At 33.4% G+C, this 144,179-nt stretch overlaps 3 protein-coding genes, 1 long non-coding RNA gene and 1 pseudogene across 8 annotated transcripts in view; 4 read left to right on the top strand and 1 right to left on the bottom strand.

The window, feature by feature from the left end:
• The window catches only part of LOC101260397 (protein NLP9), a 7,244-nt gene extending 3,775 nt beyond the window's left edge, over window positions 1-3,469 (top strand). Inside the window, exons 5-6 of the mRNA XM_004250728.5 lie at window positions 29-152; window positions 2,001-3,469. Coding sequence (XP_004250776.2) covers window positions 29-152; window positions 2,001-3,100 — 1,224 coding nt within the window. The 3' untranslated portion in view covers window positions 3,101-3,469. The remainder of the gene's footprint in view (window positions 1-28; window positions 153-2,000) is intronic.
• A 12,888-nt stretch (window positions 3,470-16,357) lies between these two features.
• LOC101248265 (uncharacterized) lies at window positions 16,358-17,430 on the top strand. Its single transcript, XR_011212385.1, has 2 exons — window positions 16,358-16,512; window positions 16,628-17,430. It is a non-coding gene; the product is annotated as an uncharacterized lncRNA (long non-coding RNA).
• A 22,762-nt stretch (window positions 17,431-40,192) lies between these two features.
• LOC101260691 (D-lactate dehydrogenase [cytochrome], mitochondrial) lies at window positions 40,193-83,431 on the top strand. 2 transcript variants are annotated; one of them, XM_004250729.5, is made up of 18 exons: window positions 40,193-40,667; window positions 41,388-41,487; window positions 41,726-41,826; window positions 42,547-42,595; window positions 43,808-43,900; window positions 44,908-45,022; window positions 46,015-46,075; window positions 50,722-50,758; window positions 50,829-50,890; window positions 53,055-53,151; window positions 60,069-60,143; window positions 65,943-66,051; window positions 67,675-67,784; window positions 70,169-70,231; window positions 71,464-71,543; window positions 71,654-71,784; window positions 82,509-82,552; window positions 83,075-83,431. In XM_004250729.5, exons 1-18 carry the CDS (start codon window positions 40,399-40,401, stop codon window positions 83,192-83,194), a joined length of 1,716 nt encoding a protein of 571 aa, XP_004250777.2. In that variant the 5' UTR covers window positions 40,193-40,398; the 3' UTR covers window positions 83,195-83,431. The 2 variants fall into 2 exon arrangements, with proteins under 2 accessions (XP_004250777.2, XP_010313116.2); XM_010314814.4 differs by lacking the exon at window positions 43,808-43,900 and having other exon boundaries at window positions 40,255-40,667.
• Window positions 83,432-95,180: 11,749 nt separating this feature from the next.
• Window positions 95,181-119,288, top strand: LOC101248543 (uncharacterized). Of its 4 annotated transcripts, none has more exons than XM_069291134.1 (3): window positions 95,181-95,321; window positions 95,403-95,569; window positions 118,651-119,288. In XM_069291134.1, the coding sequence occupies exons 2-3, from the start codon at window positions 95,411-95,413 to the stop codon at window positions 118,972-118,974; spliced, it is 483 nt and encodes a 160-aa protein (XP_069147235.1). In that variant the 5' UTR covers window positions 95,181-95,321; window positions 95,403-95,410; the 3' UTR covers window positions 118,975-119,288. The 4 variants fall into 4 exon arrangements, with proteins under 4 accessions (XP_069147235.1, XP_025884148.2, XP_069147233.1 ...); XM_026028363.2 differs by having other exon boundaries at window positions 118,708-119,047; XM_069291132.1 differs by lacking the exon at window positions 118,651-119,288 and adding an exon at window positions 117,032-118,596.
• Window positions 119,289-125,378: 6,090 nt separating this feature from the next.
• Window positions 125,379-132,991, bottom strand: LOC138339380 (uncharacterized; annotated as a pseudogene).
• Between the last annotated feature and the right edge of the window lie 11,188 nt (window positions 132,992-144,179).

Raw genomic sequence — 144,179 nt, 5'->3', positions numbered from 1 at the left:
TGAAGTTTTGTTGCAATATGTTTTGTAGACAATGACTGGATCAAGAAGACAGATTGAGAAAAAACGAAGTACAGCAGAAAAACATGTCAGCTTAAGTGTTCTTCAGCAATACTTCTCTGGGAGCTTGAAAGATGCTGCAAAAAGCATTGGTGGTAAGCATGTATACATAGAATGGATCAGTCAATAACTTCACAAGTATACTGGATACCTATATATAATTTAGTGTTATCTAAAGCTAAAAGCGATAGAAACCTTTAACTCCCATTGGGGCTTTAAGCACAAATATAGCATGGCCTTTAATTAAATTAGGTGCAATGGAATTTTTTTAAAAAAATTATACATGTTTATTCCAAGACTAATAATTAATACTATCAATAACAAATAAATGGACAAAGAAAATTGGAACTTTTTCACGATAAACTGAATTATCAATTGTTTAGTGTTGTCTCTTCTAGAACTGCAAGGAAAAGTTTGCCTTAAAGCCTAAATGGTGACACTGAAGTGCACGATAATCGATGCAGAGTCCTTCCCATGTTTTGAGCTTTGCTTCAAGGGTGCCTTTGACAACCCTTATATGGTCTTTTTTGGCTCCTCATTCCTCCCATTCGGTGTTAATTTTATGATTCAACAGTCCTTTGTGAAAATTTCTCTTTCAACTTTACCAAGATTTTGTCTTCAGTCCAAATGTAGGATTCTAAGTGTGGGCACAGTCTTCCCTTTCATATTAAAAAAAAACGTTTCAAAAAAATTGGAAGTGTAAACACAGTGAATATAATGAATATCTTTCCCTCTGTTTTCCTTAGAACGTGAATTTAAGACTCGCTTCTCTGATAGTAGGATATGCTACATTTGATGGCTATTGTATATTGTGTGGAGTTTTTCGTAACTGCTTAATTTAAGTGAGAATTTCTGTTTAATGCAAAGGGAAAACAAAAAAAAAGGCAGAATAAAAATGGAATCCTCAGTATTGGTTAGTAGAAATGGTTTTGGGGATCCGTTGATGTATTCTAAGTTGCTCGAACTCGGGTGCAGGTGTTCGATACAGATGGAAATCTAGAGGTTGGATTAATCTAGATTTTAAGATTCAGATATACAGATCCAGGTATGGATACATGTGAGGGAATTCAACTAAAAATTATTCAAATCTTAAAGTACAGCTGTAAAACTTATATTATGAGATATTATGTGGAGGACTTTTGAGGAAAAAGTATTATCAAGAGGAGAATCTTGGAAGAAGATTAAAGATAAAGGAGTGACATTGGAAATTCTACATACAAGTATTCCATTTTCCTCAATTCCACCTTAGCTTTTCTTTTGGTTACCAAAACCATTGAATGTATCCAAAATTTCTCCGTCAATTTTGGTTGAAGTGCACAAAATCTGTTAAATAGATCAGGTTCAGATCCCACCCCCACACCCACATCAATGTCGTATCGACAGGGTGCAACACCGAAAGCGAAGAGTTCGAGCAACTTAGGATGTATGCCAAGTAATACTATGGATTTCATACTACCCTGGCATATGTCGGATATATCCAAATTGTCCAGTGACTTATGGAAGTCCAATTTCAGAGGTGGTATGGTGGGTTATATGTAGAGTAAGAAATGCTAGAATTTTGAAGACGAGAAGGATAATGTTGTTAATCTTAAACATAAACCGAAATCATTGCTTAGATTTTGGTGGATCAGAGCTACGGCATTTGTTTAAGACAGAAGCTATGATTGACTTCCTTTGTTCTTTACATACACTGCTTTTTCTTCAGCATTTCCTTAATGCTGCTATTTGTATATCAATACTATCTGTGTTGGTTAGGAAAAATAGTTGATGTGAAGTATCTGTCCTTTGTGATATTTTTAAGGGTACGCAGAGACGCTATTTTTTATAAGAATGAGAAAGGAAATGGAAAGTATAAGTATATTGTCTTTTCTGTGAAGCAGTAGACCCTTTCAGAAGGTGGTATTTTAAATTAATTGTTGCGTGTATTTGTGTGTATTTTGTAGTGTGTCCAACTACCTTGAAAAGGATATGCCGACAACATGGGATATCTAGATGGCCATCCCGTAAGATAAACAAAGTCAACCGGTCTTTGAAAAAGATACAAACAGTGCTTGAATCTGTCCAAGGTGTAGAAGGGGGACTGAAGTTCGATCCAGCAAGTGGAGGTTTAGTTCCAGCTGGCTCAATCACCCAAGATTTTGACGCACAGAGAAGCATATTTTTCCCATTCAAAGATGTCTCCGTCAAAAATCCTACTTCTGTTTTCCAGGATACTGTCTCTGTACCCTCGTCTTCAGGCAATGACAAAGAGAATTCGATGGTGAAAATGGAGGAAGACTTTTTTGCTGATGGAAACCAACTCAGCCAATCAAATCATGTCAATACTTCCTCTTTCAAGGAAGTGACTAAATCAAGTATTGAAGTGTCTGGATATTGTTATGAATCCAAGCTGCCGTTGACTGATTCCGGAAATGCATCATTGGGACCTTTTCTTTCAAAAGGAGGATGTAGGAGGTGGGGATTGAACAATGACACCCTAGACAATGTTGACTGTCAATTCACTTCTCAGTGCTCGTATTCCATGGCTGTTGGTAGTGATGTTGATAGTAAGATGAAAGAAGATAATGAAATGGATGGTGATGGTGGGGTGATTGAACATAACCAGGCCAGTTCTTCAGCCATGACAGATTCATCCAACGGGTCCGAGTCGATGATAAATGGTAGCTCATCAAGCACTCACAGTCGTGGTGCAGAGAAGCATTCTAAAATTGAAGTGAACTGTGGTGATAATGGGTCAACAATTACCGTGAAAGCCACTTACAAAGAAGATACTATCCGATTTAAGTTTGATCTTTCAGCAGGGTGCTTCCAACTCTATGAGGATATTGCTAAAAGGTTTAAACTGCATACTGGGACATTCCAACTCAAGTATCTTGATGATGAGGAGGAATGGGTGATGTTGGTAAATGATGCAGATTTGCATGAGTGTCTTGAGATACTAGATTTTAGTGGTGGTCGTACTGTCAAATTTCTTGTTCGCGATACACCATGTGCTCTTGGTAGCTCAGGCAGCAGTAACTGCTTTTTGGCTAGTGGCTCTTAACAGACTCATCCGAAAGCTTCAATCATCATCTGGTACTTAAAATGATACAACGTGACAGATGATACGTGAAACACTAGTATGTCTCTCCCTTTGAATATGCTTATTTCTAGCAAAGATATCATAAGATGATTAGTAGAAGTTGCATAGTATGTCGAAGTTCATTTGTGGTCTGTTTATTATTACGTTTGCAGGTGAGATAGTAGATGCACTGTCTTTGTACTAGTCAGAAATGAGTAAGGAACTGTCTTAAGTGCCTTACCTACTTTGTAAATATGTTAGTTTTAAGAGAGTGTTATTTTAGGGAATAGTCAAAGCAATAAATTGTACAACGTCTTTTCAATAAGAATATGTAAAATTTCTTTCTTCTAATGTTAGTTTGTCTTCTTTTGCAAAAGTCTATTTGATGCTTTTCCTAGATATTATGGACAGACTAGAAGGTGCTCTTTCCATTTTATTTTTTAAAAAGGACTTTTTTTTTTTTTAGACGATTTGAAAAAAGTGATTTTTTTTTCTGTTACACTTTAATTTCAGTTTTTCATGTGTCATGTTTAAAGTTTATTAGTTAATGATATTTTAATATATTTGAAATAAATTCAATTTCGGATTAGGATATTAAAATTTTATTTTATTTTTTTAAATTCTATCTCAAATCAAATTTATAACTACTAATGAACTATAGTAGAACTATTGTTATAGAGTTCAAATTCCCACTGTATATGTTGCCTTCTCTATTGATATATTGAAAGCACTTCAAGGTACATTTTAATTTAATATTCTTTTTCAATATTAATATTTGATAAAATATTTCTTAGATTATTTAAAGGTACCAATTTAATCATCTTATTTTTCATTGACTTATCAGTAAAAGCTTGTGTGAATATTTTTCGAAAAGAAAAAAAAATAATTGATGTAGAACTTTTCCTATTTATGACATGGAAACTTTTTAGTGTTTTATATAATTCTTTTTTTTAAAAAAAAATTTAGTAAATTATGACGAATTAAGAATTCTATAAATAAACCAAGTACACCTTTAACCTTGCTTACTACAAGAGATACTCCTGAATCTTGAATTTCTCTTCTTGGTTATGCTTTCTTTCTTTTAAAAAGAATCATATATATTATCATATACAGTATTTGAAAAGACGGTGGCGTATGGAGACACATTTTACTTAGTATAGAGCGAGTTGAGACGAGACATTTTACTTAAATATGAACATATGTCATTTTTAATGTATAATAATATAACAATATAAAATTATGATATTACATCAATAGTTTGAAAGAATTACAAACATGATTAAAGAAACTCATGAAAAATAAAATTTGTAACATGATTATACAAGTACAAATAATCTAATAACTTAACGTTCTAAAAATAAAAAAAATTATTATTTCTAAAAACACTTTTTTTATTATACTATACTATTTACCTCCCTAAAAGAAACTAACCAGTAACACTTATCGGAATTATAATATAAAAAAAAACCACTCCGTCATGAATAAAAATAGAACTACTTTCAAATAGCTAAGTAAATATAATAATTTTGAGACATGACAAAATAAAGACCAATGATAAGTAACAAGTAAAATTTTGCTACGTATTTTTAAAAGAAATGTTACGTAATATATAATCACTTTTACAGTGTTATCAAAGATACTACATCTTGTTATTTGAATTACTCTCAATCTTTTTATCTCTATAGAAGTATCATACATTTATTCAAAAATTATTAAGGTCAACAATGTTAACTAAAGATTTTAACACATAATTTGTATTTGGCGTGCTTAGGGCATACAGTCGGGCACTTGGGGCGTAAGTCTACAGAATTAAGCTTCATACTTGAGTCTCGAAGCGTTTTACTATATCCTGCTTCACGGCGAGTCCTGAGGCGAGTTCCAACAAAACCTTTTAAAACAATGATCAATATATATTGTCTTAAAAATGAAAAGATCTAAAGTTCAAAGTCGAATTGTCCTTTTAATATATTACCCTTACGTTAAATTAGAATATAGCTAAATATATAATTAAATACTATTAAATAATAATCTTTATTTCAACAACCAAGTTAACTAAGTACTATTTTATGCTTACGTATGGAGATGTAATTTTAATTAATTATTTTTTTACTTTGAAAGATATTTTGATAGAAAATTATATGCAGTAGTACTTAAATGTTTTAGATGCTCGATAAATCAATTTACAACTTAATCATCTTCGGCTCTTCCGCATAATTCGTTTAAACATTTTAATCATGGGTTGTATATTATTTGCAACAAATTTTAAACATGTGGAAAATAAATAAATCATACAAATAAAATTTGAAGAAACATAATTTTATTGATTAAGATAGCGGGTACAATTCTGTTGATCCCTTGATTCTACTCTCTTCGGATTTATCCATGATTCGAGAGACGCTAGTAGCGTATTTCTCGAACTAGGATGATTTAGATTTGATCTTTCTATGTGAATAATCCATCAATTTGTGGAGTATTCGAGATCTTGATGTCTTTAAGAAATTTTTGAGATGCCTTTTAAGAGAATTTAGTACCCTTTATATAGGCATAAATTAGATTTTTATGGGTTGAGAATCCTCCAAAAATCCTTATTTGAGTTGATCACAATTTGTAGAGTCCAACTCAAATTGAACACGTCTTGTAGAGTTTCACAAAATTTCAATGTCTACAAATACCCCTGCTTCAAGACTTGTTGGAGCATAGACTTGATAAAACTCAAAGGCGAGGCTTGAAGTACTCATTCTTCCATCTTTGCTGCTTTAGATTTTAATATTTGATTTAAGAGAGAAGAGATGAAGTGTAAATTTGATCTCACTGGCGTGTCAATTTTGTTTGCAACAAATTTTAAACATATAAAAAATAAACAAGCCGTACAAATAAAATATGAAGAAATATAATTTTATTGATTAAGATAGCGGGTACAATTCTGTTGATCCCTTGATTCTACTCTTCTAGGATTTATCCATGATTTGAGGACTGTTAGTGGCGTATTTCTCGAACGAGGATGAGTTAGATTTGACCTGTGAATAATCCATCAATTTGTAGAGTATTCGAGATCTTGATCTGTTTATGGAATTTTCGAGATGCCTTTTAAGAGAATTTAGTATCCTTTATATAGACATAAAGTAGAATTTAGGGTTGAGTAGCCTTCAAGAATCCTAATTTGAATTGATCACAATTTATAGAGTCCCAACTCAAATTAAACACATCTTATAGAAAAACAAAATTTCAATGTCTATATATATATATATATGGAACACTTAAATTACTCAAAATATGTATATTACAAAATATAATTATGGCAAAATAAATGTATTTCACTACATTGAAGTGAGTGAACATATCCAAAACGTTTTTATATATTTTTTATTAATAATAATTTTGTACCTTTTTTCCTTCTTATAAGACATGACATTGCATTAATTAAAATGACGAAAAATTAACTTTTATTCAAAATGATGTCTAATTCCAAAAAGACCCACCCCCACCCTTAGGCTATACTAGCAGCTGTCTTCTTTGACACGCCATTTTAATTATTCTAAACTCTAGTTTGGTTCTTTATTTTTATTTTCTTCGCTTTAAAAAAAAAGTGAATATGCTAAGTGCTAATCAAATTTGCAAAAATAAAAAATAAATTCTAACATCAGAGTTATAAAGACGATTTACATCATCTCTATTTTGGTCACTTTGATCAATAAAAGCCATTAACATTATAAAATAATATCAGAAATTTTGGAGATAATATCTCACTTGGTTACTTAACTTTACATATTTCACTTAGAAAAGTCACTCAACTTTGAGTTTAGAAAGTCACTCAACTTTATTTTATAACTCAAAAATCATTCAACTTTAGTGTTTTACTTACAAAGTCATTGAACTATTGATATTTCACTTAGAACACCCAACAAATTTAAATAATTTATTTTGTTAAAATCTAACATTTATTTAAAATTATTTTCTAAGAATTTATAAGCTATTTATTTTTATATTCTTACTTATTGACCTTCAATTATTGAATTACAATTTTTTAGGAAAAAACAAATAATAATATTTTTTAGCACATTTTATTCATGACTTATAATAAACAGTTGCGAGAATAGAAAAGTAATTTTTCTCCGCTACTTTACATTCAAAAGTAACAATCATTTATTATTTCTTATCAAATTATAAGCAATGCTTCGGTAAATTTTTATTTTAATTTGTCAATTGCTCTATGCACAATAGCGATCCTTTATTATTTTAAAAAAATATATATTTCAATAATTAAAATTCAATAATAGTTAAATTGCACATTTTCTTTTAAAATAGTTTAAAATGAAAATACTTTTCAGCAAAATTTAATAAAGAAACTATTTATTTTTGTTGGATGACTTTTTAAGTAAAATATGATTAGTTGAGTGACTTCCTTACTAGAATATCAATAGTTGAGTGATTTTTGAGTGATAAAACAAAGTTAAGTTACTTTCTAAGTAAACTATTCAAAGTGAAGTGACTTTCTAAGTAAATTAGTCAAAGTTGAGTGATCATTTGAGATATTAATTCTCATGATTTCTCTTCGTCATCGATTTCGAAATAATTTATCAAAATCAACTTATTTTTCACGAAAATCACATTAATCACTTCATTAATCAATCATGCTTCATAATTTATTATATTATTTGCATTTGACTTAATTTTCATAGCTCATAATTTATTATAAGAAGAAAAAGAAAAGTTAATCTCTTCGGAGAAATAGAAAATAATCGATGAAAACAGATAAAGAAGAAAAAAGAAAGGACAAATAATTAGATGGCCGGAAAAGATTTACTTTTTTCTTTCTTTTTTGTTGCCGTAGGAGGTGCCGACGTTAGGAAGCACAAGAAGAAAGGTGGGTGGGTCCTCCGTGTTGTGGGGTGGGGGAGGGGGAATTTTTTTTCTTTCTTCTTTTGTTAATTAATTTTTAGTATTATTAAAGGTTGAAATTAAAAATAAATGAAAAAATCATTAGATTGGGCTCATGTGTCACATGCTAAAGTCTTTTTGGTTAATCTTTTTAAGATAATGTACGTGAAATATGCACACCACATTTTAAAAGCATTATCATCGTTTTTGTATTCAATAAGTACATATTTATTAATATTAGAATGTCTAATAGGTAATAGTCATAATTAAATTATTTAAGTGAATTATATAAATAATTTTAAAAAATTGCAGATGACTTAAGCCTTAATTCAATGATTTAAGTGAGGGGTCTTTCATTTCCTCCTCCATTAAATGGCCTAAATTATTCTATACATTAAATGAGAGATTATGATACACTGTAATTAATAAATACTGCTTTGTTTATTTTTCTTTTTTTGATATTCCTAATTATTTATCTATTTTGACAATTGGAGAAAGGACAAAAAAAATTACCTATCACATCCTCAATTAAAAATATGCAAGTAATTAGGGACATAGAGAGTAAATAGAGGTAGATCTTTTTGAAAATCTTATGTTTTTATTCATTCACTTCATAATTAATAGAGGTAAAATGATAAATTCACTATGTCATTAATTATTTTCTTAATAGATATGTCAATTCAAAAATATGCAAGTAATTAGGAACACAGAGAGTAAATAGCAAGAATTGGAGTCAATATATTGTGGGAAAAACTTTATTTTTTGGTCGTGTGGCTAGCCCGTTGTTTGCCGAGATCATAGCGGTGTGTGAGACTCTTAGTTGGCTAAAGGAATGATTCAATAGAACGAGGTTGGTTGTGGAAACTGATAATCTACTTGTGAAGCAAGCTCTAGAAGAAAACTTGGTGAATTACTCTTACTTTGATTCTTTAGTTTTTGATTGTAAAACTCTTATCAAAGAGTTACCTTTTCTCTCTTTGTCGGTTCTTAAGAAATCAGATAATCAGATTGCTCATTATCTTGCTAAAGCATCTGTTTCTATGTCTGATTCGATGAAGTGAAATACTAACCCTCCATCTCTCATTACCGATAAACTCATTTTCGATATGAATAATACATAATAAAAGAAACATTAAAAAAAACTACACGAACTATTCAATTACTTTTTGAGTAGACAATCAAATAAATCAATACATTAGCCCGCCGTGTTGTAGATACAAAAAATAAAATAAAAAATAAAATATTGAAGAGTTGGGTTAAATAATTAAATTTATCTTAGTTTTAATTAATGTATTGAAAGAGATCTAAAGAATATACTATATAATAATAGTTTTTTAAACAATGAGAAGCCATACGTAGTAGAAAGTTGCTTTATGAAAATACCCTTAAAAGTTAATCAACTAAATTACCCTTCATTCAAAGAAAAAAAAAATTCTGCATGTTTACATAAATCAAAACCCCACAACTTTTCAAATTTCTTGTGAGATATTATAAAGCAATCAATACACAATAAATCATTTCATGGTTGCAGCTTCTTTCTAACAAATGTATAGATTCCTTTTCTTGATAGCCAGTGTGGAAATATTTTTAATTCACTTCTTATTCTTATTTAAATTCTAATATTGTGAAGCTTTTTATTGAGACTTAGAAGTTAGTTATATTATTGTTAGTTAGTTATTCAATCTGTTAGAGTTAGTTACAAATTCTGTTTAGGATCTAGAAGTGTGTAGTGTGTATATATATATGGCTTAGCATTGTATTCACGTGAGATAGTTTTGCTCAATATATGAAGAATCTGAGACTGCTTTCTCTCTCAGCATTGTTTCAACCTTTCATTGTCCACCATTGATGGTGTTTCTCAAGCTTAAACATTAAGCTTTCACATGGTATCAGAGCCACGACGAATTGTGATCTGTTCCTGCCTTCATGTTCTTATCTCGATCAAGTTTCAATTAATAGAATTCTTCTTCTTCAAATCGTGATCTGTTTCCGTCTTCGTGTTCAATCCATTGGTTGTATTTGTCTTGATCTAGCTTCTGATCTTCACAACTCTCATAATGGTTGAAGCAGTTGAATCAAATGTTGCATCCTCTGTTCCTCCTCCTTCTTTTGATGTGGGAAGTCAGCTGTATATTCATCCTTCTGATAGTGCAGGTGCAGTGTTGGTACCTGTTCCTTTCGATGGAATAGGCTTTAGCTCATGGAAGCGAGGTGTTCTTCGTTCCTTGTCAGTGAAGAATAAGTTGGGCTTTATCAATGGGGAATGCTTGAAGCCATCATCAACTTCTCCAAATTATCGCCAATGGAAAAGATGTGATGCCATGGTTACTTCATGGATCCTCAACTCTCTAAGCAAGGACATTGCTGATAGTGTCGAATACGTTTTTGATTCACAGGAATTGTGGAGTGAGCTAAAGGATCGATATGATCAAACAAATGGTGCAAGATTATATCAGATCCAGAAGGAGATTAACAATCTAAGTCAGGGATCTCTAGATATCACTTCCTACTACACCAAGATGAAGAAACTTTGGGAGGAACTGAACAACTTGTGTGTAAAGAATCAATGCAGTTGTTTATGCACTTGTGGTGCCAAGGATACTGTATACAAAGCAGAACAAGATAGACGACTAATTCAATTTCTTATGGGGCTTAATGAAGCATATACCATCATTCGCGGCAGCATACTCATGATGAAACCATTACCTTCCATGGGTCAAGCATTTGCTCTCCTAATTCAGGAGGAGAAGCAGCGAGAATTTAAGCCTAACAGCCAATTTTTCGCAGATCCACCTTCCATGTGTGCTAGCTCTTCAATTGGACAGTCACGACAAAATGGAGGCAACTCAGGTGGACGAGGCTTCCAGACTAACTACACACAAAACACTGGGGGAAGAGGAACAAGACCTTTCTGTGAATATTGTAGGAGATTGGGACATATAAAAGATAAGTGTTACAAGTTACATGGTTACCCTGAGAAGCCAGGATCTAGTACCTCCAACTCAAACTTTACTCCAAGTTACAGAAAGTATAAGGGAAAAGGAACTGCAGCAAATGTTCATGGAGAATGCTCGAGTGAAAGAGAAGATATTTCTTCTCAAAATGGATCTCAAAATGGATCTCTAAATAACTTGTCAACAGAACAATATACTAACTTGATCAACTTGCTGCAAACTTTCCAAGGAGAGGGAGGAAATATGAAGGATCCTTTCACTACATCTGCATCAACATCATCTCACAATGGAGCTGCTGCCAACTTTGCAGGTATAATTGCTTGTAATTCTTCAATTGATCATGGCAAACACTCATGTGGTTGTTTCAAAACAAAAACTAACTTGTGGATACTAGATTCTGGAGCAACACATCATATTACTTTTGATAAGAGTTACCTCTCCAAACTCATCACAATACCATATCCTATACTTGTAAACTTACCTAATGGATACAAAGTTAAGGTAACACAAGTAGGAGAAACAATATTGACTTCTGGGATCACACTCAACAATGTACTCTTCATACCTGCCTTTCATTACAATCTTATCTCTATCAGTGCCTTGACAGATCACCTCAAATGTACTGCATTCTTTACTAATTCTTCATGTCTATTGCAGGCCCCTTCACTGAGGAGGCCTCTGAAAATTGGTAGAATACATGATGGTTTGTATCTACTATGTTCTCAATGTCTGCAAAAGAAAAATCCTTCTATTTCTCATTTCTTTGCAGAAAATAAAAACCTTTGTTCTCATTCCCATTCTTGCACTTCTGATGTAACAAAGATGTTTGAAGATAATAGAAATAACATTTCCAATTCTTCTGTGTCTCATGCTAATTCTGTTGTTAATCCTTTTATGTCTCATGAAAATACTACAAACTTGTTATGGCATTATAGATTAGGACATGTTCCTTTCATAAAAATGAAGAAATTAACCTCTATACCTGCAAAATTCTCACCAAAGCAACCTTTCCTTTGTCCAATTTGTCCTATGGCTAGGCAATCCAGGCTACCATTTTCCAATAGCACCACTACTTCACCAAATTGTTTTGATCTGATGCATATAGATCTCTGGGGACCATATAATATCAAAACACATGATAACTACAAATATTTTCTTACCTTAGTTGATGATCACAGTAGGGCAACCTGGACACATCTGTTAAGTTGCAAAAGTAATGCCCTTAGTTTAATCCAAGCTTTTGTACTCATGATTGAAACCCAATTTCACACTACAATCAAGATCATTAGATCAGACAATGGTCTGGAATTCTCCAACAATGAGGCAAATTCATTCTTTAAGTCAAAAGGAATTATACATCAAAAGTCTTGCCCACACACACCACAACAAAATGGTGTTGTAGAAAGGAAGCATAAATACCTTCTTGAAACTGCTAGAGCCTTGTTATTTCAATCCAAACTACCAATCAAGTATTGGGGTGAATGTATCCTAACAGCAACTTATATAATAAACAGACTTCCTTCACCAATTCTTCACAATAAATCTTCTATTGAAGTGTTACATCAAGTAGTACCTTCTTATTCTCACTTAAGAAGCTTTGGTTGTTTATGCTATCCTACCACACCAAAGGTCCACAGAACCAAATTTGATCCAAAGACAAGTCCTCATGTCTTTGTTGGATATCCACCTAATACCAAAGGGTATAAAGTGTTGAATTTAGCCACTAAGAAAATCCATATATCAAGGGATGTAGTGTTTCATGAGACAGTCTTTCCTTTTACCTTGACAACTGATACTGCTTCATTTCCTTCATTTCCTTTCTATTATTCCAACATTCCTGATGATTCTCAACAAGAAACTGCTCCAACTATCACTCCTGATAACTCTTCTACAATTCCTTCATGTCCTACTAATCATGATAACAACTCTATATCTGGTTCTACATCTCCTGTGCATACTTCTACATCACCACCCACAAATACACAACCTGTTCTCAGAAAATCCTCTAGAGTTCACAAAACACCATCATCCTTGAAAGATTTTATTCATTATGCACCATCATCCAGTTCTCTTTGTGTCCCTTCTCAGCACACTAGTCATGTTGCTCCTAAGGATTTATTGCCTAATAGTCAGTCTTTTGTAATGAATATATCTTGTGATTGTGAGCCCTCATCTTATGAAGAAGCAACAATGAATCCTGGCTGGCAAACAGCTATGACAAATGAGTTCTTAGCACTGCATGACAATCATACATGGGATCTGGTACCTCTACCCCCCGGCAAGAAACCCATTGGATGTAAGTGGGTGTACAAGATAAAACATAGAGCAGATGGTAGTGTAGAGAGGCTAAAAGCAAGGCTGGTAGTGAAGGGCTATACACAACATGCAGGGGTTGATTATAATGAAACATTTTCCCCAGTTGTAAAGATGACAACAGTGAGAACTTTACTTGCCACTGCAGCTAAGAAACATTGGGATATTTTTCAATTGGATGTTAATAATGCATTTATTCATGGAGACTTACATGAAGAAGTTTATATGGACATTCCCCAAGGTTTGGCTATTACTGAAGGTATAGGAACTGGTCAATCTAGGCTTGTTTGCAAGTTGAATAAATCCTTGTATGGACTTAAACAAGCTAGCAGACAATGGTATGCAAAACTGACTGATGCTCTCAACTCTAGAGGTTATACTCACTTTATGAATGATTACTCTTTGTTCTACAAGAAATCAGGAACCTCCATTGTGTTTGTGGCTGTTTATGTGGATGATGTATTGCTCACTGGGACTGACTTAGTCGAAATTAATGACTTAAAGTCTTTTCTTCATTATACATTCAAAATTAAAGACCTAGGAAAGCTGCAGTATTTCCTTGGCCTGGAGGTTCTGTATACACATGATGGTATTTTTGTATCTCAACGAAAGTTTGCACTCGATCTACTTAAGGAGTATAATTGTGCTCAGCTTACTCCCTTATCTTCACCTCTTGATCCCCTTATCAAATTAAGAGCTGATGATGTCTCTTTACTCTCAGACCCTGCATATTATTGAAAACTTGTTGGAAAGCTGAATTTTCTCACAAACACAAGACTTGACATTGCTTATGGTGTTCAACATCTTAGCCAGTTTATGCATGCACCTCGTGAGCCACATTTGAAAGCAGCATTTCATCTGTTGAGGTATCTTAAACAAGATCCTACATTGGGAATCTTCATGTCTAACTCAGCTGATTACACTGTTCGTTCCTTTTGCGACTCTGATTGGGCTTCCTGTCCAGATTCTAGAAAATCTGTTACTGGATATCTAGTTTTACTTGGTGATTGTCCTGTGAGTTGGAAGTCTAAGAAGCAAGAAACCATCTCCTTATCTTCTGTTGAGGCTGAATACAGATCTCTTAGGAAGCTTGTTGGTGAATTAGTCTTGTTACAGAGATTGTTCAATGAATTAACCGTCCCTTATACAGGTCCTTTTTCAGTGTTTTGTGATAGCCAGTCTGCATTACACATTGCTCGAAATCCAGTTTTCCATGAGCGTACTAAGCACATTGAGATTGATTGCCATTTCGTCAGGACTAAACTTCAAGAAGGGCTCATCACTCTCCACTATGTACATACTAATCAACAGTTGGCTGACATCCTAACCAAAGCTCTACCAGGAATCAAACACTCCGATGTTCTGTCCAAGTTGTCTGTGGCTGCTCCCTCACTTCCAACTTGAGGGGGGGTATTGAGACTTAGAAGTTAGTTATATTATTGTTAGTTAGTTATTCAATCTGTTAGAGTTAGTTACAAATTCTGTTTAGGATCTAGAAGTGTGTATATATATATGGCTTAGCATTGTATTCACGTGAGATAGTTTTGCTCAATATATGAAGAATCTGAGACTGCTTTCTCTCTCAGCATTGTTTCAACCTTTCAGTGTCCACCATTAATGGTGTTTCTCAAGCTTAAACATTAAGCTTTCACACTTTTTTTTATACTTGTATAAATTCTATGAGATCACATTTTTTGTTTGTTTGTTTGTTATGCTGAAGGGAAAATTATTTTTTCATTGTGTTTAACTTGATTATAACTCAAACGTGTAACAAACGTTCTCTGAGACTAATTTTATCATGACAATCAAATTCTTTTATCAATAATTTTTGGATTATATACCTTACATATAAAAACAAAAAATCTGAAAAACACCATTTTAAAAATCTTTTATATAGTATTATCAGAATAAAAGAAATGCCATAAATTTCTTTATGTGATTATTTATAATATAGAAAAATACAAAGTAATTGTAATTGTACCAATGATAGTGCAACTTATATTCTAGGGACAAAAGGAAAAAGGAATCCTACATATAAAAGGAAAAAGAACACATGTTACAAGAATATATACGATTTAAGTATCATTAACTGATAAATAACTATAAATAAAAAATTTAAATTTTATATATATATATATATATATATATATATATATATATATATATATATATATATATATAGTATTAATGAAGTGAAATTATTAATTTTAATGATATTAATACAATATAATATACTGATTTACTATCAGTTAAATGAAAAAATTTAAAGATATAGAATGTAATTATTTAATGAAATATAAATATAAAGCGATATATATTTATTATTATTTTACTTTTACGGGTGATTTGTTAGTTTCCTGAAAAAAGAAAGACTTTTATAATTAATATTCATTTTAAAATAAAAAAATTTATAGAGAACAAATGACGCGGATGAAGCATTTACGTTGGTAAAGATCAAAGACACAAATGCAACTAAAAATTATAACAAAGACGAAACTACAAATTTAAATATACAAAAGCTATTTAAAAAACCACAAGTAGCTTGAAAGAATATTGTTATTTAGTGGTGAATTATATGAGGAAGTTTTAATTGGTAACAAAGTTATTTTGACGTAAATTAGACATATATATGTTCACAAAGTCTGATGTTATGTTAAAATTACACTTTTATTTGAATTATTTTTTTCTTCTTTGTTCAATTTTACATACCTTTAACATGATATTTGAATTACTAGGTTATATAGTAGATAATACTACCACGTTTTACTAATAAGATTTATTTTCATATACTAATTAAAATAATGATAGTTTGATAAGTTATATAATTAGAGTTGATGTTACTAACTATCTGATTCCTTACATTTGCATTTTCAGGTTCGATAATATATAATATATGTTAGTTTGAGTTTAAATTGTCAAGTCATTGACTTAATGATTATATTTAATTTATTACAAGAACTTCTACTTATACCTTTTTACATAAAATATTTTTAGTAATTCAATAAAATTGTACTAAGAATCGAAATACACGCAAATTAGTTGGTAAATAAATATGAAGATATTAACCATTGAGTAAAGATAATTGAGATTCTATTTGAAACATACATATATCACATTGATTTAACATATATTTCATTTATCTTTCAAAACTTAATCGAGAAAAGAGATTTTATCTTTTAAGATCTGTCAAATCGAATGTTTTTTCTCTTCATCAAAACCCTTGTTTAGCAATTAATTTTTTAAACTTAGGTATGCATATCCATATATTCAATGCATGCAACAAATTTCATTTCATTTAATCAATACATATATATCTAATTCATTATCTTCAATTATCTCATATGAATTGGAACGAATTATTTAGGTATTGATAAAAATGGAACTATTCCAAAGGGCGGAGAGCGTCCGGCTTAGAAATCGAAAAGACAAGTACCTAATAGCAATGGATGACAAAGATAGTGTAACACAAAGACGTAAAGGAACAAATAAAGATTCAATTTGGAATGTTGAATTTGTTGAGGGAAGAGAAGATGCATTTCGTCTCAAGAGTTGTTATGGGAAATATCTAACCGCTACCAACACACCATTCATTCCAGGAGTTGTTGGAAAGAAAGTAATTCAAGCAGATCTTCCAGAAAAGAATTACCCATCCGCGGAATGGGAAGCTATAAGGGATGGATTTCAGGTACGTCTCAAATCATTTTGGGGAACATACCTTCAACCAAATGGAGGATTACCACCATGGAGAAAGTCAATTACACATGAGGCTCCTAATACTAATAGAAAATACGAAAAAGTCCTATGGGATATCGAGGTTGTGGATAAACGTCCTAATTTACATCGTCGAACAAGGTCAGATTCAACCTTTCAGAGATTAGATTTAACTTTTATCAGATCAAATTCACATTCTATGGCATCCACTCTTGTTTCCCCAAAGACAAAGGCCCAACTTGGAGAACCTCAAGAAATTAGTTAAACCAAATATATATGTATGTTTATATGTTATCTTCATAAACTAATTGTGCTTATTGAGAAATTCTTCATAGTATAGCAATTTGTAGATTGAGATTCACATAATTCATTACATAAGAATACTAGATTATTCAATAGCCAAATATTCGAGGTATATGAAAATTGTGTGTTATTATATAATGTTGGCTGGTTTAATTATAGGTTCAAGCCAATTTGATGTCATTGAAAGCCCAATCAAATAATTTAAACGAGAAAATCATATCTTCAGAGTTCATTACTATAATGAAGGCATTGAAGTCAAGATACCATTCACAAGTTTTTTTTTAGTGGATTCTCTTTTAAATAATATACTTCTCATTAAATATAATTCTGTGTTTCTCTTGGTGATAATGTCATGATCCAAGGTACACCATAGGCATGACATGGCGTACAGGACCCCAAAAAGCCTCACACCATTTAACATATATCATACAAGATAATAGAAATAAAGAATTTAAATACATAGTTCTATATCACAAAAGAGTTTTGATAAAGCGAAAGTCTAATCATAAGTCTCAATAAGTCATCTATTACGTCATAAGGAAAGTGATTGAGACGTAACACATATATCACATACAAAGTCTGAAATGAAAATAAAGAAAGCAATAATACTGTCATAGTCCTGGGAATATGAGGATTCACTAACTCTTTATCTTTGATTCGTCAATGAGATCAACTAGCTACAAGAGTGAGGGGTAGGAGCGTCGGACGCTGCATTAGTGAAACAATGTGGGCATAAGTATGTATTAGTATATGAAATGTACTAAGTATGGGGCAACATGTGTAAAATAGACATGGTAGCATGAATGACTTAGAACATGTAAGGCATGACCAATATTCGTACATTTAAAAGCTTAAAGAAGAAATGACATGTGAACAATGAAATATGGTCAAATACATTAACATAAAGGATATAACAAAAACCTTGAAAAACATAGTCATTTTGCAGGATATTAATTTTAACCGACAATAAGACCATGAGAACTATATCATGAAATTAGATATATCCCTCCTACCGAAAGAAAGTGAATATATTTGCCAAGGTAGAATTCGTACATATCATCTTTTTCTAAAGTGGCCACTACCTAGATTATTTAAGACAATCACATGGGGCACGTAGTTTGGAAGTAGAGGTTACTACTAAAGACTATCCTATTTTAGCATTCATCTCAAACCCCTCTCGGTGCTAAGTCTAAATACCAATGCAATATATAAAAGTCAAATATTAATATCGCATAGGAAAGACAAATGAACAAGACCAATCCACATCTTAAGATAAAAACATAAAATATCTCGTTAAATTGCAATTGATGCATAAAATCTATCACCAATGTGAATTTATATGTGAGAATTACCTTTCACAATTCATGATCATATTCGTATATGAGAAATCCTTTCACAACCACATTGATAATTTCATCTAAAAACACTCTATTATCATAAACATCATTTTCATAATATAGGCATAATCTTGCAAGATTCATAGTTCATGAATTCATCATAGGTCATAGTTGAAAATCATAATTTAGGCATGAATCGATGTAATTTCATCTAAATATCATATACTAACATTGAGTCATGCATTAGAAGACTTAATCAACTATAATAATGTCACCCCCTGAGACTACACTCAGGACGTGGCCGGCACTCGAGAATCATTTTTCATTTATAAGAGAACCCTTGGCCTGACTGACTATTTAGCCGAAGACTTACTCAAGAATAAAGAAGCTTTAAAAGTAGAAGTTAGAACATCAAACTCAAGTAAATACTTAATTCAACTGTCCGAAAATACCTAACTGCAATAATAATAATAATAATAATAATACTTTGCAAAACAATCTCAAAACGTCTAAAACAAAAAGGAAAATACTAAGAGACTCATTTACTCTAACTATCTATAAAGACTCTAATACTAGGATAAAAGTCAGTACAAGACCCACGACAACTCAATAATTACATAAAAGTAAATTGTGAAATCCTTCGGGAATAAGGAAGCTCACCAAAGTTGTTTGAAGCGCAAAATGATCTCAAAGAGACGTCTGTTGATGAACACATATATTTGCATTATAAAAGATGTAGGTCGAATGACATCAGTACATTGAATATACTCAAAAGGACTGCAATAGATGCATATATAGTTAACTGAATATATAAAGAAATAAAAAAGTGAAATCATTATAACTTTACAAAAATACTTTCCTCAATCTTTAAACTTTAAAAATTAAGTGATCTATAAAAATTACACTTTAACTCTATTGAGAGATTCTTTAACTGATAACTATCACTATGAGTAAAGTGATGATATATCCTATTTTCCATGCTGACAAAACTATCTTATATCGTGTCGTGATATACAACACCTTAACTAAGTGGATCCACTAAGTTCTCCCCGAAGGCGCTAAGGATTAATCTAAAAAGTATGATATTTTACACATGTTGGCAAGACATGATTTATTGGGGTTGTGAGTTTTCTAAGCTCTCCCTCATATCAGTGCTCAATACTACTCCCAATAATATATACCTTTGCTAAATGTATAAAAACATTACTCTTTCTCTATTTTGAGATAATTGCTCAACTACCCTTTTTAAAAAAAAGAGGCAATTACTCTTAATTAACTTTGAACTAATTACTCATTTATAAATCAAAGTTTCTCGTTTCTCAATGCAAAAATGATAAATTTGGAAAACAATAATTCCCTTAAGATTTACTCAAAATGTTCTTTAAGCTTTCTTCAAAAACTCCTTTTTACTTTATAAAATCAATTTAAGATATTTATTTGGTTAAAAAGATTCTCATCGATAACTCAGTGAATATTTCAAATAATAGAGTTCATGCTGAAAAATAGGCATAGATAATCAACTCTAGAATCTCAGTACATAATATATAGCAACTCAAAAATTAAGAATAACAACTCAAAATTCAACAACAAACTTATCTCAAGAATAATCAAAACTAAGGATGTAACCCTAGACTATCTTTACTGATAGAAAGCAGATGTAAAGCGTGAGAACGAACTTAGTAGATCACTATGATAGATTTACATAACTGGAAAGAATAATGTTTTTGGCGAAATCGGTGAAATTCGAAGAACAATAAAAAAAACCCACCTCTTCTCCTCTTGAATCCTTACTATAAATCTTTAAAGTGTTAAAAAATATAAAATAATGTTTTAATACTATTTAGACCTTAATTAGGTGAAAAATGGTTGTGGGTTAGACTTAGGGAGTGTGGAAAAAATATTGAACTGGCCCTCTTTTAAAGATGTGTCCACGGTTACATCTACGATACATGGTTTGACCTACGACCGTAGGCCTCATCCATGAAATTGATATTGGATTTTAAGGATTAAAAGTCTATTTATGGGTCCAAACGACGGCCGGACGGTCCACTTATGGCCCGTCAATTGGGTCTCAAAATTTGACTCCCAATACTCTACCAACAATCGAACAGGACGGGTTGTCGTTCAACCTACAACCCGTCGATTGGGGTCATCGTTCACAGACTCAGAAAATGCTGATTTGACAGTCTATGGTAAATTGGTCGTAACTTTTACTCCAAACATGAAGTTAGGTAAACATGGCGTGACTATAAAGAGGACACAAAGTCATTTAATTTGGTAGGTCATATGCCACATAATTAATTCATTATGTGCTGGGAAATATGATTGTTTGAAGTTGACCTAAGTAGAATCTTATGTCAAAACTTAATAGGTAATGAAGCTTTCAACTCAACTTTGTCCAAGAGGGTTATTCTAACCTTAAGTCATATTCAAATCCATTCGAATACAAAATAAATGACCTTAACACATATGAGTAATTTAAGAATCACCTGATTCAATTTTTACATGCAAATAAAGAATGGCTCATGCCTTAGCTTAGAAATTTTTCTGGGTGTTATAAAATAAATTATAATTGGATAAAACCTATTAAGATTGAATTGAAACCCTAACTTGACCAAGTTGAAATTGAGAAGTTGGAAACCTTGGGGACCGATGGGGGGATAAACTCTATTTGTGAATATCCACATACCTTGCTGCTAAAAGCCCACAAAGAAGGGTGAACTAAAGACTTGAATTGAACCCTAGCATATTCTTCGTCATATTCCTTAAGTTGAGAGTAACTTGGGGGTGAATTTGGTTAGGTTTTGGAGCATTAGGATAATGAGGTTGAAGTGGGTAGCTTTAGGACTTAAAAGATTTATATAGGTCTTAGGGTTGAAGACAAAACGATATAATATTGACTTAAAATAATTAGGAAAAGACCTAAAAGCCCTTGAAAATTAACTGTTAAACTCAATCCATGGTACAAACCTACTTTATATGGTCCCTACTAGTCAACCATAGACCAAATATTGGAACTACAAAATCACTTAACTTTTGACAGTACCATATACGGACCGTAGGACTTCCTACGATATATAGACCCTAACTATAAGACTCAAATTTTGGCCTTAAAATTTAACTAATTCATAGACATACCTACAAGACCTATTTACGACTCGTAGATCACTTGAATAATTGTACTGATGAACTGTAAAAGAGATACTAGGACTTGATTTTAGAAATTTATTCCCCTCTTTCTACGACTGTCATCTACGACCCATAGATGGAGACCTGTAGAATCACTCTCCAACCTCAAAATTGTTTCTTCTTTTTACATAATCCGAGATGTTATAGATGATGACCCGACGACTCAGATTTATCATAGAAATTCATGTGCATAACATAAAAGTTGGCATAACATAAAATATCACCAAATTGTTGAGGCACGATATCAATTCAAAGCTCTGCATATACATTCCCTTATATAAGAAGCAACAGTCACCTGCCTGTTTCATGATCTCGATTTTGATTGTTAGTGCATAAACTCACATCAGTTGCTTCTAGCTATATGGTTTAATTTAAAACTATTTAAGTGGGGGGTCATGAGTTTAAAACCTTGAGCAACTTTTTGACTTCTTATTTTTTTCAAGGTATATTGACATAATAACTATGAAACTCATGAACCTAGTTCATAAATAAAATCATATTTATATTAGAACTTATCATTCTAGCCTCGTGATTAAGGCTGAAACTTCAAAGTAAGAGGTCACGAGTTCCTCTACAACTTTATTCTTTTTTAATTTGTTGTCACTTTTATAATCATGTTAAAAATATTATACATCATAATAATTAATAACTTAAATTTAGTTATATATTTTAAAGATTACGTACGTAAAATGTATACTTTATATCATTAAAATCAACAATTTAATATATTAAACAATTTTGGTTGACTCTCGAATCAATGATATATATGTTGGTACATGGAGAGTAACACATTATTTAAAAAATTCGTAACAATATAATAATTCTAGTAATTGCTAATGATTTAAAATAATATATATATATATATATATATATATATATATATATTATAGAGAGAGAGAGAGAAAGAGAGAGAGATGATATCTTAAAGAGTAATATGGATTGGTGGTAGTCCGAAGGAGGAATATGGATCGCGGTAGTCTGAAGGAGGAATATGCCAATGATGACGGTCTTAAAGAAGGAATTGAGAATCTTTTTTGAAGAAGGTGATGTTTTGGTTAAAGAGATGATCGAGAAACTATATGTACGAGACGTCGAGCCAATGGAGAAAGTGCTTATTTGGACTTCCAGTGAGCTCTTGATTCCTCGCTCATCTTGATAGACAGAGATGACTTCTATGTCATTTCAAAGATCCGTGGTAGCCCGAAGGAGGAATGGAGCCCACCTTTTATATCTTTTTACCAAATTATCTTTTAATTTCCTTCGTAATGTTTTGAAAAAAGCAAAAAATTCAACGGTGTCACGACCCGAGAGCACCGCCGAGTTGCAACACGGTGTACTTAACCCGAAGGGGTCCCATACAAGTATGTTATCATTCATTGCATTTAATATAGAAATAGTCTAAAATGACCAAACTTAATTTAATATAAAACTTGAAATATACCGAAAGTCTACGTCTCATATGGCAATCCTAGACACAAATTTAAAAATACTAGGGACACAATCTTTTACAATTGGAAATAACTACTAAAATGTCTATTACATAAATTAAGGAAAACGTAAAGTCTTTTCCTCAAATCATGAGGATATACGAAGTCTTGGAGGAAAGCAATCCAACACTTCAAACTAGCTAGAAGGAATATCACTTGCTGGAATCTACACTTGTAGTAAAAACATGTAAAACATGGATTAGTACACAAAAATGTACTAAGTATGATGACCATGCAAAAACATGCTTAAAAAGGGACAATTTGATTGGATATTATATATTATGCGACTTTTGAAATATCATGAAAAATAGCATAAAAGACATCATGTGTAGGTATAAACATCATGTAAGTCATAACTTCACATTTAGACAATAAAACAAGGAAACCATTACCTTTACCTTTGAACTTCCACTTCATGCAACCCTTAGGCTATACCTTGTGCAATATGTATGGATATCCTCCCATACCACCAGCCATACTAAGGCATCACACTAAGATCACCAAAAGTGAATTCACCTTGCAATTCTTTCTTCCTTTACAAAAAAAAGATTTAGGAGACATAAACATTACATGAATCACATTGTCACATTATGACCATCATCTAAGACAATTCTAGGTCATACTTGTGCAATGTGCAAGTAACATCCCATGATAATACTCACACTAAGTATTCCTTTGGAGCCACCATAGACTAGGCACATTCAATTCTTAAAGTCATAACAAGAAAAGTAAGACATGCGTACAATCCCAATAAAGCATGCATAATCTCAATTAGACTCTAAGTCAACATTCTTCATTATCTTGCATAAGAACTCATTCATTCATTAAGGACACATTCCTTCATTATTCATTAGTATTTTGAAATACTCACTACGACCCTCTCCAAGCCTACTCGTGCAATGCATAGTAGCATCCAATACTACTACCTACACTTTGTAGAACCTATCAAGAAACCATAATGACATCTCACATAATGGGAGAAAGCGTTTAACCGACATAGACCATGAGAGATAAATCATGGAATCCGATGTACTATCCCACATCATAAGGGTTGGTCTACTTGCCTAAGGTAAATCTATAATTAGCTTAAGTGGATCCACTATCTAGACCTATGAGGGCTCATAGTTTATGGGAAGATACCCTGCCTCAGCTCACGGATGGGTACTCATCCCAAAGATTGCTACTATATACCCCACATCAACTCACAAATGAGCATCCATCTCATACAATATCTACTCGGTGCTTAGCCTATAGTCCCATAGAGTATTTCATTCATTAAGGGAAAATAGATTGTTATTGGATACCCCGCATTAACTCGTGGATAAGTATCTATCCCCTCCCTACATTCATTCATTTATAGCTTAATGGAGATATTGAGATTGCTACTAGACACTCCGCCTCAACTCACAGATGAGTATCCAAGCCAAGCCCCACCTCTCATTCATTCATTAGAGTTCAATCAAGAATAACCTTTCAAGAGACTCTACTATCATTAGCATATTCTTAGAAACTTCATTCATGTTTCATTCATCAATGTCATTTTAGAACAATACCTGAATTATAACTCCATTACATACTATACATAATCATGAAAAAAATCATAAATATATCACACATATATTAAACATTAGATGCATTAAGTAAACACCTCTACCTTTCAAGTGGATCGACATCAAGCTAGAAATTCTATAACAATAAATAATTTCTCAAATCTTGACTTTAAGGCCATAAATCTCAAGTACCAGTACACCAACAACGTCATCATAAATAAGCATATATAATAAGATACTTCAATAATCTAAGGTCATTTTTTAATTTTCTATTCATATACATTCATTATCAAACAACCCACTTTATAAAGGCATACATTGAGAATAGAGAGAAATCATGGGTTCATGGAGTATGTTCACATTAAATCACCAATTTAACATCAAATATAACCATACAATGTCATTATAAACCTTTTAAAACAATTTAGAGGAAGGACCCATGAAGTTGAGTAAAACCCTAGTTTTTTTTTCATGAACTCAAAAGCTTGAAAAGTTATTTTGAAATAGAATTTGAGTGAAAGCAAACCCTGGATGAAGAGTCACCAACCTTAATATTGAAGAATCCCATTAAAATGAAGAGGAAATGCCTTGAAATTTCCCAACCCTAGCTTGAACTTGGACTCCAAGAGAGTTCTAGATCTTTAAGTACATAAAAAGACTAAAAACAAACGTCCAAACACTTAACCAAGCAAATTACCAAACCGCCCTTCACTTGGCCAAATGAAAACAACTTTTCACACCTCACTTATTGTTCCAATCCACGGACCATACATTGGTCTAATGAACGTGGATTGGGTCCGTCGATTTGGTCAAAGGCTCAACAATTTCAGGCCTTTGCAGGCCTGATCTACGCCCATGACCCACGAGTCGTAGATTGATCTACTATTCGTGGATAGGGGTCGTAGATCATGCTGTTTTGACAACTTTTTGGAAAATGGTGTGGTCCTCCTCACGTACCCCTTGGGTGGTTCTTGAGGAGTCGTACTCAGATTTTTAACCCCTAAACATGTCGTTCTAAGTAGTAGAACCATTAATCTTGATTTATATTTTCAAACGACACTTCAAAATTCCACCACAAGTCACTACAACACACTAGTTCAAATGACTAGTTTCCGAACGTCATGGTCGTTCCTTGGCGTTCTACTTCAAAACTCTTTAAACTAAACTTAAAAATCAATTTCTCATGATATAATCAAGTTACCAACTTCAAACACACATATGAGACTCTAGTTCTTCCTATTTCATTTTAGGGTCGTCACAAATGGTCATGGCCTAAGTTCGCATATCCTTATTTTCAATAAAAGTCATTCACTTGCTTAAATTCTACTATCTAAAAGTCTTTATTTTAGTAAAAATTATTTTAAATCTATCAACATAAAGTCATGACACAAGATGAATGAACAAATGTTGTAGATGACGATGTGTTCTAAGAGTATGATTATAAGATCATGATATCCAAATACATTGCCAATGAATTGAAATGGTTTGAGAATCGGGATAAGTTGAATTTGGGTGATACATAAATTGTTAATCTAGAAAAGGATAAATGTGTCAAAGAAACACAATTCACTGTCAACCTAACCAAATCTTAAGAGAACTCATCGATGTACTTAGATAAAACATTGATACATTTGAATGATTACATGTCGCGGTTGGAGGTAGACATTTATCTCATGAGTCGTCAGCCGACTCAGGTGTTGTCAAAAGATTATGTTTGAAGGTTCATAGTTTCTTTTAGTTTTTTCTTTGCGATCACATCATTCCTATGCACTCATCTTATGTTTTATAGTTAGAAAATTATCATTTGTAATGAACTACGTCTGACCCAAATTTTCAAGAATGAGATACGTAGGCAGAATGTGTCAACCTCGGTCACCCACTTATCCATTTTCAATATTCCTCTTATAATGAACTACGTTTGACTTGAATTCTTAAGAATGAGATACAAAGGTGACCTATGTTGGCCTCGGTAGTTTCTTATCAAAATTTTCTATTTCTATTAATCCTCGAGATGAAAACTACGTTTGACCTGATTCCTGCCTCAATGAGATACGTCGGCCTCACAATGGTTCGGTCATATCTCTCGTAAGATTTCTATTTTCCTTTACAATACAAACTAGGACATAATTTTTGAGAGGGACCCAAAAATTCTCAAGAAAAGGATCGCTCCTACAAGTCAAGACTGAAGATACATTGTGAGTTGCAATTGGGACATAATTTTTGAGAGGTACTAAAAAATTCTACAAGTCATATATCAACATCTCAAGATACTCCAATACATCTAAATGGGAAACAAATTTTAGGATGGCCTCAAAATTTATTCAAGCATCAGTAGAAGTAAAGTCTTTTGTTTCAAATATTTTGTGCATGATTGGAAAAGTAAACTTTAAATGATCTCTAGCATCATTAAAGTTCATAGTCAGCTTCAGCAATCTCTGACACCTTGGACTTTCGGAGTCGACTGCAAAACTTTCCAAGCATAGTAGATTTTGGATGGACCATATTAAAAGGATCTTTGGAATTCTCGTGAAAAAGCTATCAAACACATCAAAAGTTTTTAACCAAGAGCGTTCATTTAAGATATGTGTGAGATGATATTTGACAGTGACCTTTCCCAAGTAGATTTTTGAAAATACTTTTTTAAAAGATTTTTAATATGTCAAATATTTTGTATAATTTCATTTTATGTCTATCGAGATGATAGAGATAGGAGCGATCAATCGAAGATAGCAAGACAAACAACAAGTAATTGAAGAAGTGAAATTAGTTCATTTTAAAAACTAACAATTTTTTTGTGCATGCAAGTTTATAAGAATGTTACAAGATAATCATATTCCTCCATTCAAGAAATACGGAGAAGTTAAAGGGGTGAACAAATCCCAAAAATTGATAATTTTTCTTTGACTGCAGGAAAGTCATTGGTGTTTTCAGAAGAAAAAGAAACAATTTAGAATACGAGCAATAACATCTTGTTCAAATCTCAAAAAAAGCATGAGCCACAACGCAAACGAAGTGTTCAAAATAGGAACAAATGAAAACATCACTCTCAACATAAACAAGCATTTTTTTAATTGTATGTACAAGCATCTACAATGACATCAAATACATTTTTCAAAGTCAATAACATTTGAAGAATATTCAAAAATTATGTCGATATCGGACAAGGTAATGTGAATGACCCAGAGGGACATCGTCTTTACCACTTGGGGGACATTTCTATAGTATTATCAAATGAGATAATACCATTTCCAAGAGGATCATCACATATTCAAACCGCTGGGAGGGTCATTGTATCTTCCAGTGCCGCGAAGTCCATAATATATTCAAATTGTCAAAATGACCATCAAATATGCAAATGACAAATAGGTCAATTCATCTTCAAATGCCAAGAGGGCAATTACATATTCAAACTGTCGAGAGGGCCATCATGTATTCAAAAGGCCAAGGGGGAAATTTCATCTTCCAATGCCAAGAGGGCCATTACATACTCAAAACATTGAGAGCGTCATTGTATCTTCAAATGCCAACAGGACATTACATATTCAAATCGTCGTCAGGGCCATCATGTATTCAAAATTTAAAGAGGGACATTGCATCTTCCAATTCCAAGAGGGCCATTACATATTCAAACCGCCTGAAGGGCCATCATGTATTCAAAATGCCAGGAGGGACATTGTATTTTCGTTCATTACATATTCGGGAAGCACATCATACTATATGCAAATGCCAAAATGGTCATTTCATTTTCACATGCCAAGAGGACCATTACATATTCAAATAGCCGGGAGGGCCATCATGTATTCAAAATGCCAAGAGGGACTTTGCATCTTCCAATGCCAAGAGGGCCATTACATATTTAAACCTTCGTGAGGACCATTACATTTTCAAGTTCCAAGAGGAAAATTACATATTCAAACCTTCGGTGGGCCATCATGTATTCAAAATTCCAAGATGGACATTGCATCTTCTAATGCCAACAGGGACATTACACTAGACATGCTACCACACTAGAATTTTTCGAGGTCCAATCAAAATAAACTTGACATGCTACCCTACTAGAATCGATAATTCAAACTCAATGAAATAGTTGGATTTACCAAAAATTCAAATGATGGAAATACCTTCCCGAATCACTCGTAAGGCTAAAACTCAACTTTTCACCCAAATGCCTCAAACTCAATTGAAGGCCTTGAAAATTTTACCAACGACCCCACTAGCTAAAACTCGACGTTTTGAGTGCGATGTTACTGAAGGGTATTCCATTCGATGCTTGAAATTTCAAATGTTGACCGAAGTCAATTCTATCAATAACTCACAACTCAAGAAAGGTCAAATTACTAAGAAAAACACTCGATCACATTGGGAATACACCAACCATCTCAAAAACACAAAGTAAGCATGAAAAAACTAAGGAAAAGGGTAAAATATTCAATTTATAATCAAAAGAAAATTCACAAGAAATGAGACATCACACGAGACTTTAAAAAACGACCCCCTTGTTCCAAATCTATGGCCTCCATAGGACTTAGTCTTAATTGACTCTAGCTAGCAGATCCACCTAAGCTCATGATTATGGTCCTTACCTTGGCTAGTACGGCACTATCTTTTCGGTGTAGGAGTAGCATACTAAATTCCATGTTATACCTTACATGATTTATGTTGATAAACAACTTCTCTAATAAAGGTTTATGTTTTCCAAAAAACACTTATGTTATGACTATGATTAGGATTTAAAGAAGAATACATGACCTTGTAGTATGTTTTATGAAATCATATGATCATTTTTATATTATGCTTTCTCGGTCATTATATTATTATTTTAGACTTGTCATGTTATCATGCTATGCTCATGTATCTTTCTTCATATCCAGTATATTTTGAGTATATATTGACGGCATAGATTCTTGTGCTTATATTGTTTAATAATATAGGTTCTGACACACATCTTTTCGATCATTGTTAGTATTGGATCCCATAAGCTTTTCTCATATTTGGTGAGTCCTCATGGTTTAGGGACATTGACTCACTTATGTTTCTTCAATGTCATTCAAACTTATTTCAGCTGTCAGATTGTTCAAGTGAGCTAAGGCTTATCCTAGTCACTCGTTATGCAGTAGAGGTTTGTTATCAGACATAAGTCTTTCCACAATCATATTTTTGTACTCCAATTTCATGATATGTTGAGATTTTCATTTGAGACTTATTCAGCTTATCTCTTTATTTCATTTATGTATTTTTTCTTAGTGGCATGTGGTTTGCTTAAAGTGTCTCGTATTCTAAGCACCATGTCACAGCTAGGGCGTAGTCTTGGATGGTGACAAATTCACTATCTTATTTTCAGTTAATGTTTCCACCATTGTTTTGTTGACCACATTCTTCACAATCTATTTTCCAATGATTTTTTCATCATTTTAAACAATTTTTATGCTAACTCTAAGAGGCAAATATATTCAAGATAATAAGACAATGATTATATCAACAAACAATTGTTCTAGCCCCACTGTGGCTGCCACACTATTTACAAGTAAAATAGTACAATAAAATTTATAACGGAAAAAGAACACACATTTTGGTTCAACTCATATTTGGTTCAATTATTGACAGTTTGAATATTATTGGATTGGTGAGAGAAAATAATTAAAATAAGTAAAAGTGTAAAGAATGTAAAATTATAATTGATGAAAAGTCATATTTGTTTAATAATCAATATATCAGCCTATTGTCAATGTTAGTAATGGTAGGTAGTATAAGGACTGTAATTACATGATATATAGAGAAAAATTACTAGAATCTAAGCAATAGCCACATTACTATAAACAAATATTCAAATATAGATAGTAAATAATAGACCAAATATCATAAAAATAATATTTCCATACTAAAAAGAGGTAAATATCAATTAATCCTCATAATTGCAAACTCATTTCTTAGTTATTTTTTCTTTACTATTTATCTATATTATCTCTCTATTTATCCTTCAAAATATATTTCTTCTCAATGTTCTTGAGTAAATTTTCTCTTTTTTATCTTGCTTGTAGAGAAAAGAATGGATTTTTCTTCTCAAATCAGCAATTGTCGTGAAATTCTACATATGGATTCCACCCTGAACGCGGACACGGAACCTAGGATCACGAATGACCCCAAGCTAATACTGTTAGCATGTTATAAACATATTAAAGTAAAATGAACCAATAAACACTGTGCGAAAGCTAAATCATATGAATAATCTAAAATGATGGGGAATACCCATATACTAAATATGAATATAAGAAAAACTGAGTGTTTGAAATCAAATGAAAAGTCAAACTCTAACAATAAAGTTGAAACTAAATATGTCTGAAATATAGCCTCTAGTCACTAGAAATGTTGGGACATGCCCTATCTAAATTTAGCAAAACTGAAACTAAAGCTAAAAATAAGAAAGATAATCATGTCACTAGTACTCGAAGAATGATGACTCACCACAGATGTTACTGAAGTGAAGATCGGGAACCGATCTATCCGTGATCTGACTGCTGAGTACCTGAACCTATATCACGAGAAGATATAACATTGAGTGTGTGTCAGTATTTGAAAGCTATTGAGCATGCATGATAGAATAAAGTTGAACAATTACATAATTGAACAAGCAATAAAGCAATGACTAAGTTTATAACATGCTGAGAACGAGTACTGAACTATACTGATAATATGGTCAATGCAATAGAATTTGCCTAACCGTAAGAGATCTACTAATAACTGACATAGAGCCGCATGAGCTAAATGTCAAGTCGGATGTATATACCGCATCGAGAGGACCCAATATACCCCACCATAGGTATAGAGGAATGCTGACGTGATCACTAAAATGATGCCCACATAGGGAACTTACAACCTACAGGTCACGTAGTTCTAGGACTTAAGGGTGATTGACCCTTGTCCAATCGGTATTAAGCTTTTCCCAATTGATTTAGTAATGAACATTTTATTATTGATGTTGTAATACTGGATAGCACAAAACACTGACATGAAAATTGAGAATACAACATTAATATACTAATAATTGATATTCGAAAACTGATGCATGCTATGTATATCTGAAATATATAGCATGTGCAATTTATGAACTAAAAAAACTACATAGCTAGGGTTTTTAATTTATGAAAGAATATACACCAAAATATACAAAATTCATAATAATCTAACTTGGATAACTCTAACAGCTAAACCCCTAACATTAAAAAAAAAAAACCCTAGGTTTAGATAATATTAACTAGTTAAGATTCTGACTGAAATTTAGGGACCTAATGGGTGAAAGGAACCTACTAGTGAAATCTCACATACCTGGTGACGAATTTCATAAAGAAATCTTTTGATTTTGGGGCTAGAACTGATGAAACCCTGTTGCTCTCTTGGACTAAAGGTTGCTCGACTATTCTGTTCTAATTTGATCTAATTTTTGCTTGACTTAGGTATATAATTGATTAGGTTAGGCTCTAATTATTTTACTAGGCTAAAACTAACCAAAACTAAGTAGTTTAGGGGTTAAAAATGTAGCTTAGGTGTCCAACACATAAGGAAAAAAACCGAAATAACCCCACTTAAAGTCTGACAAGAGTGACCACGGAGACCCTGACGATCCGTCATGGTCCGTCATAGTGACGACTGAGCGTAAGACTGGCATTGTCCATGGCCAGTAGCTACGGGTTTCTGCGAGTCCTGTCCACGAACCCTACCACAGACCTTGTGGAGGACCACAGACCGTGAAGGTCACCGTGGCTTTTACTTGTGTTGGTGGTTTGATGGCTCATGTCTGGTGTTCTAGTTAGGCATCACAAATGCCCCCATGACCTGTCCGTCAAGACCACAGACCGTGAAGGTCCCCATGGTACTCACTTGGGCGAGGGTCTGTCCACATCTACTAGAAGGGGCTGAGTCCACGGGCAATTCAACGGACCATGGACCTTATCATAGTTTGGAAACCCTAGTTCACTAGTTATTGTGGTTTTCTAAGTCTGGTTTTCGAGGGATTACAATATCTCTCCCTTGGGAACATTCATCCTCGAATAAAGTCTAAACTAGCTTAAATGGAAGGAGAGAGATTCAACCCCTACCATTAAACACTGGAAACTGATTTCTAACTGAACTAAGTTCCAAGAACATGCAAATATGCTGAAAAATACAAGTACAAACTGAAGAAACATGATGCTTATACAAAAACTGTGCATGAATGATTGGAAAACCGAAGAGGAACTATTAGCTCAAGTTTGAATGTAGGAAGGAAAGAGGTGAGGATACTTGGCCTTCATGGTTGCTTCTGCATCCCAAGTAGCTCTCTCTATGAACTGTCTCCTCCACAAAACCTTAACTGAAGTAACTTCTCTGTCTCTCAACCTTTGAGCTTGGCGATCAAGGATTTTAACTGGTACCGCTTCGTAAGTGAGACTATCCTTCACGGTCACACTTTCTATAGGTACAATATATATATGTTTGATCATCCACATACTTCTTCAACAACGAAATGTAGAAAACGGATGCATTACTAGTAGTTCTGTTGGCAAATCTAACTCAAAAACCATTTTACTAACCTTTTAAGATCTTGTAAGGGCCTACATATCAAGAACTGAGTTTCCCTATCTCACCAAATCTCATCACCCCTTTCATAGGCGACACTTTCAGGATAACACAATTATAAACTTGGAACTCTAGTTCCCTTCTCCTTACATCTGCATAGGATTTCTGGCGACTCTGGGCTGCTTAAGTCTATCTCTAATGGTTTGCACTTTCTCCATAGAATCATGAACTGAATCTGTCCCTATAAACGCTACTTTACCTACTTCAAACCAAACAACTGTAGATCTATATCTACACCTATACAATGCCTCATAAGGGGCCATCTAAATGTTGGAATGCTAGTTATTATTGTAGGAGAGCTTTATAAGAGGAAGGTAATCATCCCAACTACCTTTGAAGTCAATCACATAAGCTCTCTAACATGTCCTCTAAGGTATAAATAGTACACTCTGCTTGACCATTCCTTTGTGGATGAAATGTTGTGCTAAGATTAACCTGAGCACCAAGACCTTTCTGAAATGACTTCTACAAATAAGAGGTAAACTGAAGACCTCTGTCTGAAATGATAGACAATGCAACCTGACTATCTCATTAATGTAAAGCTTGGGCTAGTCCTATTCATTCTCTATTTTTGATTTTCCTATTTTTTCTCTGTAACAAAAAATACTCTGATTTATTAATATAAATATACCTCACCGCCGTGGAAGTTTACTCACGGGGTGTTACCATGAAATATTAGGTTTTATCTTTCTCTCTCTAGATCTCTCATCTTTTTCTCTTGAAAGTTCTTGTGTTCTTCATTCATCTAGTGTATGTGCGTGAATTCGATCCTAACAACTGGTATCAGAGCTAAGGAGATTCAACACGATCACAGAAGATGTATAGTTCGAAGCTTGAAATCGAGAAGTTTGATGGATCCGATTTTATTTTCTGGAAGATGCTGATCGAAGATTATCTGTACCAGAAAGATCTTCACGAACCGTTGACCGGGGTGAAGCCAGAATTCATGACGGAGGAGAAGTGGAAACTCAAGGATCGTCAGGCTCTAGGGTTGATCCGGTTGACTTTGTCAAGAAACGTGGCGTTCAACATCGTGAAGGAGAAGACTACGTCCGGTCTGTTGAAGGCACTGTCAAACATGTATGAAAAACCATCGGCTATGAACAAGGTATATTTGATGCATATATTGTTCAATTTACAGAAGTCTGAAACTAGATCCGTTTCTGATCATATAAACGAGTTCAATATGATTGTGAGTCAACTCAATTTTGTGGATATTAATTTTGAAGATGAAATTAAGGCGTTGATTTTGATGTCATCTTTGCCCGAATCTTGGGATACTGTTGCTGCGATTAGCAGTTCCCGTGGATCTTAGAAACTGAAGTTTGATGAAATCAGTGATGTTGTTCTTAGTGAAAGTATTCGCAAATGATAAGTGGCAGATTCATCGGGCAGTGCTCTCAGCCTTGATCGAAGGGGGGAGAAGTAAGACGAAAGGCCAAAATCAACATGATCTATCAAAATCAAAGAATCGAGGAAAATCACTGAACAGATCAAACGTGACTTGTTGGAACTGTGGAGAAAAAGGGCACTTTAGGATGACCTGTACAAAGCCAAAGAAGAAACAAAATCAGAAATTTGGAGATGACAATGATTCTGTAAATTCAGCAGAGGACATTGGGGATGCTCTAATCCTTAGTGTGAACAGCCAGGTTGAATCATGGATTTTGGATTTTGGTGCATCTTTCCATTCGTCTCCAAGCAAGGAGTTGTTCCAAAACTTCAAATCTGGAAATTTTGGAAAAATATATCTTGCTGACAATAAAGCCTTAGAGATTGAAGGAAAGGGGGATGTTTGCATAAAGACCACCTCAGGAAACCAGTGGACATTGGAGGATGTCAGATATATTCTTGGGATTAAAAAAAATCTGATCTCTGTTGGTCAGTTGGATAGCACGGGATATGCAACAGAGTTTGGGAAAGGTTCGTGGAAGATCGTGAAAGGTGCTATGGTAGTAGCTCGTGGCACCAAATCTAGAACCTTGTACACCACTGCAGGGTGTATAAAGATTGTCGCTGTTGCTGAAGGTGCTTCCGGTTCATGTCTGTGGCACAACAAACTTGGACACATGAGTACTAAAAGAATGAAGATGCTGGTTGCAAAAGGAGCATTAGAGGGTTTGAAGTCTGTTGATATGGGTCTTTGCGAGAGCTGTGTTATGGAAAACAGATTAGAGTAAGCTTCACAAAGACTTTTAGAGAGACAAAGAAAGTGCGGTTGGAAATGGTCCATACAGATGTTTGGGGACCATCTCCAGTATCATCACTTGGAGGATCCAGATTCTATGTTACCTTCATTGATGATTTCATCACTTGGAGGATCCAGATTCTATGTTACCTTCATTGATGATTTCATCACTTGGAGGATCCAGATTCTATGTTACCTTCATTGATGATTTCAGCAGGAAGGTATGGGTTTACTTCTTGAAGCATAAGTCAGATGTGTTTGCAACTTTCAAGAAGTGGAAAGCTGAAGTTGAGAATCAGACCGGTTTGAAAGTTAAATGCCTAAGGTCTGACAACGGAGGAGAGTATGAAAAATCAGAGTTCAAGGCATTTTGTGCAGCTGAGGGAATCAGATTGATGAAAACAGTTCCTAGTAAGGCAAGGCAGAATGGAATTGCTGAGAGTATGAACAGAACATTGAATGAGCGTGCAAGGAGTATGAGGTTACACTGTGGGCTGCCCAAAACACTTTGGGCGGATGCTGTGAGCACAGCTGCATACTTGATCAACAGGGGACCATCAACTCCTTTAGGGTTCAATATTCCAGAGGAGGTGTGGACAGGAAAAGAACTCAAGTACTCACACTTGAGGACTTTTGGTTGCACTGCTTATGTTCATGTTGATCCAGAAAAGAGAGACAAGCTTGATGTCAAGGCTGTGAAGTGTTACTTCATATGCTATGGTTCTGATTTGTTTGATTACAGGTTTTGGGATGACAGGAACAGAAAGATCCTGAGACATTGTGACGTGACATTTGATGAGTCTGTCCTGTACAAGGACAGAGAGCAGAAGGTTCTAGAGATTACAAAGCAAGTGGGAGTTGAGGTTGAGTTGGAGAAGAGTAACCCAGAGATGTCGAAGCAAATACTCAACCAACTCCTACTGAAGAATCTGAAGTGGAGCAAATTACACCTGAGCAGGTGTTAAGGAGATCATCCAGATCCATCAAGGCACCAGATAGGTATTCACCTTCATTACACTATCTATTGCTGACTGATGAGGGGGAACCAGAGTCTTTTGATGAGGCCCTACAGGTGGAGGATTCGATCAAGTGGGAGCAAGCCATGGATGATGAGATGAGGTTACTTGAGAAGAACGACACATGGATGTTGACTGAGTTACCTGTAGGGAAGAGAGCTTTGCTGAACAAGTGGGTGTTTAGAATCAAGACTAAACCAGACGGCAAAAGAAGGTTCAAGGCTCGTTTAGTGGTTAAAGGATATTCACAAAGGAAAGGTATTGATTATGCTGAAATATTCTGTTCTGTTGTGAAGTTAACCTATATTTGAATTCTGTTGAGTGTTGTTGCATCGGAGAATTTGCATCTAGAGCAAATGGATGTAAAAACAACGTTTTTACATGAAGATCAGGACAAAGAGATCTATATGCATCAATCGGAAGGATTTGTGGTTCCAGGCAAGGAACACATGGTGTGCAAGCTCACCAGGAGCTTGTATGGACTAAAGCAATCACCAAGGCAGTGGTACAAGAAGTTTGACTCCTTCATGACCAAGAGTGGATTCTGCAAAGCTGAAAAGGATCCTTGTTGTTACTTCAAGAAATACACTGATTCATATGTCTTTCTACTCTTGTGTGTGGATGATATGTTGATTGCAGGATCTAGTATGAGGGAGATTAACAATCTGAAGACAAGGTTGTCTGCAGCATTTGAGATGAATGATTTGGGTCCAGCAAAACAGATTTTGGGGATGAAGATTTCTCGGGATAGATCTGCTGGCACTTTAAATCTATCTCAGGAGTTGTACATTGAGAAGATGGTGAGCAGATTCAGGGTTAATGATGCTAAACCCAGGACTACTCCATTGGCAAATCACTTTAAATTGTCAAAGGAGCAGTCACCCAAGACTGCTGAGGAGCGTGATCACATGGCACTTGTTCCATATGCTTCAGTAGTTGGTAATTTGATGTATGTTATGGTCTGCACTAGACCTGATATAGCACATGCAGTGGGAGTTGTTAGCAGGTACATGGCGAACCTCAGGAAAGAGCATTGGGAAGCTGTGAAGTGGCTTTTGAGATATCTGAGAGGTACATCCAGTACTTCACTTTGTTTTGGCAAAGGAAAGGTGACTCTGCAGGGTTTTGTGGATGCTGATCTTGGTGGGGATGTTGACTCGAGCAAGAGTACATCCGGGTATATTTACACCATAGGTGGAACAGTAGTGAGTTGGATGTCTAGACTTTAGAAGTGTGTTTCTCTTTCATCTACTGAAGCTGAGTATGTGGCAATAGTTGAAGCTGGGAAAGAGATGATATGGCTGGCAGATTATCTTGAGGAATTGGGCAAGAAGCAGAGCGAGAAGATTCTTTACTTAGATAGCCAGAGTGTCATACAGTTGGTGAAAAATCTAGTCTATCATTCGAAGACAAAGCACATCAGAAGGCGATATCATTTCACTCGCAGGGCAGTGGAGGATGGTGATATGTGCTTGGAGAAGATAGAGGGTGCAAAGAACCCGACAGACATGTTGACGGAATGTGTTGATGTTGGGAAACTAAGGTTATGTAAAACCTCGGTTGGTCTTCTGTAGTTGTTGCTACAGATGTTGCGGTGCGGTAAAGATGTTGATGATGAAGAGATTTTTTTTGAGAATGTATTTTTTTGGATGATTGAGTTAGTCTCCAAGTAGGAGAATTGTTAGGTAGTGGAGCCTGATTAATTTTAGGTTTTCCTATTTATTCTCTATTTTAGGTTTTCCTATTTATTCTCTGTAACAAAAAATACTCTGATTTATTAATATAAATATACCTCACCGTCGTGGAAGTTTACTCACGGGGTGTTACCACGAAATATTGGGTTTTCTCTTTCTCTTTCTAGATCTCTCATCTCTTTCTCTTGAAAGTTCTTGTATTCTTCATTCATCTAGTGTGTGTGCGTGAATTCGATCCTAACATCATTAACAAGGTAAGTTGGTTTTAAATTCAGAAAGAAATCCATCACCTGGATTGTCTCCACCTTTACATTGAATTTTGCATAATAAATGAGAGGCCTAACCATCGCTAGACAATATATAGTAACTAGTTCTATACATCATATTTATGAAGTCCTCCTGGCGGTTAAACCTTGCCTTTCACGTTTTATCTTTATTATTATAGAAAGTTTATATAAGCCTAATTTATGTATAGAAACATGTGTAATATTAACTCAATTGACTTAATATATATATATATATATATATATATATATATATATATTAAATAAAGCAATATATTAATCTGAATAAGAAAGAGTTAATAATTGATAAATTAAAATTTTCATAAGAAAGTCTAGTGGACTAACATTTTATGTCCAATTTATAAAGGAAGAAACAATGTATGCCGTAATAAAATCATTAGCAACCCAACATAATTCAGAATCAGGCATAATAATAAATTAATAGGTGGTTAAGAAAATCGACATATGACAAATCAATAGAACTTTACCAATCACATTGAAGATGAATTTAGAAGAAGAAAATGAGGGGGAGAACACCAATGAATTTAGTCTAGCATGATTCACTGATATGACTATTTATAAAATCCTCAAAACATACTGTTAGAAGTTGAAAAGAACTTTAAAACATTGACTTGTATGGAAAAATGATAAGTCATTCTAGAGTACTGAAATAAGTGACAGTACCTAAGAAATTAATCCATTTGTATACTCAAATGCATATGAATTGTATTATTGTAATACTTAATATGATATTCTTAATTAATGATAGAATATTTAATAAATTAAATATTTAATAACATTTTAATTTAATATAGGGAAAACCAACAAGTTAACTTTTTCCTAAATTTCTTCCCTTATTATTATTGTTATTATTATTATTATTATGAAAAATTGACTTTTTAAATTCCTCAGGCATTTTGTTATTTGATTTAAAAAAAAAAGTAGATTTCTAGCATCCTATAATATTTATATTTAAAATAAGAAATCCTAGTTGACTCTCGTTCTTCCACATTTTCTTCCTAATAAATAACTTACAAACAAAAAAATAATTAAAATATTATTATTTAATTAATTAAATATTTAATTTAGTCTAGGGGTGAAATGGTAATCCAACTTTTTATCTTTGGAGCTTCCCACTCATAATAATATATAAAAAATAATATAATATGATATAATGTATATTTCTTCGCAACCCAATTTCACAATCTCCTTTTATAATACATTGTTTTGAAATTTTAATTCTAAGCACATCAATTTTTGGCGATCCACTTATACTTTCAACCTCTTCTTCGGTCCACACAACCTTGGGGGGTTGGGGGTATTGAAGAATGAAAAAAAATGTCTAAGAACATAATGACAATACCATACCAACACTTGGAGAAGGCTAGCTGGCGACCGTAATGACAATACGGTGGAAATCAACTAAAAAAATTAGAATTGATTGCTGTCACAGTTCACAACACAACTCAAAACTAAAAAAATACGATGGAAATCATCTGGTCTCTGTGCTACTCTGCATAGTCGTCTTATATTTGATTAAATTGACAACCTCTTGTTAACTTTTTCAAAAAACTCTATCATAACAACTCAAAAAAGATGAAAGGAGTAATATTTAGCTTAAAAAAAGGGGAAAAAAACATGATGGAGCATCAGAATTGGTTAAATTACAAAAAAGCCTCCTTTGGTCCACAAGCTGGAGAATAGGCAGCTGGTTCTATACAAGCAAGAAAATAGAACTGTTGTGTGCACAATAACTTTAGTCGATGGCTTTCTCTTCATTCTTTTCCCGTTTACGTTCTTGCTCGAAACCCATTTGCAGGAACCTACGAACTTCAAATTTTCAGAGACCCCATATTCCATCTAGCCTTACAGAGCCGGTAACTTGCTCAAGAAAGGGGCAGGGGACAATCCCATCATGGGTTGCTTCTTTAATCCCTTTAGCCCTTGCTGTCTCTGCTGGTTCTCTTGCATTGCAGTCACAGAACTACCCTTCACTCTGTCTGAATGATGCTCCACTTTCTGACCCAAAAAGGTACTCTTTTTTTGTTGATAAATTCCGAATTTCATAAAAACCTTTTTGAAGTTGAGTTATTACCTGAGAGTTCTACTCAATGGTTGTGAGTTTAATTATTAGAAAGAGTGGACCTTTCTTTTTGGTTTCTTGAAAATGAGCTTTGTACTGATTATGTATGTTGGATATAAAGTGAAATTGGAATAATGATGGTTTTAACTGTCGGAAAGAATGATATTTTGTTTGGTTTACATTTCTTAGTCTATAGATAAATGAGCAATGCCATTGATATTTTTTCCTCTCTTAAATTGTGTTTATTATCTGAGATAAAAAATCATTTTTTGTGGTTTAACAATTTGGAAATTTGAATTTTATAAAGCATATGTATGAATAATCTGTGTGGATCAGTAGTTTTGTTAAAAAAATGTTTGTAGCAAAAAGGAGGACACTTGTTTCTGTTTCTATGCAAAATGAGTGAGTATGGAAAAGTCATGTTGGAAAATAAGAAAGTTACATGCATTGTGCTAGGATTTTTATGTGTGTTTTAGAGTGTAAGAGGTCTGAGTAATGAAATGAACTTGAATGGAGCGAAATTGCTATAGATGATGCATATAGTTGACCTCAATTGATCAGGGATTGAGTCATTGTTGATTGATTGATTAGTGAAATGCGTGCATGAAGATATAAATCTCTATCCTTTAGATGTGGGGACTTATTGATTTTCTCTTATGTGTTTGGAAGTGGGAAAAATGGTGGCAAAGGTAGCACCGATTATGTCGTGAAAGGTTCTCTTAGGAAAGTTCCACCAGAGCTTATAGAAGAATTGAAGGGAATTTGCCAGGTATTATATTTTAATATTTTTTCTTTGGTGAACTTACTTAATAATACATTTTAAGATTTTGGTCCTTAATTTACTTCCTGAATATAAGGATATACCATGCTTTCTATGTTTAACTAATTTAATCATCTTCACTGCTAACTAAGCCTGTAGCATCATCAGATTACATTTAGCTAAATAGTGGAATTTTTGTATGTAATTTTGTAATTGGTTTGACCTATGTTGAAACAATATGATGTAGGATAAGATGACAATGGATGAAGATGAGAGATATGTTCACGGGAAGCCACAGAACAGCTTTCATAAAGCTGTAAACATTCCTGATGTTGTAGTTTATCCAAGGTCAGATTCATTCTTTGAACCAATTTACTATTCTAATTTCTTTGCTTCTAATGTGGAATATACTTTCAATTCCTTGTTGGCCACTGAGCCACCAAAGCAATTTGGTTCATGTTTTATTAGGCCACAAGTTCTATTGTACATAGGTATCTTGGGCATGATGACATGTATTCTATGTCAAGTGTTCCCTCTCCACAAGTCATTCCAAAATAAAGGACAGAGACAATAGTTGGCCTTGAAAGTTAGGAGAGTTTGTCTTGTGAACTCTCCTAGTCTCAAGATAAACGCCGTTGTTTTTATTTGTTGTACATTCTAAGATATTGTTTAGGTTTCCAATTTGACAGTACTTTTGCTTATTGTTATCTTCTTGGCTACATATCAAATAGTAACATGGATGTCCTTCCACCTTAGCATTTCCAAGTAAATGAAAAGTTTTATTTTTTCACACTCCTATACATTTTAAACGTGATATTTTGCAATTTGAACTCACTTAGAAAATGTGAGAAGTCAAACTATCACATGGTACAGACAAGTAATCAGTGTGCTTTGTATAATCCTTTTAATCTTAATGCAAACAAATTCCATATAAACGTTAGTTTTTTAAGCAAGGTGGAGCTACAGTGATTTTATTTAATTTTTACCATGATTTTACTGTTCATGGTGGAGCTGTTATCTATAAGAAAACATTACGATAAATCATCCTACCTGTTCTCCCTTATGCAGGTCTGAGGAGGAGGTGTCTAAGATAGTTAAGTCTTGTAACATGCATAAGGTCTGAATTCTCTGTTTGAACTCTTCAATTTGTATTTGTTGCATTGAATTTCTGACGGAAGGCAATGAAAAAGCACTCGAGCATTCTCAAATAATTTATTGGTAGATGGAGATGTCTTAACTTTCATGTCCTTTACCTGCTGAAGAGTAACTTGAATTTCTTTCATTTAAATTGCATGGATGCTATGTGGTAAGTTCAGAAATAAATTCTACATTAACAGGTGGATGCCTGGTTGCATTTTTTGGATTTTGTGTTGGTACTGTCTGCATTAGTTATGCTGTATTATTTATGCCGAATTCCATGTGAATAAAACTAAACATGTAAATATGCCTACACAAGAGTATGTAAGTGTAAAAGATGTCCTCTATATTATTGTTAGTTTAGTTAACCATTTCTCTGTAACCTAATAGACTAAATCAGTCACTTACTACCTACAAATAACATGACTGTAGCTACTACCAACAAGCTAATGTCATCGCCTAAAAGCAAAATGATCTCTGAGAGAAAAACCTCACAGTGATGCTTCTTGAATAAGCAAATAAGGTTACAACTCAAATACTGACTGCAAGATCTAGACAAACTAAAGAAGTGAAGGTAGCTTCAATTGTTTGAACTTGGTTCTTCAGTTTGATATCTCTCTTGCTCACAGGAATTGCTTCTTTGCTTTGTATTCTCTCAGTGCTCTAAAAGTAACTGTGTATTATGCAAGAAGACAATCTCAAACAATATATAGCACATAGTTAGCAACATGAGTTAAGAACACACATGTATGGAAAATAATATCTCCTAAATCTAGATAATGTATGAAAAAGAAAATATGTCACACACTTTCCATTAATTGTACTCCACTTATGACTCTACTTCCTTACTAACTTGGTCCCGTTAATAAACCGCTTCTACGTCAGGTTCTACAAACCTATGAAATATCTTGCGCGAAAGTGAATCGTATTCCTGCAGGAGTAAGTGCGAGGCATTATACAAGAACCAACTAACCTGGCCTGGTCCTTTAGATTGTAACAACCAACCAACTGAGCTTCCATATTTGTTAATCATCAAAACCACAATTCAACTGAATATATGTATAAGTTGTCCATAACCATATGTTCCCTAAGTGAATATTTGTACGAAACCTTGACTACCCAGTTTATATGACTTTATGCTTGTTTGATCCATCTACACCATCCAATCCAATTGAGAATATTGTTGTTGCAGGTTCCCATTGTTCCCTATGGTGGAGCTACCTCTATCGAGGGACACACCTTATCTCCCTATGGTGGTGTTTGCATTGATATGACATTGATGAATGTAAGGGCTAAGGGCTTGTGTATAAAATTTCATTTATATGCCATTCTATTTTTTTTGATTTGGTCACATAATTATATTACTTCAGATGGATGGATCCTAAGCATAATAGACCACATCTAGGATGTGATTTAATATGGTTCTTGATAGTATCTTATCGACCATTTTCACATTATAATAAACAGTTGAGATTATTCATTCAAAATTGTCAGAGAGCAGATTCTACTGAAGATTAAGGGCTTGGCCCTTGCTTTTGCCTTTTGGTGTTTTTTTCTGCAAAAGCCTATTATATTTAATTGAAGATTCCACCTGGCTTCCGAACTAGGTTTGATATCCCAAAATGTTTGAAAACATATATTTGGTTTATTTTTCGAATATGATTGTTAGTGTCCATCAGTAAATAGTCAATGATCCGTAAGAGACTGTTCAAAATTGATGCTTTACAGATGGTGAAATACCAATTAGTTATTGAATTGCTGCAGGAACTGCCCATTTTAATAAAATATAAAAAGAGCTGCAGTAATTTCTCATTTTATAGTCCATGCCTCCACAGGTTGTATAACAGAAGGGTTAAGTGGACTACCAAGGTCAGATTTTGCTGGATACTTTAAGTGGGATTTTGTGATCATTTCTTTTAGTCTTTTCTGAGGTGCTTTGGCCCTTCATGGAGTCTTCTTTGTGCCACCGCGGTTACGGAGTCTTCTTTGTGCCACCGTGGTTCTTATCCCCCCCCCCCCCTATTTTTACAAAAATTTCGTCTTTTTCGCCTGGAAATTAACCTATCATATGAGCTCGCAAGAGGAAAAAATTAAACTTGTAAGTTGTGTATATATTAATTTGGTAATTCCAGTCAATTGTGTTCAGTGTGATGATGCAGTTTCAGTTAAATATGGTGTCTGTCTTGGCAATTGCAGTCATGAAAAAATTCATTTTGCAATCATATTCTTGCATTATTCCCTGGTCCTTGCCCCTAGTCCTTACTTTTCTTTGTGAATCTACTTAAAATGTAGCGTGTCAAAGCTTTGCATGTTGAGGACATGGATGTGGTGGTTGAACCAGGCATTGGATGGATGGAGCTCAATGAATACTTGGAGTCGTATGGTCTCTTTTTTCCCCTTGATCCTGGTCAGTCCTGATATATTTCATTGGTTAAAAGCGTTTGTCTCTCTCTCTCTCTCGCTCTCTCTCTCAGAATAAATTCCTTTCTTGGGCTTTATGATGTTCCAAACTTATTGTTTATTTTTTGGGAGTACTGCTGAACAGTCATTAGACATTGAGCACCAGCTAAAAATTGATGTTTTCCATACACATGATTAAGCCATTTAAAAGTTCATTATCATTATATGTAGCTAAGTAGGAAATCATAAAAGCACTTTGACAGTAAAGTGGAAAACTAGGCAATATATATTTTTCCCAGACACATTCTATGCATATATTTCCAGTATTCAATACCGTCCATCCTTTCATATTAGCTTATTAGTTGCCATATAACATGACAATACATGTTCAAAATTGTATCAGTTAAAGTTAGATCAGACTATGATCATCATAAAAAATGTTGGATTCCGACTATGATGTAGTAAATTGATGGAATCTGATTGTAATTGTTTTGATAATTGGAAAACCACTTCCTGTGCTGGTGTAACCAGAAACTTTCCTTGTTAATGTTCAAAATAAATGTCAAAGATATTTCTGTATTATTCTCAAGAAAAAGGAGAGACCAAGGACATGCATTTTTTTTCATTCAACTGTAAGAGAAATGTAGAACAAAAGAATTGAACAATTTTGGAAGTGCAAAACTCTTTCTGATGTTACTTATCATTAAAAAAAAGAATCTCTCTAAAGTGATTTATTAGTTTGTTTGATGGATTCCTGTTTTAAGTTGGTCCAAATAAAAAACAAACATGGGCTAGGGCAACAGTTTTTTTTTTTTGAAACTGGTAATGTTGGGTAAAACATAATGCTGAGCAGATTATATCCTTTCCCTTTTTTTTGTCCTTGCTCCATTGTTAATTTAAAATTTTGTTCACTATTATGTATGAAGTCTCTGCTCATCTGAGGTGATATGTCGTAACTGTACTTATATTTTGAGAAGTGTGAACATGTCATTGTTTCAGGACCTGGGGCAACCATCGGAGGAATGTGTGCTACACGTTGTTCTGGTTCTTTAGCAGTGAGGTAATTGCTCTGAGACTGTTTCCATGGTGTTAATCTGATAATTGTATTTGCTGCTGGAAAATGTTCTTTAGTTATATCCACGTGCCTTCGGAATTTAACTCCCCTCTCTCTCACACACACATTCCCTCTGTCTCTCTTTTCCTATTAAGTGTTGTGGCAAATCTTAAAGCTATACTATGATTAATTAACACATCATGTGGCACCCAAGGGTGTGACCAAGTGGTCAATGAAGTGGATTGAGTACAAGAGGTCTCAGGTTCAAATTCCAGCAAAGACAAAAACACTAGGTGATTCTTCCCATCTGTCCTAACCTTGGTGGATAGAGTTACCTAATATCTAGAGTTACCTAGTATCTGTTGCTTGTTGCTGATGAAAAATATTCCAAGGAATTAGTTGAGGTGCGTGAAAGCTAGCCCCGACGCCATGGTTATAAAAAAAATACATCATGTGACTTTTGTTTCTACGGGCCCACTTGGCCATGTGAGATGAAATCATGATATGAAAAATCATATGAGATGAAGATGAAGTTTTGTTTGGTTATGCAATTTGGATTTTTGAGTTTTTGTTCATAAACATAAAAAACCCATAAATTAGAAAACTATCAAAATTGCTCTAATTTTTATAAAGTTTTACTAAATAAGCAAAAGTTCATAAGAAAAGTATAATACTCTATCACAAAGCTATTCTAAAAAATAATACTTTACTCTAATAAAAAAGTAAAATTAAACACGAGTTGTAGTGTAGTCCTCTTTAATATAATCCTCCCACATAATATGAGAAATCTCATCACATTGAACATACATTTCTCGATCAGATGATCAAGAAGATGAACCAACAATAATGACTATGCGATATGAATAGTCAAAAACACTAGAATTTGGTTGGTAATACTAAATAAAGCAGGCGTTAGTTTGAAAAAATAATAAATTTGGTTGGTGAGAAAAATGGTTATATTCGATGTAAATGGTTTAAAGGTGGTAAGGGTAATAATATCAACTATAAATATTGTTTACATATGAAGTAAAGGGTAGGTACATACAAAATGGTGGTTCTTTGCTTTTATAAAATGTAAACTTATGGGTCAATATTTGTATTTGAAAAATGTGAAATTATGATATGAAATTACCGAATCAAGATTTTTGGAAAATTTGGGATTTCATCTCATGAGTTCAAAATTGAATGTCTAAATGCCGATTTCATCTCTCGATACTTGTTTCTATTTAAGCATTTATAAGAGGGTAGAGGTGTTGAAGACACTTCGAGGTGACCATTGCTAGTTCACATCTATGCCCAATGTGCATGTTAGGGTGCAACTTGGGCGCATGGCGGCATACATGACTAATCTGTGCAACCCAATTGTAGTGGAGCTGATCACTCTATGTTTAATCAACATTCTGCACCAAAAGTGTATTTATTTGGTGGTATACGTTGATTATATCGTTATCACGAGCAATGATCAAGTTAGTAAACAAATCTCTTTTAACATTTCCATACTAAAGACCTCAGTGAATTAAAGTATTCAAGATGTACTTGGATTTTCTTAATGAAGCGAGCAACTTGGGTAGTTTGATGATTATTAAAGATGTACTTGAATTTCTTAATGAAAGATCATTCTAAGTTATTTTCTCTATTCAATTTTTTTTGTGTTGAAATGCCTTGGAATATTTATTATCCCAGTTTTTGGAGTTTATGACTTACCAAGGACTTGTCGGTACACCCCTTAGCTGCCTTAGAATATTTATCCTCCCAAGTTTCAGGAGTTTATGACTTACCAAGAACTTATTGACCATACATTTTGTCGGTACACCCCTCAACAAAATAAGGAAGCAATAAGGAAATACAGACATCTGATTAAGACTACTCACTCTGCTCATTAAATCAAATGCTCCGCTGCATTTTTAGGGTGATGCAGTCGTCACATCTTGCTATTTAATTAATAGAATGCCCTCATCTTCCATTCAAAATTAGATTCATACTCCATGTTGTTTCCTGGGTCACATCTCTACTTTATCCCCCTTCGTGTTGGTGCGAGCATTGTTTTGTTCATAACTCATCACCAGGAAGATATATTAACCCCTTGGGCTCTCAAATGTGTTTTTCTTGGTTAATCTCGAGTTCAAAAAGAGTATCATTGCTATATACCTAATCTTCATCAATACCTTATGTCAGTCTATATCACATTCTTCGAATCTCAACCTAACTATACATCTTCTGATCATGCTGATAACTCTGAGGCCTTACCCATATCTTAGGTTCTACCTATACCAACCTTTTTGAGGAATATACTGTCAATTCTACATCTCCATCTGCATTGCCACCAATCCTGACTTATCATCGTGTTCACGTCCAACATTAAGCCTAGATGATTCATGTCATGTACTGGACCTTGCTTCCACAACAAATTTGCCTCCACCAAGACAATCGCTTACACTTCAAAAACTTATATGATCCGCTAGTAATACTAAAACCCATTATACTTTCTTGAGTTATCATTGTCTATCATCACCTCCTTATGCCTTTGTATCATATGTGTCCTTTATTTCCATCCCTAAGATTGCAGGTGAAACAATTTTTTCATCCAAGATAGAGGCAAACTATGATTGATGATTTACATATGAGTGGTACTTGGGAGCTTGTTTCCCTTCTTGTAGGTAAATATATTGTTGGTTGTCGTTGGGTTTACGCAGTCAAAGTTGGTCTACACAGTCAAATTGATCGGCTTAAGGCTTGCCTTGTTGCTAAAGGGTATACTATGTTATTTGGGTTGGATTACTGTTATATTTTCTCTCTTGTAGCTAAAAAATACCATTTGACCATCTAATTTTATTTATGGTTGCCGTTCGCCATTGACCTCTTCATTATATAGACATTAAGAATACTTTTTTGCACGGTGATGTTGATTAAGAAGTCTATATGGAAGAATCACCTAGTGTTGTTGCTCGGGGGGTGTGGGGTAGTAGCCTCGTACAGTTGTAAGTTGACTGCAAAAGTCACTCTATGGTCCGAAATAGTCTCCTCGAGCCTGGTATGAGAAGATCAACACACTATTCAGGAGTTTCGGTTATGATCAAGTTGATATCACTAATTTGAAACATCTCTTTTAACATTTTTAGACTATAGACCTTGGTAAATTATGGTGTTTTCTAGTTATTGAGGTTGCTTAGTTCAAATCAAGTATTGTAATTTCTCAACACAAGTATACTGTAGACATTCTTCACGAAACAAAAATGATGAGATGTAGACCTATTGACACTCTTATGGATCCAAATTGTAAACTCCTGCTAGGACAAAGGTAGTCATTCAGTGATTTGACAAAGTATAGGCAGTTGGTAATAAAGTTGAATTATCTCATGGTGACTAGACCTAACATCTCTTTTCTTATGAGTGTTGTAAGTCAATTTATAACTTTTCTTGTGATAGTTATTGGGATGTAGTTAATATTCCGTGGTATATAAAATCACCTCCAAGTAAAGGACTACTATTCAAGGATCGAGGCCATGATCAATGCCGTTGGATATACAACTATTGATTAGGTGGGGTCACCCGCTGATAGGCGCTGTACATTTGGATATTGTGTTTTAATAAGAGGTAATTTAGTGTCCTAAAAGAGTAAAAAATAGAGTGTGGTTGCTCGTCTAGTGAAGAAGCAAAATATCGAGTAATGTGTCACGACCCGAGCCACACCCTAGACGTGGCCGACATTTGAGAATCATTGCTGGCCCTCAAGCGAACCCTCGACTGACAAGCGGAAGACTAACTCGAGCATACATAAGCATCAAATTGAAAGAAACTTTCAAAAACAATTAAGAATGCTTCAAGTCTTAGTTTTAGAAATTTTCGGGGAGTGTTACACAATGGCTAGAGAAACTTGTGAGCTAGTTTTTCTGAGAGAACTAAAATTTGGAGAAATTGGTCCCCGATGGAACTTGTGTGTTATAATCAAGTGACACTTCATATCGCATCAAATCCAGTATTTCATGAGAGGACTTAGCACATTGAGAATGACTATTTTTTGGTCAGGAGATATTGTTACAAAATTCATGAAGTCAAGGGATCTACTGCTAGATATTTTCACCAAGGCCCTCACCGGTTCTCGTGTCAATTACATCTATAACGAGCTCGGTACATATGATTTGTAAGCACCCGCTTGAGGGGGAATGTCAGAATAACAGTAGGAATTGGAACATGAATGATATATAGAATCCTTCTTGAAAAATAATTGTAATATAGTGTCTATAAATAGGGTCTTAGTGTAACAATGTAGATACACAATTCAATAATATTTTTCTCCTATATTTCTCACATACACGGATGGGACAAATGTGTCATGGCTGTGGCATTTAGTCCAACTATTAACGAGTGACATGGATAGAGCATTTTTGATAGTTCAATGCCTTATTTGAGCTTTTTCCCTTTGACTATACTTGTTGATGGTTCATCTGCAGTGACCTCAATAAGAAAATGCAAGAGGAGGAAGTTGTTTATGCTTGTTGACAGTTCATGAAAAATTATATCTCAATTTGGAGCAAAAAATACTGAGTGTGATCTGATCAATATTTGATTTACAATTATCTTGATCCTGTCAATCTTAGATTTATTACTCTCTGGCTTGTTTCCAACTAAGAGTTCTTTCTCTTAGCATGTAGGTATGGTACAATGCGCGATAATGTTATCAACCTCAAGGTTTGTAATGTTGACACCGAGAACTTGTATAGATGGGACATCCAGTTTCTAAATTAAGTTTCTCTTGCAGGTTGTTCTAGCTGATGGAGAAGTTATGAAGACTGCATCCCGTGCCAGGAAAAGTGCTGCTGGGTGCGTTTGCTTGTATTAGTCTCAAAGTTTCGTAACTTAAACTCTTTTTCCTTTTCATTCTGACGATTTGATCTTGCTTTTAGTACCCTAAATGAAGAATGAAAATAGGCAATTGGGTTTTCAGCAAGTATGCTAACCGGAAGCACATGCATCTTCTCTTTAATGATAGTGCTGTTTGTTTTCATTGTTTTCCCCTTGTTTCTCTTGGTAATTTATCAAACAAGAATTCCACTAATTTTGACGAGTAAGGTCGGTTGAAGGAGTTGGCCTCCAGTCAACTCAGATAGAGATGGAATTTGAACTCCAAAAAGTCGCACGTTATGAATTTTGAAAGTAAATTCACCGAGATTCTGCATGTAGGGAAGCAAGCTGTGTGTAAGAGCCGAGGTATTTGGTTGCATTGAAAGCTAATAACATGGGAGACAAATTTTGGAGTTCTTCATCAGTTGTGAGGGGCCGGGGAGAAGGGAGGGGGAGAAATTGAGAATAGGGAGAAGGGAGGGGGAGAAATTGAAAATATTTTTTATGATGTTTTAAGATAATTTCATGAAATGCTAGGAGAACATTTTTAATACAAGTATAATGAAATCCCAATATAAAATCTCATTTTAAAGAAATTAATCCCAATATAAAATATTGCATAAGATAGATACCCATTTTATGTTATGCAGAAATTTACTTTTTATTTTATACACGATAGAATGTGGAATAATGAAACGTGCTCTAGCTATGAGGGGATAAAAATATTTAAAGACAAAATTTCCTTGTAAAGTAAGTGGTTCATGTATCTTTTCGTTGTTAATCACCATATAACAATTCTGTCATTATTTATCATGCATAAACAGTTGGTGCATTATGATCCCACATAGCTAGTAAGCAATCAAATGACCCCATTGATTTTGTATTAATGTATAGAAGGGTCTACTATATTACTAGTATTAAAATGTTTTGATATGATATTTGAATTAGTCGTCTGGTATGAGTGGGTTGAAAGGAGGACGAACTTCAAGAGAAATGATAGTGAGCATGGAAACTATTCAATGGCTTTGTTAGATACTACACAAAGGTTTTAAGAGACGTGGAGACTCAGTTAATATTTACATAGTATATCATAAAATTATTGAGGAGGAACACATGTGGTCATGGAGGCCCTTTGCTGGGCAAGTAGTTTTAGATATTATTAGGCAACAGGCTAATAATAAAGCACCCGAACCTGGTGGATATACCATATGGTTCTTTCAATCATGCTCACATATAATTAATGAAGACAATTAATTAAATAAATATGTACTCTCTTTCAGAGCTTGACCTCATAGATGAGTGGATCACACAATTTCAATATGGTGTCAGTGTCAAGACCATCAAATTGCATTTCTCCATGTTGGGTCTCCATGTTATGTTATTGATACTCTGTTTGAGTTGCTCAGTTTTGGGCGTGTGGAAGGGGGATATTAAGTTCCACCTATTAAGGGAATATGTTGTGGTCTTTGTTTTTTTGGTCTTGGGTGATACTTCCTACGATCTAGCTTGTGGGATTGATTTAGTCCTAGTGTTCGTTTCTTCTCAACTATCAAGAATGATGTCATGAAAGCAATGGACCTATGTTACAGACGAGATTTGAAAAAGAAGTTTCCATTATACATAATCGAAAAAGAAGATAAAAGACAAAAGGCAAGTCTTTACAGCATATGAAAATGAAGTGTTTAGTTTCGTTTTGTTTTTGTTGTAAGCAGAACTTTGGCAATGATGTCAAAGCAGTGATACATCTTATTGAATCCCTTCAGAAAAGATTTACTTTTGGTTTTGATATGTAAAATTTATGGCTGTACCTCCTTGTGATATATTAATGATGAGTTATCATTTCTGAAAAAAATAAATCATTCTGCAACGTCTAATGTAAGCTACATAAGGTTTTTGTATTCCCTCACTTCCATTTATTTGTTCATATATTCTCTGTTCTTCATTCGGAAGAAATGTGATGACCATCAGTATGATTAGACATTTTTGGACTGATCATTTGAATGTTTCTTACCTTAATTTGCGGTTATTTTCTTTCTCAGTTACAAAACAATTCTTTCTTTTAGTTTTAATAGCAGTTTCCGATTTTGTACATTAAGAAACTGTCCAGGTTGCATTTTTAAAAGTGTGAAACTGCCTGTTGCAGATACGATTTGACACGGCTGCTGATTGGAAGTGAAGGCACTTTGGGTGTTATAACTGAAGTTACCTTGCGCTTGCAGAAACTTCCACAATCCTCAGTGGTATTCACTAGTTTTCCTTTTCCTTGACAGACATGCTTTAGTGTAATATTCAACTCTGTTTTATTTCACGTACTTGGTCAATTTTACATGGGAAAAGAAATGCTGTTCTCTGGTCTTCTGAACAAATGGTAAATGTTAAATATGAAATCTTCTTATTCATGATAATTATATTGTCACGTCAAAATTACCCCCTAGACGTGATTCGCACCCAGCACACAACACTGGCCAGGTATTTCCCTACCTTCATCAATTTACAATATTTAATAAATTAAGTAAGTATTTCAAATAATATGATAATTAATTACGAACAATAAGCATCTCAAATCATTAATCTAAAACTCTTCCTGAAATTCCACACTGTGGATCATCTAAGAGAATTACAGAAGACTGGTATATAAATCCCAAGAATTATCAAAGTCTCAATACCTTTCACTAGAGGGAAGACTAACTCTATAAATTCTGTGCTTGATGCACTTCCAACATATATGATGTCATTATTTCCTGTCCCAACAGGAATCATCAATAGGTTGGTTGGATAGCATCCAGAGAAAATTTGTGGCAAGGGAACAAGGAAAGAAAAGGGTATCACTTAGTCAAATGGAAAACTGGGATCACTGAAAAGAGAGTTGAGGGACTTGGGATCAAGAACATGAAGAATCAGAGCAATGCTTTGAGGACGAAGTGGCTTTGGAAGTACTCAAATGATAATCAGATTCTCTGGGGCTCAATCATAAATCCAAAATATGAAGAGAGTGTAGTTAGATGACACAGGAAGTTACCACTCCTTATGGTGTTAGCTTATGGAAATCTGTTGGAGATCTTCGGAATGAATTCAAGCCAAACATCAAGATTGATGGCATAAAAACTAGACTCTGGAAGGATGATCAGCACGCAGAAGGAAATCTTCCCTGACATCCACAATTTAGCTCTTCAGCAACAGTGTACTATAGCTGACTTATGGACTCCTCAAGGGTAGAATTTTGTATTCAGAAGACACCTTAATGACTGGGGAAATTCCAAGAGTAACATAATCTTTTAGAAGCATTGATCAGTTTAGTGGTCTGGAAACAGGGCAGGACAGGATGCAGTGGTTGGGAAACAGTAAAGGGGATTTATAAAGTAGGTGCATCATACAGGAAGCTGAACCATCAAAATCTGCAGTTACTCTAATGGCCTTTGAGACATATATGGAAAGCTAAGATTCCCTACTAGGTGTCTTGCTTTGTGTGGTTACTAACTAAAAAAGTTGTGTTGACACAAGAGAATTTACTAAAGAGGGTAATTCCACTTTCTCTAGATCTTTTTCTATGGGAAAACTGTGGGAACAGGCAATCATTTGTCCATCCAATGCGAAGTCACAGGCTAGTTGTGGAATTTTTTCCCGAGACTTAAAAACTATTAAGAATTCCAACATCTAAAAAGGGATGGAAATTTGGTCTCCTTGTATGGACTTATAAGCTTACCTTTGGGTTGTGTTAGGTCCAAGATTCATGTTTACATGGTTTCAGAGCCAAACCCATCCTAATTCTTTGTTCATCGATGTTGGACGCTCCAACTAACGAGGTCTGGGCGTGCGGGGGAGCGTTATGAATTCCCACATAGGAAAAGCGATGAGGATTTGGTCTCCATATATGGAGTTGGACTTGGGAACCTATCACATTACCACTAGACAAGAAATTGATTGGTTGCAAATGGGTCTTCAACACCACCACCACCACCACCACCACCAACATACCTAGTAAAAATTAAAATCTCACTAAGTGGAATCTAGGGAGGGTAGAGTGTACACAAACCTTACTACCACCTCATGAAGGTCACAAATGGGTCTTCACTTGAACATAAAGCTAAAGGCTCCATTGAAAGCTTCAAAGCAAGATTGGTGGCGAATGAATTCACTCAAACATATGGAGTGGATTATCAAGAAACATTTGCTCCTGTTGTGAAAATAAACGCTACTAGATTTCTTTTGTCTTGTGCAGCTAATCTTGACGGGTACTTACAAAGGCTTGATGTGAATAAATGAAGAGTGTATATGGAGGTTCCTTCTGGTTTTGGTATTGACTAAAGTTAAGGAAAGGCATGCAAACTAAAGAAAGGCTTGTGCATATCGAAGCAATCTCCTAGAGCTTGATTTGACAAATTTAGTAAAGCAATGATCTCCCTTGGTAATTAACAAAATAATGTTGATCATACCCTCTTCATGGGACATCAAAAGGGTAAATTCACTGTTCTCGTAGTTTGCATTGATGACATAGTAATGAAAAATATGGCAAAGAGGAGATGGCCCAATGAAGTTAATGGAACAATAATTTGAGATTAAGGATCTAGGAGACTGCACTACTTCTTGGGAATTGAGGTTACTAGATTAAAAAGAGGAAACTTTATTTCTCAATGGAAGTTTTTTGAAAGAAAAAAGCATGATAAATTGTGTGACACTCCCCAACTTAGGTATGCAATTGCACCTAGTGCCACAATTGACTCTAAGCCGAGCGTTGCTCGACAACTGCACCACCAATGTAATAACATCCCTTAAATTAAAAAAACAAACAAGTACATCTCGACTTAAAAATAAGCCCTCGGCCAACAAGGCCCCTGTCAACACACCCAGTAATCAACTCAGCTAATTTCAACAATTCATATAGATAGACACTAAATCATGTCTGGGTCATCGAAGCCACTATCATGTCTATAATGAAGCAATGTTTTGCAGGCGGTCGAGGTCACCATGATATTTTAGAAACATATAAACTGAACAAATAAAAATATATGAGCAAGGCCATTACACCACTGGGTTAGAAGGACAAAACAGCAAGCCGCCTAGCACAACTGACATCTCACATCTATGCAGCCCAAAGTTTGCAAGCCTCTACGAGTATTTTATTTGGCAGAATAGGGTATCATATGAACATGACAAAACTCTAGCAAACCTCATATCTGGCTACTTCAGAAGAAGGGAAGCTGGTCTATCTACTAGAACTCGGTTACACTATTGAGGACACCTGTGTACCTGTCTATCAAGACATCTAGGCAAGAATGTAGCGCCCCAAGGCACTGTGGTATCCATACTAAATAATGGATGAAGGAAATAAAATAACTGAGCAAGTCTCATAATATACCGAAATCAATAAGGTAAGGAAGTCAAGAATAAGATGAGTGTACTAACCTTCTCCTAAGCATATAAATATAATCAAACAACAACTTAACTGAGCTCCCATTAGCTCGATAGGTACAAACAGGACCACCTACCTGAGCCCCTATATGCTCGGAAGGTGCCAATTTAGTCTATACACAGCTACCATTAAACCCCTAGCCCCTTAAGGTAGTTATTACACCTCAATAGGTTCTTAGACACTTTATACATAGCCCCGAAGACAATCAATACCTTCTAATAGCACCATAGGAATCTTGTAGCCCTCTTTGGCATCAGTATTGCCCCGTTGGTAGCACATAGCTCTCTTAGGCATCAACATAGTCCTCTCAAGCATCTATGTAGCTCTGTAGGTAGCGCATAGCCCTCTTAACCATCAATATATCATCGTAGGCAACATATAGTCCCGTAGGCAAATGTTTTGTTTCTCCAGCTAATCTCAAAGTGCTTCGAGGGAAACAATTAACAATCAAATATCCTGAAGGCAAGCAATGTGGTTATAAGTAACTTATACTCATCACGCCTTACCTAAACATGGGGTCGCGCATAGCAGAATATATATCTCAATGAGGAATTCTATATCAACCATGATGGCTAACTTAGTCAAATAAGGCAATGTGTAACTTGGCGACAACAACTAGTCATATCTTTTCTAAGACTTACTGTATCTTGAGAATACTTGGGGCCCTACATATGTATCTTTTGCGTTTTGGGATCATATAGTTGTAACTAAGCCTTGTAGGCTTTTATAATTGTATTTGAGCCTTCTGGGCTCCTATATCTGCACCTCGAGCACACCAGGCCCTACTAATGGTCAAAATTGTCAATTTAGACATAAATGAAGTCATAAATGAGTAGACTTCAATATAGCTCTATAGTATTCATCACGGTCTTTCTTGATATTTTATAGCTCTTATAAGCAAAGTATATCTCCATAGGAAAGCTAAGCTTGACAAAGTCCCTTGTAGGCAACAACAAAGTCTTGGCCTGAAATACTAACAACTGGCGAGTCAAACAATCTTCTTATTTGTCAGCAAGTAAGGTGACTTTCTAAGCAACCTACACAACAATTTGTTTGTCACGTTGAAGTATAAAGGTCTCTAACAAATAAGTGGAACACCTAGCAGCTCACCACTATAATTCAGTAGGCAGCCACAAAGCTATTACCATAAGGTAAAATTACAACTCTATTTTTTAGCTATATAAGCGTCATGATATGCCAAAGTCCTATAGGAGAGCTATGTAGTTTATAGGCATTGCAATAACATAACTTTATGCCAAACTAATTGCTATGCTGCCAATATCAACGTGAAAAGCTACAGAGCTAATTACAAAGCCCTTGAGGCATGGCTAGGCAACAAACTATCAATAGCCAACTAATCAATGACAACTTATATGAGAAGATTCTTGCGATGCTTTTAACATGAGGTAGCAGCTAAACAAGACAAATTGTAAAACGGGAAACCCAACTGTATGCATATACATATATCTAACTCCAACAACCAATTCAGTCAACAATTATTATGGCTTTGAATACTATAAATAATTAATTACAAAAACCAAGTTATATTACCTATACGAGGAGGAAACGAGGAAATTTGGCAAAAAGGTTTAGCCTTAACATACCTTTTCCCATCGAATTCACACCACAATCATACTTCTTCCTGGCCCCTACGATTGTACAACATGGGATAATCTTAGTTAACAAATAACGATATGAATTAGTTAGAAAGACTGACAATCAATACAAGTTTCCACTATAAAATACTACCCGAGGTGTAAAGTAGCTAAAAACCAATAAAAAACGCTCGTACCTCGACATACACCCTCGAAACAACACCATGAACACCCTATAGAGCCATTATTCCGCTACCACAACACCCCGAAGATATATCAGGATATTCAGAGAGACAATTATACCAAAACGACAAGCTTGTGAATGGAGCAATTTCTGTTAAAGTCTTAAGCCAAGATCATAAGCATATGAGGTTGATTTGGGATGTAATTTACTGGTTTTTGTACAAAAATTATGAGAAAAGAAGAACGGTTATATAATTACAACCGACCTAGGGGGCCCACTGGCCACATATTTTTTAGAGTATCTCTATTCTGGAGTTGTATGGACGAAAGATATAATGCTTTGGAAAGTAGACTCATAGACCTTCAATTTTATAGGTTATTGGCCCTCTGACTCTTTATGTTTTGGGAAAAAGCTTTTGAGACATTTAACCCATATTTCTGAAAGATTATGAAAGTAGCTTGCAATAACTTTTGCCGACCATTATTTTATAACTTGCTTTAATTTAAACTTAAATTATGACTATTGAACAATCCGAATGTCTTACCACATTCTTGTTAACTTATTATCATCCTTAGACTTTCCATGAAGGTATGGGTTAATTTAAGCATTCCAAAGGGAGGGAGGGGTGTTACAGGTTGCAAGCCAGCATTTTCAGCCATTGAAATCAATCAGAAACTCTAAAGCAGAGTTGGAAAGACAGTTGATAAAGAGAGATATCAGAGGTTGGTTGGAAGACTCATATATCTCTCACTCTAGATTAGACATAGCCTATTTAATCATACCGTGAGTGGTTTCACGCATTATCCGGGAGATCCTCATGTGCAAGCTGTCTTTCACATTTTCTGGTATCTGAAGTCCGCTCCAGGGAAAGGTCTACTTTTCTCTCGACATGGTCACCTCCAAATAAAAGCCCTTACTTACGCGTAGTTGAGCTGGATCTTTAGAAAATCTACATCCGGTTACTCTACACTCATAGAAGGAAATCTGGTCACTTGGAGAAGCAAGAAGCAAAGTGTAGTTGCTAGATCAAGCGCGAGGCATAATATAGAACTTAGACCCAAGATGTTTGTGAAATATCGTGGTTATGAAAGCTAAAGAATTTAGATTGTCCGAAAAAGGGAAACTTTCCTTGTATTGTGACAACAAGGTTTGCAACCAGTATAGCTCATAATCAAGGCCAACATGACCAAACAAAGCATGTTGACATTGATAGACTCTTCATCAAAGAAAACATTATGCGTAGTGTCTTGAGTTTATTCCATATATCATCAAAAAAGTAGCTAGCTGATGTTTACCAAAGGGCTCAACAGATGGACTTTTCATAGTCCATACTCTAGTTTGCAAGTTGGGCATGTGTGACACATTTGTACCAACTTGAGGGGGAGTGTTGATTGATATTGGTTTCCTAGCATAATTGTAGGAGAAAATTGTTAGAGACTGATTGTAGATTGATATAGTATTAATTGAAATTGATTAGTTAATATTCTTTCATTATTTAGTCAGAGAACTTATAAGTACCCATTCTCATTATATGTAAAATCATCCACAAATACAAAGAATACTCTCTTCTCTTGAGATCTTCAATTACATATGCCCCGATGCTGTTGAGACATAAAAGAACTTGATAAGATACACACTGCCCTGTTCCTATGGAGCCTTGCAAGAATTTGAGGTTCTTGTGGTGTCAGGCTTCTCAGAGAAACTAGGCCTCATTGGTGTGATCTCTCAATAATAAATTTTTTGAAGTTATTGCTTTTGATCTATTTAATGTCTCTCAGAAATTGATGCAATAAATTTTTTCATATGACATCGTGTATCTTCATTAAATTAGAAGCTTGATCATATATTTCATGTTTGTCTTGCTATTAGGCTGGTCTATGTACCCCCATTATAGAGAGAGTTCTGCTTTCTTATATTGTCCTGTAAAAGCTTTTTATTGAACTCTTCTTTTACATGATATTGGCACAGGTTGCTATGTGCAACTTTCCTACAATTAAAGATGCAGCAGATGTTGCTATAGCCACAATGCATTCTGGTATACAGGTTAGAACTCAATAGCTAATATGTATTAGAATTATGATAATTAAATTACATGATGTTTGTTGGACCAGTCTCCTAATGTATATTCATGATAATGTTCTGTGTATGGCGTTAAGTGCATTAACATCTTTGCAATTTATTGCATGTAAATATAATTATGCCTAGTTTAATTAATATGAGTGAAATACAAGCGAACTAAATTTGTATGGATTTTTCGTGTAAAATTTCTAGAGAAAAGAAAGAGATAGTTATGCACAGATGCTGTCATAAAAAAACGATAGTTGTGCACGATGGGCAATGTTTGTTGATTGTCGACAAGTACAAGCAAAATGCAGAGTAGATTAATGTCTTGATAATTCTATACTGGATGCTATGCCTAACTGCATTATGTCGGTATTTCCAATACCTATTGTTAGAGTGGGTAAAAGTCTAACATTGGTCGGGGAATGGATTTATAATCTCTTTATATAGACTTGGGCAATTCTCCCCTTATGAGCTAGATTTTGGGTTGAGTTAGGCTAGGTGCTATATTTTCACATGGTATTAGAGCTAGATTCATCCCCCTTTAGACTCATGGTCCACGCCCCAGTTGGGCCTGGACGTGAAGGGGGGTGTTAGAGTGAGCAAAAGTTCCACATTGGTTGGGGAATGGACTGGTGCTCTCCTTTTATGGACTTGTGCAATCCTCCCCTCATAAGCCAACTTTTGGGGTTGAGTTAGGCACATGTGCCATATTTTCACACCTGTAAATGTATTGGAGAGAATAGATGTTGTATGAAAGACTTTTTGTGGGAAGGAAGCTGTGACAACAAAAATGTTCATTTTGTTAAATGGAGCTCCCTTACAACTAGTAAGGAGGAGGGGGACTGGGAATCAAGAAGTTGGTATTCATAATCAAAGTTCAATGATGAAGTGGTTATGGAGATTTGGTGCAGAAGAATAATCATTATGGAAGTAGGTTATTAGGGAGAAGTATGACATGGAAGGAAAATGGACAACCAAAACTGTAAATGGTCCTTATGGAGTCAGTCGTTGAAAGTCAACTGAGAACTTATGGCCTTAGTTTATGAATAACTCAAGGTTCAGTGTGGGAAGTGGCATGAAGATGTCCTTTGGGAGGATAATTGGTTTGGCCAAGGAAATGGCATGAAGATTGTCACACCTCGAGCTACCCCCGAGACGCGGACACGAAACTTAGAATCACAAGTGATCCCAAGCTAACCTTGCTGGCATAATCATGAGCATACTAAAGATAATAAACTGATGCGGAAGCTAAATCAAAACTTGTTATGAAAAGATGGAGAATACCATATGCTAAAATTGATATATATGAAAACTAATGAGTCTAATACAATGAAAATATTAACTCAATACTAAGCTGAATCTTACTATGTCTGAAAATAGCCTCTAAACTGGACTAGAAATATTAGGACAAGCCCCAGCTAAATCTAGCAAAAACTGAAATTAAATGACTAAAGACTGAAATGAAACTCATGATTGTTGTCCTCGGAGAATGAGGACTCACCACTGAGTCTGTTGTACTGGAGATCGGAAATCAATCTATGCGTGATTTGGATACTGAGAAAAACATAACTGAACAAGCATAAAAGCAAGTATAATAATCTGACATGATAAATTGAATTTTGAGCTAACTGGATGTGATGACAAATTTATAACATGCTGAAACTGAATACTGGATATACTGATAAATGGTTAATGCAGAGAGTCTGACTGATCTGTGGGAGCTACTAATAATCGATGATAAAACCACATGATCTAAATGTGGAGTCCGATGTATACGCCCCATAGAGAGGACCCAATATACCCTGCCAGAGGTATAAAGGCATGCTGGCGTGATCACTAAACTGATTGCCCACAGAGGGGACTTACAACCTACTTGGCTCGTAGTTCTGGGACTATTTGGGTACGCTGAACCCTAGTCCAACTCGGTATTATGCTACACCCATGAATTCTGTAAATTTACTAATTATGTCTGAGTTTCTGTAAATACTGGATAGCTCAAGCCTGAACATGCAAACTGAGAATGCAATAATTATTCTGGTAATTATGCATTTATAACTGAGACATGTATATCTGAAGTGTCTGAAATATTTGACCTAGCATGTGTAATTCAAGAACAAAAGAAATACAAAGCTAGGGTTCTGAAATTCATGCTATAATCTGAGTAATAACATGATAATCTGATTGGGAATATATATTTAATAAATTCATGAAGTTCTATAAAAGTTCTAGAAACCCTAGGTCTAAGCATGATATGAGAATCAAGAATCTGACTGAAAGCTAGGGACCCAATGGGTGAAAGGAACCCACTAGTGAAATTCCACATACCGGTGATGAAATCCACATAAAAATACTTAAGTTTTGGGGCGGGAACTGCTGGAGCTTGTGGCGTTCTTGAACTAGGGTTCTTGAGCTTTTTCTCCTCTCTTGCTTCTAATTTTCTAGGTTTTGATTTAATGATTTGTTTTGGATATGTTTTAATTATGTTTCTAGGCTTAAACTAATTAAAATCTGATGATTTAGGGTCAAAACGACGTAACTTAGGGTTTAAACGAAGTGGGAAAGGTCAAAAAGACCCCTGGGAAAGTTGCTGTCGGGCCAAACGACGGCCAGGACTGACGGTCCGTCGTCTGCCCAACGCATTGTCGTTGGGTCCGTCGTCAGGGCCAGTTCGACATGCCTTTACTAAAATGGGCATAACGTTTTACTCGGAGGTCAAATTTTAGCAAGGTCGGTGGCTATAAAAACTAATTTCAGTTATCTATTTGTGGGTAGGTCATGGGACACCTAATCCATTTTGTGCTAAGAGTTATGCCCATTTGAAGTTGACCCAACTGCATTTCCCCTTAACTTGTCTGCAAATTTTCCATCTACGGTTAGACCTACGGACCGTGCTGGTCATCCGTAGCTCTTGTCAAAGAGTGGTTGAATGGGGGACTCGATCGATGTCACGGACTATGGACCGTCGTCTGACCTACAGACCGTCAGTCCGTCTGTCGATCAAGACTTAGCCAATTTTTCCCGGCTGAATTTTTGGAAGTTTCTGATCCCATCGATGGTTGTGCAGGACGGACCGTCGATGCAACCGTTGGTTGCACCTGCAAATTTTTCTGAAAAAAACTGATTTTTGGTCTATTTTGGCTACGGGTGTTACAAAGATATCCTTTTGGGAGGATAATTGGTTTGGTCAAGGACCTCTGAAATAACTTTTTCCATACATTCATAATGGCTCAAATGAAGTGTTATCAAAGGCGAAAAGCGCAAAAAAGTTCTTAAGGTTTGTGGGGGCTTTAAGCGCAAAGTGCAAATAAAGCGTGGGATTTAATGAAAAAGGCACAAAGGGAGAAAAAAATACAAATATATATGTTTAGTCCATGACTAAAAATTATATACATGCATGACCAATTTATGTCCAAAGAAATTGAAAAAAATTTATGATAAAGTGAAATATTAGTTGTCACTTCTTAATATGAGCCTCATTAGAAGTGAAAAGTTTGTCTTAGAACCTTGATGACGACACTGAAGCGCACATAAAAGCGAGGCGAAACGCTCAACATGTTTTGAGCCTCGCTTCAGGGCTTAAGCGCGCTTAAAGCGCGCCTTTGATAACTCAGGGCTCAATTACGAGAAGCAACAATAGGAGAGGTATGGAATAATCAAGGATGGAACTTTATCTTCAGAAGATAATAATTGAGAGATAGACCGACCAACAGAGTTTTAACAATGAAGAAGGCTTCAATTTTGTTGACTGTATGACTTGGCAAGGGAATAAGCAAGGAGAGTTCTGTTAAATCAATTTATAAGGAATTCAACCTTTCAAACACAACCATATTACATGCTAGTTATGAAGTTGATTCGGAAAGTTAAAATTCCTTCTAAAGTTGCCTGCTTTACATGGATATTGGAAAAGAGGCAGTTCTGACACTGGATAATCTAACTAAAAGAGGGTAACAACTATTCTAGATGCAACTTGTATGAAGAAGAGGCAGAGGCAAATGAAAATTAAGCATCTCTTCTAGCACCATAAATTGACTCTGCAGTTATTGAAAATCTTCAACTTAAGGGGTATTATGTGGGCTATGCTAAGAAGAATACTTGAAGTTCTAGCATGTTGGAATAGAGAAGGTAATTGGATTAGAAATAGAGATGGAAGATTGTCCCAGGTTGCATTTGGTTAGACAATTTTGGAAGAGAAAAATCTAAGATGCCTTGAAGATAAATCCTGTCATATTCAGAAGAGAAAAATGATGTGTTAGTTCTTTTCTATTTGTGGTGTAAGGGAAAGTATTAGACGATCGTGAATCTATTGTGATGTTTTAGAATCCTTGTCAGAGGACAAAGGATCAAGTGTTTTCTTCTGCATCCTCTGTAATTGTGGGTGACTCCACAAATTTTGTGTAGTCTAGATATAAATATACAAATATATTACCTTTAGAAACAAAAAAGGGGTATGTTTTCTATGAGCCTTCTATAATCTAGGCACAGAAGGTGTATTTTCTTTCATGCCACTAGGGTCTGAGGATACTATTAGTAGTAGATATAAACTAGGTTCATGCATAAGGGCCTTTATTTGGTCATGTTAGTTGTGAAGTATAGAAGCATGTATATCAACTGAGTAGCATAACCTATGTTGAGATACTTTGATCCAAATAGATAGACCTTCCAAGGCAAAGGTAAGGTGCAATATCTTTTTTTCTTAAGGAGTAGAGGCTTAAGGGACATATTTCTTTGGGTCTGCTAATGGGGTAATTCTTTTTGAAAATAGTAATGTTGTATTCCTCAATATTAAGGAAATGTTGTATCACGCCCCGAGCATAGACCCGACATGTAGCTAGCCCTCGGAAACCTTTGTTGGGCCTTAAGTGAATCCTTGACGTGACTGACGACGTAGCGAAAGACTAAACACATGCATAAGAAGCTGAAATTTTAATGAACTTTAACAAAACGACTAAATCTCATAAACTGTCTGACGATACTGACTTTAAATATAAATGATAGAATAAATCAAATGTCTGATTAGGAAACTGAAATAATCTTTCTAACTCTGTCTATTCATGTAGCCTTTACTGTTTGAAGGTGTTTGGACAAGACCCACGATTACCTTAAATCATACTACCAAAACAATAAGACTTGGAGTCTTCCGAAAACAAGGAGGTCTCACCAAAAGCTGACGAACGGATGATCTCAACGGAACACCCATTGATGATCGTGATACCTCTATCTGCATCATGAAATGATGTAGCGTTGAATGACTTAAGTACATGAAATGTACAATATGTAATAAAGACTAATGAAACAAGTAGCTGAACGGAATGAAAGACAGAAAATAACTAACTGAAGTAAACCATGAACATGAAGTTTCAAAACACTAAAATGAAATACTTTACATTTATTGGGCAGTTTCTCTAATAGACAACCATCACTATGGGCATCTTGATGATGCAACGTCTTGCTCACATTGCCGCCCTATACCTTGACGGAGCATATAGGTAATAACCTAATTATACTCTTGTATAAGATGTCCCTAATTATTGTCTGTGTGTAAGAACTTCTGTTCATTCACATCTCAAAAGGATACCAAATAAGTTAATGCTTTTTGAATCTTTATTTTCTTTTCATTCATTCATATGTATGCATGAACTGATAATTTCACTTGGTGAGTTTGTGTACGTGTTCATTTTCTATTGCTTAGTAATGAGGGGCTCTCAATTTACCTGTTGAAAAATTCAAAGCAGAAACCATAATTTTCCAAAGTAATTACTTTTTTCCAATGCACATTAGGTGTCAAGAGTGGAGCTCTTGGATGAAGTTCAAATTAGAGCAATCAATCTTGCAAATGATAAAAAATTGCCAGAGATTCCAACTTTGATGTTTGAATTTGTAGGCACAGGTAAAGATATTTTGTGGTTTGAATCAATGCAATTAATTTTCTTATGTTGTGACATTATGGTTGTTGCATCCTTACCTAGAACTTTTAATTTAAGTTGTACAAAATGACATGTTAAGTTGCTTTAAAATGGCTCAGAATGTGCTCTATCTGATGCCTCAATTGGTGAGAAAATTCATTACAATTCAATCAAGTTTCTTCACAAATGCAACTTTACAAGTTTTAGGAACTACAATTGGACCAAATATGCCCTTATAGTATGCATGTAGGTTCAAATATGTCCTCGATTAAATTCTGTGTGAATAAGGGCATTTTGGCCCAATAAAGTAGTGACGGGCATAATTGGGCCAAACTATTAACGGAGGGAAAATATGGTGAATTTCACATACTTTAAGGGCAATTAGATACCCTTTACTATTTTCTCTTTATACTTCATAAATGAGAATTTGCTTGCATCTATAGTTCTATTGATTATTTTGATAATGACTAGCGGCCGTCGGGTTTATATTTTGATAATGACTAACGGCCGTCTGGTTTTCACATCCTTAAGTCCAAATTACTCCTACTTGTTTGGCTAGGCAACCAAATCAATGAATTTCTATTTCAAATCCAAGTCCAAATGATGATAGTCATGCTTTTAGCACATGTATAATGATGCACCGGGAGGTGTCAGTTACTAGCCCTTTTATTCAGTTTTGTTTTGGCCATGATGATTGAAGCTCCCTTGTCAAACCATTTATCTCCTCTCTCTCTCTCCAGCATGGTCTTTGAGATATCTCTTTCAGTTGAACTCGGACAGTGTTTCCCTGTTTTCTCACTCGTATGCTCTCTTCCATTTCCATTCCACGCTTTCCTCCACTGCTCGTCTCCTCCTCCACTCTATCTCTCTCTTAGAATAACACTTGCCTTTCTGTCTACAATACTATCTTTAGTTTCCTAAAGCCAGATTTATGTACTAATGAGACTAATAGTTGATACAAAAAGCTTTAACATGTATGTTGCCTTTATTTTTCATTTACCATGTGTTTTTTGAAAAATACATTTACTACAGTATGGAGATTTTATTTTGATGGAGATTTGCTTAACAATTTCTAGGTACTCACTAATCATACCCTTCATTCAGACAAGTGATTTGAAATTCAGTTTTGTACAATTTGAAGTTTGTTGATTTATAATTCCGGTTGAACAAGTTCGTTGTACCGTTTCTGTAATGTGACAGATTGGTTTGAATAGATGACCATTATAGGTGAAAAATCAAGCCCCTTTCCTAGAATAGTAAGTGAGAAGAACAATTCAGATAGCTTAGAATATAGGAGTGCATATGGATTAACTGTAGTTCTGACAAAAAGTTCCTTTCAGTAGATTAGGATGATTGCCTTATTCTGTCTTTAGATGGGGTAGGGATTATAGCTCAGCTGCAGAGTGTTGAGCTTCCATCTGACCCTTTTCATGCGTGCTTCATAAGCTACTACGATATGCACTCTGAGAACACTTCATTGAACTTAAATGATGTTTTTCTTGGGGGCATGGTGTTTTGTCTAGGGAAGGGATATAGTCAATACTAACTATACAGAGGCCATATTGTTTAACTGTATATATCCTCACTTCTGTGCTGTTATCTATCAGAGGCATATGCACGTGAGCAAACACAAATTGTTCAGAAGATAGCTTCTGAGCACTATGGTTCTGATTTTGTTTTCGCTGAAGATCCTGAAGAGAAAAAGGAACTCTGGAAGGTACTCTATAATCCTAGTTCTGTTTGTTCAATATTATATTTTCTTGATTATGTTTCTATTCAATATTTCTTCATAAAACTGCCGTTTTTCTTTAGGCTTTAGTTCTTTTTATTTTTATAACCGAGAAATCCGTATGTGATCCGCGGCCCTTTGGACCAATCACGACCTTCTAAACTCGGTGGATAATGGGTCCGCCCCTCTACCCTTCTCCATTTAAATACCGGGCTTCACTTTGCATGGTGTGGGGCTTGAACCTGCGACCTAAGTCACAAATCCTCCACCTTTTGCCACTCAAGCTAGGCCTTGGGGGCAAACCCTTCAGGCTTTAGTTCTGTCTATCTAGATCCTATAAAATGAGGGAGTAGTAATGATATATCAAGTTTATTGACCATTGTAGCTAACAGTGGTAACTTCTATGAAAATCCTAGTCCTCGAGTGCCAAAAATTGAGATAAGTATAGAAACCTTTTCAGATTACTGGTCTCATGCTATGTTGCATAAAAGAAAATATACTAGCACAAGGAAAGCTTGTTTACTACTTAAGCAACTAAATGATTTTAGTATAATTTTCTCATCATAGGAAATGGAAAAAGGGACAACTATACCCATCAACTTAGCGATTTAGAGCGAACATACCCCTCGTTAAAGTAGTGGTGCATATATATATCTCAGTTATCTAACAAATGGTGCATATTTATCCTTTTCATTAACAGACCTTTATTTACTGAATCAACAAAAAAAATATATCCTAAAACAGGTTTTAAATACTAAAAATGTCACGTGCTTCAAAACATTACATCACCCATTTTTTCCCCCTCCAGACCCAACTCAAATAAAGGAAAAAACCCCATCCCTCTTCTACTCAATCATAAAATGGGTTTGAGTCGGGTCTGAATAAGAGAGGTTCAGTTTCATTTTAGTTGGGTTGGGTCTGGACTGGGTCTAGAGTGGAAAAGAAAACGAGTTAGGTAATTTTTGAAGTTGCATGACATTTTTTAAATTAAAAAATTAGTTTTAGAATTTTTAAAATTCAATCTGTTAATGTAAAGGGTAAATATGCTCCCTTTGTTGAATGGCGAGGGTATATATACACCACTTTCTTATTTAGGGGTGTATCCACTCTAAATCACATAGTTGAGGGGTATATTTTCCCCTTTTCCCTAATAAGAAAAAGTTTTCCAACTTCTAGCTGGTAAGATGGGAACTTTTAAACAATGACAAGGCTTCTCGTAGATTGAACATGCAAATTCTGCAGCAAAATAGCCAAGTGATTGCATACTTATCGGTAATTGCAGTTCTTAAATCTTTCCTATATGTTTTTCAGCACCAAAATGGTACCATGAAATGAGGAGGGAAATATATACTACTCAATACAACTGTACTACTGTAATTTTCTAGTTCAATTATTGAAAATGAGAAAAAAAATGAATTAGGAAATAGGGAAGATAATATTGACAAAAATAGATAAGGGAATGTAAATTAGGAAAGATAGAATGCCTTAATTGATTTTCTTCTACAATTGTAATTTTCTAGTTTCGTGATGGGAAGGTGAATAGGTATTTCCCTTATACTCGGTGCGACTCATTTATGTCGTTATGAATTATGAGTTCCCCACAATAGCTTCATGTGACATGATAATCTCACCCCTTCGGTATTTTGAATAAAGAGGAGCAACATTTTTGATTGATCACCCTTTTTCCAGAACAAGAAAAGATGCACTTTGAGTAGTAGTTATATGTTCTTCTCTGTTGCAAGAAACTGTAATATGTAAGTTTCTGCAAAGGAAGGCGTTCATTCTTTTAATAGGAGTCTTTGAGAACTGTAGTTAGACAATTGCTTAATTTCATTTGATACATTTTTACTGCAGCATATTCTTCAAAATAAGGTATGCCTGGTGTCAGTTCTTGATAGATACAATTATGATCATATCTGTCGAAAATTTGTAAGAAGTACCTTTTTTGAGCTCAGTCTTACTCTTGAAAGTCTTCCTTCATTTGGCTGCCATCAGCATGATCAGAACTCCAATTCCTACGTAAACACCTCATGACCAGAAACATTGAAACAGCTGAACCAAAATTGACTTTTGAAATATTTGTTCCAATATAAAAAGTATCCTATTGCTTATTGTGATTTCACATCTTATTCATTAGATGTTTATCCCTAAATGTGAGGAGAAACTTCTTTAAAATGCAACCATCATCTCGTCCATGCTGAGAAATTTCCCTTCAAATCCCATTTGACTTGGATTTTATGTTATGGAGCTCATAGCAACTAAGTGACTTCAGTGAAAATGTGATTCCATTTTGTATAGAAGCCAACTTTTGAATAGTTAGTAACTGGTCCTTCTACGATATTTGCTAATCGAGTGGCTTCTTATCTGTGTAGATAAGAAAGGAAGCACTTTGGGCATGCTTTGCAATGAAACCTAAGTTCGAGGCAATGATAACGGTTTGTTTCTACTGTTAAATTAGACTAAAATATTCTCCATCTACATTATTTATGTGTTTGAATTTGCCTTCTTACTTTCATTTGTTAAGTGTGTCTTATTCATATGTAGGTATTTAAATTAAGATTTTTTTGTTTTCCCCCCAAATCCCTCATCTCTGCCCAAAAATGAGGGGAAGAAGACAAGTATTGCTGAATATAGGACAACTAGGAGCTTGGTGTTGTTGCTACCTCTAGATTCGCTTTTAAGAATCATATTGAGAAAAAAAAAACCGATCATTGAATTGATTAACCTGAGATGAGAAATCTATCATGTCCGAGTTCTACGATTCGGGTTCAGAGCGGAATTGATACTCACCCTTTAGTAATTGAGCTAATTTTAGATGACATTTTATAATTAGATATTTTTGGAAGCCCTGAGAGCTTTGGTCTAGTAGTAAGAGCACATCGCATGATGTTTGGGTTAGGCGCACGTCATGGGTTCGAACGCAGGTCCAAACAAAAGCTTGGTATTTAAGTGGAGAGAGGTATTGGTTGGGGCCAGAGGTGGGGGGTGTATTACCACCTAGTTTAACACTGTGTACTGGCCTCAGATTTCTCAGTAATCAAATGATAAAAAATATATGTTCCTGAAATCGGGAAAAAATCCTAGAAAAGAACTAGGATGGCGTCTTGGGGCCTATAAATATTTGGAAAAGCATTCTGCCATAGTATTTCAGGGCGTGCCTATAATTCTGTTGCAGAGCACCAGAACCTCCATTCTCTTGGAACATATTGGTCCATTGGTCGTTCTGCATCCATGTTTCTGGAGCTTATTGGTCTTTATTGCTTTGAGTGCTGGGCCGATAATTAAACACCGGATTAGAGTGATGGAAGTTGGTTCTTGTACATGATTATTTGGACTGAAAAGGAGCTCCTTGAACCATGCTAGGGTGCTGCAAATGGATATTGATTTTAGCAATAAGTAACTGAGGGTAAAACTAGCATTCTGTTATGTTGTTTCTTTCACTTAAACCCCAACCTAGAAACACTTAAAAATCGGACATGATATATTATTTCTCATTTCTGCAAATATTCTTCTTTTTGTTCCAGTTAAATTCCCAACTCATAAGCATTATTAATAAGGTTTTTCTCATTTATGCGAAGATTTTAATATCTATATGCTTCTTAACCTGTTAACATTTTCTTTTTTTTGTTTTATTTCATTTTAATGAGCACACTTAGTTTTGTTACAGGACGTGTGTGTACCCTTGTCACATCTTGCTGAACTAATTTCAAGATCAAAACAGGAGCTGGATGCTTCTCCTTTAACGTGGTATGTTTTGTATGCACACAATTATTGTACTCAATGCATTGGGCACTATTAACCTTACGAATATGAGTTTGTATAATATATAATGCTCATTGCCTCTCTTTTTTTAACAGCACCGTCATTGCTCATGCTGGTGATGGAAATTTCCACGTAGTAGTTCTATTTGATCCTACCAAAGAGGAACAACGAAGAGAAGCTGAGAGGTTAAACCACTTCATGGTCCATACCGCGTTATCAATGGAAGGTAAAAGTTGCATTTTTCTGGGACTTAGTGATCCTCCTTTTTCGTCGACAATTTCCATGTAACACCTTGTCAAAGAAAATGGAAATATAAAAATAAAGAATATAGTCTAGCTTCATTTAGGCTATGATGTTTCAGCAGGAAAGGTCAGATATACCCATCAACTATTTTCTTTTGCTTAAACTAGTCACCCGTTATACTATTTGGCTATATGAGCCCTTACCGTCAAACAAAGTTTCATATCAAACCCTAACTTGACGGACTGGACATGTGGATTGATAAAAGCTCCAATTTGTCCAATTTTTTAGGGCATAGGCGGCCGCATGCAGAACAATTCACAACTTTAAAGGCCGGGGTCAAACCACCAAGGATTTTCTTCAATTGATTTCACAACTCAAAACATACTAGCAAATTGAATTCTCAACACTCATATATAAAATAGGGGCGGGGTTAGTAACAACTAAAATTCACCAATATCAAGTAACAAACGGGAAATCAACGCAAATATGATCTACCAAGTTTGGAAAAGACTAGAGGATATTTCTAGTATTTTAGAGTTCTTTTGACCTCCATAGGAGTTCTTTTCCTTTAGCAACTTTTGGATGTAAGTATTACTAGAATACTCCTTGTGAGTTCTTTTGTTTATAATACAAGTTACATTTCTCAAGAAGTTTTGAAAAGTCTAGTGGTGTGTGCATAACGATTAGGGTTTCAACTCAAATAGGCAAAGATTAATCACAATCAAATTGATTGATACATGGATAACATTTGGTCTAGGCTACATTCGATATTCTCTCGGACTATCAAACATCTGTTCCTTGGATTCTCTCAAGCTCCAAGACCTTTTTTTAAAACACCAAACATTGTTTTAGTAGATAGACTATCCCTAGCTCCTATCATTAAATGGAAAATTACTCGGATATCCCATCCCGAGCTCAAATCCATGGAGTAATTTCAACAAGTCCTTGTTTTTGAGTCTTATCCAACTCCGTTTTGCCTTCTCAAGCCAAAACAGTGTTAAAGAGCTAATCAATGTTTACAACCACTGATTTTTAGATTAAAACTTCAAGACAATCATAGATCCATTCCATAAAATCAATCTGAGTCGATTAATCAAATACTCATTTGGGGTTTTACACCCTCGTCTAGCGCATACATACCCCTAGTTAAGGACTTAGCTGCTCATAAAAGCTAATGTGATTCACAAAATCTAAATCACAAGCTCAGAGTGATATAACTTTGAAGTTTTTTCCCCTACTAGCTAAAAGAAGTTCTTCATTATTCGCTATGAATATCCAACAAAGAAGTCTCCCCTTATCCCAAACTGGAAAGACGATAAAAGTACATAATTAAACAAATCCCTATTCTATCTGTGAGAAATATTGGAGAAAATATTATTGAATTGCGTGTCTAAATTGTTACATGAAGACCCTATTTATAGACACTACATTGGAAACCTTTTCCAACTAGAATTCCTATTCTAAGTAAGAAATACTTATTCCTATTCTAACACTCCCTCTCAAGCTGGTGCATACAAATCATATGCACCTAGCTTGTTACAAATGTAATTAATACGAGGACATGAGAGACTTGGTGAACATATCTGCAAGCTGATCATTTGACTTCACAAATTTTGTAACAATATCTCGTGAGAGTATCTTTTCTCTGACAAAGTGACAGTCTATCTCAATGTGCTTAGTCCTTTCATGATACACTGGATTTGATGCGATATGAAGAGCCGCTTGATTATCACACATAAGTTTCATCTGATCAATTTTGCCAAATTTTAGTTCTCCCAGTGACTGTTTGAGCCAAACTAACTCACAAGTTACTGTCGCCATTGCTCGATATTCTGATTCTGCACTAGATCGAGCAACCTCATTTTGTTTCTTACACTTCCACCACACCAAATTACCTCCAACTAAAACACAATATCCGAATGTCGAACGTCTGTCAGAGGGTGATCCTGTCCAATCAGCGTCTGTATATCCAATGATATGGTCATGACCTTGATCCTCAAAGAGTAGTCCTTTGTCGGGGGCTGACTTTATATATCGAAGACTACGAACAACTACTTCCCAATGACTATCACAAGGGGAAGTCATAAACTGACTTACAACACTCACGGGAAAAGAGATGTCTGGTCTAGTCACTGTGAGATAATTCAACTTATCAACAAGTTGTCTATACCTTTCAGGATTACTAAGTGGCTCCCCCTGTCCCGGAAGAAGTTTAACATTCGGATCCATCGGAGTGTCAATAGGTCTACATCCCATCATTATTGTCTCCTCAAGTATGTCTAAGGCATACTTGCGTTGAGAGATAACAATGCCTGATCTAGACTGAGCAACCTCAATACCTAGAAAATACTTCAATTTGCCAAGGTCTTTAGTCTGAAAGTGCTTAAAAATATGTTGCTTTAAATCGGTCATACCATCTTGATTATTACCGGTGATAACAACATCATCAACATAAACAGCCAAATAGATACATCGACCTGGTGCAGAATGTCGATAAAACACAGAGTGATCAGCTCCACTACGAGTCATGCCGAACTCTTGAATTACTATGCTGAATTTCCTAAACCAAGCTCGAGGAGACTGTTTCAGACCATAGAGTGACCTACACAATCGACATACAAGGCTACTAGACTCCCCTAGAGCAACAAAACTAGGTGGTTGCTCCATATAGACTTCTTCCTCAAGATCACCATGCAGAACAACATTCTTTATGTCCAACTGATAAAGAGACCAATGACGAACGACAGCCATAGATGGAAAAAGACGAACAAATGCTATTTTAGACACAGGAGCGAAAGTGTCACTATAATCTAGCCCAAATATCTGAGTATACCCTTTGGCGACAAGGTGAACCTTAAGTCGATCAACCTAACCATCTGGACCAATTTTGACTGCATAAATCCAACGACAACCAACAGTATATCAACTTGCAGGAAGGAAGACAAGCTCCCAAGTACCACTCTTATGTAAAGCAGACATCTCACCAACCATAGCCTGCCTCCATCCAGAATGAGAAAGTGCTTCACCTGTAGTCTTAGGAATGGAAACAGAGGACAAAGACGACACAAAGGCATAATGGGGTGATGATAGACGATGATAACTTAAGAAGGTATAATACGGGTTAGTATTTCGAGTAGATTGTATACCTTTTTGAAGTGCAAGCGGTGGGCTAGGTAGAGGCAAGTCCGTAGTAGGAGCAGGGTCTGGCGCATGACATGAATCATCTGGGACTAGGGTTGGACATGGACGGCGATGATAACTTAGTAGTGGTGGCACTGCAACTGGAGATGTAGACATAACTGTAGATCCATCAAAGGTTGGCACTGGTAAAACTTGAGGTATGGGTAAGACCATAGAGACATCAGTATGATCAGAAGATGTATAGTAAGGCTGAGACTCAAAAAATGTAACATCAGCGAACATAACGTAACGATGAAGATCATGTGAATAACAACGATACCCTTTTTGAAGTCTAGAGTAACCTAGAAAGACACATTTGAGGGCACGAGGGGGTAATTTATCTTTCCATGGGGCTAAATTATGAACAAAGCATGTGCTCCCAAAGACACAAGGAGGAATAGGATAGAGATGTGATTGAGGAGACAATATGGAATGTGGAACTTGATTCTGAATAGACGAAGAGGGCGTTCTGTTAATTAAATAACAAGCTTAAAGGACTACATCACCCCAACAACGCAGCGGAACATGGGATTCAATGAGGAGAGTGCGAGTTGTCTCTATGAGATGCCTATTCTTTCTTTCTGCGACATTATTTTGTTGAGGAGTGTATGGATAAGATGTTTGGTGAATGATTTCGTGGTAAGACATAAATTGCTGAAATTGGGATAATAAGTATTCTAAGGCATTAGCACTACGGAAAGTACGAATAGAAACACCAAACTGATTTTGTATTTCAACATAGAAACTTTTGAAAATAGAAAATAACTCAGAACGATCTTTCATTAAAAAAAAACCTGAGTACATCTTGAATAATCATCAATGAAACAAACAAAATAACGAAATTCTAAGGTGGAACTGACTCTACTAGGACCCCAAATATCAGAATGAACTAATGAAAAATAGCCTCTGAACGACCCTCAGTACTACGAGAAAACGTAGCACGAGTGTGTTTCCCAAGTTGACACGACTCACAATCTAATGTAGATAAACTAGACAAACTAGGCACCATCTTTTGCAGTTTGGATAGACTCGGATGTCCCAGACGTTTGTGAATTAGATCTGGGAATCTGTAACGGAGCATGCTGTGAAGGAATTTGAAGAGGTAAGATAGTAAAGGCCTTGTGATTCATTTCCTGTTCCAATAATCTGTCATGTACTGCGGTCTTGTATGAGAAAAAAATCATCGAAAAAGGTTATGCTACAATGTAGGGATTCCGTCAAACGACTAACAGATGCTAGATTAAAAGGAGAACCAGGAACATAAAGAACAGAGTCTAGGGTGACAGAAGATAGGGGTTTGGCGTTTCCAACCCCTTTTGGTTTTGTCTGGATCCCATTGGCTTAAGTAATAGCTGGAAGAGATTGCGAATAAACAGCATCGGATAAAAGTGATTTGTTACCAGAAATAGGATCAGAAGCCCCAGAGTCCACGAACCATGTTCCAACAGTACTAGATTGCGACACACAAGCAAAAGAATTACCCTTGACAGACACATCAGGTTGTGCAACTGAAACTACTTGTGGAGACGTTTGCTTATTTGCACGATACTGAAGGAACTCATCATATTCTATATGAGCAATATGAACATTATTGGATGGTTGATTAGGTTAAGCACCATATGCTACTGGTGGAGATGACTGTTTACTTGCGCGATTTCGAAGGAACTCATTATATTCCTTTAGAACAAGAGGATCATAACTGGGTGGTGGACCGTGCAAAATATGAAATGTGTCACGAGTGTGTCCAGACTTATGACAATGACTACACTTGGATCGAGGTTTCCCAAAACGTCTTCCCCCTCTCCGATTCTCCGTTGACTGATATGTACGCTTTTCAAAGGTTTGAGATGCGAGAATAGAGGAGTCAACAGCGGGTGATGAAATGACTTTGTGACTAGGAGGTGCCGCAAGACGAAGGAGGCGAGAGAGAGGAACTGTAGGGCTAGCTAAAATCTGATCACGCAGAGAATCATTATCAGGAGGAAGTCCAGCAAGAGTAAGAACTAGAAACAATGTTTGTCTATGTTCTTGTTGTTTTTTCACATCCGTAGTTACTGGCGTCAACGTGTCGAATTCCTCCATGACTACCTGTACCTATCCCAAGTAAGTAGACATATCGGATTCTTGTTTCTTTAAGTTGGTCAATCGAGATATCACATCATAGAATTGAGAGATGTCATTAGTGTATAAAGCACACACCTTTTCCCAAACTGTATAACACGTTTGGAATGGGCAAAACAAGGGCATCAATTTGGAATCAATCGAAAGCCGTAAGAGACTACATAATTCAGCATCTACTTTCTCCCAATGTGCTTTGACCTTTGCATCTTCCTCACTAGTCTTTGCCTTTACATCTACCACATAAGTCTTGTTCGTTAAGTGATCGTGCACACCTTGACCCTTGCACCACAATTCAACTGACGAAGCCTAAGATAAATAGTTTGAACTTCCCAATAGAAGTTCTGAAGTGATTGTAGGGCTAAAATTTCCAATCCCTATATTTTTAGAACCAAAAACATCACATCCAAAAGACATTATGCTAAATATGTCTCGAGAACAAAACAAAATCTTGATTATTGAGATCTGATCGTCGGAAAATTCAAATCTCGAAAAAAAAGTCGAAAACAGCCTGAAAATAACCGGAAACCTAATTCCGGCGATCGAATCTGGTCGGAATCAGAAAAAAAATTACATAATCATCCTCGGAATGAAGAGGCGACTCAAATAGAAAAAAATTGTTGAAAAAACTGGCTGGAAAAAGTCACACGCGCCGGCGCGTGGGGCTGACAGTTCGCCGGCGAAAATCCTACCGGAGGCGCGTGACAGTGTGTGTAGCACTGGTTTCCGGTGGGGATGACTGGCTTTTGCTCGCCGAGAAATTTCGCAGCTAGTGGTGGTGTCAATTTATGAAAACAGTGACGGAAAATAATAATTATCCAGACAGCAACTAGGTTACCGGGAAATTATAATTTTTTTTTCTCACAATTGCTTCGATACCATGTGAGAAATATTGGAGAAAATATTATTGAATTGCGTATCTAAATTGTTACATGAAGACCCTATTTATAGACACTACATTGGAAACCTTTTCCAACTAGAATTCCTATTCTTATTCCTATTCTAATTCTTATTCTAAGTAAGAAATACTTATTCCTATTCTAACACTATCCTTGACACCTCCCAAATGAAGCACTAAATTCTCTAATTATGGTGTTTACCTTCAGCTTCCGTCTTCGAGCTTGCGCTGGACCGGCGGAATGCCTATCTAGAGTGTCAGTCGCTTCGCTGCTTTTACCTTGAGTTCTCATAGGAGCATCTGCATTGGGATTAGCAAGATGCTAATTAAGCATTGTACCACGTCAATTGAGGCGCCAATATTGAGGATGCTTTGCCCTAGTCAAGCTGGCATTTAGCTGGCAAGACGCCAGTTCCTCGCCGGTGTGCTTCAGTAACTTTAAGCTTCAAAATCCACCAAACTTGATTTTGCCAAGGAATGTCTGCATACAAGAGAACTAGGGCCTAAAATTTCCTTAATTAACATTAAAACATAGCAATAATTTATGAATTTGAGTCCAATAAGTTGGTAAAATATCAACTCATCACGGAGGCTTGAAAATGGAAGGCCAACTCAAATTAAAATAGACCTCTTCGATCCTAGATAACCTGCGACCATTAATTTAACCCACTTCCAATTTAAATCCCTCAAACTTAATAAACACAAATTGTCTCTTTACACTTCTCCGTCCAATTTCAGTGAAAGAGAAAGAAGTAAATATCAGTTGCTTGATTTTCAACTCCCTCCCATTTCATTGAGAAAAAACATGGATGAAGGATTATAAAGATGTGACTAAAAGACGTCATGTTTGATGGTTGCATTGGAGTGTTTTTTTCAAGAGTAAAAGCTAAAAATATTTTCTGTTTGTTAGAGTAAGGAGTCCCAATGAACTAGAGGTCTACATATATAAACTTGGACAATCCTTCACTCATGAGCCAACTTTTAGGATTTAGTTAGGTCTAGGTGTATGGTATCTAAGTTAGGTCCATCCCCATTTAGGCTCCCACTCCATGCTCCAATTGAGTTGGGCTGTAAAGAAGGTGGGGTTTAGAGTTGGTTAGAGTCTCAGATTGGTAGGGTAATGGACAGATGTTTATTGGTAGGGTAATGGACAGATGTTTGTTTATATGGACTTGTACTTCCTGCCCTCATGAGCAAGTTTTTCAAGTTGAGTTAGGTCGAGGTGTCATATCTTCACATTGTTCATTAGTGATTGAATTCAGTTGGTATTGTGCGTTAGAAAAGATTTGTAATAGAAGTTTTGAAGAATAACATTACCTGGGTTTTAGAATTGATTTTAATTTTTAAAATTTGGTTCTTTCTTGTTGGGGCTTGATTTGGAGCTAATCATTAGCTTCAAAACATTTGAATTTAGCACCATCAATTATAAAACGAAAAAAAACCTAAAATACCCCTCAACTATGTGGATTGATACAAAATTACACTTCTTCTACCTTTCGGGCCTAAGACGCCCTCAACATCAACCTTTTGGCTCTATTTTGCCCTCGTCTTTATGGACTAAACTTTAACCTCAATTAGAATTTTCATTAATGATGTGTCATTATCCTATTGGCTACCCTAACAATTAATTAAAATAATTAAAAAGACCAAATCCACCCGCTCCACCCAATAAAATGCTAAAATCTTTTAACCCAATGCCTCATCTCACAACCTTATGAACATACGCTTGACATCAGTCAACAATTGAAGTGCTTCAAAGGAAGACATGTTAATTCATGTAGTCATACTAACTATCATCAGAAGCTGATTTAATCCACCCTAAGTATATGGAAACTTAAGGATCTACATTAAACCCAATCAATATACCATTTAAAGTTTCAAACTAACATCAATTTAATACGCCTGCACGCCGGTAAAGCTAATGCTTTTAGGCTTATAAAGGCTACGGATTTTTGAATTTGGCCATTAGGGAAGACCATCTACTTCGTTCTTCTAACCTATTGGCCTGACATGGAATGATTTTGGCATCCAACTTCATCACATTTCATAAAATTGTCATCTTTACATACGTACCCACTTGTTGAAGGAAGCTATCTCTTCTGGTTTGACTTGGTCTTGCCATTATTGTGCAATCTTCAAAAGGAAAGGAAGAAAGAAGCTCCTTCTAAGCAGTTTATAAGGTTTGGGGATGAAAAGCTTGGTTAACAGATCTGAGTAATGGGTGGGGCTTTTGGGTGAATTGGGTGGGTATTTGTTTTTTTTTAATTATTTTAATTAATTATTAGGGTAGCCAATAAAATAGTTACGTCATTAATTAATTCGGTAATTGAAGTTATGATTTAGTCCGTTAAAGGTAAGGGCAAAATGGAGCCAAAAGGTTAATGTCAAGGGCGTTTTAGGTCCGAAAGGTAGGAGGGTAGTTTTGTTCCCATTCCCATAGTTAAGGGGTAATTTAGGCCGTTTTCCGATTATAAAATTGTGATTAGCTACTCAGAGGCAGGCCCAATATTTCAAGATAATGGGTGCCTTAGCTACATGTTGCATTTACATGCATGAAGTATGACTGGAGTATGTATTCGATACGATTAGATTCAACTTGATCTATTATTAGTTTATTCTGTTTGATTTTTAATAGGTTTTTGGTATGTTCAATAGGGAAATTACTTTCTTTTATCGACAAGGATAAAGCAAAAAAGCATTATTCAATAAGGTAATTGCATTGTTTTGTATATTAAAAACAACTGCACTCTAGTAACACAACACTTTTCATTAGACTTGTTAGAGTGGGTTAGTCCCACATTGGTTGGGGAGTGGATTGGTGGTCTACTTATATGGAGATGGGAAATCATACCCTCATGAGCTAGCTTTTGCGGTTGAGTTAAGCCTAGGTACCATATCTTTACATGGTACTAGAACCAGGTCCATCTAGTTAGGACATTTGGCCCACACTTCCATTGGGTTTGGGCATGATGGGGGTGTTAGAGTGGGTCTGAGTCCTGCATTGATTGAGGAATGGAAAGATGGTCTGCTACTTATATAGGCTTGGGCAATCCTTTCCTCATGGGTTAGTTTTTGGGATTGAGGAAGGCTAAAGTGCAATATCTTTACAAAAGAAATAGCAAAAATAATATTTTTCAACAAAAAGAATTACTCTCTCCTATATAACTTGGGAAAACTCAATCAGCTAAAATTGAAAAAGAGAACATGTTTGCTGGTATTAGGGCTCGAACTCGCATTACAATAGTCAAAGAGCAAAGCAAAGCAGCAGCTAAACTAGTGCACCCAATGAAGTCTTGTGTATATGGGTGCCTGGTTATATATGTACCTTTTAAGGTATACATATATATATACACAAAAAGTTCCAATATCAATGGGTGCACGTAACCCCCGTACCCTCCACTTGGGTTTGCCTCTGTAGCTACTAAGGGTAGCTTTGAACTGGAGAGTGAGCGAAAGACTCGATTGGAAGTTCTCCAATGTTTCAAATTTGGTGGTTCTAATCTTCAAATGGCAACCAAAGATTGCTTAAATATGAAGGGAAATTGATCTTTAGCACTTGAAACACGAGTATCAAACAATTTTGAATCAGTACTTGTAGAAGAAAGTTAAAACTCCATTGAAGGTTACTGGAAGCTTTGAGTCCAATCGAGGAAAGGGGAGTTCTGACTGGGTTATGGGTTATCCAGATGGACTGGTTAGTTACCTTGTGGGTTGGATCTTTTGATTAGAGGATGCCATGTGTGACTCCTACTATGTTAGGGGTATATTAGAACTTTGATGGACAGTAGGGGGGTAATATGTGAATGGGAAGTATAATGGAGTGGTTCAAACAATAAAATATAGTAGAGGGATCAGGGGTATATCCAACCCTTTTCCAAAGTTTCAATCCATGTGAAAACACGAGCAGAAGCAATGAGTGATGCTCTGATCATTACATCAGCACTAGAGTTTGGGAAGGGTAAGTATATAGCTAATACAAGAGCCGCATAATCTGACCCTTGATCTTTGATCTATCTTGGTCTGCTTGTCCAGTAATCTGCATCTCCAAGAAAAGTTGTTTGAGTGACATGATTAAATGGGGTGAGAAAGCTTAGCTACCACTCTTCTTTCCCCCCTTCTTTTCAATAATAAGGATTTTCTGCCTCCATTCAGTCAACTGATTTGGTTCCTGGATTTGTCTCCACCACTTGATTTTCTTCCCTTTATGCCAGCCTTGAACCCTTGACCCTAGTACTACGAGAAGACAATCTCAGACACTAGAACAATGAGCAGCTGGTGGATTTGGCTCAACCTCTGATATGTTTCTTGGATTTGTCCCAAAACCTTACACCAATTGTCCTACAGGTCATTTGCATGCGAAATTTGAACATGTGTGCTTCTTTTAGCAGCTTTTGTAGTTGTCCATTCGTGATTCGCCTAAACATTTTCCTTTCTTTTCACGATTTATAGAAGTACCATTTCATCAAAGTCAGGTGCATGGTCTTTACCATTTTCATTCTTTTGCCGAACAGGTACCTGTACAGGAGAACATGGTGTTGGTACTGGGAAAATAAAGGTAAAATGTTCAAACACTTTTTGGCTTTTTGATGTGTTATTGTTAATTGTTGACATAAACATGATTATGATGAATGTTGGTTAACTATACTTTATCCACAAGGTACACCAGAAAAACTTTGTATGAGTTATTTGTTACCAAAGCAAATTCTGTTGATATTGTAGACATTATTAGACCTCAAAAAGAAAAGAAAAGGAAGAAGCCAATGAAAAAAGGTGAAGTAATATCAGGGCTAGAGGAAACTTTTTTCCAAAACAAGAATAATTGATTTTGTTTTCCGGCATTCACAAGAAAATAAAACATAGTAATTTCCAGTGCAATTTATAACAATTTCTAGTTTCCTTGTGAAAAAAAAGGAGGTTTTGTTCTTGGGTAATATAGAATGTGTCTGACTTCATCTTTTGATTAAGTTGGTGTTGGATTCAATTTGTATGCTTTTTATCTTGCTCACCCAAACTAATTTCCAGTGTCCTAATTTCCTAAATGTGTTGTTAACGGACTTTTATTGCACTGTATTTTCAGTATCTGGAAAAAGAACTTGGGATTGAGAATTTGAGGACGATGAAAAGAATAAAGGATGCTTTAGATCCCAACAATATCATGAACCCTGGCAAGCTTATTTCACCTCACATATGCTTTTGAGATAGCTGTGTGAAATGGTTTCCTTTGTTCTCTTTACCCCCAATTATCTGTTGTGACATTGTATTCTATGTTAGATCAAGTTTTGTCAACTAGCAGTGACGTTGCTAGTGCAGAATGAATTTAATTCGGCGTTCGATTGTGGTATTCTATCGTTATCAACCATTGCTTCGGTATATTGAAGTTCGATATAGTTTTACTACAAATATATTGATTCTTGACTACATTTCACCTTTTAAATACTAGACTTTAGTAGTGTTTGAGTCGATATATAATTATTTTATACTTATAAAGTGAAATTTTATTGTGTAAAACTTGATTTCGAGTTAAGAATTGTTGGAGATAAATCTCATTGACACAAAACTTTGAAGTATAATAGGTCTAAGAATTTAAATCAGGATGAATATGGGGTTCAATGACTACGTCTGCATATAAAAAAGGAAGAAAAATCATGAAATGCAAAATTAAATATGATACTGGGTACCACAGTTGATGGGCAAAAATTAGTTTTTGTATTTATTTTTCACAGAATTTTTTATGTCAAAAAGTTCTCTCTTCTTTCAATAACGAATTCACGACAATAGTACATCTTGTACAGGACAGTAGGAGTTCTACAAGGATTATGAGTTATTAAGGCATTTTGGATACACACAACTACACAGTGTAAATACTACACTTAGAGTAAATACATCAAATTCCACTTGAACTTGACAGTAAAACTTGATTTAGTACTTTAAATTTACATGCGTTTAAATATTCTTCTTAACAATTTTGAACTGATTAAAGACAACACTAAGAGATGACGTGGCAAAGTGAGTGTACTCACTCTTCTCAAAGCGTGTGAAATAATAAAAATACAATAAAAAATCAAATGGTAAAATCATAGAATTGACATTTTTTTTAATGGCAATATATAACTAAGTTTTTTTAAGTTAAAGTTAAAAAAAAATGTGAAATTTCTTGCTTATAAGTAAATGAAATTCATGAGTTCATTTTTTTTTAAAAAAAAAAATTATTGAATTATTTTGTTATCTCTTTGTTTTGTTGTCTTTTCCAAATTTTTTCTTCCCCATTGAAACACTCCTTTTAACTTTCTTCTTCCATATTAAAAAATTTTCTTTCATCTTCATCTCTCACCTCACCCGCCCTTCATCAATCACAAAATTCAACACCTAATTCATTATTGAATGTAAACTTTCTTGAATTTTAAGCAATCCATTCTGAATTATATTAGTGCGTGTGTAACATTTTGCAACTTGTAATAGCAAAGAATAAGCTAAGAAACTAAAATTTATCACCTTTGGAAAGAAAAGGAAAAAAATCTGGAAAATTTTCAAAGTTTAAAAAGTGAGGTTTGGTCATTTTCAAATGCCCATAACTTCTAGCTCAGGATGATAGTTCATGTTATGGTTGGAAAGACCTTTCCAACGGCGTTGAGTTTTCACAATTTCGATATCGTATGAGGGAGATACACCTTTTGAAAGTCAGGTAATTCAATTAAGGAAAGTCCAATCCGAATTTAGGGAAGGGCAAATTAGTCTTTTTACACATTAATTTCCTAATTCTTTTAAAGGGTTTAATTGGGGTAAAACAAGTTTTAGTTCAGATTAGAAAAGTTTTTCACACTTAGGCTTGGGATAAAAGAAAAGAAGAAGAAGAAGGGAGAAAGATCAAGATTTCACCAAGATCGTCAAGGGATTCTAGTGGAATTCGTCGGGGGTGATCCGTATTAAGGTATGTGAGATATTTTGTGTTGGATTAATTCATCTGCACACCAATCTTGCTTCAGTTCTGTAGTTTTGGAGTCGTTTACAAGATTAAAATGAGTTCTTCATAATCTTGTCGAATCCCTTTTTATTGAGTTGATTGAATACCCATTGATGTTGATTAGTAGTTTACGATGTTATTATGGGTTTAAATCTGATGGGTATTGAAGGTATTTATGATCATAGGGGTTTGGGGATGAAACCATGGAGGTTTAGACGATCTGGAGATTGAGAAATGAAGAGAAAAATTCGCCAGACGCACCTGGGCAAGCCAACGCGCCGCGTCTGCAGAACGCCAGAAGATGGCTTCAGTCACTAGGGCCTGGCGTGGTGCGCCACCACTGCACTCGGATCTGCGTTTTTCATTCAGTTTTCGTAGTTAAGTACTTTTATGTCCTTTCAAGGTACATTAACACCTTCCAATGATTCTAATTACTTCAAATGATTTCTAAACACCTAGAAATCATTAAAGAACTCAAACTATAACCTTGAATCGATAATTCAATTCGAGGAAAGTTAAGATCAAAGTAAAGGAAGTTAAGAAGTAAGTTAAAGTAAAGTTCTTAAAGTCAAGAGTCTTATTTAAACATTTTAAACTTTGTTTATAACACTCATGTTTCAAGATAAGTAAAGAGTTAAGTTGAAGTTCTTTTGTTCAAAGGTATATGGGGACTAATTATTCCCAATGATACTTTAAATGTTTTTATTTACATTTGAACAAGTAAGGAAACTTTGAGTTCCAAGGAGGCTTAGAGCAAGTTTTCAGACAAGAGTTATAGCTTTCTAAAAGAAGCAAACATTGAAACTAAAATTTCCAAGATTGCCTTTGGCTAAATATTTTGAGCACTAATCTCAAACCATAGAATCAGTATGTTTTTAAACATAAGAGCCAACATATTTCGGGAGAAGTATTGAGCAACGATATGGAGGACAGTTCAGACACTCACAGCCCCATAAACCATGTAACCACCATTAGTAGAAAAGGGCCCATACTTTTTAGATGAACTATTTTAACAGTAGACTAGTTGATCCATTAGGCTGTTAAGGTCTTTTAACTTTGGCCGGGTATAGGATGCGCTGGCAGCGTCAAGTAGATCGTTGTAACATCAGTGTAGCTCTTAAGTGATGGTTCTCGGTTAGAGAAACTCCCATATAAGTTATTGTATTTTTATATACATCAATATATTGTATTTTTACATACATCTAAGAGTTAATTGTATCCATGTATACATTCAGAGTTTACAACATGTCTTCACATATTTTTTTTATATTTCACTTACTTTTAAATTGCGTTATATTGAAATGAGTTAGTTATTCATGAGTTGAGTAGAACCACAGTAAGTGTTCCTTCTTACTCCTTGTCAAGCTTAAGTGTTGTTAGCATTCCAATTCGCTTACTCGTACATTCAATGTGTTGATGTCAGTTGGCCTGCATCGTGTCATGATGCAGACGCGGGTAACTAGGATCAACATTCAGTGTACCGTTGATCTAGTGAGCAGCTCAGAGTCAGTTGGTAAGGCTCCCTTCATTCCGGAGGACATCTTCATCATTTAGTTATTGTTTTAGTTTTTAGTTTTTAGGATGATTGGGGGCCTTGTCCAACATCCCTTTTTATTTAAAAGGCTTCATAGACATATGGTATTAGTTTCTTAGTCTTTTCTTTTCACTCGTAATCCACTAAGACTTGGGTTGCCACTTTGGCTAATATTACCTTTAATCTATTTCATTGAGTTATATCTTGTGTTTAAGTCTTCCGTTGAATTAAGTAAGCCAGGACAAGGGTTCGGCCAAGACCGGAAATGGTCATTGGGTGCCGGCCACGTCCAGGGTATGATGCAAAAAATGTGGATTTATCAATTTTCTTACACAATCTTCGTTTTACATTTGAGTTGTTAAGAAAAAAAATAACTTTAAAAAAATAATATTCTCCAAGGGGCAGATTTTTAGGAGAGAGAGAGGGTTCGAAGAAAAAAAATATGTATGCTTTTTTAAAAATAAAAAATAATATTGATGAATGTCGAATAAGAAAACAACTATTGAAGGATGAAAATTTGAAAAAGAAGAAGCTGGTTGTAACAACCCATATTCTAGTTGGATAACTAGGGCTAAGTATGAGGGAAACAAGCCAAGAACTAGGGGCAAGAGCCAAGGAAAATGACCAAGGCTATCCAAGAGTTCCAAGAACTGCCCCCATCTTCATGACCACTACCACGACTTGTAGTGGGGACTAAGACCCGTGGTGTGGTCCGTGGTTACTAGGCAGCTCCCCATGGTTGCCCAATGTTGTCTCACATTCACGAGCCACTTCAAGGCCCGTGGTGATGACCACTACTCGATAGAAGGCTCGTGGTGATGCCTCCATTCATGGATACCAAGAAAAGGTGGAACAGATCTTGGTCCAAAGACCACGACCAATGGTGAGGACCACGACTCGTGGTCCTTTTCGTGAGACATAGGCAGTAGGCTGCCAAGTGAGGGCCATTTTGAGTAATTTCAGTATAAGTTAGATTAAAGTGAGGTTGTTTTTCCTATGCCTAGGACCCTAATAAGTGATTTTAACACTTAAAACTCACCATTCAAGACATTATTTCTAAAGTCCCAAAAGAATCACAACGTTCATCCTCTCAAATATTTCTCTCTCTAGAAATTGAAGAAGAAAAAGAAAGAGTTGGAGCTATGGTCAATATCAAGTCTCCATTCCTCAAGCAATTGTGAGATTTGTTATCAAGGTATGATAGCTTTCATCAAGTACATCTCTCATCCATGGAGTTCCTTCAAAATTAAATTTCAAAAGATAGAAATCCCCAATTGTTAGTATTAGACTCAAAAATCATGGGTCCCTTTCAAACTTGATTCCAATGGTTAGCTTGAACTAGCACAATAGATTGCTTTTCATGGTATTTTGACTTGGTGAAGCCCCACCATATCATTGGTAGCTTGGATTGATCAATAGTCCCCTTCCTTTAGTAGTTAAGACTTGCATAAGTAAGGTGGTTTCCATGGTAACTTGGTTTAGCATAATGTGGTGCTTTCCTTGATGACTTTGAATTTGTAAATCGTAACCATTCATGTGTAATAACTTGTATTCGATTAGTAAAGAATTAATATTCCATGAATAGTAAATTTATCTAAAGATGAACAACTCCCTAATTGAAATAACATGTTTATGACGAACAAGGTTACTTCAAGGAAGTATCATAACTATGTTCTAATTTGAGATTTACTTGTTATGATGTATGATTAGCTTAGACAATTGTTTATATTGCCTTCCTTGATATGTATGAATAGAGGTGATTATATAGAAGTATTCCTCTTATAGTATGATGACTTATGTGCATTATTATGACCATGCTGTTATCTCTTATATTTATAGATTGTCTTATGTTGACTAATGCTTATGATATGTTTATGTTGATGATTGATGCTAGTCATCATATGTAGTACATGTTTGGACTAATACATGTTTTTTTCTACATTCTTATCAAATGTAGGGTCCGGCGATATTGACTTCCATCCCCATTACTAGGTCATAGTAAAACAAGGAGTGAAGATATGGTGATTTCTCATAGTATAGAGGATTTGACGATCATGTTCTTTTGTCTTTCATTTTATGTTTAGAACTATTGTATAAGTTGTGTCCCAAGGATATTAATTTGTTGCGGAGAAAATTGGACCCCTCAAAAAGCTTATGCAATGGTACATGGTTGAATTGTATAGGCTTTGACGAGAAGATTATACATGCAAAAGAATAACATGTCAATATGTCATAAACCAGGTGTTTACTCCAACAATAAAACTATTACCCCCCTCCCCACAAAAATTAAGGATACCCTTTCAAATTTTTTAAAAACAATTTCAATACATCGATATTTTTCTAATGATGATAAATAAAACTAAAGGTCAAACGATATCAAATTTAGGAGTGTACCTAAAACATGCTTTATCGCATGACAAATTATATGTTGCGTTATCTAGAGAATATCTATGCCAACAAAACAAGTGCAATTCATGACTGAACAACCAAATTGGTGCACAAGGACAATACCCAAGAAATACTGTCTATAAGAAAGTATTAGATGAGATTTGATTAACACCAAAAATCAAAGAAATCAAACATGAAATAACATACACCACACATGTAGCTAATCAAAATTATATTGGACGAATTTTTAGATTTTGTGAAAGAGGAGACGATATGAAAAATACAAGAAAACTATTGCTGGAGACATTAATTTTGTATATAAAGTTATTCAAATACATGGTACACTGAATTTTAAAAATAAAAGGGAACTTATAGTTCATGACACAACATAATTAAGAGGACAAACTGTTAATTCGTGCATAATTACTTACTAACAGATTGCCTAATAAGAATTTAAGAATAAATTCACCATTAACTTAGTATAACGAGGTGCATTATTAAATACAGATTGATATGTTGAAAGCCTAAAATATACATAAAAGATAAAATATTTTGTTTACAGGGATCTCAAAACATAACCTACACGGACAACACACGTGCAGTGAATCTAGTATATTATTATAAGTGAGAAGCTTCTAACTTAAAAGTTGAATAACCATTCTAACCTTATTTTTATCCCTAAACTAAATTAAATATTAATATATAAATAATTTAATGTTAAAATAATAATTTTATTTAAATTCATGCATCTAGACACAATAATTCAGATTCTTCACGATATTAAAATTTCTATGTCATCGTTTTATACTCATATAATCATGTACGTTATTTAAATATTAATTAATAATTATGTTATATTATATTATACTAAATAATAAAATTGAATAACCATAGTACCTTCAGACTAAATTAAAATTGAGGTTGCATATGTATTGTTTCAAGTGCTTCGTAGTCACATGGTGGGAATCACAATTGCACAAGTGTAAGACCGTGTGTATTGCTATCACGTGGACCTTATCACAATCGTGAGGGTCAAAATTCATAGTTCACCCAATTATAAGTTGGGCACCTTAACTTCCTCTTTGCGATCGGAAAGAGCAATGCCTGGGCATAATCAAGTTTTTCCAAAATTAGGGTTTCTTTTGCATTTTTCTATTTTTGAACCCTGAGAGTTCAATGTGGGCAATCTCAAAAAGATTTATTTTGAGATTTAGCATTTAGGTAAGTGATTTTGACTCTAATCATTCATTACCCCATTATTGTTATTCCATAACCTTGACATCAGTTTCTTGTTTTTTATTTTATTTTAAAGGAATAGAAAGTTTCTCTTGAATTTGAGTTGAAGGGTTTGAAGTTTTAAAGTTGATTTCAACCGATGTCTCATCCAAAGTTTTTCCAAATCATTTGTTCCTTGGATGAATTAATTCCTCTCGTAAGTACTTCCTACTTCTTTCGTTTTTAATTCAGTTTTTCAATCTTTGATTCACTTGTGGATTCCCAATTCTATTTTAGTGCAACTATGCACACGCACGTGCATACGTGCGTGCGTGCATGTGTCTTACTTTTATGCCATGTAAAAATTTAATAATTAGCCTTATTCGATAAAAGAAGGTAGATAAGGAGGTAATAAATCCACAAGACCTACTGTTCAATCTCTTAGTTAATATTGGGACAATTAACGTAGGTTAAATTATACACATGAGTGTACTATCAATTTTGTAGGTCAGTTCCAAGATGTATGAAACTGATTATGTAGGTCTACTTCTATCTTCGTCGTATGATACTGAATTCAAATATATTTTGCATACAAAGGATTCCACATGTATTTGCAGAGAGACATTGTAAGGACATGTTAAATCCTTTCATTCTTCAGGCTCCCCATGAAAAAACATGGGAGGTCGAAATGGATCATTCTTAAGGAAAAGTTTGGCTGGTAAAGTGGATCTTTACATATAATGCTCGTGATCTTTTGATGTATCTATATTTGGTTTGAGTACGACAAAAGTTGAATATCCAATAGAAGATATTGAACCATATAATTCTATGGATATTTTGGATCATTCTGCTGAAAATCTGAGCCATGGACCCTTAGTTGAGAAGAGAATAAGAAAAAGACAAGAAGGGGAAGAAGAGGATGATATTCGAGTGAATCTTCAAACTAATGCTAATGTAATTTTTGAAGAAAAGGAAGATATTCCCGTTAACCTTCGGATGAATGCTAATGTAATTGAGGAAGATATTCTGGTTAACCTTCAAACCAATGCTAACACACTTGAAGAAGATGAGTCTTAAAGTAAGTAATATCCTTAACTTTGTATTAGATATTAAGTAAATGCATTTAGAAGTAATACATTGCATTTGGATATCTATTTCAAGAAATAAGTAAAGGCTACGAGGAGCACGAGCAAACACCCAAAATTGGTACCGATAAGACCAAAAGCTTATTAGACTTTTTAAAATAATTAAGAGATTGTTTTTAGTGTAGATAGACTTTTATATCAACATAAGATCCTTAATCTTTCCTAAAAACAAGTAGCAACTCCCATGATTCAATTTATGTCATAAATTTTTAATAGACACATATAGTTTTAAAGTTAAATGAGACCAGTGATTATAAACATGTCATAACCTTAGTATTTGTGGTCATAAGACTTTTAAAAGTTGTGTTCTTAGATATACCGTAACATTTTTGTAGGAATCATATCATTGTAGTTGTTATACTTATATCAAGCTTGTTGAAGATTAGGAGGCCGAAGAAGCTAATCATAGAAGTGAAGAAGTTGGTCCAAAGAATAACAGTCGATACAACGTGGTGAACTTAGCTGATAACACTCCGTGTGTTGAAATTGTTATAAAAAAGACACACACTACTTATATGGTATGGTTTAATATTTTTTACATCCTATTTTTACATTTTCTAGAGTTTTCATTCCTTTATATTCAAATTATTTTCCAAAAAATCTAGTGATCGTGTTTTGGTTGATAATATAGTTATTAGACTATACCAATGATTCGGCAAAAGGACAAACATAGTCAACATGAAGAATATGAGGTTGGTGAATGAAAAAGAAATAAGATGGGGAGGGGAAATAGAGTACACTAAGCGTAGGACTATCATAAAAAGAGGATGGACATAATTTTGAAAAGATAACAAAATAGCTGCTGGTGAGATTTGCCGCTTCAAGTTGATTCAGGGCCGCATTGCTAATGTTTTGAATGTTCAGAAGATCCCAACGCCCCATTCGTTACCATATTATTAGCTACAATTTCTTAGAATTGTATTTTGGTCATTATAGTTCGTCTATGGAACATGCCAGGCAAACGTTATATTTTTTTGCTTGAAAAAGACAAACAAACGATCAATATATGTGTTCAGATAGATTTTTACATTAATTATCTTTTTATAATTGCAAGAATATGTATTGAGCAAAGTATATGTAAGCATTTTATTAAGTAAACATTATGAAATGTAATTCTTACTTGTTCTTGTCTTATATATTTATATATATATATATATATATATATATATATATATATATAAATATATATATATATATATATATATATATATATATATCTTATATCATCATCATCTATATCTATATTCTATATCATATATTATTATAAGTGGGAAGCTCCAAAGTAGAAAAGTTCAATTACAATTTGACCCTTATGCTAAATTCAAATGTTATTAAATAAATAATTAATTAAATAGTAAATAGTAGAATTTCTATAATCTTTTTATTTAATTGGTATACATGTAAGTAAATTAAATAGAACAAAAATTAAAAATAAGAGTTATTCCTTTGAATAGATACATGTATGTGTTTCATCATCCAAGTTAATTTATATTTTTAATTAATATTTGTCTTTAATTTGTTATAATACTTGACCTTTCAACTTTGTAAGTGAATCTTCATATTCAAAAACTATATTTTTTTCCTATTAATACAAATCTTTTTATGAGAATTTTTTAATAGTATTTTCATAGAAAGATTTATACATGATACAATTTTTGTGTGTGGAAGACTAGAGAAGCTTTAATAAAGTGAAGAAAATTTCAAGGCAAAGAGGATTTGTGTCAAGATTACAAGGCGTAATGTGATTATAGGGATGAATAACACTTCAATTACTAGAATATCGTAGTTTGATGTATTTATTTTTGTAATTTGCCGAGATTAGAACTATGATAAGACCCCTCCATTATGTAGTTGAATGTCGCTTTCGTTAACTTGTCTTACAAAACTTTTATTTTTTTTTATGGTCAAATGTTGAATGTTTATTGCTATAGCTTTTTTCAATTTGCATTATCAGTAAAAAATGGGGAAAGGAATGTCTTAAAAATAGGGAAAGGAATGACTTCAATTTGCATTTTCGTTGGTAGCCTTATGCTAAACTTGCTCCTATATTTGATATTTTTTTCTTTGTATTTGTAATTTCGTTTTAAGAATGTATTTGATTGAATGGTGTATTTTCGTATGAATTTTTTAATACTTAGTCATAATGATTTTCCATTACAGATTTAATATATTTGAATTCTTTTATTTATTTTATTCTTAGATTACAGTTTTGTTACATAGTACATTTAAATTTTATAAATTGTTTAATAAATTAAATATTAATATTAAATATTAAATATTAAATAGTAAATCATCATATTAGTATACATAACTTACCATTAACTTGTAAATGTATGTAACTCTCACTAATTATATTCATCACTCTCATTTCTCATCGATAATCTCAAATGGATTAATATTTATTTATGACAAATCTTTGTATTCCTCAATGCTATCCAATAATAAATAGTGACATATCACACAATAATATATAAACTTAAACCAATTGAAAAAAAAACGAGAAAATCTCTATGCTCTCTTTTCTCATTTCTTTTTATTTATTTAGTTTAACATTTATGTTTCTTGCTTGTTGTTATTGTTCAACGTACTTTCTATTGTTGTGTTATTATTATTGATAATTTACTATGGCCTGTTGCTTTGTATACATTAACCTATCATGTTGTATTTTAATATCTTCATTTGAATATTGAATTTGTGTGATAGTTATTTTTACTTTATGCACTTTTAGTTAATTTTACAGTTAAAGATATGATATTTTTACTAGGAAGATATATTAGTTTCTATCAAAATAATGATAAATTTTATAATAGAAAATTTATATGAAGTATCTTAGGATAAACGTATAACGCACGTTCCAAAATCTAGTGTATAAAAAATACAAGAGATCATTTCTAGATAATTTAACATCTAATAAAACATCTTGTCTCTGAGAGTTTATTTCTAATAAAAATATGTCAATTTGGTGGTATGTCAGTCCCCACCAAAGACCAAACTATAGGGTATTAACTCATGGTGGTATGTATCTATTGATTTATTGTAAATAAAAAATTCAAGTTTGATTGATAATAATTTATTATGAGGTGTTATAGTTCGCACTATCAAAAAGACTTTATTATAATTTTCAATCATTCAAGCTCGAAAACTCTTATCTTGTATATAACAAAACAACTACGAGGGAAAACTTTTATCATTTGAAAATTGCCATAGCTCTTGGTGTTATCAGATTACCAACTTGTTAACGTGTTTTCAAGTATAAAAAAAATAAAATTGTGTGTGATAGTAAAGTAATAAGAAGTGAAAATAAAACATTATGAAGACAAAGTGTTGTTGGGTGAAAAGTGATACTTTAGATCAAAAAGGGGAAAGTTTTGCTTTTTTTTTCCTATGGCTGTCCACATCTCCACCCACCAGCCCACCCAAAATAAATAAAATATCCTCCCTCTTTTGTCTTCAATTGAGTCAAAAGACTCTTCTTGTTGTATGAAATTTTTTACTCACGGTAAAGAGAAAAAAAGAAGGATAATTTGAACTTTTTTTTATGCCTTCAACTTTGGATATTAACGAGTAAACTCTTGAATTTGTATAAAGTTGATGTTATAACACAAACAGTTGCACAACAACTTATGATCATCGGATGCGAGAAGCTGGTAAATGGCCGAAATAAAACAATAACATACCAAATATAACCCGACAAGTGAAATGTGTATATAGACCATATCACTACCTTGTGAGGTAGAGAGTTGCTTCCGATAAACCCTCGACTCAAGTAAACATAGAAAAACAATACCTTAAAGAAAAGGAAAATGGAAGATATTCCAATTCTTCACAATTCTAAAATGTATTCATGATATGGTAGGCCCAATTAAGCACTACAGTGAGCTGTTGAAAAATAAACAATTGCATACAGCAAAAGTAATTGAATATAATTGCCTCAATTATTCAATTAGTCTTTGTTTATTCAAGTCATAACTTTTGAAAAGAGAAGAGGACTGCTTCATGTAGATTAGCTGAAAAATAGTTGTACTAATTTCAAGCAATCACTGATCATTCTTGTTTGCAAATTACTCTCAACATTCAACAGGTAAAGTAAAGTACTATCTTAGTAGTTGAAGATAGACAGAAAATATTAATCTTCTCAAAATCATTTTGTGTTTCCTTGCAGATTTCAGAATGGAGATTGGCTTAGCAGTTGGTGCTGCATTTCTCTTTTCAGCTTTTAATGTTCTCTTTGATAGGCTTGCTCCTCATGGTGATCTGCTCAACATGTTCCGGAAGCATAAGGATCATATGGAAAACATATCAACTATGCCGGAAGATCTACAAAAACAGGTATACCATTTTATATTCATGAGTAGCTAAATTAATTTATTCCTGAAAATCTTTTGTTAATTATAATTGTTTATCATGCTTGAATAATGTTATAATAATCATCTTTAGAAAATTTGCTACAGAAATATTCTTCGAATAAGTATGCCAAGACTATGCCATCCTAAGGTTGAAACTGGTAGACAGAGAAGGCCGTTTAGGTTGAAACTGGTAGGCAGAGAAGGCCGTTTAGGGGAGTAAACAAAGTTGAGGCGCTGTTAGGGTAACTAATCAAAGAAGAAAGCTGTAGTAGTGACCAGACGAGATGATTATTAAATCATTATTTTTGCATAATAAGCAAGTATAATTTATTAAGAGGTTGGAAGGAATAAAATTTTAGTGAAAATAAAAATGATAAAAATCGAAACTTACCTATTAAACGATGATGTTGATTATAAGATATTACTACTCTATATACTAAAAAATCTGAATATTGATATAAAAAGAGAAATTTATGGCAAATTATTAACATATGAGATAATAGAAATAACAACCCAAGGTTAGACTAAGTTAACCATACAAAGCATACAGGATGAACTTTATTATGATATGTATGATTTATATGATGATTTAGATATTGGAGATTAAATATGACTGAATATTGGCTAAGGCGATATGGTAGAAATTACAGGTTAAAAAAGATTAAATATCCAGATAAATTAAGTAAGCTTTTTAAAATATTATATAAAAAATTATGATGGATAAAACTAAAAATACTAAAATAAAAAGAACCAAGATAGATAAAAAGGTAAGAAAAATATGGAAAAAATTAAGACCTTTATATACAGAATATGAACTATCACAACTAGTCAAAACATATAATGATAAAAAAGATCAATTGATAAATATAATTTCAAAAATAGAATATAAATATGTCCGCTATTTGAAAAAACAGTATGAACAGAGAAATCTATAAACAACGATTAATAGAAGAAATAAGGGAAAAAATAGCTGAAAAAGAACAAGAATTACAACATAGAAAAAGAAGATTAGAAGAAAACATATTAGCAGAAGTATGTAATAAATCAATACTAGCACAAAGAAAAGATATATCCATGTTAAAATTAGAATTAGATTGTCTTGAATATGAGTTACAACATAATATAATACATAAATTATAATGAATAAAGAAGAATTTGCAGTAGACGAAAAAACATACGAAAATCAAGACAGAATGATAATAAAAATAATATTTTCAAATCTAGGAAGAAGATATAAAAAAATAGGAAATAATCTATACTTAATGTTAGAAAAAGAAACAGCAAAATTAGAAGATAGTTTAACAGCTATGATAAGAATAACAAAAGAAAATGAAGAAATAGACAAATCAAAAGAAATTGAAAAAATAAAAATACAAGCAAAACAAGAAGTACAACATTTAGAAGAAATAAAAAATACAAGAATAAATGAATTAGAAAAGGAATTAGCTACGCTAAAATTATTATATGAAAATAAACAAAAACAAAAGGAAAAAGATAAAGAGCTTGAATTAACTAATGAAATAAAAAAAATGGAACAAAAATTAAATGAAGATATTGAGATAAATGAAGTAAATGAAATAGATGAAAATGAAAATGACCAAAAATCAGAAGTAAGTGACATAAGTGAGACATATACAGAAATCTTAGAACAGACAAATAAAATAAAAAAATTGGAAATAAACACAGGAGATATGAATAGACCCAGTACGTCAAGAGTCAAAACCCTAGATAATAGTCCCAGAAATAGTCCTAGAAGTAGTCCTAGGTGGACACCACCAACTTATTATACAGAAAGTTATCAACAATCAGATAGAAATAATGCAATATGGAATAGTAGATTGAATAAAAATTGGATACCGAAACTTAGACTTAGATTGTGTCACAGACATAAATAAAGCAATATTACTATGGACAGGAAATATATCTAAACAGTTAATAGATAACAAAATAGAAACAACAAAAACACCGAGATACATAGAAAGAACATTCGTAGGAACAGCAAAATAATGGATAGAAAATCTACCCCCAGAAAGTTTAGAAGTACTTAGGAATGATAAGAAAATGGATGGATCCCCATCAGCAACAAATATAGATATACTAGACAAATATGAATCAGCAATAAGAAATGAATTTGGAGGTATGACCACGGATATAAGAGAACAAAATAGGGAAAAAATAATAAATAGACAACTTATGACAAAATTGGCTATATGTAAAATGTGTTATATAGAAGAATATACTTGTGCATTCAAAGAATACTATTACAGATCTAAATACAATTTAGACGAAGCAAAAGAAATAAGAAAACAATATTTTACAAAATTACCAGAACCATTTAGTACAAAAATAATAAAGGATTGGAATAATGAAGGAATGGTAGATACTTTAGGAGCTAGAATAAAATTTCTATCTCAATGGTTTACACAATTATGTGAGAACCAAAAAGAAAAATTAAAAATGGAAAAAGTACTAAATAAAAATTTATCATGTTGTAAAAATAAAATGGCACCACAATTTGGATGTACAAATAAAAAACAAAAATCCAAAAGATATAAAAATTATAGAAAAAACAAAATTAAGTATAAATATAATCAACCAAGACGAAGGTATTATGTAAAAAACTATAAAATGAAAAGACCATATAGACCAAAAAGAAAGATATCCCAATGTACTTGTTATAATTGCGGAAAGATAGGGCACATAGCTAAAGATTGTAAATTACGTAGAAATCCAAAAAGAAAACAAATAGCAGAATTAATTATAGATGATGAAAATATATGCAAATAGAGTACATAGATTATGAATTAAGTGAAAATGATAGTGTATATGAAGTATCAGATATAGAAACTGAAAATGGAGAAGAAAATATTAACCTAGATAATAACGAAACAAATGAAGAAGAAATATAATGTCTGAAAACGAAATAATATCTAAAGAGAACTATGAAGATGAAGAATCATCATACCAAAAAATTATATTTGATAATACACTTTTTGAACAAATAAAAGGAAAAGAATTAGATTTAAGTGTTGAAAAAATACTTGACATACCTATACTAAAAAACTGGTTTAAAAGACAGAAAGAAGAATACTATGTAGTTAGTCAAAAAGAACACATCATAGACGGTAAATATACAAGCGGAAAAGCATATATACCTATAATAAACAAACGAATAATAAATAAAGAAATACAAACATAAAAAATAAAGAAGATATAAAATATGTACATTTAGGAGGAACAGAAATACTAATAAAAGCTTGTTTCAGAGAAGGAATAGATACACCCATTGAAATATATTTAGCAGATGATAGAATAAAACATCCTATAGAAAAAAGTGTAATAAGTGCAGTTAAAGGAAATTTAATATACCAAAAATTTAAATTTATAATAATTATACAGTAACATTAACAGATACAAATATAGATAAATCATTAGTATTATATTGGAAGATGCCAGTAATAGAGTTAGCACCAGGAAGTAAGGTATTCAGAGCAAGATGTAAAAATCTTTATATATTAACAACAAAACATAAAATAACAGCAAGAAATAAAATTGATAAAATAAAAATAGAAAATCCTTTTGAAAGAATAATTACGGTAATAGATAATAATGACTATAGTTATAATGAAATGGATACAGAAGAAGAATTGGAGATAGTAAAAGAAAGATTGAGTACCTCAAGTACACCAAATACAAACACATTAAATATGATGACTAGAGCTTCCTCATCAAGAATGAGTTCATCTAAAAGAAAATATGAAATATCACAAGATTTAGAAGAAATGACAAAATATCATTATTTTATAACAGGAATAATGGACCAGAGAAAATATAAAATCTTAATAAACACAGGACAACAAGAAAATCATATAACAAGAGAACTAGTATTAGAAGAAGAGATTATGAAAACAGGACATATATGCCCTGGATTACCTAGTGAAATAGTAAATACAAATGAAGAAACAATAGAAAAAGAAATAATTATAGGAGGAATTCCATTAAAAATACAATTTAAGATATATGAAGGAAATCATAATATCACATTAGGAATAAAATGGTTAGAAAAGGTTAAACCGTACAGCATAGAAAATGAACAATTAACAATAACTTGTCAAAATAAGAAAATAATTATAAAAAGAACAAAATGATTAATGAAAATATTTATACTTGCAAAAATTATTGTAGAAGGATATCACAACAGATACTATACCCCTATGATAGATACAGGAGCAGAAGCGAATATATGATATAATTGCTTACAAGAAGATAAATGGGAAAAATTAAAAACACCTATGGTAGTAACACGATTTAACAATGAAGGAAGTACGATTAAATATAAAGCAAAAAATATAAAAATACAAATATAGGATAAGATACTAACAATAGAAGAAATGTATAATTTTGAATTTACCACAAAAGATATGTTATTAGGAATGCCATTTCTAGATAGATTTTATCCACACATAATAACAAAAACACATTGGTGGTTTACCACACCATGCGGAAACAAAATAGGAGCAAAAAGAGTAAATAATAAACAACGAAAACCTATGGAATGGATAAAAGGAAGTGAAAAAATAAACCAAGAAATGGAAAATATAAATAATAAACAAATAACACAATTAGAAATTATTATATTTGCTATAGAGAAAATTAAACTAATTAATGAACAACTAGAACAATTATATAGCGAAAATCCATTACAACGATGGGAAAAACATAAGACAAAAGTAAAAATTGAATTAATAGATGAAAATAACATAATAACACAGAAACCATTAAAATATAACTTTGATGATTTAAAGGAATTTAAAATACATATAGATGAATTATTAGAAAATAATTACATACAAAAAAGCAATAGTAAACACACAAGTCCAGCATTTATAGTTATAAAACATAGTGAACAAAAAAGAGGTAAAAGTAGAATGGTCATAGATTATCGTAATCTAAATGCTAAAACTAAAACATACAATTATCCGATACCAAACAAAATACTAAAAATAAGACAAATACAAGGATATAATTATTTTAGCAAATTTCACTGTAAATCAGGATTTTACCACCTAAAATTAGAAGAAGAATCTAAACAATTTACAGCATTCACAATACCGCAAGGTTTCTATGAATGAAATGTTTTACCTTTTGGATATAAAAATGCACCAGGTAGATATCAACATTTTATGGACAATTGTTTTAACCAACTAGAAAATTGTGTTATATATATAGATGATATATTATTATATTCTAAAACACAAGATGAACATATAAGATTATTAGAAAAATTTATACACATAATTAAACACTCAGGTATAAGTTTAAGTAAAAGTAAAGCAGAGATTATGAAACCACAGATAGAATTTCTAGGAATACAAATAGATAAAAATGGAATAAAAATGCAGACTCATATAGTACAAAAAATAATTACTATTGATGAAAATATAGATACAAAAAAGAAATTACAATCATTCATAGGATTAGTAAATCATGTAAGAGAATATACACCAAAATTAGCAGAACATTTAAAGCCATTATACAAAAAACTCAAAAAAGATGTTGAATATCATTTTGACAACAAAGATAAAGAACACATAAAAAATATTAAAAAATTATGTAAAAAATTACCAAAACTATATTTTCCCGATGAGAATAAGACATTTACTTATATTGTTGAAACAGATTCGAGTGATCATAGTTACGGAGGAGTTTTAAAATACAAATATGAAAAAGAAAAAATAGAACACCATTGTAGATATTATTCAGGATCTTATACAGAAGCACAAATAAAATGGAAAATAAATAGAAAAGAATTATTCGCATTATATAAATGTTTATTAGCATTTGAACCATATATTGTTTACAATAAATTTATTGTAAGAACAGATAACACACAAGTAAAATGGTGGATAACAAAAAAGTTAGATGATTCAGTGACAACAAAGGAAATAAGGAGATTGGTATTGAATATATTAAATTTTACATTTACGATTGAGGTAATAAAAACTGACAAAAATATGATTGCGGACTACTTATCAAGACATAGTTACAGCCAGGACAAGATAATCTTATGGAAAACATACTCAAAACCCTAACTACACTTTGTACAAAAGTGGATAGTATGGGCTTGAGAATTCAAAAGCTAGAAGAAAATGTAGAATCTACAAGTCAGCAGCATGACTATAAACATGCGGAGCTACGTCGTTCGGCAGACGAAAAACAGCCAGAGCTAGAAGGAGAAGTTGGGAAACTCCAAAAAACCCATAACAGAGTTTGTTTAAATACAGCTGCAGGTACAAGCAAAAAAGGTAGTGAGAAACCAAAAAATATGAATTTAAACCAGCTATTCGTAAAACCATTTATCCAAAAACCACAAATACAAATACCCGTTGAACCACAAACATCTACATATGCAGTTAGCCTACAGAACGACAAAAAGAGATACAATTATATTACGCAGTCCTAGATTGAAAACATATACAAAATTCAGACATATTTAAACCTGAACCCAAGATCTACGCAAACAAAAAATCCCGAAGAAGACTATATAACCCAGAAGTTACAAGGATATAACAGACTTATAGCACAACCCAAAACTAGTCCAAATTTAGTTAAAACATGTTATAGCTATGGACTACTAAATACAGTATATACATACGACGGAGAAGAAATAATTGGAATACCAGAATTACATAAAGCATTTATGACATATAAAAGAATTACTAAAGGAAACCTATTTTTTATAAAATTCTATACAGCACCAGCAGAAATATTATACGAGGAGATAAAGTCGCCAATACAAGTTATAAAGATAGGCTTGACTAGAGATATGATTATACCAGAAGAGATAGAAAAACAAGCTGAGATACCAAAGATAGAGATACCGGGCTTTTATGCGAATAAAAGAATAATTGGAATAGCAACAATTGTACAAGAGTTAGCCAATAATTATTTGAATGGCAATGCTATTTGGAGTTATTATGCACAAGATCAAGTAATGATTTATTCTAATTCCAAAGAGCTAATGAAATCAGATATGGATGAAGTCCAGCGATGGATTTTGTCATTGCTAAAGCCAGAAGATCAACCAACTACAAGAGCCTTGAAAAAAGGATTTATTTCAGAAGAGTTATTAGTAAGATATTGTAAACTTATCAGCAACAAATACCCAGATCATAGATGCTCCAAGTGTAATGAAGAAGATAACATAATACCAACAGTTGATTTAGGATAAACAGATAAAGCAAAGAAGATTCGTATGAGATAAAGAAAGACATGTCTTTATTATGTTTGTCGTTTTGTGTCGGCTGAATATCAGCCATATGTAAAAAGTACTGTAATAGTATGTCGGCCATTTGGCCAAAGTTTATTTTGTTTTTTGTAAAAACGTCTAAAAGTAAATAGTGTTAGTGTCCTATTCATGAATAGTAATCATGAATAGTAAGAGTCAAGTTACTGTGTAAATAGTAAGAGTCAAGTCACTATGTAAATAGTAAAGGCCAATCGTCCTTTAGCAAGGATGAAAGGTTATTATGTATGTCTATAAAAGAGGCATTTGCCTTCATAAATAAATCATCCTTCATCCAACAATCTTTTCTCTACTCTAAAATTTCAAATCCGCCGCTTCCCCCCCCCCTCCCCCACATTGGTAAAGGACGATTGGCCTTTACTATTTACATAGTGACTTGACTCTTACTATTTACACAGTAACTTGACTCTTACTATTCATGATTACTATTCATAAATAGGACACTAACACTATTTACTTTTAGACTTTTTTACAAAAAACAAAATAAACTTTGGCCAAATGGCCGACATACTATTACAATACTTTTTACATATGGCTGATATTCAGCCGACACAAAACGACAAACATAATAAAGACATATCTTTCTTTATCTCATACGAATCTTCTTTGCTTTATCTCTTTATCATAAATCAACTGTTGGTATTATGTTATCTTCTCCATTACACTTGGAGCATCTATGATCTGGGTATTTGTTGCTGATAAGTTTACAATATCTTACTAATAACTCTTCTGAAATAAATCCTTTTTTCAAGGCTCTTGTAGTTGGTTGATCTTCTGGCTTTAGCAATGACAAAATCCATCGCTGGACTTCATCCATATCTGATTTCATTAGCTCTTTGGAATTAGAATAAATCATTACTTGATCTTGTGCATAATAACTCCAAATAGCATTGCCATTCAAATAATTATTGGCTAACTCTTGTACAATTGTTGCTATTCCAATTATTCTTTTATTCGCATAAAAGCCCGGTATCTCTATCTTTGGTATCTCAGCTTGTTTTTCTATCTCTTCTGGTATAATCATATCTCTAGTCAGGCCTATCTTTATAACTTGTATTGGCGACTTTATCTCCTCGTATAATATTTCTTCTGTTGCTGTATAGAATTTTATAAAAAATAGGTTTCCTTTAGTAATTCTTTTATATGTCATAAATGCTTTATGTAATTCTGGTATTCCAATTATTTCTTCTCCATCGTATGTATATACTGTATTTAGTAGTCCATAGCTATAACATGTTTTAACTAAATTTGGACTAGTTTTGGGTTGTGCTATAAGTCTGTTATATCCTTGTAACTTCTGGGTTATATAGTCTTCTTCGGGATTTTTTGTTTGTGTAGATCTTGGGTTCAGGTTTAAATATGTCTGAATTTTGTATATGTTTTCAATGTAGGACTGCGTAATATAATTGTATCTCTTTTTGTCGTTCTGTAGGCTAACTGCATATATAGATGTTTGTGGTTCTACGGGTATTTGTATTTGTGGTTTTTGGATAAATGGTTTTACGAATAGCTGGTTTAAATTCATATTTTTTGGTTTCTCACTACCTTTTTTGCTTGTACCTCCAGCTGTATTTAAACAAACTCTGTTATGGGTTTTTTGGAGTTTCCCAACTTCTCCTTCTAGCTCTGGCTGTTTTTCGTCTGCAGAACGACGTAGCTCCGCTTGTTTATAGTCATGCTGCTGACTTGTAGATTCTACATTTTCTTCTAGCTTTTGAATTCTCAAGCCCATACTATCCACTTTTGTACAAAGTGTAGTTAGGGTTTTGAGTATGTTTTCCATAAGATTATCTTGTCCTGGCTGTGTAACTCTGTCTTGATAAGTAGTCTGCAATCATATTTTTGTCAGTTTTTATTACCTCAATCGTAAATGTAAAATTTAATATATTCAATACCAATCTCCTTATTTCCTTTGTTGTAACTGAATCATCTAACTTTTTTGTTATCCACCATTTTACTTGTGTGTTATCTGTTCTTACAATAAATTTATTGTAAACAATATATGGTTCAAATGCTAATAAACATTTATATAATGCGAATAATTCTTTTCTATTTATTTTCCATTTTATTTGTGCTTCTGTATAAGATCCTGAATAATATCTACAATGGTGTTCTATTTTTTCTTTTTCATATTTGTATTTTAAAACTCCTCCGTAACTATGATCACTCGAATCTGTTTCAACAATATAAGTAAATGTCTTATTCTCATCGGGAAAATATAGTTTTGGTAATTTTTTACATAATTTTTAAATATTTTTTATGTGTTCTTTATCTTTGTTGTCAAAATGATATTCAACATCTTTTTTGAGTTTTTTGTATAATGGTTTTAAATGTTCTGCTAATTTTGGTATATATTCTCTTACTTGATTTACTAATCCTAAGAATGATTGTAATTTCTTTTTTGTATCTATATTTTTGTCACGACCCAAAATCGAGACGCGACTGGCACCCACACTTACCCTCCTATGTGAGTGAACCAACCAATCTAAACCTTAACATTTCTATGTAATATCATCATTAAATAATGCGGAAGACATAAACTCATTAATAAAAACCAATTCAATAACTATTATTTCCCAAAATCTGGAAGTCATCATCACAAGAACATCTATGATCAAATTACTAAATCTAAGAGTTTCTAAGAAGCTAAAACAAATAAAAGCTAGTCCATGCCGGAAGTTCAAGGCATCAAGACATGAAGGAGAAGATCCAGTCCAAGCTATAAGCATTAGCTCACCCTGAAGATCCGGTGTGACGAAGACTGGCTAGAATTACTGTTGAGTTGAAGACGACGGCACGTTTGCTGCACTCCACAAATAACAAGAAGAAAAACATAAAAGTAGGGGTCAGTACAAAACACGGGTACTGAGTAGATATCATCGGCCAACTCAAAATAGAAAACAATATATATCAAGTAATATCATAAAATCAACTATGATACTCAACATGTAGCAACAGCAAGTACTATATCATTAACAATTACCATCAAGTTCACACATGAGGACTCAAGCCTCAATACCATACTCATTTGGGAATTCGGTTCATTAGATTGAATATATTAACATCTTTCAAGATTCATTATCTTTATTCCCCTCGTGTCGGTACGTGACACTCCGCTCCTCAATATACTATCCTGGTGTCGGAACGTGACACTCCGATCCTCATATACTATCCTGGTACCGGAACGTGGCACCCAATCCATATTCTATCCTGGTGTCGGAACGTGACACCCGATCCATATTCTATCCTGGTACCGGAACGTGACACCCGATCCATATTCTATCCTGGTGTCGGAACGTGACACCCGATCCATATACTATCTTGGTACCGGAACGTGGCACCCGATTCCCTAATCTCACTACTTTCGTTCATCAGGCCTTCTTTTAAACTAAGGCATCATCATTAACAAAGTAGATTAGGGTTTTGCAAGATTTTGGGATTCAATAACTTCATCATGTTTATATAATCACATTTATATAATTACATTCATGCAAGCATACAATTAAGCACATAGCAGGGTTTACAATATTATCAATACATATCATTCGCTATTAAGAGTTTACTACGAATATCATAAGAGAAACCATAACCTACCTCCACCGAAGATTCGTGATCAAGCAAGCAAATTTTCCCAAAGCTTTGTGTTTTTCCCCTTCTCGATCGTCTCTCTCTCTCTATCGATTCCCTTCTCTTTCTTTCTGTTCTTTTCTTTTTCTTATTCCAACCCTCTTTCTTTTACCCTAATTAGTATATAATTAAGAATAAAAGATGGCAATAATAACCCACTAATTAACTTAAGGTTACCTCTTTTAACCCCCAAGTAATTAGACTTATTAACATCAACCCTCTAACTTTATAATTAAAGTAGGAATAGTCCAAAACGTCCCTTAAAACGTGTAAACAAATCCGACCCAGACTGGGATTTCACATTAACAGATACAAATATAGATAAATCATTAGTATTATATTGGAAGATGTCAGGAATAGAGTTAGCACCAGGAAGTAAGGTATTCACAGCAAGATGTAAATTTTTTTATATATTAACAACAAAACATAAAATAACAGCAAGAAATAAAATTGATAAAATAAAAATAGAAAATTCTTTTGAAAGAATAATTACGGTAATAGATAATAATGACTATAGTTATAAAGAAATGGATACAGAAGAAGAATTGGAGATAGTAAAAGAAAGATTGAGTACCTCAAGTACACCAAATACAAACACATTAAATATGATGACTAGAGCTTCCTCATCAAGAATGAGTTCATCTAAAAGAAAATATGAAATATCACAAGATTTAGAAGAAATGACAAAATATCATTATTTTATAACAGGAATAATGGACCAGAGAAAATATAAAATCTTAATAAACACAGGACAAGAAGAAAATCATATAACAAGAGAACTAGTATTAGAAGAAGAGATTATAAAAACATGACATATATGCCCTGGATTACCTAGTGAAATAGTAAATACAAATGAAGAAACAACAGAAAAAGAAATAATTATAGGAGGAATTCCATTAAAAATACAATTTAAGATATATGAAGGAAATCATAATATCACATTAGGAATAAAATGGTTAGAAAAGGTTAAACCGTACAGCATAGAAAATGAACAATTAACAATAACTTGCCAAAATAAGAAAATAATTATAAAAAGAACAAAATGATTAATGAAAATATTTATACTTGCAAAAATTATTGTAGAAGGATATCACAACAGATAGTATACCCCTATGATAGATACAGGAGCAGAAGCGAATATATGTAAATATAATTGCTTACAAGAAGATAAATGGGAAAAATTAAAAACACCTATGGTAGTAACACGATTTAACAATGAAGGAAGTATGATTAAATATAAAGCAAAAAATATAAAAATACAAATATGGGATAAGATACTAACAATAGAAGAAATGTATAATTTTGAATTTACCACAAAAGATATGTTATTAGGAATGCCATTTCTAGATAGATTTTATCCACACATAATAACAAAAACACATTGGTGGTTTACCACACCATGCGGAAACAAAATAGGAGCAAAAAGAGTAAATAATAAACAACGAAAACCTATGGAATGGATAAAAGGAAGTGAAAAAATAAACCAAGAAATGGAAAATATAAATAATAAACAAATAACACAATTAGAAATTATTATATTTGCTATAGACAAAATTAAAATAATTAATGAACAACTAGAACAATTATATAGCGAAAATCCATTACAAGGATGGGAAAAACATAAGACAAAAGTAAAAATTGAATTAATAGATGAAAATAGCATAATAACACAGAAACCATTAAAATATAACTTTGATGATTTAAAGGAATTTAAAATACATATAGATGAATTATTAGAAAATAATTACATACAAAAAAGCAATAGTAAACACACAAGTCCAGCATTTATAGTTATAAAACATAGTGAACAAAAAAGAGGTAAAAGTAGAATGGTCATAGATTATCGTAATCTAAATGCTAAAACTAAAACATACAATTATCCGATACCAAACAAAATACTAAAAATAAGACAGATACAAGGATATAATTATTTTAGCAAATTTGACTGTAAATCAGGATTTTACCACCTAAAATTAGAAGAAGAATCTAAACAATTTACAGCATTCACAGTACCGCAAGGTTTCTATGAATGAAATGTTTTACCTTTTGGATATAAAAATGCACCAGGTAGATATCAACATTTTATGGACAATTGTTTTAACCAGCTAGAAAATTGTGTTATATATATAGATGATATATTATTATATTCTAAAACACAAGATGAACATATAAGATTATTAGAAAAATTTATACACATAATTAAACACTCAGGTATAAGTTTAAGTAAAAGTAAAGCAGAGATTATGAAACCACAGATAGAATTTCTAGGAATACAAATAGATAAAAATGGAATAAAAATGCAGACTCATATAGTACAAAAAATAATTACTATTGATGAAAATATAGATACAAAAAAAAATTACAATCATTCTTAGGATTAGTAAATCAAGTAAGAGAATATACACCAAAATTAGCAGAACATTTAAAACCATTATACAAAAAACTCAAAAAAGATGTTGAATATCATTTTGACAACAAAGTTAAAGAACACATAAAAAATATTAAAAAATAATGTAAAAAATTACTAAAACTATATTTTCCCGATGAGAATAAGACATTTACTTATATTGTTGAAACAGATTCAAGTGATCATAGTTACGGAGGAGTTTTAAAATACAAATATGAAAAAGAAAAAATAGAACACCATTGTAGATATTTTTCAGGATCTTATACAGAAGCACAAATAAAATGGGAAATAAATAGAAAAGAATTATTCGCATTATATAAATGTTTATTAGCATTTGAACCATATATTGTTTACAATAAATTTATTGTAAGAACAGATAACACACAAGTAAAATGGTGGATAACAAAAAAGTTAGATGATTCAGTTACAACAAAGGAAATAAGGAGATTGGTATTGAATATATTAAATTTTACATTTACGATTGAGGTAATAAAAACTGACAAAAATATGATTGCAGACTACTTATCAAGACAGAGTTACACAGCCAGGACAAGATAATCTTATGGAAAACATACTCAAAACCCTAACTACACTTTGTACAAAAGTGGATAGTATGGGCTTGAGAATTCAAAAGCTAGAAGAAAATGTAGAATCTACAAGTCAGCAGCATGACTATAAACATGCGGAACTACGTCGTTCGGCAGACGAAAAACAGCCAGAGCTAGAAGGAGAAGTTGGGAAACTCCAAAAAACCCATAACAGAGTTTGTTTAAATACAGCTTCAGGTACAAGGAAAAAAGATAGTGAGAAACCAAAAAATATGAATTTAAACCAGCTATTCGTAAAACCATTTATCCAAAAACCACAAATACAAATATCCGTAGAACCAGAAACATCTACATATGCAGTTAGCCTACAGAACGACAAGAAGAGATACAATTATATTACGCAGTCCTACATTGAAAACATATACAAAATTCAGACATTTTTATACCTGAACCCAAGATCTACACAAACAAAAAATCCCGAAGAAGACTATATAACCCAGAAGTTACAAGGATATAATAGACTTATAGCACAACCCAAAACTAGTCCAAATTTAGTTAAAACATGTTATAGCTATGGACTACTAAATACAGTATATACATACGACGGAGAAGAAATAATTGGAATACCAGAATTACATAAAGCATTTATGACATATAAAAGAATTACTAAAGGAAACCTATTTTTTATAAAATTCTATACAGCACCAGCAGAAATATTATACGAGGAGATAAAGTCGCCAATACAAGTTATAAAGATAGGCCTGACTAGAGATATGATTATACCATAAGAGATAGAAAAACAAGCTGAGATACCAAAGATAGAAATACCGGGCTTTTATGCGAATAAAAGAATAATTGGAATAGAACCAATTGTACAAGAGTTAGCCAATAATTATTTGAATGGCAATGCTATATGGAGTTATTATGCACGAGATCAAGTAATGATTTATTCTAATTCCAAAGAGCTAGGGAAATCAGATATGGATGAAGTCCAGCGATGGATTTTGTCATTGCTAAATCTAGAAGATTAACCAACTATAAGAGCCTTGAAAAAAAGATTTATTTCAGAAGAGTTATTAGTAAGATATTGTAAACTTATCAGCAACAAATACCCAGATCATAGATGCTCCAAGTGTAATGGAGAAGATAACATAATACCAACAGTTGATTTAGGATAAAGAGATAAAGCAAAGAAGATTCGTATGAGATAAAGAAAGATATGTCTTTATTATGTTTGTCGTTTTGTGTCGGCTGAATATCAGCCATATGTAAAAAGTATTGTAATAGTATGTCGGCCATTTGGCCAAAGTTTATTTTGTTTTTTGTAAAAAAGTCTAAAAGTAAATAGTGTTAGTGTCCTATTCATGAATATTAATCATGAATAGTAAGAGTCAAGTTACTGTGTAAATAGTAAGAGTCAAGTCACTATGTAAATAGTAAAGGCCAATCGTCCTTTAGCAAGGATGAAAGGTTATTATGTATGTCTATATAAGAGACATTTGCCTTCATAAATAAATCATCCTTCATCCAACAATCTTTTCATGAGTAGCTAAATTAATTTATTCCTGAAAATCTCTTGTTAATTGTAATTGTTTACCGTGCTTGAATAATGTTATAATAACCATCTTTAGAAAATTTGCTACAGAAATATTCTTCGAATAAGTATGCCCAGACTATGTCATCCTAAGGTTGAAACCGGTAGGCAGAGAAGGCCGTTTAGGGGAGTAAACAAAGTTGAGGCGCTGTTAGGGTAACTAATCAAAGAAGAAAGCTGTAGTAGTGACTAGACGAGATGATTATTGAATCATTATTTTTGCATAATAAGCAAGTATAATTTATTAAGAGGTTGGAAGGAATAAAATTTTAGTGAAAATAAAAATGATAAAAATGGAAACTTACCTATTAAACGATGATGTTGATTATAAGATATTACTACTCTATATACTAAAAAATCTGAATATTGATATAAAAAGAGAAATTTATGGCAAATTATTAACATATGAGATAATAGAAATAATAACCCAAGGTTGGACTAAGTTAACCATACAAAGCATATAGGATGAACTTTATTATGATATGTATGATTTATATGATGATTTAGATATTGGAGATTAAATATGACTGAATATTGGCTAAGGCGATATGATAGAAATTACAGGTTAAAAAAGATTAAATATTCAGATAAATTAAATAAGCTTTTTAAAATATTATATAAAAAATTATGATGGATAAAAATAAAAATACTAAAATAAAAAGAACCAAGATTGATAAAAAAGTAAGAAAAATATGGAAAAAATTAAGACCTTTATATACAGAATATGAACTATCACAACTAGTCAAAACAGATAATGATAAAAAAGATCAATTGATAAATATAATTTCAAAAATAGAATATAAATATGTCCGCTATTTGAAAAAACAGTATGAACAGAGAAATCTATAAACAACGATTAATAGAAGAAATAAGGGAAAAAATAGCTGAAAAAGAACAAGAATTACAACATAGAAAAAGAAGATTAGAAGAAAACATATTAGCAGAAGTATGTAATAAATCAATACTAGCACAAAGAAAAGATATATCCATGTTAAAATTAGAATTAGATTGTCTTGAATATGAGCTACAACATAATATAATACATAAATTATAATGAATAAAGAAGAATTTGCAGTAGACGAAAAAAGATACGAAAATCAAGACGGATTGATAATAAAAATAATATTTTCAAATCTAGGAAGAAGATATAAAAAATAGGAAATAATCTATACTTAATGTTAGAAAAAAAAACAGCAAAATTAGAAGATAGTTTAACATCTATGATAAGAATAACAAAAGAAAATGAAGAAATAGACAAATCAAAAGAAATTGAAAAAATAAAAATACAAGCAAAACAAGAAGTACAACATTTAGAAGAAATAAAAAATACAAGAATAAATGAATTAGAAAAGGAATTAGCTACACTAAAATTATTATATGAAAATAAACAAAAACAAAAGGAAAAAGATAAAGAGCTTGAATTAACTAATGAAATAAAAGAAATGGAACAAAAATTAAATGAAGATATTGAGATAAATGAAGTAAATGAAATAGATGAAAATGAAAATGAACAAAAATCAGAAGTAAGTGACATAAGTGAGACATATACAGAAATCTTAGAACAGACAAATAAAATAAAAAAATTGGAAATAAACACAGGAGATATGAATAGACCCAGTACGTCAAGAGTCAAAACCCCAGATAATAGTCCCAGAAATAGTCCTAGAAGTAGTCCTAGGTGGACACCACCAACTTATTATACAGAAAGTTATCAACAATCAGATAGAAATAATGCAATATGGAACAGTAGATTGAATAAAAATTGGATACCGAAACCAATGAGTGAACAATATAATTTCTTAGACTTAGATTGTGTCACAGACATAAATAAAGCAATATTACTATGGACAGGAAATATATCTAAACAGTTAATAGATAACAAAATAGAAACAACAAAAACACCGAGATACATAGAAAGAACATTCGTAGGAACAACAAAATTATGGATAGAAAATCTACCCCCAGAAAGTTTAGAAGTACTTAGGAATGATAAGAAAATGGATGGATCCCCATCAACAACAAATATAGATATACTAGACAAATATGAATCAGCAATAAGAAATGAATTTGGAGGTATGACCACGGATATAAGAGAACAAAATAGGGAAAAAATAATAAATAGACAACTTATGACAAAATTGGCTATATGTAAAATGTGTTAGATAGAAGAATATACTTGTGCATTCAAAGAATACTATTACAGATCTAAATACAATTTAGACGAAGCAAAAGAAATAAGAAAACAATATTTTACAAAATTACCAGAACCATTTAGTACAAAAATAATAAAGGATTGGAATAATGAAGTAATGGTAGATACTTTAGGAGCTAGAATAAAATTTCTATCTCAATGGTTTACACAATTATGTGAGCACCAAAAAGAAAAATTAAAAATGGAAAAAGTACTAAATAAAAATTTATCATGTTGTAAAAATAAAATGGCACCACAATTTGGATGTACAAATAAAAAACAAAAATCCAAAAGATATAAAAATTATAGAAAAAACAAAATTAAGTATAAATATAAACAACCAAGACGAAGGTATTATGTAAAAAACTATAAAATGAAAAGACCATATAGACCAAAAAGAAAGATATCCCAATGTACTTGTTATAATTGCGGAAAGATAGGGCACATAGCTAAAGATTGTAAATTACCTAGAAATCCAAAAAGAAAACAAATAGCAGAATTAATTATAGATGATGAAAAATATATGCAAATAGAGTACATAGATTATGAATTATGTGAAAATGATAGTATATATGAAGTATCAGATATCGAAACTGAAAATGGAGAAGAAAATATTAACCTAGATAATAAGGAAACAAATGAAGAAGAAATATAATGTCTGAAAACGAAATAATATCTAAAGAGAACTATGAAGATGAAGAATCATCACACCAAAAAATTATATTTGATAATACACTTTTTGAACAAATAAAAGGAAAAGAATTAGATTTAAGTGTTGAAAAAATACTTGACATACAAAACTGGTTTAAAAGACAGAAAGAAGAATACTATGTAGTTAGTCAAAAAGAACACATCATAGACGGTAAATATACAAGCGGAAAAGCATATATACCTATAATAAACAAACGAATAATAAATAAAGAAATACAAAACATAAAAAATAAAGAAGCTATAAAATATGTACATTTAGGAGGAACAGAAATACTAATAAAAGCTTGTTTCAGAGAAGGAATAGATACACCCATTGAAATATATTTAGCAGATGATAGAATAAAACATCCTATAGAAAAAAGTGTAATAAGTGCAGTTAAAAGAAATTTAATATACCAAAAATTTAAATTTATAATAAGTGCTAATTATACAGTAGCATTAATAGATACAAATATAGATAAATCATTAGTATTATATTGGAAGATGTCAGGAATAGAGTTAGCACCAGGAAGTAAGGTATTCACAGCAAGATGTAAAAATCTTTATATATTAACAACAAAACATAAAATAACAGTAAGAAATAAAATTGATAAAATAAAAATAGAAAATCCTTTTGAAAGAATAATTACGGTAATAGATAATAATGACAATAGTTATAAAGAAATGGATACAGAAGAAGAATTGGAGATAGTAAAAGAAAGATTGAGTACCTCAAGTACACCAAATACAAACACATTAAATATGATGACTAGAGCTTCCTCATCAAGAATGAGTTCATCTAAAAGAAAATATGAAATATCACAAGATTTAGAAGAAATGACAAAATATCATTATTTTATAACAGAAATAATGGACCAGAGAAAATATAAAATCTTAATAAACACAGGACAAGAAGATAATCATATAACAAGAGAACTAGTATTAGAAGAAGAGATTATGAAAACATGACATATATGCCCTGGATTACCTAGTGAAATAGTAAATACAAATGAAGAAACAACAGAAAAAGAAATAATTATAGGAGGAATTCCATTAAAAATACAATTTAAGATATATGAAGGAAATCATAATATCACATTAGGAATAAAATGGTTAGAAAAGGTTAAACCGTACAGCATAGAAAATGAACAATTAACAATAACTTGTCAAAATAAGAAAATAATTATAAAAAGAACAAAATGATTAATGAAAATATTTATACTTGCAAACATTATTGTAGAAGGATATCACAACAGATACTATACCCCTATGATAGATACAGGAGCAGAAGCGAATATATGTAAATATAATTGCTTACCAGAAGATAAATGGGAAAAATTAAAAACACCTATGGTAGTAACAGGATTTAACAATGAAGGAAGTATGATTAAATATAAAGCAAAAAATATAAAAATACAAATATGGGATAAGATACTAACAATAGAAGAAATGTATAATTTTGAATTTACCACAAAAGATATGTTATTAGGAATGCCATTTCTAGATAGATTTTATCCACACATAATAACAAAAACACATTGGTGGTTTACCACACCATGCGGAAACAAAATAGGAGCAAAAAGAGTAAATAATAAACAACGAAAACCTATGGAATGGATAAAAGGAAGTGAAAAAATAAACCAAGAAATGGAAAATATAAATAATAAATAAATAACACAATTAGAAATTATTATATTTGCTATAGACAAAATTAAAATAATTAATGAACAACTAGAACAATTATGTAGCGAAAATCCATTACAAGGATGGGAAAAACATAAGACAAAAGTAAAAATTGAATTAATAGATGAAAATAGCATAATAACACAGAAACCATTAAAATATAACTTTGATGATTTAAAAGAATTTAAAATACATATAGATGAATTATTAGAAAATAATTACATACAAAAAAGCAATAGTAAACACACAAGTCCAGCATTTATAGTTATAAAACATAGTGAACAAAAAAGAGGTAAAAGTAGAATGGTCATAGATTATCATAATCTAAATGCTAAAACTAAAACATACAATTATCCGATACCAAACAAAATACTAAAAATAAGACAAATACAAGGATATAATTATTTTAGCAAATTTAACTGTAAATCAGGATTTTACCACCTAAAATTAGAAGAAGAATCTAAACAATTTACAACATTCACAGTAACGCAAGGTTTCTATGAATGGAATGTTTTACCTTTTGGATATAAAAATGCACCAGGTAGATATCAACATTTTATGGACAATTGTTTTAACCAGCTAGAAAATTGTGTTATATATATAGATGATATATTATTATATTCTAAAACACAAGATGAACATATAAGATTATTAGAAAAATTTATACACATAATTAAACACTCAGGTATAAGTTTAAGTAAAAGTAAAGCAGAGATTACGAAACCACAGATAGAATTTCTAGGAATACAAATAGATAAAAATGGAAAAAAAATGCAGACTCATATAGTACAAAAAATAATTACTATTGATGAAAATATAGATACAAAAAAGAAATTACAATCATTCATAGGATTAGTAAATCATGTAAGAGAATATACACCAAAATTAGCAGAACATTTGAAACCATTATACAAAAAACTCAAAAAAGATGTTGAATATCATTTTGACAACAAAAATAAAGAACACATAAAAAATATTAAAAAATTATGTAAAAAATTACCAAAACTATATTTTCCCGATGAGAATAAGACATTTACTTATATTGTTGAAACAGATTCGAGTGATCATAGTTACGGAGGAGTTTTAAAATACAAATATGAAAAAGAAAAAATAGAACACCATTGTAGATATTATTCAGGATCTTATACAGACGCACAAATAAAATGGGAAATAAATAGAAAAGAATTATTCGCATTATATAAATGTTTATTAGCATTTGAACCATATATTGTTTACAATAAATTTATTGTAAGAACAGATAACACACAAGTAAAATGGTGAATAACAAAAAAGTTAGATGATTCAGTTACAACAAAGGAAATAAGGAGATTGGTATTGAATATATTAAATTTTACATTTATGATTGAGGTAATAAAAACTGACAAAAATATGATTGCAGACTAGTTATCAAGACAGAGTTACACAGCCAGGACAAGATAATCTTATGGAAAACATACTCAAAACCTTAACTACACTTTGTACAAAAGTGGATAGTATGGGCTTGAGAATTCAAAAGCTAGAAGAAAATGTAGAATCTACAAGTCAGCAGTATGACTATAAACATGCGGAGCTACGTCGTTCGGCAGACGAAAAACAGCCAGAGCTAGAAGGTGAAGTTGGGAAACTCCAAAAAACCCATAACAGAGTTTGTTTAAATACAGCTTCAGTTACAAGGAAAAAAGGTAGTGAGAAACCAAAAAATATGAATTTAAACCAGCTATTCGTAAAACCATTTATCCAAAAACCACAAATACAAATACCCGTAGAACCACAAACATCTACATATGCAGTTAGCCTACAGAACGACAAAAAGAGATACAATTATATTACGCAGTCCTACATTGAAAACATATACAAAATTCAGACATATTTAAACCTAAACCCAAGATCTACACAAACAAAAAATCCCGAAGAAGACTATATAACCCAGAAGTTACAAGGATATAACATACTTATAGCACAACCCAAAACTAGTCCAAATTTAGTTAAAACATGTTATAGCTATGGACTACTAAATGCAGTATATACATACGACGGAGAAGAAATAATTGGAATACCAGAATTACATAAAGCATTTATGACATATAAAAGAATTACTAAAGGAAACCTATTTTTTATAAAATTCTATACAGCACCAGCAGAAATATTATACGAGGAGATAAAGTCTCCAATACAAGTTATAAAGATAGGCCTGACTAGAAATATGATTATACCAGAAGAGATAGAAAAACAAGCTGAGATACCAAAGATAGAGATACCGGGCTTTTATGCGAATAAAAGAATAATTGGAATAGCAACAATTGTACAAGAGTTAGCCAATAATTATTTGAATGGCAATGCTATTTGGAGTTATTATGCACGAGATCAAGTAATGATTTATTCTAATTCCAAAGAGCTAAGGAAATCAGATACGGATGAAGTCCAGCGATGGATTTTGTCATTGCTAAAGCCAGAAGATCAACCAACTACAAGAGCCTTGAAAAAAGGATTTATTTCAGAAGAGTTATTAGTAAGATATTGTAAACTTATCAGCAACAAATACCCAGATCATAGATGCTCCAAGTGTAATGGAGAAGATAACATAATACCAACAGTTGATTTAGGATAAAGAGATAAAGCAAAGAAGATTCGTATGAGATAAAGAAAGATATGTCTTTATTATGTTTGTCGTTTTGTGTCGGCTGAATATCAGCCATATGTAAAAAGTATTGTAATAGTATGTCGGCCATTTAGCCAAAGTTTATTTTGTTTTTTGTAAAAAAGTCTAAAAGTAAATAGTGTTAGTGTCCTATTCATGAATAGTAATCATGAATAGTAAGAGTCAAGTTACTGTGTAAATAGTAAGAGTCAAGTCACTATGTAAATAGTAAAGGCCAATCGTCCTTTAGCAAGGATGAAAGGTTATTATGTATGTCTATATAAGAGGCATTTGCCTTCATAAATAAATCATCCTTCATCCAACAATCTTTTCTCTACTCTAAAATTTCAAATCCGCCGCTTCCCCCCCCCCCCCACAAGATGAAAATGACTTTACTTGGTCTTCAAGGTGGGATATGTGATCCAGAGAATAAGCAGGCATCAAATCAGTTTGTGAGCCAGTGGCATGATAAGCTTCGAGATGCTGTGGACTCTGCTGAAATCTTTACTGAACAAGTCAATTATGAAGCTTTGAGACTTAAGTTGGATGGTCAACATCAGAATTTTGCAGAAACAAGCAATCAACAAGTAAGTGACCTCAACCTTTGCTTGGGTGATGAATTTTTCCTTAACATAAAGGACAAGTTGGAAGATACTATTGAAACATTGGAGGTGTTAGAAAGCAAATTAGCCGCCTTGCCTTAAAAGGAGCATTTAGTTTGACAAAACAAGAATAACGAAGGTAGTATGATTACATATAAAGTAAAAAATATAAAAATATAAGTATGGGATGTCGGTCATTATATAAAGTATTCGGCCATTATATAAGGTGTTCTGTTTTTTAACGTCGGTCAGATAAAGTAAAGTATTTTGTTTGTTAGTGTCGGCCAAAGAAAATTAGGTCATGTGTAAAACTTTATTAAAATAGTGTCGGCCACTTATATTGGCCAAACATGTAAGTTTGATTGTATAAATAGAAGGTTTTTCCCTCATAATAAAGGTAGGCTACTTCCAGTTAATTCTCTTCTTCACTCTCTCTTCTGAAATCCGCTTCCACCCTAAAATTGATATCAGAGCTAGTTAACAAAGATAAGCTATGGAAAACAAAGATGAATAAAAAAATCTACAAAAGCAGGTACACTCATTTAAGATCATGAGTAGCTAAATTAATTTAATCCTGATAATTTCTTGTTAATTATAATTATTTATCATGTTTTAATAATGTTATAATAACCATCTTTAGAAAGTTTGCTACAGAAATATTCTGCGAATAGGTATGCCCAGACTATGCCATCCTAAGGTTGAAACCGATAGGCAAGAAGGCCGTTTAGGGGAGCAAACAGAGTTGAGCCGCTGTTAGGGTAACTGATCAAAGAAGAAAACTGTAGTAGTGACCAGACGAGATGATTATTAAACCATTATTATTACATAATAAATAAGTATAATTTACTAAGAGGTTGGAAGGAATAAAATTTTAGTGAAAATGAAAATGATTAAAATGAACTCTTACTTACTGGATGATGATGTTAATTATAAGATATTAATACTTTATATATTGAAAAATCTGAATACTGGTATAAAAAGAATAATTTATGATAAATCATTAGGATATGTGTCACGACCCAAAAATAGGTGTGATGGCACTTGTCTTATCCCACCAAGACAAGTCAGCCTAAAACCCAATATCTAACAAAGTGCGGAAGTAAATGACAATCCAACAACAATTTCTAGTATGAAACCAAGTCATATAAATTCAATCCCCAAAACCAGGTTGTCACGTGCACAAGCCTCTAATGTAAACATTAGAATTGAAACAAAATAGAAGTCTAAAATGAAGTTGTCTTTCAAGTAAAAACAAAATCATAAACTGGAGTAGGAAAGTTCGCTGAGATGACAAACAGCTACCTCACAATCCTCCACAAGATGCCTCGAAAACGAAGAGAATAGAAGGTATCACAAAGATCCAGGCTCGTAACCTACAAAAATTTGTAGAAGCAAGGGGTGAGTACCAAACCACGCGGTACCCAACAAGCAAACCTCTAAACACAAGTTAAGTGAACAAAATACGGGTACTCCTTACACCCTATCTAAACCTCCACGCTACAGCCTAACAGTTTACCAAACACACCACTCAATAACCACACTCTATCAGTTTACACATCCTCAATATCAACTCAATATTCAACAATCACAGACTTCACAGAGAAACAATCACAAGATCAGCAAAACACATGTTCAAGTTCATCAATAATAAGATGTGCAATGTCATGAGATGCAATGTCAAATATCGTGATGCATGTCTTTCCTAACGATACACACCCGCTGTCTCTCAGTTCGGGACCCATGGGGGACATATCTGTCCATGCATCTGTCGCGGCGCACGACACGACCCTCGATAAGTAGTAACCTTCGCGGCGCGCGATACGTCCCTCGAAATATAATATCCATCGCGGCGCGCGATACGACCCTCGAAAATAGTACACCATCCTCTTACCACAACAATGTCTCAGATGCAATGCAAATGACATGCTCAAATGAAAAGGGAGGAGATAACCATTTGATAACCAAACACAATTTACAACAAGAAATACAACACCAACAAATAAACAACAAGTCTCCAAATCATTCTCAACATCACACAAGGAAATACACGAATTTCGTACGCTTAACAAGAGTTTAGAAATCCACTTGCCTTAGTCACTTGAATAATCACTACGGGACTTGAGCCTTCCCTTTAAGTTGAGCTTCCAAATCGATGCAATCTATTCAAATATGTATATTCACAATAAGGTTTGGAACTAACAACACCCACATTATTATGTGTTTAACCTTGACATAAAACTTCACCCAAATTTATAATCAAGTTTGTAATTCTTGATGTCAATTAACATGTGAACTCTCATGTTTTCCAAATTTAAGCTTACGGTTAAATTTCAATTTCTCCAAATATCATAACTTTAACGATATCTATATAATATAATATATCTAATATTTAATTACCTATCTCAATATATCACACTTGAATCTTAATATGATAATAATAAGAAAATTCTAAGAAACAGTGAAGCCTTAAGTTGCAGAGAAAATCACGAGGACAAAAAAATATATTTTAAATCCTCAAATGGATACCCTATATTCCTATCTATTATTTTTCAATCATCTTGATTCAATTATATTCCCAACAATTATCACATGATTGGCATGACCCTCTTTCTAAATTTCAAAATTACTTCATACCAATATACCAACTTCCAAATATTATTTCTTTATTCCATATTCATTTTGCCATGTTTCACATTCCAAAGCACATATTAAAGTTAACATAAAAATTATAATTGTACATTAATTACAAGACATATTCAGCAGCCTCAATGCAAAGTTTAAAATTATTACCTGAATCAAGTGCACTTGTTCGACGGCGCTGCGAGTGTTTTTCAGACTTTCTCCTCTTCTTTGTTTTTCGTCACACGTTTAGGTTAGTTTTGTTCCACATATTTAATTAAATAAAGGCTAAATAGTATAGGGTCTTAAATAAATTATCATTTTAGCCCATAAACTATCGATTAATTAACTCAAGTTACACTAATATTTAAAATTTCCAAAAATGACCTTCTGGGTCATTACATTATCCACCACAAAAAATCATGTTCGTCCTCGAACATAAAGTAAAAGAAAGTACCTGATGCTTCAAAAAGTTGAGGATATCTGGCCCGCATGTCAGACTCTGTCTCCCAAGTTGCCTCTCCCACTGATCGGTGCTTCCATTGCACCTTCACTGAAGCAATCTCTTTGGTCCTAAGCTTTCGAATTTGCCTATCCAAAATAGCTATAGGCTCCTCCTCAAATGTCAAGTCTGGACCCAGCTCCACAGAATCGAGTGAAATCACATGAGATTCATCCGGAATATACTTCCGAAGCATAGAGACATGGAAAACAGGATGAACTGCCGACAAACTAGGTGGCAAGGCCAACTTATAGGCCACCTCTCCCACTCGGCTCAAAATCTCAAAAGGTCCAATGAACCTAGGGCTAAGCTTGCCCTTCTTTCCAAACCTCATTACACCCTTCATGGGTGATACTCGGAGCCAAACATGATCACCCTCCATAAACACCAAGGCTCTAACTCTCCGGTCTGCATAACTCTTTTGTCGACTCTGAGCTGTCAATAATCTATACTGAATCATACGAACTTGCTCCATAGCATCTCTAAGCAAGTCTGTATCCAAAGAGTCCATCTCCGCCGAATCAAACCAACCAATAGGAGATCTACACCGTCTACCATATAATGCCTCAAATGGGGCCATTTGGATACTAGAGTGATAACTGTTATTATAGGCAAACTCCGCTAAGGGTAAATGTCGATCCCATCTTGCACCAAAATCGATCACACACGCTCGAAGCATATCTTCCAATACCTGAATGGTCCGCTCAGATTGACCATCTGTCTGAGGGTGAAATGCCGTACTCATATCTAACTGAGTACCCAGACCATATTGTAATGCCTTCCAGAAGTGAGAAGTAAATAGTGAACCTCGATCTGATATGATAGAAAGAGGAACTCCATGTAGTCGTACAATCTGACTGATATATAGTTCGGCTAACTTTTCTGCTGTATACTTTACCCGAACCGGGATGAAGTGGGCAGACTTGGTCAGTCTATCAACAACAACCCAAATAGAGTCATAACCACCCACTGTGGTAGGCAAACCCACAACAAAGTCCATAGTAATCCGCTCCCACTTCCAAGTAGGAATAGGCATCCTCTGAGATACACCCCCTGGCCGCTGGTGCTCACATTTGACCTGCTGGCAAGTCAAACACCTAGAAACAAAGTCTGAAATATCTCTCTTCATCCCACACCACCAGTAATGCTGACTCAGATCATGATACATCTTTGCCGCTCCCGGATGGATGGAATACCGAGTACAATGGGCCTCCTCAAGAATCAATCTAATCAAATCGCCTGTCCTGGGCACACAAATTCTGCCTCCGATCCGCAAGACACCATCAGAATCAAGGACAGCCTCCTTAGCTTCCCCTCTCAATACTTTGTCTCGAATGAGACATAATTTTTCGTCATCAAATTGGTGTGCACGAATTTGCTCGACTAAAGAAGACCGAGCCTCAATAAAAGCAATCATCCCATCACTCTCTTCTGAAATCTGCAAGCGGACAAGACTGTTAGCTAATATCTGCACATCTCTAGCCAATGGTCTCTCCATAATACTAAGTGCTGCAAGACTCCCCATGCTAGGAGTCTTCCTACTCAGAGCATCGGCCACAACATTGGCCTTTCCTGGATGATACAGAATGGTCACATCATAGTCCTTCAACAACTCAAGCCATCTCCGTTGCCTCAAGTTCAAATCCCTCTGGCTAAAGATATATTGAAGACTCCGATGATCAGTGAAGATCTCACAATGCACCCCATACAAATAATGACGCCATAACTTAAGTACAAATACCACAGCCGCCAACTCCAAATCATGAGTAGGGTAGTTTTTCTCATGGGATTTGAATTGCCTAGAAGCATAAGCAATCACTTTCCCCTTCTGCATCAACACACCACCCAAACCAACTCCTGAAGCATCACAATACACAGTAAAGTCTACACCTTCCTCAGGTAGAGTCAACACAGGAGCAGAAGTCAACAAAGTCTTGAGTTTTTGAAAGCTCTCCTCACACTCATCAGACCACTGAAAACTCACATCCTGTCGAGTCAATCTAGTCAATGGAGCTGCAATAGTAGAGAAACTCTGAACAAATCGTCGATAATAGCCTGCCAATCCCACAAAACTCCTAATCTCAGTAGGTGAGGTAGGTCGCGTCCAGCCTCTAACTGCCTTAATTTTGGCTGGATCTACTCTAATACCCTCCTTGGACACCACGTGCCCCAAGAATGTCACAGAAGTAAGCCAGAACTCACACTTTGAGAACTTGGCATACAACTTCTCTTCTCTCAACCTCTGGAGTACAATCCTCAGGTGTCGGACATGGTCCTCCTCAGTATTAGAGTAAACCAAGATGTCATCGATGAAAACAATCACAAAAGAATCAAGGTATGGTCGAAACACCCCATTCATCAACTCCATGAATGCTGCAGGGGCATTAGTCAATCCGAAGGACATCACTAGAAACTCATAATGCCCATACCGGGTCCGAAAAGCTGTCTTAGGGATATCTGATGCCCTAATTTTCAACTGATGATACCCAGACCTCAAATCAATCTTAGAGAACAATGATGCTCCTTGTAACTGATCAAATAAGTCATCAATACGCGGAAGAGGATACTTATTCTTAATTGTTACCTTGTTCAACTGTCTGTAATCAATACACATTCTCATAGTCCCATCCTTTTTCTTCACAAACAATACAGGGGCACCCCAAGGTGATACACTAGGGCGAATAAAACCCTTACTCAATAAATCTTGCAACTGATCCTTTAATTCTTTCAACTCTGCTGGGGCCATACGATATGGAGGTATAGAAATAGGCTTAGTGCCTGGCTCCAAATCAATAGCAAAATCAATGTCCCTATCGGGAGGAACACCTGGAAGATCAGAAGGAAATACATCGAGAAACTCCTGAACCACGGGAACAGAGTCCATGGAAGGTGGTTCAACACTAGTATCCCGAATAAAAGCTAAGTAAGACAAACACCCCCTCTCCACCAATCTCTGAGCACGGATAAAAGAGATGACCTTTCTAGGATAAGAACCACTAACACTCTTCCACTCAACCCTCGGAACACCAGGCATTGCTAAAGTCACAGTCTTAGCATTACAATCAAGGACAGCATGATAAGGAGAAAGCCAATCCATACCCAAGATAACATCAAAGTCCACCATCCCCAGAATGATTAAGTCTACCCAAGTGTCATACCCAGCCAAAGAAACAAGACAGGTCGATACACTCGATCCACCACTAGGGGCTTACCCACGGGTGTAGAAACACGAATAGGTACAGTCATGCTATCACATATCATATCAAATTTAGCAGCAAAATACGTAGACACATAAGAGAATGTAGAACCTGGATCAAACAACACAGACGCAGGTCGATGGCATACTGGGATGATACCTGTAATAACCGCATCTGAGGTCTCCGCCTCAGGTCTCCCGGGGAAAGCATAGCAGTGGCCTCCTCGTCCACCTCCATCCTGGGTGGTACCTCTACCCCCACTCTGCTGAGCTGCAACACCACTACTGGAAACTCTATCACCTCTACCTGACTGAACTCTTCCACGACCTCTACCCTGTGGTGCTGGTGGTCTAGTCTGGAATGAAGAATTTGGTCGAGGCCCACCACGACCCCTTTGAGAAGTACACTGCCGCATTAGATGATCGGGATCTCCACAAGTAAAACAAAATCTCTGACCTGGGCCATAAGAACCCCTAGATGTCTGGCCACCCTCAAATGTCGGCATAGATGCATGAATAGGTCCCCGCTGCTGAAAAGAACCACTCACTCTCTGTGATCCCCTACCTCCAGATGAGGCACCCTGAAACTGGCCTGATATACGAGCTCTTTTAGGGTCCCCAAACTCTTCTCTCTCCATCAATTCCGCCTCTTTGGCGGCGCTCACAATGGACTGGAAAGAAGTCCCCTCCCTAGATGTCCGAAATACAGCTGACCTGATAGAGAAAGTCAATCCCCTCACGAATCTGCGGATCCTCTCTGTCTCATTTGGAATAATGGCCAACGCATGCCTAGACAACTGGCAAAAACGCGCCTCATACTCTGTAACCGATAAACCATCCTGTCTCAGACTCTCAAACCTCAAGCGACTCTCCTCTCTCACGCTCCATGGGATAAAACGATCTTGGAATGCGCTAGCAAACTGCTCCCAAGTCACTGGAGGAGATCCAACTGGCAAACATCCCGAATAAGTCCTCCACCAGTCTCTCGCTGGTCCACGAAGCTGGAGTGTAGCATATCTAACCCCATGTGACTCAGCTAATCCAACCACCTCTAGTAACTCTCGGCAGGTAGTTAGAAACTCATGAGCGTCCTCGCTCTTCCCACCCTGAAACTGAGGTGGGTCCATCTTTCGAAATCTCTCATACCTACGCTGCTCATCCTCTGTCAGAACAACCATCGATGCAACTTGACCCCCAATTGCTGGTGCAATATCATTATGAACCGCGGGATCTACTGGTAGTTGCCCCACCGCATCCTGAAAAACTGGGGCTTGTTGTTGCTCTTGGGTCTGAGCCCCCTCTCTAGTACGAGAGTCATGTGGTGTGGTAGTCGCACCACCACCCTGAGAAAAGCCCTCTAGCACACTTAACACCCTCAATAGTGTATCCTGAAGCAAAGGTGTGACTACGGGATCTGGAGGAACCTGGTCCTCTCTGTCATCAATCTGTGGTTCGGTAGAGACCTCTCTAGCACGACCTCTCACTGGTGCTGCTCCACGTCCACGACCTCTGGTTACTGTCGCACTACTAGCACGACCTCTAGCTCGAGATCTACCCCTACCTCTAGCTGGGGCCTCAATAACTGCCTCGGGAAGTGCCTCCCCTCTACCACCAGTAACATTAGTTCTAGTCCTCGTCATCTGTCAAAAGAGTATACAACAACTCAGTACTAACGAAGGTAACTACGCACGATGAGAAAGAATGAACAAAAGGAAGTTTCCTAGTAATCTTTATAGCCTCTCAAAGATGAGTACAGACGTCTCCGTACTGATCCTTGAGACTCTACGTAGACTCGGCTTGTATACACGTGAGACCTATGAACCTGGGGCTCTGATACCATTTTGTCACGACCCAAAAATAGGTGTGATGGCACTTGTCTTATCCCACCAAGACAAGTCAGCCTAAAACCCAATATCTAACAAAGTGCGGAAGTAAATGACAATCCAACAACAATTTCTAGTATGAAACCAAGTCATATAAATTCAATCCCCAAAACCAGGTTGTCACGTGCACAAGCCTCTAATGTAAACATTAGAATTGAAACAAAATAGAAGTCTAAAATGAAGTTGTCTTTCAAGTAAAAACAAAATCATAAACTGGAGTAGGAAAGTTCGCTGAGATGACAAACAGCTACCTCACAATCCTCCACAAGATGCCTCGAAAACGAAGAGAATAGAAGGTATCACAAAGATCCAGGCTCGTAACCTACAAAAATTTGTAGAAGCAAGGGGTGAGTACCAAACCACGCGGTACCCAACAAGCAAACCTCTAAACACAAGTTAAGTGAACAAAATACGGGTACTCCTTACACCCTATCTAAACCTCCACGCTACAGCCTAACAGTTTACCAAACACACCACTCAATAACCACACTCTATCAGTTTACACATCCTCAATATCAACTCAATATTCAACAATCACAGACTTCACAGAGAAACAATCACAAGATCAGCAAAACACATGTTCAAGTTCATCAATAATAAGATGTGCAATGTCATGAGATGCAATGTCAAATATCGTGATGCATGTCTTTCCTAACAATACACACCCGCTGTCTCTCAGTTCGGGACCCATGGGGGACATATCTGTCCATGCATCTGTCGCGGCGCACGACACGACCCTCGATAAGTAGTAACCTTCGCGGCGCGCGATACGTCCCTCGAAATATAATATCCATCGCGGCGCGCGATACGACCCTCGAAAATAGTACACCATCCTCTTATCACAACAATGTCTCAGATGCAATGCAAATGACATGCTCAAATGAAAAGGGAGGAGATAACCATTTGATAACCAAACACAATTTACAACAAGAAATACAACACCAACAAATAAACAACAAGTCTCCAAATCATTCTCAACATCACACAAGGAAATACACGAATTTCGTACGCTTAACAAGAGTTTAGAAATCCACTTGCCTTAGTCACTTGAATAATCACTACGGGACTTGAGCCTTCCCTTTAAGTTGAGCTTCCAAATCGATGCAATCTATTCAAATATGTATATTCACAATAAGGTTTGGAACTAACAACACCCACATTATTATGTGTTTAACCTTGACATAAAACTTCACCCAAATTTATAATCAAGTTTGTAATTCTTGATGTCAATTAACATGTGAACTCTCATGTTTTCCAAATTTAAGCTTACGGTTAAATTTCAATTTCTCCAAATATCATAACTTTAACGATATCTATATAATATAATATATCTAATATTTAATTACCTATCTCAATATATCACACTTGAATCTTAATATGATAATAATAAGAAAATTCTAAGAAACAGTGAAGCCTTAAGTTGCAGAGAAAATCACGAGGACAAAAAAATATATTTTAAATCCTCAAATGGATACCCTATATTCCTATCTATTATTTTTCAATCATCTTGATTCAATTATATTCCCAACAATTATCACATGATTGGCATGACCCTCTTTCTAAATTTCAAAATTACTTCATACCAATATACCAACTTCCAAATATTATTTCTTTATTCCATATTCATTTTGCCATGTTTCACATTCCAAAGCACATATTAAAGTTAACATAAAAATTATAATTGTACATTAATTACAAGACATATTCAGCAGCCTCAATGCAAAGTTTAAAATTATTACCTGAATCAAGTGCACTTGTTCGACGGCGCTGCGAGTGTTTTTCAGACTTTCTCCTCTTCTTTGTTTTTCGTCACACGTTTAGGTTAGTTTTGTTCCACATATTTAATTAAATAAAGGCTAAATAGTATAGGGTCTTAAATAAATTATCATTTTAGCCCATAAACTATCGATTAATTAACTCAAGTTACACTAATATTTAAAATTTCCAAAAATGACCTTCTGGGTCATTACAATATGAGGTAATAGAAGTAACAACTCAAGGTTGGGCTGAATTAGTTATACAAGATGATTTTTATGATAATAATTTTGACATAGATTTATGTGATGATCTAGAATTATTCATAGATCAATGATAAATTACATGTATTTACAATATTGGAAAGAAACTAAAGAAAACATAGATAAACTTGAAAAATTATTAATTGAAAATTTGTATATGTATCTAAGAACTCGAGAAAATGAATAGTTAGAATATATTGCAAACAACGCAAATGAAATACAACAACTAGATCTACTTAAAAAAGAATATTACAAAAAAATATTTTATTCTTAAAAAAAAAATGAAGAATAATACAACATAAAGTAAAGTAACTAAAATAACAAAAACTAAAATAGAAAGAAAAGTGCGAAAAATATGGAAAAAGTTAAACACTTATACATAGAATATGAACTATCACAACTTACTAAAACAAGTAATGATAAGACAAATCATTTGATAAACATAATTTCAAAAACAGAATATAAATATGCTTGTTATTTGGAAAAACTATATGAACAAAGAAATATATAAGCAACAGCTGATAGAAAAAATAGGTGAAAAAAGACAAGAACTACAACATAGGAAAGAAAGATTAAAAGAAAATATGTTAGCAGGAGTATGTAAAAAATCCATATTAGCACAAAGAAAAGTTATATTTATGCTAGAAATACAAATAGATTGCCTTGAATATAGGTTACAACATAATATAATTTATAAATTATATTGAATAAAGAAGAATTTGCAGTAGACGAAAAGAGATATGAAAACCAAGATGGATTAACAATAAAAAAATATTTTCAAATTTAGGAAGAAAATATAAAAAAATAGGAAATAACTTATATTGAATGTTAGAAAAAGAAACAGCGAAATTAGAAGATAGTCGAACAACTATGATAAGAATAACAAAAGAAAATGAAGAAATAGAAAAATCAAAAGAAATTGAAAAAATAAGAATGCAAGCAAAGCAGGAAGTACAACATCTAGAAGAAATAAAAAATACAAAAATAAGTGAATTAGAAAAAGAGTTAGATAAGTTAAAATTATTATATGAAATTAAACAAAAATAAAAACAAATAGAAAAAGATAAAGAATTTGAATTAACTAATGAGATTAATGAGATGAAACAAAAATTAAATGAAAACCTTGAAATAAATAAAATAGACGAAGCAATTGAATTAGATACAATAAATGATTAAAACTCAGAAATAAGTGATATAAGTGAAACCTACACAGAAATTTTGGAACAAGTAAATAAGCCGAAAAAATTAGAAATAAACACAGGAGATATGAATCGACCTAGCACATCAAGAGTTAAAACCCCGGATAATAGTCCTAGAACTAGTCCTAGATGGACACCACCAACATATTATACAAAAAATTATGAACAATCAGATAGAACGAACGCAATATGGAATAGCAGATTAAATAAAATATGGACACCTAAACAAATAACTGAACAATATAATTTCTTGGATCTAGATTGTGTTACGGATATAAATAAAGCAATATTACTATGGATAGGGAATATATCTAAACAACTAATTGATAACAAAATAACAACAAAAGAAACTCCGAAATATATAGAAAGAACATTTGTTGGAACAACAAAATTATGGATAGAAAAATTTACCCCTAGAAAGTCTAGAAACACTTAGAAGTGATAAAAAAAGTAGATGGATCTCCATCAACAACAAATATAGATATACTAGATAAATATGAATTAGCAATAAGAAATGAATTTAGTGGTATGACCACAGATATAAGAGAACAAAATAGAGAAAAAACAACAAATAGACAACTTATGACAAAATCAGCTATATGTAAAATGTGTTACATAGAAGAATACACATGTGTATTTAAAGAATATTATTACAAAGCAAGATATAATATAAATGAAGTAAAAGAAATAAGACAACAATATTTTACAAAGTTACCAGAACCATTCAGTACAAAAATAATTAATGATTGGAATAATGAAGGATTAACAGATACTTTAGGAGCAAGAATAAAATTTTTACATCAATGGTTTATACAACTATGTGAAAAACAAAAAGAAAAAATAAAAATGGAAAAAGTATTATTTAAAAATTTAGCCCGTTGTAAAAATAAAACAGCACCACAGTTTGGATGTACAAATAAATATTATAAAAAGCAAAAACCTAAAAGACATAAAATCATAGAAAAACTAAAACTAGGTATAAATATAAAAAACTAAGACAAAGGTATTATGTAAAAAATTATAAAATAAAAAGACCATATAGACCAAAAAGAAAATTATCCCAATGTTTTTGTTATAATTGCGGAAAGATAGGACACTTAGCTAAAGACTGTAAGCTACTTAAGGATCCAAAAAGAAAATAAATTGCAGAAATAATTATATATAATGATGAATATATGCAAATAGAATATATAGACTATGAATTAAGCGAAAATGATAGTATATATGAAATATCAGATATAGAATTTGAAAATGAAGAAGAAAATATTGATATAGATGTAATGGACGAAGAAATCTAATGTCTGAAGATGATATAAAAATCATATCTAAAGAAGAATATCAAAATGAAGAATTAATAGAACAAAAAATCATATTTGATAATACAATATTTGAACAAATAAAAGGAAAAGAATTAGACTTAAGTGTTGAAAAAGTACTTGAGGGATTATTTTATTCTAATTGTACTTCAGGGATTATATCATCACCTTCATTACACTTTGAACATATATGATCTGCATATTTATGTCCAATTAACTTGCAATATCTTGTCAATAATTTTTCAGAGATAAATACTTTTTTTATTGCTCTGGCTGTTGGAGTGTCTTCGGGTTTTAATAAGGATAAAATCCATTTTTGGACTTCCTCCATATCTTCTTGTCTTATCTCCCGTGAATTGACATATATCATCAAATGATCTCTGGAATAATAGCTCCATATAGTATTTCCTTATAAATAATTGTTGGCTAACTCTTGTATAATAGTTGATAACCCAATTATTCTTTTGTTCGCATAAAAACTGGGTATCTCAACTTTTGATATCTCCGGTTGTTGTCCTATATCTTCTGGTATTATCATCTCCCGGGTTAATCCAATTTTTACTATTTGGATCATCGGTTTTATCTCGTCGTAGAGTATTTCAGCTGGTGTTGTATAGAATCTTATAAAAAATAAATTTCCTTTTGTTATTTTTTTGTATATTAAAAACGATTTGTGGACCTCTGGGATTTCACTTATTTCTTCTCCTTTATAAGTGTAAACTGTATTTAATAATCCATAATTGTAACAGGTCTTAACTAGATTGGGATTTGTTTTTGACTGTGCAATTAGTTTATTATAACCTTGTAATTTCTGTGTTAAATAGTCTTGGGTTTTTTCTGTAGTTGTGGTAGATCTGGGTTTGAGGTTCAAAAAGTTTTGTATTTTATATAAATTTTCAATATAAGCTTGGGAAATATGGTTATATGTTTTCTTTTCTTTATGCAGGCTAGCTGCATATGTAGATGTTTGTGGTGTTGGGGTATCTATGATTTGTACTTTTGGGATAAATGGTTTTGTAAATAGGCTATTTAGATTTGTATTTTTTGGTGTAGCTTTTTCCATAATTCCTGTGTTTGTACCTGCAACATTAGCAACGTTATGGGTTTTAAGGAGTCTCCCAACGTCTCCTTTTATCTCTGGCTGTTTTCCGTCTGCCAAACGACGTAGCTCCGCATGTTTATAGTCATGCTGCTGACTTGTAGCATGACTATAAACATGCGGTGCTACGTCGTTCATCAGACGGAAAACAGCTAGAGATAAAAGGAGACGTTGGGATACTCCTTAAAGCCCATAACGTTGCTAATGTTGCAGGTACAAGCACAGGAATTATGGAAAAAGCTACACCAAAAAATACAAATCTAAATAGCCTATTTACAAAATCATTTATCCCAAAAGTACAAATGATTGATACCCCAACACCACAAACATCTACATATGCAGCCAGCCTGCATAAAGAAAAGAAAACATATAACCATATTTCCCAAGCTTATATTGAAAATCTATATAAAATAAAAATCTTTTTAAACCTCAAACCCAGATCTACCACAACTACAGAAAAAACCCAAAACTATTTAACCCAGAAATTACAAGGTTATAATAAACTAATTGCACAGCCAAAACCAAATCCCAATCTAGTTAAGACCTGTTACAATTATGGATTATTAAATATAGTTTACACATATACATGAGAAGAAATAAGTGGAATTCCAAAGGTCCACAAATCGTTTTTAATATATAAAAAAATAACAAAAGAAAATTTATTTTTTATAAGATTCTATACAGCACCAGCTGAAATACTCTACGACGAGATGAAATCGATGATCCAAATAGTAAAAATTGGATTAACCCGGGAGATGATAATACCAGAAGATATAGGACAACAACCGGAGAAATCAAAAGTTGAGATACCCAGTTCTTATGCAAACAAAAGAATAATTGGGTTATCAACTATTATACAAGAGTTAGCCAACAATTATTTATAAGGAAATACTATATGGAGCTATTATTCCAGAGATCATTTGATGATATATGTCAATTCACGGGAGATAAGACAAGAAAATATGGAGGAAGTCCAAAAATGGATTTTATCCTTATTAAAATCCGAAGACACTCCAACAACTAGAGCAATAAAAAAAGGATTTATCTCTGAAGAATTATTGACAAGATACTGCAAGTTAATTGGACATAAATATGCAGATCATATATGTTCAAAGTGTAATGAAGGTGATGATATAATCCCTGAAGTACAATTAGAATAAAATAATCCCTCAAGTACTTTTTCAACACTTAAGTCTAATTCTTTTCCTTTTATCTGTTCAAATATTGTATTATCAAATGATTTTTCTATTTCTTCATTTTCTTTTGTTATTCTTATCATAGCTATTAGACTATCTTCTAATTTCGCTGTTTCTTTTTCTAACATTAAATATAAGTTATTTCCTATTTTTTTATATCTTCTTCCTAAATTTGAAAATATTATTTTTATTGTTAATCCATCTTGGTTTTCATATGTCTTTCCGTCTATTGCAAATTCTTCTTTATTCATTATAATTTATAAATTATATTATGTTGTAACCTATATTCAAGGCAATCTATTTGTATTTCTAACATAAATATAACTTTTCTTTGTGCTAATATTGATTTCTTACATACTCCTGCTAACATATTTTCTTTTAATCTTTCTTTCCTATGTTGTAGCTCTTTTCTTTTTTCACCTATTTTTTCTATCAGCTGTTGCTTATATATTTCTTTGTTCATATCGTTTTTACAAATAACAAACATATTTATATTATGTTTTTGAAATTATGTTTGTCAAATGATTTGTCTTAACATTACTTGTTTTAGTAAGTTGTGATAGTTCATATTCTATGTATAAGGGTTTAACTTTTTCCATATTTTTCGCACTTTTCTTTCTATTTTAGTTTTTGTTATTTTAGTTACGTTACTTGATGTTGTATTATTCTTCATTTTTTTTAAGAATAAAATATTTTTTTGTAATATTCTTTTTTAAGTAGATCTAATTGTTGTATTTCATTTGCGTTGTTTGCAATATATTCTAAATATTCATTTTCTCGAGTTCTTAGATACATATACAAATTTTTAATTAATAATTTTTCAAGTTTAACTATGTTTTCTTTAGTTTCTTTCCAATATTGTAAATACATGTTATTTATCATTGATCTATGAATAATTCTAGATCATCACATAAATCTATGTCAAAATTATTATCATAAAATTCATCTTGTATAACTAATTCAGCCCAACCTTGAGTTGTTTCTTCTATTAACTCATATGTTAATAATTTATCATAAATTATTCTTTTTATATCAGTGTTCAGATTTTTCAATATATAAAGTATTAATATCTTATAATTAACATCATCATCCAGTAAGTAAGAGTTCATTTTAATCATTTTCATTTTCACTAAAATTTTATTCCTTCTAACCTCTTAATAAATTATACTTATTTATTTTGTAATAATAATGGTTTAATAATCATCTCGTCTGGTCACTACTACAGTTTTCTTCTTTGATCAGTTACCCTAACAGTGCCTCAACTCTGTTTACTCCCCTAAACAGCCTTCTTGCCTATCGGTTTCAACCTTAGGATGACATAGTCTGGGTATACCTTCGCAGAATATTTCTGTAGCAAACTTTCTAAAGATGATTATTATAACATTATTAAAACATGATAAATAATTATAATTAACAAGAGATTATCAGGAATAAATTAATTTAGCTACTCATGATCTGAAATGAGTATACCTGCTTTTGCAGATTTTTTGATTCATCTTTGTTTTCCATAGCTTATCTTTGTTAACTAGCTCTGATACCAATTTTAGGGTGGAAGCGGATTTCAGAAGAGAGAGAATAGAAGAAATGTACAATTTTGAATTTACAACAAAAGATATGTTATTAGGAATGCCTTTTTTAGAAAGATTTTACCCACATATTATAAGAAAAACACATTGGTGGTTTACTACACAATGCGGAAATAAAATAAGAGCAAAAAGAGTAAATAACAAGCAACGTAAACCCACAGAATGGATAAAAGGAAGTGAAAAAATAAACCAAGAAATGGAAAATATAAGTAAAAATCAAATAACACAATTAGAAATTATCATATTTACAACAGATAAAGTTAAAATAATTAACGAACAACTAGAATTATTATATAGTGAATACCCATTACAAGGATGGGAAAAACATAAGATGAAAGTAAAAATTTAATTAATAGATGAAAATAGTATAATAACACAAAAACCATTACTACACTTTTTACAAAAGTGGATAGTATGGATAAAGAGTTACAAAAAATGAAAAATATAACTCAGCAGCATGACTATAAAAATGCAGAGCTATGTTGATCGGGAGACAGAAAAATTCCAGAGCTACAAGGAGACGTCGGGGAACTCCATAAAACCCATGACAATGTTTGTTTAAATGCAGCTACAGCCAGAACATCTACAACAAAAGAAGTCAGTGGAATAAGATATACAAATTCAAATATGAACAAAATCTTCGATAAACCATTTATTTCGAAAAATAAAAAAGACCCATTATTTATACCACCACAAACAACTACTTACTCAGAAAGTTTAAACAAATATAAAAAAGCCTACAACCACATAACCCGCTCATATATTGAAAACCTTTATAAAATCCAAAATTATTTAAACTCAACACCAAGATCTCCAACTGCCAAAGACCCTCATACTGATTTTATAACTCAAAAGCTACAAGGATATAATAAGTTAATAGCACAACCAGACACCAATGCAAATCTAGTAAAAACGTGTTATAGTTATGGATTACTCAACACAGTTTATACCCAAACAGGAGATGAAATATCGACCATACTTGAGCTATACAAAGCCTTTATGAACTATAAAAGAATGACTAAAGGAACATTATTTTATATAATGTTTTATTCAGCACTAGCAGAGATATTATTTGATGAGATAAAGCCAATTATACAAGTTATAAAGATTGGTTTGACCAGAGATATGATAATTCCAGAAGATATCGGGACACAACAAGAAATACAAAGAATTTAGATACCAGAATTCTAAGCCAACAAGGGAGTTATTGGAATCGCAACTATTCTAAATGAACTAACCAATAATTATTTAAACGGAAATTCAGTATGGAGCTATTATGTATGGGAGAAAGTTATGATATATTCAAATTCTAGGGAAGTTAGAGAACAAAATATGGAGGAGATACGCCAATGGATACTCAGTTTATTCAAGCCTGAGCAAAAACCAAAAACAAGAGCATTAAGGAAAGATTTATTTCGGAAGAATTATTAACAAGATATTGCAAAATTATTGGACAAAAATACCCCGACCATATATGTTCAAAATGTCAAGGAGAAGATAATGTCATACCAGATGTCCAAATTGAATGAAGTTACGTGGAAAGCAGAAAAAGAAGGACATAGAAAGAAAAAGTCGTAAAATAAATAGTAAGAGTCATTCATGAACAAAAAAGGTCGTTAATGAAAGGTCATATGTGAATAGCAAGAGTCATGTGTAAATAGTAAGAGTCATTATGTAAAAGTTTTTTGTTTTCTACTGTTGGCCGAAATAAAAAAGGCCATGTGTAAAGTAGTGTCGGCAACTTGGCCAAAGCAGTAAGTTTTCTTTTTTGTATAAAATGAGGGGTTTCCCTTTGGTCAAGTGGCCGACACTACTTTACACATGGCCTTTTTTATTTCGGCCAACACTAGAAAACAAAAAACTTTTACATAATGACTCTTACTATTTACACATGACTCTTACTATTCACATATGATCTTTCATGAACGGCCTTTTCTGTTCATGTATGACTCTTACTATTTATTTTACGACTTTTTCTTTCTATGTCCTTTTTATGCTTTCCACGTATCTTCATTCAATTTGGACATCTGGTATGACATTATCTTCTCCTTGACATTTTGAACAAATATGGTTGGGGCATTTTTGTCCAATAATTTTGCAATATTTGGTTAATAATTTTTCCGAAATAAACTCTTTCCTTAATGCTCTTGTTGTTGGTTTTTGCTCCGGCTTGAGTAAACTGAGTATCCATTGGCGTATCTCCTCCATATCTTGTTCTCTAACTTCCCTAGAATTTGAATATATCATAACTTGTTCACGGGAATAATAGCTCCATACTGAATTTCTGTTTAAATAATTATTGGTTAGTTCATTTAGAATAGTTGCGATTCCAATAACTCTCTTGTTGGCGTAGAATTATGGTATCTCAATTCTTTGTATTTCTTGCTATGTCCCGATATCTTCCGGAATTATCATATCTCTGGTCAAACCAATCTTTATAACTTGTATAATTGGCTTTATCTCATCAAATAATATCTCTGCTGGTGCTGAATAAAACATTATATAAAATAATGTTCCTTTAGTAATTCTTTTATAGTTCATAAAGGCTTTTTATAGCTCCGGTATGGTCGATATTTCATCTGCTGTTTGGGTATAAACTGTGTTGAGTAATCCATAACTATAACACATTTTTACTAGATTTGCATTGGTTCTTGGTTGCGCTATTAATTTATAATATCCTTGTAGCTTTTGGGTTATAAAATCAGTATGAGGGTCTTTGGCAGTTGGAGATCTTGGTGTTGAGTTTAAATAATTTTGGATTTTATAAAGGTTTTCAATATATGAGCGGGTTATGTGGTTGTAGGATTTTTGATCTTGGTTTAAACTTTCTGAGTAAGTAGTTGTTTGTGGTGGTATAAATAATGGGTCTTTTTGGTTTTTCGGAATAAATGGTTTATCGAAGATTTTGTTCATATTTGAATTCGTATATCTTATTCCACTGACTCCTTTTGTTGTAGATGTGCTGGCTGTAGCTGCATTTAAACAAACATTGTCATGGGTTTTATGGAGTTTCACAACGTCTCCTTGTAGCTTTGAAATTTTTCCGTCTTTCGATCGACATAGCTCTGCATTTTTATAGTCATGCTGCTGACTTATATTTTTCATTTTTTGTAACTCTTTATCCATACTGTCCACTTTTGTAGAAAGTGTAGTAATGGCTTTGAGTATTTCTTCCATTGTATCTTTTCCTGGCTCAGTTTGGGTTCCTTTGTCTTGATAGGTAGTCTGCAATAACATTTTCGTCAGTTTTTATTACCTCAATTGTAAATGTAAAATTTTGTATATTTAATACAAGCCTTCTTATTTCCTTTGTTGTCACCGAGTCTTGTATTTTTCGCGTTATCCACCATTTTACTTGCGTATTATCTGTTCTTACGATAAATTTGTTATAAACAATATATGGCTCAAAAGCTAATAAACATTTATATAATCCAAATAGTTCTTTTATATTTATTTCCCATTTTAATTGTGCTTCTGTATAGGATCCTGAGTAATATCTGCAATGGTGTTCCATTTTTTCTTTCTCATATTTATATTTTAAGACTCCTCCATAACTGTGATTGCTCGAATCTGTTTCAACAATATAAGTAAATAATTTGTTTTCATTGGGAAAATATAGTTTTGGTAGTTTTTTACAAAAGTTTTTAATATGTCTTATATGTTCTTTATCTTTATTGTCAAAATAATATTCGACATCTTTCTTATGTTTTTTGTGTAATGGTTTTAAATGTTCTGCTAATCTTGGTATGTATTCCCTTACTTGGTTTACTAATCCTAAGAAGGATTGTAATTTCTTCTTTGTATCTTTATTTTCATCAAGGGTAATTATTTTCTGTACTATGTGAGATTGCATCTTTATCCCATTTTTATTAATTTGTATTCCTAGAAATTCTATCTGAGGTTTCATAATTTCTGCTTTCTTTTTACTTAGGCTTATACCAGAATGTTTAATTATGTGTATAAATTTTTCTAATAACCTGATATGTTCATCTTGTGTTTTTGAGTATAATAATATATCATCTATATAGAAAATACAATTTTCTAATTGATTAAAATATTTGTCCATAAAATGTTGGTATCTTCCTGATGCATTTTTATATCCAAATGGTAGAAGATTCCATTCATAAAATCCTTGTGGTACAGTAAATGCTGTTAGCTGTTTAGATTCTTCTTCTAGTTTCAAGTGATAAAATCCTGATTTACAACCGAATTTACTAAAATAGTTATATCCTTGTATCTGTCTTATTTTTAGTATCTTATTCGGTATTGGGTAATTATATGTTTTAGTTTTAGCATTTAAGTTGCGATAATCTAATGATGATTCTACTTTTACCTCATTTTGGTTCACTATGTTTATTAACTATAAATGCTGGACTTGTATGTTTACTATTGCTTTCTTGTATATAATTATTCTTTAATAGCTCATCTATATGCATTTTGAATTCTTTTAAATCATCAAAATTATATTTTAATGGTTTTTGTGTTATTATACTATTTTCATCTATTAATTCAATTTTTACTTTCATCTTATGCTTTTCCCATCCTTGTAATGGGTTTTCACTATATAATAGTTCTAATTGTTCATTAATTATTTTAACTTTATCTATTGTAAATATGATAATTTCTAATTGTGTTATTTGATTTTTACTTATATTTTCCATTTCTTGGTTTATTTTTTCACTTCCTTTTATCCATTCTATGGGTTTACGTTGCTTGTTATTTACTCTTTTTGCTCTTATTTTATTTCCGCATGGTGTAGTAAATCACCAATGTGTTTTTGTTATAATATGTGGGTAAAATCTTTCTAAAAAAGGCATTCCTAATAACATATCTTTTGTTGTAAATTCAAAATTGTACATTTCTTCTATTGTTAGTATTTTATCCCATATTTGTATTTTTATATTTTTTGCTTTATATGTAATCATACTACCTTCATTATTAAATCATGTCACTACCATAGTGTTTTTAATTTTTCCCATTTATCTTCTGGTAAACAATTATATTTACATGTATTTGCTTCTGTTCCTGTATGTATCATGGGGGTATAATATCTGTTGTGGTATCCTTCTACAATAATTTTTGCAAGTATATATATTTTCATTATTCATTTTGTTCTTTTGATAATTATTTTCTTATTTTGGTAAGTTATTATTAATTGTTCATTCTCTATATTATATGGTTTAACTTTTTCTAACATTTTTATTCCTAGGGTAATATTCTGGCTTCCTTGGTAGATTTTAAATGGTACTACTAATGGTATTCCTCCTATAATTATTTCTTTTTCTGTTATTTCTTCGTTTGTGGTTACTATCTCACTAGGTAATTCGGGGCATAAGTGTCCTATTTTTATAATTTCTGTTTCTAATACTAATTCTCTCGTTATATAATTCTCTTCTTGTCCTGTGTTTATTAAGATTTTATATCTTCTTTGGTCTGTTATTCCTGTTATAAAATAGTGGTATGATGTTATCTGTTCTGTTTTCAATAAATTTCGCGAGATTTCATAGTTACTCTTAGAGGTGCTCGTTCTTGATGAGGTATTTCTAGTTAATGTATTTGGTACACTTGAAGTACTCAAACTTTCTTTTACAATTTCTAAATCTTCTTCTATGTCAATTTGTTTGTAGCTATAGTCATTGTTGTCTATTATAGTAATTATTATTTCAAAAGGATTTTCTATTTTTATTTTATCAATTTTATTTCTTGTCGTTACTTTATGTTTTGTTGTTAGTATGTATAAGTTTTTACATCTTGCTGTAAATATTTTACTGCCTGGTGCTAGTTCTATTCCAGATATTTTCCAATATAGAACTAATTATTTATCTATAATTCTATCTGTTAATGCTACTGAGTAGTTGACACTTATTATAAATTGAATTTTTGGTATATTAAGTTTCCTTTTACTTCACTAATTATGCGTTTTTCTATAGGGTATATAATTCTATCATCTGCTAAATATATTTCAATAGGTGTATCTATACCTTCTCTAAAACAAGTTTTTATCAATATTTCTGTTCCTCCTAAGTGTACGTATTTTATGGGTGTTTGTCACGACCCAAATCAGATCGCGACTGGCACCCACACTTACCCTCCTATGTGAGCGAACCAACCAATCTAAACCTTAACATTTCAATGTAATAACAACAGAAAGTAATGCGGAAGACTTAAACTCATTAATAAAAACCAATTCTATAACTATCAATATTCAACATCTATTATTCCCAAAACCTGGAAGTCATCATCACAAGAACATCTACTTTAAACTACTAATTCTAAGAGTTTCTAAGAAGCTAAAAATACATAAGAAGCTAGTCCATGCCGGAAGTTCAAGGCATCAAGACATGAAGGAGAAGATCCAGTCCAAGCTAGAAGCGTTAGCTCACCCTGAAGATCCGGTGTGACGAAGACTGGCTTGAGTTACTGTTGAGTCGAAGATGACGGCACGTTTGCTGCACTCCACAATTAACAAGAAGAAAAACATAAAAGTAGGGGTCAGTACAAAACACGGGTACTGAGTAGATATCATCGGCCAACTCAAAATAGGGAACAGTATATATCAATATTATCGTAAATCAACTATAAAACTCAACATGTAGCAACAACAAGTATTATAATCATAAATAAGTACCATCAAGTTCATCCATGAGGGCTCAAGCCTCAATACCATACTCATTTGGGGATTTAGTTCATTAGATTGAATATATTATCATTTTTCAAGATTCATTATCTTTCTTCCTCTTGTGTCGGCACATGACACTCCGCTCCCTCATATTCATTAATCCTCTTGTGTCGGTACGTGACACTCCGATCCCCTAAATCTACGTGTCAGTTCGTGACATCCGATCCCCTAAATCTACGTGTCGGTTCGTGACACCCGATCCCCTAAATCTACGTGTCGGTTCGTGACACCCGATCCCCTAAATCTACGTGTCGGTTCGTGACACCCGATCCCCTAAATCTACGTGTCGATTCGTGACACCCGATCCCCTAATCTCTTTCTATCAATTCATCAAGCCTTCTTTCTCACCAAGGCATCATCAATCTCATTACTTTATTTCATCAAGCCTTCTTTCTATATCAAGGCATCATCATTAACAAGAGATTAGGTTTTTATCAAGATTTGGGATTCAATAGCTTCATCATATTTAATATAATCACAATTATATAATCACGTTCATGCATGCATACAATTAAGCACATAGCAGGGTTTTACAATACTACCAATACATATCATTCTCTATTAAGAGTTTACTATGAAAGCATGAAAACCATAACCTACCTCCACCGAAGAATTGAAATCAAGCAAGTTAATCCTCAAAGCTTGGTGCTTTCCCCTTCTCTCGATCGTTTCTCTCTCTCCCTTCTTGTTCTTTCTATTTTCTTATTTCAAACCCTCTTTCTTTCACCCTAATTAGTGTATAATTAAGGATAAAAGATGGCAATAATGCCCCACTAATTAACTTAGGGTTACCTCTTTTAACCCCCAAGAATTTGAGTTATTAATATAACCCCACGAAATCTATAATTAAGGAAAGAATAGTCCAAAAATGTCCCTTAAAACTTCACCAGAAATCCGACTCTGCCTGGGATTTGCGCAACCTGTGACGGGCCGTCGTGCCTACGACGGTCCGTCCTGCAGGTCGTCGCAAAGTTCAGAGAATGGATTTTCACTGAAGTCTCCGTGACGGTCCGTCACGCCTGTGACGGTCCGTCACGCCTGTGACGGTCCGTCACGCCTGTGACGGTCCGTCACGAAGTTCAGAGAGTCGATTTTCAGTACCCAATTTCAGATTTTCTAAGTGTTTTGAAACGAGACCCTGCGACGGTCCGTCGTGCCCTTGACGGTCCGTCGTGGGGTCCGTCGCTTCTGCCAGTTTTTCCAGAATTGAAGTCTGTTGCTCAAAACGACTAAACAGGTCGTTACAGTGTTTTAGCTTTTATATCTTGTATTTATTTATTTATTATTCTCTTATTTAGTATAGGTATTTGTGCTTTTCTTTTTGTATATTTACAATCTATGATGTGTTCTTTTTGACTAACTACATAATATTCATCTTTTTGTCTTCTCAACCAATTTCTTAAAGTAGGTATTTCTAGTACTTTTTCAACACTTAAATCTAATTCTTTTCCTTTTATTTGTTCAAAGATTGTATTATCAAATATAGTTTTTTGTATTGATAATTCTTCATTTTGATAGTCTTCTTAGGATATTATTTTTATGTCATCTTCAGACGTTAGATTTCTTCGTTCATTACATCATTATCAAGATCAATATTTGTTTCTTCATCTTCTAATTCAGTTTCTATATCCGATACTTCATATATACTATCATTTTCACTTAATTCATAGTCTATGTAATCTATCAGCATGTATTCTTCATTATCTATAATTACTTCTGCAATTTGTTTTCCTTTTGGATTTTTAAGTAACTTACAATCTCTAGCTAAATGTCCTATCTTTCCGCAGTTGTAACAAGTACATTCTGATAGTATTCTCTTTGGTCTATACAATCTTTTTATTTTATAATTTTTTACATAATATCTTTGTCTTGGTTTTTGTATTTATATCTAGTCTTGGTTTTTCTATAATTTTTGTGTCGTTTAGGTCTTTGTTTTTTATAATATTTATCTGTACAACCAAACTGTGGTGCTGTTTTATCTTTACAACATGCTAGATTTTTAATTAGTACTTTC

Source organism: Solanum lycopersicum, chromosome 11, assembly GCF_036512215.1.
Source record: "Solanum lycopersicum chromosome 11, SLM_r2.1".
Classification (NCBI taxonomy): Eukaryota; Viridiplantae; Streptophyta; class Magnoliopsida; order Solanales; family Solanaceae; genus Solanum; species Solanum lycopersicum.
Note: the sequence above shows the minus strand (reverse complement) of the source record. Positions and strands in the feature narration are given on the sequence as shown.

What these genes read in the sequence shown, in the direction of transcription:
- LOC101248543 (XM_069291132.1), top strand. Translation starts at nt 95,411, where the DNA reads ATGGAGATTGGCTTAGCAGTTGGTGCTGCATTTCTCTTTTCAGCTTTT. An exon ending in CGGAAGATCTACAAAAACAG is followed by an intron (nt 95,570 to 117,031) that starts GTATACCATTTT and finishes ATATGATTGCAG; the next exon opens with ACTAGTTATCAAGACAGAGT.
- LOC101260691 (XM_004250729.5), top strand. Translation starts at nt 40,399, where the DNA reads ATGGCTTTCTCTTCATTCTTTTCCCGTTTACGTTCTTGCTCGAAACCC. An exon ending in TCTGGTTCTTTAGCAGTGAG is followed by an intron (nt 46,076 to 50,721) that starts GTAATTGCTCTG and finishes CTTAGCATGTAG; the next exon opens with GTATGGTACAATGCGCGATA. An exon ending in GCCAGGAAAAGTGCTGCTGG is followed by an intron (nt 50,891 to 53,054) that starts GTGCGTTTGCTT and finishes TGCCTGTTGCAG; the next exon opens with ATACGATTTGACACGGCTGC.